At 47.0% G+C, this 144,179-nt stretch overlaps 1 protein-coding gene across 1 annotated transcript; it reads right to left on the bottom strand.

Annotated features, from left to right (window-relative positions):
* Positions 1-65,032: 65,032 nt before the first annotated feature.
* LOC147711242 (uncharacterized) lies at positions 65,033-103,898 on the bottom strand. The gene is made up of 4 exons (XM_086919436.1): positions 103,797-103,898; positions 103,469-103,700; positions 71,976-72,047; positions 65,033-66,272 (listed from the first exon to the last, which is right to left on the bottom strand). The coding sequence occupies exons 1-4, from the start codon at positions 103,896-103,898 to the stop codon at positions 65,416-65,418; spliced, it is 1,263 nt and encodes a 420-aa protein (XP_086775562.1). The 3' UTR covers positions 65,033-65,415.
* Positions 103,899-144,179: the final 40,281 nt, after the last annotated feature.

The raw sequence follows: 144,179 nt of genomic DNA, 5'->3' as shown, positions 1-144,179 counted from the left end.
ATATACTATATGTAAGGAAGAGGTGATTACACCAATTTACCCCAGCTGATTGATCAGCCAGTTGTGTCAAATATGGAGGCCAGGCCAGGGGAGGCATAATACATGCTGCAGCCCTGGGTAGGCCTTGGATACACCTATGCCCTGCGTACGTGGGGTACACTGTTACAGGGGCCTATAAGGTGAACCAGTTCCAATTGTGTGTGTACCTAAGGTACATGGAGTCCATTTTATGGAGAGAGCAATTAGCCTGGGGCCCTGAATAGCAGGATCCCAGGCCAACTAAGTCAAAAACCAGCTAAACACCAGGCAAAAAGTTTGGGGGTAACTCTAGTCAGATATCCACCTTCCTACAGTTAGCATCTAACCGCGAGGATTATAATGCACTTGAGTATATGGTATGGCAATATCCTAGAACAGCTAAAGGACATGGTTCCGAAAGCTGCAGACAGGCTCAGCTCATGCTAGAGCACCATCTCACATAAAACCAAGCACTCTGCCTCCAGGATTGTTAAGGCCTGCCATAGGAGTGACTTATAGGTGTATATGTTTCCAGACATAAGGTTATATATAGGTATACTATATCCAAGCAAGGGGTGATTACACAACCTTGCCCCAGCTGAGTGATCAGCCAGTTTTGTCAATTTTAATGGCCAGCCAGGGTTGACAAAAGATATGCTGCAGCCCCTGGTAGGCCTTGAATACACCTAGGCCCTGGGTACATATGGTACACTGTACAGGGGCTCATAAGGTGATCCAGTTTACAATTGGTAATGTACCTAAAGTACATTGTATCTTCCAGACCCTGCCCCTACGCCCCCCAACGGGCTGGCTCCAGAAGACGCAAGCGGACCTGACACGCTTTATCTGGAATGGGCGCCGCCCCCGCTTCAAGCAGCGGATAGCGACTCTCCCACCGGCACATGGCGGTGTGGGTATGCCAGATCTCACACTGTATTTTCAGGTGGCACAGCTGCGCACCCTGGTCGAATGGTACCAGCTGGAGTCTAGCAAACACTGGCTCTTCCAAGACCAGACGGTAGCCGGCCGACAGCTCCAGGGTGTACCCTTCCTACCGCGCTGCCATAGGCCCCCCAATCTTTACGCGTCCTATGTCACAAGCACACTAATGAAGGTTTGGAACCGAGTGGCAGTCCGGAGTGAACTCACCTCGTTTCCTTTGCCGCTGACGCCTATTTTCGGGAATCCCGACTTTACCCCAGGCCTTGATACACAGCGCTATAGAGCATGGAGGTCCACTCCCTGTAAAGAGGTAGGACATATGTTCAATTTGGAAGGCGTCCTCTCTTTCCAGAAAGTGAAAGAGGACTACGGGATCCAAGAGGAGGACAGGCTCCAGTACCTACAGGTGCGTCATTGGGTTCTTCAGCCTTCCGTCCGGCCAGGGGCGCAGCGCTTCCTTACCCCCTATGAGAAGTGGCTCCTCACGCGCAAGTCAGAGAAGAAGCTCCTTTCCGATCTGTACCAACACTTGCTCCTCACTCATATACACACATACCATCTGGGGAAAGCCAGGTGGGAGGAGGACCTGGGGAGGCAACTTACGCGGAAGGAGAGGGAGGGGATTTACCACAGAGCTAGGCACTCGGCCTATCACATGGGCCTCATCGAAACCCTGACTAAAGTGGCCATGTACTGGTACCATACACCAGCGCGCCTCCATCGCTGGGATCCCAAGACCAGCGATCGATGTTGGAGGGGCTGTGGGGGACAGGGAACACTCGTACACCTACTTTGCGACTGCGCGAAGCTGAGGCAGTACTGGGACACCATATTAGATCTTGTGGATGCGCATCTAGACACCCAGCTACCTAGATTCCCGGCCTATGTCCTCCTTGGTCTGCCGAACGCACTAATGTACCCCTTGAAATCCATGCGGGGGAGGTTGATTGCTATAGCGCTGGGTGCCGCAGTACAGAACATTGTAGCACGGTGGAGAGATCCCCTGCCCTCCATGCATCTGGGTTGGCTACACAGACTTTGGACAGTTTTGGGGATGGAGAAGCTGTCCCTGACGGCGGCAGGACGGGGCGAGGAGTTTGCAGATATCTGGAGGCCATTCTTGTTGTTGCTCACCGGGGAGTTTAGGGAGCTGAGTTGTCCCCGATACTTAAGACTGTTGCATTTAGCGGAACCCCGATACCAGAGCGTAAGAAGGAACCTTGCCGGCGCAGAGCTCAGACTGTACAAATTTGAGAACTGTACATTGTGGAGGAAGGGGCTGGTGGGAGGTTTGAGTGAATCACTGGACGGACAAGAAGGGGGAGGGGGAGGGACCGGGGGGGGCAGTTTGGTTGGGTCAGGGGGGCGGTTTAGGGGGGTTGTTTGGGGATTGAATCAAAGACTTACCTACTCTTAGCTCCCGACACGTTGCACTACCTTTTGACGCGGCCGGCCCTTCTGGGTTGTAGGCGGCTTGCTGTGTTTAATAATCCGGATTGTCCGCTGAGCCAATTATGTTTTCCATCTAAGCATTGTTATGGAGTGGCCGGTGCGCTTCTGCGCACTAGTTGGTAGACACTTTGCTCTGAATAAACAGATTTAATACTAAAGTACATTGTAGTGAATTTAGAGAGAGAGCATCTGGGCTGTTGGTCTGATTAGCAGGCCCACAGCCACATTAAGTCGAAAACCAGTGAAGCAAAAAGCAAAAAGTGAGGTGCCCGTAGGAAAGCAGATCCTACTCTCCTACACAACCTCCCCCCAAACGCAGGGACATTAGACTAACCTTGACCAGTTGTGTCTTCATGTTCTAAGTGGAAGTACCTGGAGAGACCATCTGAATTACCATGGTCAGTCCCTGGGCAGTGCTCCACTGTAAAGTCCATCCCCTGTAGGGAAATGGACCACCTGAGCAGTTTGGGGTTTTCACCCTTCATCTGATTTAGCCACAAGAGGGGCTTATGGTCGGTCTGAATCTTGAAGTGAGTGCCAAACAAGTATGGTCTCAACTTCTTCAGGGCCCACACCACAGCAAAGGTCTCCCTCTCAATGGCTGACCAACGTTTCTCTCTAGGGGTCAGCCTTCTGCTAATAAAAGCAATGGGCAGTCACAATGGACCCATAGTTCTTAACAAACTTTCTGTAGTATCCAGACCGGCCCAAGAAAGCTCTGACCTGTGTCTGGGTGGTTGGAGGAGACCAGTCCATGATGGTCTGGATCTTACTCTCCAGTGGTTGAACCTGAACCCCACCTACCAGGTGGCCCAGGTACACAACCTTACTCTGCCCTATCTGGCACTTGGTTGCCTTGATAGTTAGGCCTGCCTTTTGCAGAGCCTCCAAAACCTTCTTCATGTGGATCAGGTGATCCTCCCAGGTGGAGCTGAAGACAATAATATCATCTAGTATGATGTGCAAAAGTCATCCAACCCAGTGAGGACTTGGTTCACCAACCTTTGGAAAGTGGCAGGTGCATTCTTCTAGCCAAAGGGCATTACCACAAATTGATAATGACCTCCTGGGGTTGAGAAAGCAGTTTTGGCCTTAGACTCCTCGGCTAACCAGATTTGCCAATAGCGAGCTGTCAAGTCAAATGTGATCAAAAACTTGGCAGAAGCCAATCTGTCAATGAGCTCATCTGCCCTTGGAATTGGGGGAGCATCTGTCCTAGTGACAGCATTGAGACCCCTGTAGTCCACACAGAACCTCATCTCTCTCTTACCATCTTGGATGTGAGGTTTTGGCACAAGGACTACTGGGCTGGCCCATGGGCTCAATCACTCCCAGTTCCAGCATTTTCTGCACCTCAGTCTTTATACAATCCCTGACATGGTCAGGTTGCCTGTAGATTTTATTCTTCACAGGCAGACTGTCACCAGTGTAAACCTCATGGGTGCACCAGTTAGTCTGACTAGGTTTCAATGAAAACATATGTCTAAAAGACTGAATAACTTGTCTGCAGTCCTGTTGCTGCTGGTCAGTGAGGCTACCAGCTCAGGCAGCTACATCATCAACTGAACCATCATCAGGGTTCTGAGATAACAGGTCTGAGAGAGGGCCACTCTCTTCCTCCTGCCCCTCATCTGTAGCCATGAGCAAGCCAATGTCTGCCCTGTCAACATATTCCTTCAGTCTGTTGACATGGAGCACCCTGTGGGTGCTCCTGGGAATGCCTAGGTCCACCAGGTAGGTGACCTCTCCCTTTTTCTCAACAATGGCGTGGAGTCCAGACCATTTGTCCTGGAGTGCTGTGGGGGCCACTGGCTCCAACGCCCACACCTTCTGTCCTGGCTGGTACTCAGTCAGCACAGCCTTTTGGTCATGCCAAGCTTTTTGAAGTTCTTGGCTAGCCTCAAGGTTTTTGGATGCCTTCTTCATGTATTCAGCCATCCTAGAGCGGAGACCAAGTACATAGTCCACCATGTCTTGTTTAGGCTTTTTGAGAGGTAACTCCCATCCTTCCTTCACTAGACATAGGGGTCCCCTTACAGGATATCCAAACAAAAGTTCAAAAGGGTTGTAGCCAACTCCTTTTTGTGGGACCTCTCTGTAAGCAAACAGTAGGCAGGGTAGAAGGATGTCCCATCCTCGCCTAAGCTTTTCAGGTAAACCCTTAATCATACCCTTTAAGGTCTTGTTGAATCTTTTAACAAGTCCATTACACTGAGGCTGGTAGGGTGTAGTGAACTTATAGTTTACACCACACTCTTTCCACATTGCAGTTAGGTATCCTGACATGAAGTTGGTACCTCTGTCAGATACAACCTCCTTTGGAAAGCCCACTCTTGAGAGTACTCCCAGGAGGGCTCTTGCCCCAACAGGAGCTGTTGTGGTCCTTGGGGGAATAGCCTCTGGACACCTGGTGGCATGATCCACTACCACCAGTATAAATCTGTGCCCAGATGCTGTTTGGGGATCCATTGGTCCAACAATGTCTATCCCAACTCTCTCAAAGGGTACCACCACCACATGTAGTGGTACCAGGGGGACCTTTGTAGTGCCACCTGCTTTATCACTGGCTTGGCAGGTTACACAGGAGCGACAAAACTCCTTTGAATCTTCTGACATACGGGGCTAGTGAAAGTGAGGGACAAGCCTGTCCCAAGTCTTGTTCTGGCCCAAGTGTCCTGCAAGGGGAATATCATGGGCTAAGGTAAGAAGGAAACCCCTAAAGGACTGAGGTATGACCCACCTCCTGGAAGCATCAGTCTTGGGGTCTCTAACCTCAGAATAAAGGAGTCCTTCATCCCAGTACACTTTGTGGGTACATGTAGCATTCCCTGCAGCCTCAGAAGCAGCTTGCTGTCTGAGGGGTTCAAGAGATGGACAGTCTAACTGTGCCTGCCTCAAGTCTGCCCTTGAGGGTCCCCCTGTCCCAAGAAACTCAACCTGGTCAGGTTCAAGCTCTTTTAGGACAGTTTCCTCAGAGGCCTCAAAATCAGCTTCCTGTGAAGGCTGATCTTCACTTGAAGGCAGGGGGGAAGGCACTGCCTTGACCCTACTGCTCTTTCTCTTGGAAGGTACTTGGTCCATTGTTCCAGGATCCAAGACCTGTTCAGTGAGGCACTTTTTGGCCTGTAACTTGGTCACAGCATGGACATGTGATGATATACCTAACATCTCAGCAGGAGTCCTGTACTCCACTTCTGACCACTGTGAGTTTTCAAGGTCATTGCCCAAAAGACATTCAACTTGGAGATCTGCACTTACCACAACTTTCTTTAGGCCAGTTACCCCTCCCCAGGAGAAATTAACAAGTGCCACACTATGTGTAGTGGTGACATTGCTGGTTAGGTGTCACCATTGTGACACTGGCACATGTGTCCCTGTAAGCTTGAGCCACTTTATCATTTATCAAAGGTGTCTGTCTGTACTTGCCCAGAGTACTGAGACTCACAGTAGAGGACATAGCCATGTCCATATCACAAACTAGTTGGTATTCTGACTAGGCCAGAATCCATCTCAGTTCCCAGGGTTAACCCTACTATACCCTTGGTTGATTACTACCACTGCCGGCTGCACTAGGGGGTGCAGTTGCCTTAGGGGCAGCAGTGGTAGGGGCTGAATCTTTCTTGGTGAAATCACTGGTCCAGTTACTAGTGGATTTACATACATTACACCAAGGTTTCCTTTGGCAATCTTCCTTCTTTTTCTTGGAAGTTTGGGACCCCTCCTCATTGGTCTTTTTGGGGCCTGGAGAAGACTTCTGGTCTTTTTGTTTCTGCTCCCCACCCTTCTGGTCTGCCTTTTTCTGATCACCACCTTGGCCCTGGTTTTTCTGCTTAACCCTGGTTCTGACCCACTTATCTGCCCTCTTTCCCAATTCTTGGGGAGAGGTCAGATCTGAGTCAATCAGGTGTTGGTGCAACAACTGGTTCTGACAATTATTAAGGATTTGCTCTCTCATGATCAAATTATACAATCCTGTATAGTCCTTAACTTTACTTCCCAACAACCAGCCTTCCAGAGCCTTAGTGGCACAATCAACAAAATCAGTCCAGTCCTGAGACTGTGTCTTCTGGGTGTTTATGAACATCAACCTTTACTGTTCAGTGGTTAAGCCAAACCCATCAATCAGAGGGCACTCTTCAGGACAGTGTCATTGTTAGCATCATCATCACTAACTGTGTGGAGCTTATCTCTACCTTTTTCAGAAAAGGAGAGCCACAAGATTGCTGCCCACTGAGTTTGGTGTACCTGCTGTACTTTGCAGGCCCTCTCCAAAGCAGTTATCCATTTGTGGATGTCATCCCCTATCTTGTAGGGGGGCACAATCTTACTCATGTATCTATTGTCATAGGACCTGTCTTTATCCTTAGGGATACAGCTGCCACCAGTGGGTTCTACCCCACCTAACTTCCTTTCTCTGTCAAAGGCAAGTTTCTCTTTGGCTAGGGCAAGTTCTTCTCTCTCAATTCTGAGATTGACTTCTCTCATCCTAGCCTGGTGTTCTCTCCTCTGAGGAGATGTCATTCCCCTCTGAGAACCCCTAGAAGCATTGGAGTGATGAAAATCCCCTGATTGAGATCTCCCTCTCCTATACCTCTGGTTAAACCCACTTGGAGGCCTGAATGGGGCTGTCCCATTCTCAGCTCCAAATTGGCTTAAGTTAGCCTGGCTAAGTCTCCTGACCTGGACCTGGCTACCATCCTCTTCACCAGACTCATAACCAACCTCATTCTCATCATCTTCCTCCTCTCCTTCTACAACGGAGGGGTCAGTGGCATCTTCTGAAGAGGGTAGGCCCTCAGCTGCATTCTCAGTAGGGTCTGCACCAGGGGCCTTTAGAGCTTCAGACTCGTCTAAGAGCTCTAGGAGGTACTGAAGTGTAGGGTTAGACCCTTGTTTCAGCTTTTTTGTTCTACACAAGTGCCTCAGTTCCTTGAAACTGAGGACAGAAAATCTGGAGGGTACCTTGTGAGGGTTACCTTCCACACGTTGGAGTCCATTGGGCTCTCCGGTGCCAGACATTCTCTAGTGAGGTGGATGTGATGCAACTACCTACACTAACAGCCACATGCATCAATGTTCCCGTTTGCGAATTCTTAATTGCGAAAATTAAGGAATCGCAATTAAGAATTCACAAACGGCAATGCATTTAAAAATCACATTTTTTTGTGATTTCTTAATTTTCCTTAATTGCGATTCACAATTTGCGAATCGCAATTAAGGAATCCCTTTTCATTGATTCCTATGGGCCAAGAGGCCCATAGGAATGAATGTGAAGGCATTCTCATTTTGCGATTCGCAATTAAGGAATAGCAAAATGAGAATGCAATTTCAAAGGTGCAGGGGGTGTCCAAAGGACCCCCCCCTACACCCCTGAAATGTACCTTTAAGTACTTTTTACACACACACATGCCCCAAGGGCATGTGTGTGTGTAAAATGAAACTTTCAAAAATGCACTTTTGTGCATTTTTGAAAGTTATCGCAAATTACCACGAAGTTTAACTTCATGTTAATTTACCACTTCCTATTTGCGATTTAGCAATTTAAAAAAAAATCATGCATTGCATTTTAGAAATCGCAAATTGCGATTTCTTAAATGCAATCACAATTTAAGAAATCGCAAATAAATTGCGATTTCTTAAATTGCGAAAAAAGCAAAAAAGCTTAATGCATCCCAAATCAATTAATTGCATTCGCAAACGGCCGAATTTTGCGATTCGCACCGTTTGTGAATCCAATTCAGTTTGATGCATGTAGGCATTTGTGTTTACCTAGTAAACCTCTCTAGTAGTTGTAGTCAGGGTGTACTAGACCCTTTGCTCTACAACAACTAAGTTCAGTAGAACGTAAGTATTCTAGACTTGTTTTATATGTACCTATAGGTACCTGTATGATCTTTCAAATGATATTGCAAAGATTCCAATTGGTAAAACAAAAGCAAGCTCAAATCCCAACCGCTGCACACCAATGTGAGAAGTTGGCCTGGTATATGATGTTCACTATTCTAGTGAGCACCTTGCACCAGAACAAACAACCCTTATGGTGATGGTTGTAAAGTCAACCTTATAGACCAGCTATCCTAGGGGTAGCATGGACAAAGCATTCTTAGGCTAAACTCAAGAGGGCTGTGTAGTAAGCTGTTTTACCATATGCAATCCCTAATACCAAATGAAAGGACACCATACAGGATATGTATTCAAAATATATATGAATTTATTTCTAAACAAACCCCTGAACTCTTTATGATCACAGAAGCACAAGCGCAAAACAAGTAACTTAATAGAATAGACAAAAGTTGCACAAATATGGATAGGCCGGGGTGGCACGCTAAACCATATGTCGTGCCGGCAGCCGGAGTCGGGGTTGGCAAAATCACCGACCAGTTGGTTGGCAGGACGAGCGGCGCATGCGTGAAAACCTAAGCATGCGTATACACGCCGTCTTCCACTCATCGCCCTCTCGTACTCTCACTAGGTGGTATGCCCCTCTTAGATCAAGTTTCGTGAAAAACGTAGCTGTTTTCACCTAATCCAAAAGGGTAGAGATAAGTGGCAATGGATACCTGTTTTTGATCGACACCGCATTGAGGGCGCAATAATCAATACAGCAGCGTAGACCGCCCTCTCGTTTAGGGATAAAAAAGAGAGCGGACGAGGCGGGGGACCTAGAGACTCGAATGAACCCTAGATCCAGCATCTTGTCCAAATACTCTCTTAGGTATATATTCTCCTTTTCAGTTAAGGCATATACTCTGCTGGTAGGAATACGGGCCCCTGGTTGCAAGTCTATTCGGCAGTCGTATACCCTATGTGGGGGTAGGCTAGTAGCTTCCTTGGCATCAAAAACTTGAAAGATAGTCTTGATACACTTCAGGTAGTATTCTATCAGGTTCTTCCACATCATCTATCACACTCATGCCCTTCTTCAGTTCTACTAGGGTAGTCGTAGAACTGAGGTTAGCTGTATCAGAATGTGCTGTACTTATACTAGTCACAACAGAGGTTGGAGTGTGCATATGTGCCTGGCATAAGGTTGAGTTGAATACCACTTGTCCTGTTTGCCAGTCGATCGATGGGTTGTGCTGCCGGAGCAAAGGAAGGTCTAATACCACAGGGAATTGGGGTGACTGGATAATGTCAAAGCTAAAGGTTTCCCAGTGAGTTGCTGCTATGACTACTTCCAATATCTCAGTGGTATGGGTAATGGGACCTGATTTCAATGAGCTCCCATCAATGGTATATACCTCCTCTATGTCTTTCTTCGGTATTCTAGAAAAGCGATTGTCTTTTGCCCATTGTCCATCCATAAAGTTACCGGAAGCCCCGGAATCTATCATTATGGAGACCTCCATTTTCTGAGAATTCCATTGCAATAAATAATGTACAAAAAAGTGGCTCTGCATGTGAGATAAGGAGGAGACTATAGATCCAGAATGACCTGATGCCGTAGTCTCTCTTGGCTTCGCGTTTTGTCAAGCGTGGAGCTGATGTTGCCTCAGAAGTACCACGGAAGTGATGCTCAATTCCCAACTTCCCCTCCATCCCAAGAACGCTATGCGTTCCTTTCCGGTTCCAGGGTCGTTTGGTTTCACATCCGGGTCACGGTGGTGGCGTTCTGCGGGTCCCGTCGGGATTGCAGCTGGCGTCGGTATCGATATAGTGAAGGTATTTGAGCTTTAGGCATCTGTCTGTTCTCTTGTGAAGATAGCGGTTTTCTGTTAAATCGCGAGTGGATTGGAGGCATTTATTAGTGGCTAGCTTCGGATGCTATCCCTGAGACTTAAAGGGATTAGCATTTCTTTCTGTGATTGTCTTGTTCCCCCATGAGCTGTTGGCTATTGGGCAATATAATTTAGTATTGGGAAAATTCCCCTTTATTTTGTTAGGACTAGAGGAGTATCGTTTCTGGTCCTAGCTTCAACCCTTATTTTGATTTCAAGTTGGAACTAGAGGCGTATTGATTCTAATTCCATCTCCTTAGTTTGTGTTCCTTTATACATAAGGTAGGCAAAGGGTCCTATCTTATATATTGGGTATTGGTTGTAGCGTAGAGGTTAATCATTCATGTTACATTGCAGGGCATATGGAGCAACTACATTCCTATTATCAACCAGTCATAATTCCTTTCCTTTGCCCAACTCTACACACCAGACGGTGCATAGATTTCTCACCCTTCCTAGATTTTCTACTACATACCAATAAGACTTACACTAATGTTTGTTCTTTATCCTTGCATCTAGGAGATGGTTTACAGAGGTGCATTGATTCCCCAGGATTGACAGTCACTCCAGCTGTGTATGAAGACACCTGTTTTTTCCCCTACATTCCTTGAAGACCTAGGGATATTATCGCTCCTGAGGCGGAAGCCGGGAGCTAGTTTATGAATTGCTGTATTTTAAAAACTGTTGCTGCTTTTAAAATTGTATTGCTGTGATTTAAAACTTGCACATCGATTTTGCTAATTTGCACTTTACATTAGACCCCCTCTTGAGGCAATCTGCATTGACCTACCTCGCGCCTCGCTCGCTCAGGGACTCTCAGCTCCCACTGAGCCGAGTTGGGCATTATGTCCACGAGACCCACAGGGGCCGATTCAATTTAGCGGCCATCTTGAGCGAGGACGAGGTTGCCGCGCTAGTGTTCGCGAGGCAGGGCTGGTCATGCGGCGCCGAAGCGCATATATTGAAACGGTTATTCTACGCGCTAGCGTACGCGTTGCAGACGCGCCCTACCATGCCAAAGGAGCACCTAAGGAGAGCCCGTCTGTGCCCGTCCGTGCCAGGATGGGCTAGGACGTGGCTAGTGGGTAAGATCCATGGATCCTCCCCCTCATCCTAGTGTCAGTTACAGTGGAGAATTGCTCAGAGCATTTAGAGGAAGGGCTAAGGATATCTGCCATGGGGAGACACTCTTAGAGGAGGTAGCGGTCCCATGTCCCTACTGCAAGCCTATAAACCCCAGGAGCTGCAATTTAGATAGCTTTTCACTTGCTCTGATTAACTGTCGCTCCCTTCCGAGGCATACCACTGAAATCAACTTGCTCCTAGAGGATCGAGATTTTGACGTTCTATTTTTAACTGAGACATGGCTGAATGATGACTCAGACCCTCATATAGTGCAAGCTCTACCACCCAAGTATTCCATCGCCAGACAGGATCGCATGTCCCGTCGAGGAGGAGGTGTGGCGATCATTTATAAAAACAATCTCAGATGTAGAACCTCGGATAGTCCACTTATGGACTGTGAGAGTATGGGCTTCTCTATAACCTTTTCGCCCACCTGCACCTTTTCTGGGATCCTGATTTATAGACCCCCAGGTGACTCTCATGATTTTTGTAACAATCTTTTAGATAAGATCTCTCTTTCCATCAGTAGTACCCCTAATTTTACCATCTTGGGCGACCTTAATATTCACCTGGATGAAGTCAATGCCGTGTCATCGCAATGTCTGTTGGACACCCTGAGAGTGGTGCACCTGGAACAAATCGTGGCCAGTCCCACTCATATAGGTGGCCATCTATTAGACCACTTTTTTACTAATCTTGGAAACATAGTGTGTGGTCCGCCTAGTTTTGTACCATGGTCAGACCATGCACTACTGTCCTTTATGTGGTCCCCAGTAACACAGATCCACAAGGCCTCCATTCTAAAGAAGGTCAGTCGAGTATGGTCTAGACTACCAGCTGAAAACTGGGAGGCAGGCCTGAAAAATTGCCCGCCCGCCCCCCATGAGGATCCGGTTGTAGCCAATGAAGCCTTTGATCAGTCGATCAACTCCACACTAGATCCTATTCTGCCAAAAAAAGATCTACTGCACAGAGAGGGTTCCAACAAACAACCTTGGTACTCCAGGGAACTTAAGGAACACAAACAACTGTGTAAACGTGCGGAAAGGAAGTGGAGAATGAACTACGCAGTTGCCGCGAAAAATGAATACAGGTCATCCCTGAGATCCTACAAAAACTTATTAAAAACCACACAGGCCGCCTACTATCAGAGCAAAATTGTGGAAGCAGCTAACGCCCCCAGGGAAATTTTTAAAATCTTTCAATCCCTGGCAACCACACCCAGGACTATTAGTCCTGTTTTGAACCCACAGAAACACTGTGAGGAGTTAGCTGTCTTTTTCGCATCCAAGGTGTCTAATATCTATTCCGGCTTTGCACCAGTGACAGATTCCCCAGATAATTGGGAGAGCGGAAAAAAGGGGGACCTGGAAGTAGACCCTAACCCATCTGCAGGTCTCAAAGTATTCCCGCCATTGGATCTGGCTGGAGTGGATAGTCTCCTTGGCAATCTTAAATCTGGCTCCCCGTTAGATGCTGCGCCCCCGGCAGTTCTTAAACAGGTATCAGGGACAGTATGCCCTGTGATAATGCAGGTCATCAATGCGTCTCTGGCCTCCGGTGTTGTGCTTCCAAATTTGAAGAAGGCTAAGGTCAGAGCCCTGCTAAAGAAACCTAGCTTGGATCCGGAAGACCTGGCCAACTACAGGCCCATTTCTCTACTACCGACCATCAGCAAAATAGCTGAAAAACATGTCAATCAGGTTCTCTCCTCCTTTATTGAATCCACGGATGGATTACACTCCACCCAGACAGGGTTCAGAGCAAAACAAGGAACAGAGACAGCTCTGGTGGCGGTAGTGGAGGCAGTTAGGGGTATCGTGGATGCAGGAGGCTGTGCTGCGGTGGTCCTGTTGGACCTCAGCGCAGCCTTCGATACAGTAAACCACTCTCTCTTGCTGCATCGGCTGCATCTTACAGGGGTCTCTGGAGTGGCCATCAAATGGTTTCATTCTTTTCTATCAGAAAGAAGCTTCTCCGTCTTTGAGGGAGAGGTGTCATCCAGCCAGCTGCAACTGAATCCCGGCGTTCCCCAGGGATCATCCCTCAGCCCCACTCTGTTTAATATCTACATGAGACCTTTGGCTGAGGTGGTTCTCCCCTGGGGAATCCAACTTGTTACCTACGCCGATGACACGCAGCTGGTTGTATTCTTGGTGAGGAACGATGCCTTAAATCAAGGGATCAACAATCTGACCCCGTGTCTCACCAAGGTTTTGGAAGGGATGAACTCCTCCTTTTTGAATCTAAATGGGGCCAAAACGGACATTATGCTTTTGGGTTACAAGGCCCAAATTAACTTGGACCCTTGGTGGGCTCACTGCCTAGGACCACCCCCAGCACCTAAGACCCATATAAAAAGCCTGGGGATCTGGCTAGATTCCTCTCTTGGTTTTCACTATCAGGCTAAAAAGGTAGCCGCAACCTGCTATGGGCTGCTGAGAGTCTTAAAAAAAGTGCTAGACCTCTTGCCATTCGAAGCCAGACGATTGCTGGTCCAGTCGCTGATTATGTCGCGGCTGGATTATGCAAATGCCGTCTATATGGGGGCTCCAGTCGGCACCATAAAAATTCTGCAATCTGTGCAGAATTGCGCTGCTCGGCTGCTTATGAAAGTCCCCAAAAGATGCTCAGCGAAAGCCGCACTTCAATTCCTCCACTGGCTACCCATCAAGGGAAGGATTATTTTCAAAACCCTGTGCTTGGCGCATAAGTCCATCCATGGTGCTGGCCCGCCTATTCTGGATCCCCTCTTTCGTCGCCATCAATCAGTGAGATCTTTGAGATCCAACCAGCGGAACTTGATGGTAGTCCCCAGGATAAAGCTGGCCCGGATGGGTGGCCGCCGGCTCTCTGTGCACGCAGCTAAAGAATGGAACGCACTCCCAGATGACATCAGGCACGAGTCTAACCACCTCGCTTTCAGGAAGCGTTTAAAGACACACTTGTTCCAATAGTGTCTTCCTTGTCCCTTGGTCTTACAGCGCTGGGATGCTCAAGAGTAGCCATGCGCTATAGAAGAGGGTATTCATTCATTCATTCATTTTGTTTCCCTGTTTTCCCTTGATGGGCATCACTATTTGTGTCGAGTTATTCGATTCTGGCATATGGTGAACCAGTTGGGGGAAGTTGGGAATTGAGCATCACTTCCGTGGTACTTCTGAGGCAACATCAGATCCACGCTTGACACCATATACTAAGAAAGTGGTATAAGTATCATGTAATGAACAATGGTAAGGCCTAGGGCCTTGGGAATCACTGGGGCTACACTGGACTAACAATAGTTAGGGAGCAGGAGGCCCACGGGATGCGTGTGCAGTGTCTAAAGGCACATGCGTTCACACATAGAAGTCAATGGGTGCGTAAAAGTTATAAAGTTAAAGGTTTAGGAGCCTTCCGACTGGAATAGAACTTAACCACTTGAAACTAGGACACTAGGAGTGTAAACCTCTACAGGAGCACCATAGTACTCGCGTTACCTAACCCACAGGAAGCGGGTGCATAGGTCCCAAAGTGTGTCGGGTTTCGTCGTGGCGATCTATGGAGCCTTGAAGAGAAGATGCTGCAGGCGGCCAGAAGAGAAGAGTCCGGGTGGATCCACGGGTGGATCAAAGATGTAGAGGACCTGAAAGCAGAGGGGACAGAGTCTGGGTCACTAACCAGTGACCAGGATGGAACCAGGTGATGTTGTGTTGCAATCAGGTGGACCAGGTGTCAACGACAACCAGGATGGAGGCATGGACTGTCCCACAAAGGAAGGCTCTCACTGTAGGCAGTATCAGCTTTAAGATTGGAGGCAACAAGCCTTGGCAAAGGCAACCCATGCAGGACTCGATGTAGGCTTCTTACTCAGACCAGCAAGGTCTGAGGGGCTGCTTCTTTTGAGGGAAGCAAGGGCCAGTCTGGAGCAACCAGACCAGCAGTGTAGTTTCTCGGATTCGTTGCCAAGATGGCCACTAGCCAACAGGCAAGTGACCGGGCAGACGCGATGAGCAGGAAAATGCAAAAGAGAACCACGCAGAACTCGTGGAGTGTGCAGGGCTGATTTTTGGTGCAGGTGCTGCTCGGGGCTGGGGCTTCTCAATCCCCAATGCACAGCTTCGAGGAGGCCTAGGGGGCTGCACAGTTAGCAGGTCACAGACTGTTCAAGATGGCCGGTCCCACGTCTCTCGTCACCTTCACGGGTCTCAGCTTTGCAGGGACTGTGGATCGGGCTATTGGATGTCTGGGAATCCAGTTCTTGTCAGGCTCTGGGCTCCGGCTCTGGCAAAGCAAGTCATAGATCGCTGGATGGTGCCTGCTTGTGCAGGGTGGTCACTCATTGACCACAAGGGAGATTCTTCAGTCGTCTTATTCCAACGTAGAGTGATGAAGGTCCAGAGTTTCGTTTCAGTGTTTCAGTCAGGATAATCTAAAGTCTCTAGACTCAGCTCCTACCTATATATGAATTTTAGGGGCGGATTACCTGCTAGGTCCCTCCTACGTGTCGGACCAGGGAAGGGGGCGGTTACACCCCTTTCCCTTTGTCCAGTTTTGTGCCAGAGCTGGGGCAGGGAAGCCCCAGCACCGGTTTGAACTGGACTATACATGGGACACCTTATGTGCCCCAGGCAGTGTCTCAATCTTTTCAGCCCTCCCTGTCCCAATACACAAAGTCCTGTCTGGGGTGGTGCTAGCACCTCCCAAGGCAGGAAACCTATCGTCCAAGCCTCCCTCGCTGGAAGGACTCCCAGCAGCAGGAGGTCAGACTTGTGTCTGTGGCAGCAGCATCCACTGTGTGATACTGAGGCTCTGGTTAACTTTAACCGGGAATAGTAGGAACAACATGTCTTCTCCCTTTAGAAGGGTAGAATGCTACCCCCGTCACCAGGACTGGCGAGGGGGTAGTATTCCAAATCGTATGACACCTTACTCAACATGTTTCGATAAAGCCAAGCCATAGTTAGCATCTAACCGCGAGGATTATAATGCACTTAAGAGTGTATGGTATGGCAATATCCTAGAACAGCTCAAGGACATGGTTCCGAAAGCTGCAGACAGGCTCAGCTCATGCTAGACACCATCTCACATAAAACCAAGCACTCTGCCTCAAGGATTGTTAAGGCCTGCCATAGGAGTGACTTATAGGTGTTTATGTGTCCAGACATAAGGTGAGATATAGGTATACTATATCCAAGCAAGGGGTGATTACACCACCTTGCCCTAGCTGAGTGATCAGCCAGTTGTGTCAATTTCAATGGCCAGCCAGGGGTGGCAAAAGATATGCTACAGCCCCTGGTAGGCCTTGGATGCACCTATGCCCTGGGTACCTATGGTACACTGTACAGGAGCTCATAAGGTGATCCAGTATCCAATTGGTAAAGTACCTAAAGTACATTGTAGTGTATTTAGAGCGAGAGCAGCTGGGACGTGGGTCTGATTAGCAGGCCCTCAGCCACATTATGTCGAAAACCAGTGAAGCAAAAAGCAAAAAGTGGGATGACCATAGGAAAGCAGACACTACTCTCCTACAGTTACTAGTGGAGCTATTTCCCTGAAGAATTCCTTGTGTGATTCTAGGAATGTGTCCCTATCCACTTCAATTTCAGGGGTGGCGTAAGTGCAAAAGGTTTTTACAAAGGTACTATAAATACTTGCCAATTTCTCGTCATGCTCCAATGTGTGTGCCCACTTCACTGAGCGCCGATTTTTACTTACTATGACATTATCAGCGCTCGAGGATGGAGTGGTAGGGCTGTCCAATAAGCTAGAGATTAATCCACTATTTAAAAGGCGCGAGAAGGGGCCGGGGGTGCGGCTTCAGTCCGGCCGGGTCTCCAAGGCTGCCCAGGGCGAGTACACAGGGAGCCCCCCTAGCCAATCCTGGTGCTGCATGCAGAGCCAGGATTGGCTGGTCCACCGTGCTTCCAATAATGGATGTTGCGCGGTGGACCAGCCAATCCTGGCGCTGCATGCAGCACCAGGATTGGCTAGGGGGGCGCGGCGTGGGTGGGGGCAGAGTGGTGCGACCCCGGGCAGGAGCAGAAGCAGACAGCAGTGAGACGAGAGCCCCTCATGTGGTCCTGGTCCATGGTAAGATAAGGACGGTCATGCAGATTATTTATTACCTCTGCAAGTAGCACATGTTACCTCCCTGCATGGTGGAGGCGGTGGGAAGGAGTGTCACTTCACCCCGGGCGGCGGCGATATTCCTTGGGCTCTCAGTAACTCGAGGAGGCGGGAGAGGCGGGCTGCACAGACATGTCTAGCATCTGGAGGACTCCGTGTTTTTAAACCGACTGAAAAACACGGCGCTTCTTCTGCAGATAATGTGCACTCAGCCTCGCTGCTGCTCTCCTGTTGTCATTTCTCTGTGATTGGCCCACCCCTCGCTGTTCTGGTTCTTTCTTCTCCCTTCCCTTTCATGCACTCACTTCTCCTCTCCTGTCCACTTACCTCTCCATCACCTGCCTTGTTGTTTACCATCTTGTCTCCATTTGCCACTTCTCCTATACCTGAGTGTCGACTTACCTTCTGTATCTGTTTAGTTCAATGTATTTGAGTTGCTTAACGCAGCATCCGAAGACCCGTTCTAGGCACTACGGCGCTTCAGATCAAGCTGACTTGTCCACTAAGTGGCAGAATGACCATTTCGAACTAATTAAAGTGCCTGCAGGAGCACTGGGACGAGGAGGGCAAAGTGCAGGGGAGAAGTGTTGAAATGCGAGGACATGATAATGATATAGTGGACTAAGTCCAAAAGCTAAGCCCCATTTTTCTAATCTTAGAGAGTTCCACCCCTTCTCCATACTCCACAGAGCACACATGTAAACAGAGCACTCCATTCCCTAGACACTGAACGTGTTCATAGAGCTCTCCATCCATCACACATTGCACATGATCACAGACCTCTCCAACCATCACATACTACACAGGACCACAGAGCTCTCCACGTGTCAGCAGAACTACCCACCCATAGACATTGCACGTATTCACAGAAGTCTCCATCTCACACACACTGCACATGTCACAGAACTCTCCCCCACACTGCACCTGTCCACAGAGCTTTCCCCCACACTGCACATGTCCACAGAGCTCTCCCCCACACTGCACACGTCCACAGAGCTCTCCACATCTCATAGACCTTCATCGCCCACACTCCGCATGTGCGGTTTGATATGGAACCCCAGGCCCTGCATATATCCAAACAGAGCTTCCACCCCCACACGCGGCGTACATGCCTAAATATCTCCTATGCATCAGGCTTTTCCAACAAGTAGCTCACAAGCTACCGGTAGCTCTCTAACTACCAGTAACTATCCTGTGCGCAGCCAGAGAACAAAATTAGACACTTCTGCTTGGTTGAAATAATATATGTATGCCAAAACTGAAAAACATATTCAAGATGAAAATCAGAAATAATAAGTTGATGTATGGGGAAAAATGGTTCTCTTTCCAATATATTTTCCATGCTGATATTTGAGTATTAGAAATCAAACGGTGTTGGGTAGATGTATTACTAATATTACTGACTGGGTGCTAGGAGCATTCAGATAAGGCTGTTATGTGTTACCAATACACACGCTTTCTGCATCCCCACATCCTGCACATTTCCAAAGTCCACACAGTGTGTATGTTCCCAGAGATGTAAAATGTACATCTACCGTGCACAGGCTGACATATCTTGAACCCCCGGACACTAGACATGTGCTCACTGCTCAGGGTTGCAGAACCCACGCACTGCACATGGCATCACACTTCTCCATGAGCCATAGCAACACAGCACATGTGCTCATAGATGATCTCCCCAGCACCCTGCACATGTTTGAAGAAATTGATCACACATTGCCCACATACTGCATATGTATTCTGATCTCCATCACTTACTCACACTACTCATGGATCACATATCTCCATGCACCACACACACTGCACACAGGTCACATGCCTGTCCTCTGCTGCTGGCCACAGCATGTAGCAAACATTGGCTCATTTTGGGATCCAGATTTGGGGGTTCTATTAAACCTGACTTTATGGGAAGTAGAGAATGCCATGGAGGCTTGGCAGGCAGCCTCCACTGCTTGAAACTGAGAGGAAAAATCAATTCAGCTGAAAACCTTCTGCCAACTCAAATACAACCTGATAAATAAAAAGAATAAAACGCTGGCAACACCAACCCACACCCTATCCCAATTCTGATTGTGCATAGAAGCATCTAACTAGTACTATTAGAATGATTCAAAACAACAAAATGAAATATATAGGCCATATTCACGTATATGATGTACCTGACCTCAACAGGATCAAATTTCGAAATCCAGAAGTCCTTTCGGAATCTTTACACCACTTACAAAGTTCAAGTTCTAAACTGAGTTAAAATACCTGAATCTTCGTGCCACAATACCCAACATTCATAGGGCTGATAAAGGGTCATGTGTTTGTTTCTAAAGCTAAACTAAGCCATACTGCAAACAAACATCTTATAGAAAGTAACTCCCTCAAACCACGCTTGAGGTGCTCTTCATCCGGACTGTGTCAGTCAGACCCGTCCTCGTGCCCGTGGAGTTCCCTTTTGCGGTCTGCCTCCCACGTATGAGGAAGTCCTGCAGCTCACACGTGATTGGCAGGCGGTGGCACTGCGCGAGCCATAGAGCAGCGTACCACACCACACGGTGCCCTTCGCATCACTGCAGTGCAGTGTCTGCGGGCCGAGCACAGCAGCCCCCTCTGCACAGCATGGAGAGAGAACCGAAGAAAGTACGGGAGGGATACCTTGTCAAAAAGGTAGGCCGGCGTCAGCACGCTTTCTCCATTGTGGCAGCTGGCAGGCAGAATGCAACAGGTGAGACCTGCAGCATTGAAAACACACTGAAGCACACTCTTAAAACATTACAGACATCTCATGACAACTCATAGTTTCCGCAAAAAGCTGAACATTGTAGTTGACCATCTCCACTGGCATTTGTTTGTAGCTAAACCGACCTACTTTAAGGTAGAGGTGGATTGTAATTTAATTATAGCATTACCGAGACAGAGAATAAGCGCTGCCTGTCACGTATTTACTTTTAGATGTCCTGTAGTGGTTCCTAGTTTTGGGGAGAAAGTCTCTACGCACGTGTGTGGCTAAACCATACTGAGCAAAAGCAGAACTGATTAAGTCTCATTCACAGCCATACAGTAAATCAGCGGTAATGTATTTGTGACGCAAATCCATGTGGTAACCATAATTATAGTCTTCCTGGCATTTTAGGCAACAATATAGTTCACCGTTGCATGGAGAAATGTGTGTGTTTTAAAGATGCCATGACTGGCAGCGATTTCACAATCTGCTGTATGACATGTCTATATATTTACACACACACGTGTCCTTTAACACAAATGTCCTTTAACACAAACCTGAACTTTACACGCATGGTGCCTGATAACTTTAGGATTGCCCGATTTATTGCTGAAGAGGGAAGGCTGTGTCCTTCTTAGAAGGGGATTCCTAGTGCGAGGGATGAGACCCCCCACGGGCGCCCTTGGCTTTATTGGCTCTCCCACCTCGATACCATGCTCCTGGGCTGATGCCACAACAGGTATACCCCAGGACTCGGCTGCCCGTACATGCCACCTCATCGCACAGACAATACCACTGACTGAATAGGAGCCCAGTGGCCGCGTCCTGATCATGTTTTTCGCTTAGGTTATTGCTAAACAGTTTCTTTCATCCCACATCTACTCCTGGTGATTTCCTAGATTTAGTTCATGTACTTTGTTCCCATGAACTGATGCTGCCTTATAATGCACTTAATTGCTGATCGACCTCTTTGCTCTGTATAAATTATGCTTACTTATGCCACTTTCTGTTGCTGAGATACCACGTACTGCTTTTCTTTGCTATTTGCTCACATTGTGCAAAACACTTCCTAATGGGCTCATTGGAGATATACCGAAAATTTCAATAAAATATGTGTTAAAAAACTTGCCATTCCAGCTTCACTGCTAAATTTCTGCAGCCCGGTGATCCTTTAATTGTGTCAGGACCCTGGTTAATTACTCAGAGTATTTTTTGGCAAATGATTCTTTTTCTATTTTGCCAATTAATTGAATTCATTGCTTTCTCCTCAACCAATTGCTCTTGCATTCAACAAGCCCTTCTCTAGTCCTGATGACTCTGACATTATATGAGGTTGAAATGTCGTTGACGATCATGAACATAAAATCTCATTCAGGGCTCATCACTTCTTCCACCCATTGTATATCTAGGCTACAATGTGCTGAGGGAAATTGAGATAGTACCTTTGAGGTCTTTCTAAACCATAGTATCACCAGAGTAGAATCCTCCTTAGGTGCCTTTTGCCCGTGGAATCGTTTAATGAAGAACAGCCATGTAACTGTATCTATTGTTTGTGCATTCTTGTGAAAACATATTCCAAGAAGCACTCCAACTTGTGTCGTACCAAACCTCTCCCCGATGCAACAATTAGGAGCCGAATCAATCACCCTTACAAGTATGTCATTGGGAGGACTCATAGGCTTTTAAGATTGTAAGTAAAGAAACACTGCATCAACAGGTAGCCATTCAAGCATTCGCAAAGGAAATAAATGGGTCCGTATATTTGTTGTAAATAGCAGTTGGAGAGCTGCCAGGGCCCTCAGCTCAGTTGGGAATTGTAGGCATAGTGTGCAGAGTGCTGCACGTAGTCTGCTGTACGTGAAGTGAGGCATGGGGGAGATAGTGTCCACTGTATGGAGTGCAGAGGTACATGTGCAGTTTGTGTGCAAGCAGGGTGCTTAGATATATCAAAGTCAAAGACCTGGTAAAATAAAGTGACATGTCACACATATATTCCTCATTGCTTCCCCTGACTTCCCAGCCAAAAGACAACTGGATCCCCTTCAAGGAGTATCTGAGTCTGAAATGTGTCTCTGTTATGTAATGCTCACCTTAAATTTAGCCTTTACTACTCACATCAGTGGCACCTCCTGTTGTGGATGTCGGCAAAGTTTTCATAATTGGGTAGCTCATGACTAATAGGTGGGACAGATGGTAGTCTATAAGCGATCCTTGTGGATGGTCTGAGAACTGTTCAATACATTTTACTCCTCTGCATGTGCCATTGTTGCTTGCTTGGCATCAGTCATGGGTCATTGACATCCCATTCTAGTTGCTAAATATTCTAATTTAAAGCTGTGAAAACACAAGGAATCTATTTACTCCACATCAAAAACTGTTTATTGGTAATGGGGTAACAGGCAGTACCATTCAGGACTGTTCAGGAAAATGCAGTTGGCTTGTCAGCACTTGTCCATCACCAATGCTTTGTGAAGCCTGTTTCCCACCTGCTGTGCAACTTCTTCTACTCTTAGAGCTGAGATTTTCATGAAAGTCTTATAGTCTGAATTCAGCACCTGAGCGTAATAGGACGGAATGCATGAAGCTCTGTGGGTATACTGAATAAGCAGCTACCTATGTTATGCCATCTATTAATGTAATGACTGCACTTTCACAATTGCTTTATTAACCTTCCTGCTTTCTCAAATTTGCTTGAAAATGCACGATTTTTCTTCTTTTTTTTCAAAATTTTCTTGGGGGTTCGGGCTTGCTCGCTGCGCTCGCTCGCTACGCTGCTGTATGGAAATCACTTTACGCCCCGCCACTTTTAAATGTCACCCACCGCCCCTGCTATTTAATAATAATTAGAGCGGCCGGTGATCCCTCTCCACTCTCAGCTTAACCTTAAAATCTTCCACATATTGCCATAGGTCAAGAGATAGAATAGCATAATCTATTTTGCTTTGGGTGCCGGTCCTACAAAATGTGGGAACCATCGGTATATCTGAGGGAAGGCGACCGTTGCATGATCTTAAGCCATGGGTCACCATTAAGCGTGTTATTTGTAATGCTAATGTTGTGCATGGGACGTATTTAGGACTAGATAGTACAGGGATCCCATTAGCCAAATCCTCATCTTCTAGGATTGCCTCGAGTCCCTTAATTGGCTCATAGTTACAGTTAAAATCTCCTCCTATTATTAAACCTACGCCCGTTCCTGCTGAATTTAAAATGGAGTCCAATCGATCGATTGTGAGTGACTCCATTGATGCTACGCCTGGTCGATTATAGACGTTATATATATGCAACACCCTATTGTCCTTGGTCACTATTTTTATACCAAGGATATCTAAGGAGTCCGTCTCTATTTGTTTTACACTAACATGAATGCAAACTTTTAACCAAGTTGCTAAGCCACCAGAAGGCCTTCCTCTTTTTGATGGTACTGCAGCTATAGAAAAACTCTTATAACCCACTCTATGCAGGGTCTTAGTTGCCCAGGTTTCCTGCAGCAGACAAATATCACCTTTTTCAATGAATTCGTTCCACCTCGGATCCCTGGTATTTTTCCTTAATCCTGCGATGTTCCACGAGATCATTGTTAAACCAGGACTGGCATTTTGATTGAAACTTGTTGCAGTGTCATCACTAAAATTTAGAACCGTGGCACTTGCAGGTAGCACCCCGTCGATACTCGTGCAACCTATTTCTTCTCCCCTGCCCAAATCACACAGAGTCAAGGTGGAACCTATGTCTATCCTCTCTCCCTCCTTGTCTGGTATAATCGATACGGTGGGTTGTTGTAGTCAATCTACTGCTTCCAGCAGGGACAGCTCTTGAAATCTGTTGGGAGTTTCCTCGAGGTTTAAACTATTGGGTTTTTTGTTCGCTACAGCTTGGCCTGTTCTATAAAAATAACCCAGTGGGAGTGCTTGAATGTTTGTGTTATTTATTGATGTTTCTTCGTGTGGTCTCAGCAGGGTACGAACTACATGGGGGTGCCTAAAGTTTACTACTACCCAATCTCCATGTATATCTTTTCGGGAATTTCCCACCCACCCTACCATGCGCACCATCAGTATCTCACCTGATTTGTTCATATTAAATTTTTTGTGTTTGGATAACCAATCCATGGCTTTCTTCTAAAGGTTTTGCCAGGATTCTTTTTGGTCCCTTTTTAGCACAAGAAGGCCTGCTAAAACCAGAACATATGGCATGTTGCGGGGGGTAAGTCCAAGATATCTTTATTGGGAATCAAATCTGTTCCTTTAGGGCTGTACACTTTTTCTCTATAGTTTTTATGCTCCAACCCAGTTATTGCATTATCAGGAGCAGCAGGAGCCCTCTTCCTTTGCTCAATGGCCCCGAGCTCCTACAGTGTCTTTTTGCCAAAATTTTGCTGAGATTTTTCACCCACTTTGGGACAGACTTTTGGCGTTTCATCTGCTTCGTCACAATCTCTGTTGCTCTCTATTAGTGACTTTAGTTCAGTTATTAGGTTTGCCCCTTCTGCAATAATTCCACTTCCTTCGCTTACGCTTTTCCCTAGGTTAAGTACTGCATCATTTAACTGGGCAATCTTAGTATTCATATCCCTTCATTTAGTGTCCATGGATTCGCTTATTTGAATGTGGACAGACGTTAGAGTTGTTTTAAAGATGTCTGCCACAGTCTGCTCAAGACCTCCTATTATGTCTTTATCCCTTCCTGCTCGGATGTATTCAATGTGCTCTGTTTGTATCCCTATTGATCTAGCACTACAACCCTTAGCGTCAGTTACTTTTACCTGAATATGGCAACCGTCCCCTTTCCCCCCTATTTTCCCTTTCTTTAGGCGAGATTTCTTCCCCTCATTAGTTTTCACTTTTTTCCTCATTGTATGGTACCATAGTTCCCACTACCCTTTGCGCCCGTAATCTACTTGAGATTCCAGGGCTTGCCCTAACATTTTCTCCAACTGGTTCAGGTGTAGAGTTAATGTGGACTAGAGAACAGTTGTCATTAGCTTGCTGATTATCTAAACCAGGGTTTGGGCTCAGAACTATCTGTGGGGAATGTACTTGCGCTATCTTGTATGTGGGAAGTTTTGAGGGATCTAACGATAATCTTCTCTGCGCAATCTCGATTTCATGTGTCAGTACAAGTTCAGCTCTTGTTTTGAAATCATCCAATGTCCCGGCCGTTCCTTTCCTCTTGCTCATAGTTAAATTAGACATGATCAGTTATCAATTCAAGACCAAACGGTAGGGAAGGTAAGCAGGCAAACTAAGGGTGTAAGCATAAGTTCAGTGCCGTCCACAAACAGAGGAGCGTGCAAGTACGTGTCCCAGTATGCTTTGTAACAGTACCTTATGCCAGGTTGGCGTCAAGAGAAAGGGCCCGGCCCGACCTCCTACGGCCACAGACGACCCGCCCTTTGCCCGGGCTTAGCCCGGCATGACCCGCGCGCGGTCCCGTGACGCGTGGGCTGACCTTGTATTTAAACCGCCTCTGGGCACGGAAATGGCGGTGGCGGCTACATGACACACGATCGTGAACTCCGCAGTGAAAGCTTCGCGGAGTTGGGGGCGGAGCACAACTACACGCCGGTATAGGACGCCTATACCGGCAAGGCTGGCGCTGCATTTGCTATAAAAAGATTACAAGATTGGACCTGCCTCTCGTAACGAAACCCTTCTGGCAGACAGCAACGTTGCTGTAGCTCACTTTAACACCGGCATATCACACTGAATACCATTCCCAGCTTCTACGGACTGCCGCCGTATTGCAAGGTGCCGGTCCTTCGGAACCTTCAGTTGCACAAGCAATACATCGACCTGAATTGACTGTCACTCCCTAACTATGCCACGTACAGTCTGAGCCTAATCTTTAGCGGTGAAACCCAGCACCTTTTATTATTGCTGGTAGTTTTTTCACCTGCAGATCCCCCACGACATTCAGCGTGGTCCTCCTGCATATATATTGAACCCTTTTGGGGTCTCCAACCATGAATGGCCCCACCTTTCTCTCACACGTTGTCCTGATGAAGACCCTGTAAAAGGACTCCAACTGGCCTAGACATAGGGGTCGAAACGTCGACTGTTCTCTCTTTAATTTCCTTCCGGCACACTCCTGAATTCGCTAATAATTAGCTGTGACCGTGGAATTGTAATGTTTTTATGTGTTCTTGATTTTGTAGTCCTGATTTGGGACGGTTGTATCCAGAATATCCTTTGATAACTTTAGTCAATCTGTATTGTTACTGCCTTACATTTTGTTATAACCTTTTTACACTCCCTTGAGCACTACCCCTCCCCCTCTTTTCTCCCCCCTCTGGGGCCCTTAATTTACATGATTTCCAGATTGCAGTTATTAATTATATAGCATTGGTCATTAAATAATATATGCCAATCAGATTTTTGCTTACAGAATTCTTAATTTGTGGTTTTGTAATATATTGTGTTTGCTATTTACAAGACACATCCCTGTCCTACGGGGACCCCCCTCTTATATGTAACATCTTCAGGAGTGGCGGCGGTTGTAGCAGCGTGTGTGATGCCAAAACGTACTCGTTCAGAACTGGTAAGTGAAAGGGGCCGCTCTCGAGTTCGAAAAGAGGCCCGGGTGTTAAAACTCGGCGGCTTGAGTTGGTTGACGGTACGAGTGACGTACATGTGCCTGCAGTGGTTGTGAGGGAGTCGGCGGCTGTGGCGGAGTTTGTGGCTGAACCTGTGGCGTCTTTGCCTTTTTCGTTGCCTGCTGCGCGTGCTGTTTCTGCCCCCACGCTGCGGGGGAAACGTGGTGGCGGGCGCGGCGGCAAGAAGCGGTCCGCTTCGGCCTCCGCGCAGGTGTCGGTTGAGTCGCGTGTGGGGGAGGGTGTAATGACTGAGCGTGTGCTGCACTCGCAGGCCCCTTCCCTCTCGGAGGCTTTAATTCTGGCGCGTGAGAAGCCGATGTTGGTTGCGGGTGGGACTTTGTTGAGGGAGGAGGGGGCTGGTTTGCTCTCACCGACCCCCCCCCTCATTTATTCCCTGAAGGTGCCAGTTCTTTTGTTCAGCATCAGGGGGTGGGGCAAGCTGCTGGTCCGGAGGTTCCTTTTCCAGGTAGCCCTCTTTTATTCTCCCCCCTTAGCTCACATGGTGGCGATGTGGTGTCCGTTCACAGTGGTTCTGTCGGTGAGGGTGAGTGGGCTCAGGTTGGGGGATGGGGGGGCTCTTCTTTGGATGCTCATGTTCATGGCTCTGGGTTTTTACCTCCTTCTTCTCATTCCGTGGCACCTAGTGAGGTAGTACAGTGTGCTACTGGTAGGGAATTTTGTATTTCTCCTTCCAAAGGTGGTATTTCAACTCAGGGTGTGCCTGCTAGGCCTTGGGAGGGGTTAGATGTCTTTCCTTCTTGGTCAGAAGGGATCCGTGAGGCTGTATCTCATAGGGAGTCGGCTACTTTTGGTCCGCAAGGTGGTCAGCATGGTCATTTGGGTCTTACAGTTTTACAGGTTGGTAGTTTGCATGGTAGTTTGGGTGCACAGGATGTGAATACTTCAATGGTGGAGGTTGGGGTTGGTCAGTCTGCTGGTCCGGCGTCCACTATGGTACAGGCTATGTTAGACTGGAGCAGTGGTGAGGAGTTGGTTGAACCCTCCCCCCCTCTTCGTAGTGTGTCTTTTCAGAAGGCTATTTCAGGTTCGCAGAAGGATTTGCAGGGTAGGGGTTTTTGCTCTGGTGATAAGGTGGCAGGTAGGAGTGAGAATATTGCGATTCCTGGTAATAGGGGTCCCGGCACGTCAGTCCAGCCTTTTTCTTTGCAGGTTCAAGGTCGGTCAGGAGGAGCTGACTCGGTAGGGCGAAGTGCGGCCCCTTGGTGCCGAGGTGAAGGGAGGGTGGAGTCTAGCGCGGCACGACCCGTACCGTCGAGGGATCCCGGCGCGGTCAGCAAATGGAGGTCTGGCGCGACCTCGCTGGCCCCAACATATTTTCAACATCCTCAGCCGGATTGCTCATCTCAACATCTACAATTGAGTGCTCAGCAGTTTGGGGAGTACCGGCGGGTACAGTCGGCTCCTCCGTCAAGTGGTCGAAAAAGGGTTGGTAAGGCCCATGTAGGTCGTGCTGGTTCTGTAAAGGTTCAGGAAAGATTGCCGGTCTCCAGCCCTCCCCGGTTGGATGAGCCTTTGATTTTAGATTATGACGAAGATACCCCTGAGGAAGGGGAGTTACGTGACACTGAGAGTGGGGGCGGGGGGCAATTTCATGCTTCTTCTAGTGTTTTTCAGGCACCAGTGGTGGTGCGATCAAAGAAAGTGGTGGTGTCTGCACCGGATCGAGAGCGCGGCCCCGCAGGAAGGGTTCCTCGGACGGTTGAACAAATGGCATGGAGATCGAGGCCTTAGCAACCCCCGCTATTACAACTAGGTGAGAGTTCTGAACCACGGGCCAGACCAAAAATGGTGTCTGTGGGGACGGGGGGAGAGGCCCTCGTTGAAGGAGAGACAGGGAAATTATACAAAGGACGTTATGTTAAAGACCAAGGGGTTGGCACAAGGGATGCGGACATCACTTCCAAGGTTGAGAGTGGCATGAATACTAATGCCGTTGATTTGGTGACAGGTACTTTGCATAGCAAAGAGTTGAAAATTAAGAAATTGCCCTATATGGGCGTCACAAAGCCTTTAGGTGCACATTTGATGCTCTCCACAAAAGAGAGAATTTGGAAGGGTGAGTATGTTGAGATTTAAAAATTATTGCACAGGGAGGTACGTTCCAAGGAGGGTTCCAAGGAGGAGGAGTACGAGTTGGCTAAGCGCCCCAAAGTTCCCCTCACCATTGAGAATTGGACAGCGGCGTTTTTAATATACACTAGCGTATATTGCGAAGAATTTCCAGAGCGCTGTGTGGCTATATTTAAATATATGGACGTTATTAGGAAGGCACAGCTAACTAGTGGCGGTTTCGCTTGGGCTCAATACGATGAAGAGTTTAGAGCTCGGCTGGCTTGGGACCCTGAGGCAAAGTGGGGGGAATTGGACACAGGAAAACAGGATAGTCCCTCTTGCTTACTTAAGAAAAAGGGGGTAGTCCTTGCTTGTATAGTGCCACCATAACTCAAGAGATCTTAACAATTAAAGCCACTCATAACAGTTGTCACAAATTACAAAAACAATTCAGATAAAATATCTCAGTGATTTATTAAAAAAAAATTTGTACAATGTCAAACATCAAATAACTGTGCCACAGTAGAAAATTAAAAAAGAGTGTCAGCATCATGCAGAAATGATGTACATCTCTATAGTATCCACATTACAAAATTATTAAAAACAGCAATAGATTTAAAACCAAGTTGTCGACGCAGCGTTTCGGTTCCTAAGTTGACACCTTCATCAGGACAGGGTTTCAAAAAACGGACTCGTGTGGTCTTCGAGCCGTATCTTCCTCTAATTCAATTTGAGGGAAGCAGTCCTTAATTCATCGCAGGACATCACATGAAAATCAGGTGAATTATGACGTTGCAACCCGATGAACCCGGAGTGAAAAAGGAGCAGGGAGGCCGAATCTCGGACGGAAGGGTGGTGAATGCGAAAAATACCTCCTAAACCCTGATAAGGAATCAAACCCTCCAAAACGAAAATAGCCTGACGACATCCAGTCACGTGCTGCATTTCGCGTTGGTCCCTTATTTGAAAGGGGAACTTTGACAAAACAACAGTCCCATATATCGGTGGCTCCTTTTTCCTCCATAGAACGAAAACTCCTTGAAACTATCAAGACATAAGGAGATCCCTTCAGAAACGTCATAATTCACCTGATTTTCATGTGATGTCCTGCGATGAATTAAGGACTGCTTCCCTCAAATTGAATTAGAGGAAGATACGGCTCGAAGACCACACGAGTCCGTTTTTTGAAACCCTGTCCTGATGAAGGTGTCAACTTAGGAACCGAAACGCTGCGTCGACAACTTGGTTTTAAATCTATTGCTGTTTTTAATAATTTTGTAATGTGGATACTATAGAGATGTACATCATTTCTGCATGATGCTGACACTCTTTTTTAATTTTCTACTGTGGCACAGTTATTTGATGTTTGACATTGTACAACATTTTTTTTTAATAAATCACTGAGATATTTTATCTGAATTGTTTTTGTAATTTGTGACAACTGTTATGAGTGGCTTTAATTGTTAAGATCTCTTGAGTTATGGTGGCACTATACAAGCAAGGACTACCCCCTTTTTCTTAAGTAAGCAAGAGGGACTACCCTGTTTTCCTGTTTTCCTTTATCTCCTCGTCCCTGGATTGGTCTTTAGAGGAGACCTCCCTTTCTGTTTTTTTTTTTAGGGAATTGGACACAGACTTATGGCAACACACGATGGGGGCATCCGCTGGTGGTAAGACGATTTTTACTGCTAGTGGATTACCTTTAGTTTACCGGCCCTTTCAAGGTAAGCCCACCAGGGGAGGGGTGGGTCATGCATCAGCCACGCAGTCTGGGGTGGGTACCTGTTGGGATTTCAACAAAGGTTTGTGCACCAGAGAGTTCTGTAAATATCGTCATGAGTGCTCACAATGTGGTAGGAGACACCCCTTGGCTAGATGTTGGGGACCTCGACCTGCAGGGGGTCAGCAGTGGTCACAGCAGAGTACTGGCGCCTCAAGCACACCGCAGCAGTCACAGGTTCCGAGGGGAGGTAAACACAATGCAGGGGTTTGGCCCAAAGGCTCATACTCCGGTTAAACTTTTTCAATTGATGGAAGGTCTCCGGGATTATGACGATATTAGAGCACAACAACTTTTGATGGCCGTCTTTCAAGAAGGTTTCCGTCTAGGTTACTCAGGGCCGCGGCTGCGGCGCTGGTCCAAGAATCTAAAATCGGCTGATGAGCACAAGGCTATAGTGCAAGACAAATTAGATAAGGAAGTACGGGAGGGTAGGATGGCCGGTCCTTTTGACGATTGGCCTTTGGAAAATGTTATCATTTCCCCCATTGGTGTTGTTCCGAAAAAGGAAGCAGGTCAGTACAGGTTAATTCAACACTTGTCATGGCCAGAAGGATTCTCAGTTAATGACTTTATTGATGAGGAAGCTGCTTCTGTGTCTTACTCTTCTGTTGATGTGGCTATGTCATTGGTGGTGACCGCTGGCATTTCGGCTGAAATGGCAAAATGCGATATAATATCTGCATTTAGATTGCTTCCAGTCCATCCTGAAGATTGGAATCTTCTGGGTATCCATTTCAATGGTAAATGGTACGTGGACAAGGCACTGCCAATGGGTTGCTCTATATCCTGCTCTCTTTTTGAAACCTTCAGTACTTTCCTTCAATGGTTTTTTACACACAAGTCTGGACATCAGTTAGTAACACACTATTTAGATGATTTCTTTTTTGTTGGATCGCAGGGCTCTTCAGAATGCCAGGCAGCTTTAGACACATTTCAAAAACTCATGGGCCTTCTAGGAGTACCGTTGGCACCTGAAAAGACAATGGGTCCTTGTGCGACCATGTCATTTTTGGGTATTGAAATTGATTCTCAAGCAATGGAAGCTCGGTTACCAATGGATAAGAAGGTGAAAATGCTGGAGTTATTACAATCAATGTTGGCAAAGCCAAAGGTTACTGTCAAGGAAGTACAAGTGCTGTTGGGCCATCTGAATTTTGCTTGTAGGGTGGTCAGAGCTGGGAGAACTTTTTGCAGGCGCTTAGGCAGGTCCTTGTCTGGTTTTCATCTACCCCATCATCATGTGCGCTTGTCAGCCGGGGTCAAGGAAGATCTGCGCATGTGGGAACCTTTTTGCATTCCTTCAATGGTGTTCCTTTATTCAGGGAGGACGATTGGGTTTGGGATGTCCAGATCTTCTCGGACGCAGCAGGTAGTGAGGGTTTCAGACTATACTGGCAAGGGAAGTGGTGTGCAGAACAGTGGCCTGCCAGGTGGAAGAATGGTTGTAGGAGCATTGCTTTCCTTGAACTCTTTCCAGTGGTGGTGGCTTTGACATTGTGGGGACAGGCTTTGGCACATAAGAAAGTTCTCTTTAGGATCGACAATCTGGCTGTAGTGGATGTCATCAATAGGCAATCAGCTAGGGATACGCAGATTTTGAAATTGCTCCGTGTTTTTGTGCTGGGCTGTCTCAGGTATGACATCAGTTTCAGGGCTTTGCACATTCTTGGTGTGGACAATGACATTGCGGATGCTTTGTCTCGTTCGCAGTGGGAGAGATTCCATGGGCTGGCCTCGAAAGCGGACAGGACTCCAACACCCATGCCGGAACATCTGTGGGAGGTAGGCGACACAGTGTCATACAGCTGGTGGTAGGATCTTTGTCTCGATCTACTCGGTCTGCATATGAGTTAGCCTGGAGAGAATTTTTGAATTCAGGGGCCTGCAGGCGTGATCCTGGCTGGAGACGAGTAGAAGATGTTTTGCAGTTTATTCTGGATTTAATGGACAGACAGCTTTCCAAGGTGACCATTGCAGGCAAATTAGCTGGCATTTCTTTTATGGGCAAGCTTTTGTGGGGTTACTCTCTCTCGGCTGGTGAGATGGTACAAGAATGTTGGAAGGTTGGTCACGGGAGAGGGGAGGGGCGCACTTAGCTCGGCGCCCCCTTTCTTGGTAAAATTTAGCCGGAGTGGTGGAGGTTTTGCCTCGGATTTGTAGGGATGATTTTGAGACGTGCCTTTTCTCCACCCTTATGGTGTGGATGTTTTTTGGTGCGTTTAGAGTTTTGGAGTTGTTAGGTTCTAAGTTTCTGGGGGGGGTGGTTTGGGGGGATGTTCATTTGCCAGAGAGGGGTGTTCACCTGTGGTTGCCTCGTTCAAAAACGGACCAGAGAGCAAAAGGTACAGGGATATGGCTTGACGCATTTTCTCCTCTACTTACATGCCCTTTGCATTGGGCCCGGTGTTGGTGTTCTGTTTCTGGGGGACGCCTGGATGCCCCTGTTTTTCAGCATGCTGATGGATCCAGAGTCACTGATTATCAATTGCGCATGGTGCTCCGTAAAGTTTTACGGGACATTGGTTTAGATGCATCTAAATATGGGACTCATCCCTTCAGGATTGGGGCGGCCACTGAAGCTCATAACAGGGGTTGGTCTTCTCAGGACATCAGGCATTTGGGGCGATGGTCTTCACAGTGTTTTAAGCGCTATGTGCAAAGTGATTCAGATGCGCTGGCGTCATCATCTTTTTCATAATTTGATACTGCCTTTTCTGTTTCAGGTTCCGTGGCTGGCCCCCATTCAGCGGTTATGACCATTTGGATAGTAGGACACTCCTTCGTGAAGAGAGCAGCTGTTCAAGCTTGTGATAGATATTTTGGTTCTATGTTGGGCTTCAATGAGCGTTTTTTCTCTGTAATTTGGAAAGGTAGGGGAGGTATGCTGTGGAAGGATTTAATCCTGGCTCTCAATTCCTAGTTGGTCGGGGGTCAATGCCCGGATGTCTTAGTTATTCACTTAGGGGAGAATGACTTGTGCACTGTCAAAGGTGTTGTACTGTTACGAGCCATGAAGAAAGATCTTTCTTTGTTGAAGCAGCAGTGGTCCGGATGCCATGTTTTCTGGATGGAATTGGTTCCGCGGAGGTCTTGGAGAGGTGCACTCAAGCCTAAAGCAATTGATAGGGCCCGTAAGAAGATCAATGTTGAGGTTTCTAGATTCTGTAGAGGTTTGGGTTTTGGTCGTGTGACTCATGGGGATATCAGGTATGACACGGAGTTTTTTCGTGGTGACGGCGTCCATCTTTCTAGGATTGGTATGGATCTGTATCTTCTTGAGTTGAGAGAAATGCTTTCCCGTTTTTTGAAGATTTAGCATTTTGCGTCATGGGCTCATGCCTCTTCTTTCGTTCTTTCCATTGTTGGGGGGCAGAAAGGGGGGGTGTACTTTTCTTCCCCCCCCGCTTTCTGGGTGGCGGGAAGTTTGGTGTTTTTGTCAGGATTAGTAAGATTTCGGTTGGCATGTGTTTAAGTTGTGGCATTGTCAAGGGGTTTTTGGGGCAGGATGATTTCTTGGGTAGGTTCCAGAGGTTGGGGGACCTGGATTGGTTGGGGGCAACTTGGGCATTTGTGTTATGGTTGGGGAATTGGACAAGTTGAAATGTTTATGCAGGGGCTAGCATTGTTTGAATTTGTAATTATGTAATGTACGGGTGGGGGCGGGTTTTGATGACGTATTAGGGGTGGGGTTGATGATTTGGGGTTGAGGATTTTCATATTTAGTGAGGACTAGTTTTGTAAGGCTTAGCCGAGGTTTTCAATTTGTTAATGTGCACCTGTTTCAATAAAGCGGCCTTTTTCACACACAACCTTTGTCTTGGTCTGCTCACCCCCCCCACCCCTCCCTCCCAAGGGGGGCTTGGGGGGGGGGCAGCCGACCACAGGGAGGTCCCCCCCCCGGGCGGTTTGGGAGGGTTTTGGGTGGGTTTGAGCAGCCCAATTGGGCTGTTTTTCCCGTTTGGGCTTTCTTTTCCGCCCAAATGTAGCCCAGGCATAAATGCCTTGGGCTCCTCCTCCCGGCCACCATTTTAGGCTTGGTGACCTGGTGGCCGGGAGGTTTCTCTCTAAAAATTCCCCCCCCCCCTCCCGCCCTCTTCCATCTTTTTCCCCTCACCAATTGTCTCCCCCCCTTTTTTGTTTCTTGCTGTTCTCTTTTTCCTTTTTCCCCCCCTTTTTTCTTTTCTTTAGTATTTTGGTTTTTAGAGTTTTTTCTTCTGTGCTTTGTTGTGAATAGGTGAACATGGGGTGTTGTGTATTTTTATATTTGTCGCTTGGAACAGGTGCTGTGCGGGATGTGTGGTGTTTTTGTCAGGATTAGTAAGATTTCGGTTGGCATGTGTTTAAGTTGTGGCATTGTCAAGGGTTTTTGGGGCAGGATGATTTCTTGTGTAGGTTCCAGAGGTTGGGGGACCTGGATTGGTTGGGGGCAATTTGGGCATTTGTGTTATGGTTGGGGAATTGGACAAGTTTAAATGTTTATGCAGGGGCTGGCATTGTTTGAATTTGTAATTATGTAATGTATGGGTGGGGTCAGGTTTTGATGACGTATTAGGGTTGGGGTTGATGATTTGGGGTTGAGGATTTTCATATTTAGTGAGGACTTGTTTTGTAAGGCTTAGCTGAGGTTTTCAATTTGTTAATGTGCACCTGTTTCAATAAAGCGGCCTTTTTCACACACAACCTTTGTCTTGGTCTGCTCACCCCCCCCCCCCCCCCCCACCCCTCCCTCCCAACCTGGACACCCAGATAGCTGGTAAATTAAACGAAAAACCCGGCTTCACACGTGGACTCGCAGATTCCAACTGGCCCCCTGCAGCCGACGAACTTCCTCCGCACTTCCTCCTCACGAGAAGAGCACCTGAAATACAAAACCCACAGGAGCAGGAAAAACGCCAGGAAACGCCAGGTACGTCTTCAGACAGCCTAGGTCAGCGCCGCCATTTATCCGCATTCAGGGGCGTGACACGTGTGGTTAACTGTTTAGTCTATTTACTTTCTACTTAGAAGCGTGGCTCTAAAACTGTGCTCCACGTTATGACACTTGGAAGTGCTCAGGGAGGAATTGATTTATAGTTTAGCTGTGCCCACTTTGTGGAGACTTGTGGGATTGTTTGGTAACCAATCCTTCCACCCTTGGAAGCACTCATTTACTACAAATATCCTATTGCTCACCCAGACAGACGGTAGTGCGCCCAAATTTAAACCTGGTTACCAATCTTGTTGTTAGAAACATTAACTTACACCTTCCAAAAATCTGACTCTACCCACAGCCATATTTTTCCAGGTTTTCTGAAAAACAATGCAATTACTGCATAGAACATCAACCAGGAGAAGGTCAGTGGGGAGGAAAGACCAGCAGGGAAAAGAGGTGATAGCCAGGAAGAGCTGCACCGGGTCCTGCTGACTGCCTCTGGGTGTGTGTGTGTGTGTGTGTGGCTGGCTCTGGGTGTGTGTGTGTGGTAGTAATTGCTGTCTGTTGAGCTCGTCCGTAGGGTACAATAGGTCTCACATTTGCGAGAGATTAAGCTAATGGCAATGTAAATGACAATGCCATTTATTTATCTGTTTTCAAAACCAACACATAAATACAAATTTTGTCATTTACAATGCCAATAGCTCAAACCTTTCCAAAGGCGAAACCATTGCATTGGAAATGCTTGTTTTCTATTTGTTTACTTTTGCTACAATTGCAGCACCCGTGCTTTACTTTAACATGATTAAAGGTAAAGTGCAGGTGCCGCCATTGCTGCACAAGTAAAGAAATAGAAAAAAAATCTATTTCTTTACTTTTTCAACATTCGCGGCTCCCGTGCTTTAGCTTAACATGGCTGATGGCAAAGCGTGTGAGTCACCAAAGTAAAAAAAAAGAAAATTAAATGAATAAAAGAAGCATTAGACAAAAAAAACAAGCGTTGTGCTACAGGGCGGTACATGGCAGCCCGTGAAGTGTGAGCGCCCTTGCGAAAGCAGAATGAATACAAAAGAGTCCTTATCCACTAATAAAGGAGACAGTGTAATGCTGCAAGTGAAAGATCCAGTCCGGATGAGCCGTCCCAAAAGGAGACCAGGCGATAACAAGGAGGGACTAATAAGCCAAATATTCAATAGAAAGACAGTGTTTAGCATGGACAATTACGTAAGCCAATGAAAATCAGGGGTGAGGCTGCCACACCACTTGTAAAACCTACCCTACTACAATATGCCTCGCAGAGCCTGCAACGCTAGGCAAGACGTAAAAACCGCAACGTCACAGATATCGAAGTAGGACTAAACAGTGACACTCATCACATCCACTGAAGGCCAACAACACAGCACCAAGTATTACCACCACTACCAGTACTCCACCACTGCCAGTACCACCACCACCACCACTACCATCACCACCAGTACCACCAGTACCACCACCACTCAATCTACCACAATCAGTCCCACTGCTACCACCAGAACCAGTACCACCACCACCAGTAACACACCAGTACTAGTACCAGTACCACTGCCAGTACTACTACCACCACTAACAGTACCAACACAACCACCAGTACCACCACCACCAGTACCACAAGCACCAGTACCACCACCACTCAATCTACCACCACACTACCAGCAGTATCACTGCTACCACCAGAACCAGTACCACCACCACCATTAGTACCACCACCAGTAACAGCATCAGTACTAGTACCAGTATCACCACCACTACCAGTACCACTACCACCACTAACAGTACCAACACCACCACCAGTCCCACCACCACTACACATACCACCACCACCACTACCCATAGAACCACCACTACCAGTACCATCACTACCAGCACCAGCACCACTACCACCACTACCAGTACCACCACCACTACCATTACTGCGACCACCAACAGCACCACAACCACCAGTACCACCACTAGTACCACCAATACCAGTTCCTCCACCACCAGTACCACCACCACCACCAGTACCACCACCAGCACAGCCAGTTCCACCATCACCAGTACCACTACCATTACCACCAGTACCACCAGTACCACTACCACCAGTCCAAGTACCACCAGTTCCACCACCACTAGTACCAGTACCACTAGTATGACCACCACCAGTACCACCACTAATACCAGTACCACCACCACGAGTAACACCACCACCACCAGTACCACCACCACCAGTACAACCACCACCAGTACAACCACCATCAATACCAGTACCAACACCGCCAGTACCACCAGCAGTACCTCCACCACCAGCAGTAGGAGTGGTGTGGCTCACTGGTTAGAGTCGGCAGACCCGGAAACAGAGAACGGCCCCCGGGACCAGGGTTCAATTCCCGATGCGGCAGGGTCGTGGACCAGGGTCAACTGACTCGATAATTTTCGCCTCGGTGCCTACTCTAACCAGGGATCACACTCGTCAACTCTGGGCATTAGCTTGCCTTATCTCTACAACGGCCCTCCACATTCGCCGGGGATGCCTGGTTCCACCTTGGAGATACCCAGTAGGGACCATCTCACAGGTATAGCCAGGACGGGTTCCCCAGCGGTCTACAGCGCCACGACGCCTCAGGGCAGCAGTGCGCTTTACAAGACACATACATTACATTACATTACAGTACTACCACCACCAGCCCCAGTACCACCAGTACCACCACCACCAGTACCACCACTACCAGTACCACCTGTACAACCACCAGCAGTACCACCACCATCACCAGTACCGCCACCACGAGTACCACCACAACTACCAGTACCACCACCACCAGTACCACCAGTACCACTACTACCACCACCAGTACCACCACCTCCCATACCACCACCACCAGTACAACTAGTACCAGTACGCCCAGTACTATCACCACTAGTACCAGTACCACTAGTATGACCAACAGCAGTACGACCAGTAACACCACCAATACCAGTATCACCACCACGAGTAACACCCGCACCACCAGTACCACCACCACCAGTACAACCACCACCAGTACCACCACCACCCATACCACCACCAGTACAACCACCACTAGTACCACCAGTACCACCACCACTAGTACCACCAGTACCACCACCACTGGTATCAACACTAACAGTACCACCACCACTACCACCACCAGAATTAACACCAATACCATCAGTACCACCACCAGAACCGACACCACTGCCACCAGTACCACCACTTTCACCAGCACCACCATCACCACCAGTACCACCCCCACCAGTACCACCACCAGTCCTACCACCACCAGTACCACCACCACCAGTGCCACCACAACCACCAGTACCACCACCACCAGTACCACCACCAGTTCCACCATGTACCATCACGGGTACCACCACCACCAGTACCACCAGTACCAGTACCACCAGTACCATTACCTCCAGTACCACCACCAGTACCACTACCACCAGAACCACTACCAGTACCACCACCAGAATGACCACCACCACCACCAGTACCACAACCAACCATACTACCAGTACCACCACCACCAGTACCACCAATACCAGTACCACCAATACCAGTACCACCACCACTACCAGGACCACTACCAGTACCATCACCACCAATACCACCACCTTTACCAGTACCACCACCAGTATCACCAGTCCTACCACCACAAGTACCAGTACCAACAGTACCACCACCACCAGTACCACCACCACTAGTACCACCACCACTAGTACCACCACCACCAGTACCACCACCACCACCACCACAGCCACCAGTATCACCACCCCCAGTACCACCACTAGTTCTACCACGTACCATCACCAGTACCCCACCACCAGTACCACCAGTACAACCATCACCAGTACCAGAACCACCAGTAGCTTTACCTCCAGTACCACCACCAGAATGACCACCACAACCACCAGTACCACCAACCATACCACCGGCACCACCACCACCAGTACCACCAATACCAGTACCACCACCAATATCACCAGTACCACCACCAGTACCACCAATACCACCAGCACCAGTACCCCCACCAATACCACCAGTACCATAACCAATACCAGCAGTAGGAGTACCTCCACCAATACCACCAGTACCCCCACCAATGCTACCAGTATTACTACCAATACCACCAATACCACAACCAATACCACCAGCACTAATACCACCACCACCAGTTCCAGTACCACCATTACCAGTACCACCAGTACCACTACCACCAGTACCAGTACCACCACCACTGCCACTACCAGTACCACTACCAGTATCACCACCACCAATACCAACACCAGCAATACCACCACCAATACCACCCCCTCCGCCCCTCGCTCACTAGTTGTAGCAGGGGCACGATACACGGCTGGAGCTGCAGCTGAAACAATCCCGCCCTCTCTCCATGCATGTCATAAAGCATGGCCCGCCCTGCACCACGAGGCGAAGCCAGGGCCCTACTACAGCTGGAGTGTTTATTAGGCCAAAGATAGCAATGACATTATGCAATGCCACACTGCACACTCAAATCATGGAGAGGGCAGGAAATAGCCCACCCTCCCGCTCTTCCTTCTGAGCCGCAGCAGTGTAATCACAGTGTGAAAGGTGTTGAAGCACTTTGTTAGTGTTTATATCTTGGATTATATGTATCTCTCACTTCACACTTTGTGTCTGTGTAATTTACAACACTTACACATCTTCTTCACTGCACTATTTATCACTAATTTGAAGACATTGCAGGCCGGTCCCTACCTCTGATATTTACAATCTAACAATTGGTCGAGAAGGGCCTTTATTGCAATGCAATAGGTCTCGCTCTTCGGAGAGTTTAAGCTATTAGTATTGTAAATGACAATACTTTTATTTATGTTTTAAAACCCAAAACATAAATAAGAGGCTTTGCCATTTACAATGGTAATAGCTCAAACTCACCTGAATGCGATACCTATTGCATTGCAAATGCTTGTTCAAGCTTCTTAACTAATAACCCCATAGTGTATTTGTACCCAATATAAACATAAACAGCTGCCCAAATGTTTGACAACTTTTTCTGCCTTGACACTTAGAACTTCCAACTTCATCCTTCCAACCCAATGGAATAGCATAATTATTAATTGAGCAATTAATTCAGACATTTTGATGCTTGAGGTCACAAGTAGGATATAACTGACTGAATTCTTAGATGAAAGGCCATTGAACCTCTACCTTTGAGGCCTGCTAGGACAAGACTCAAATAGAAAAGTTTGTGGCCTCAAAACAGTCTCCCTCAAGCCCCCAGAAATGTTGGGGTTGCTTTGGTGTTTATACAACTAATCGGCTCTGTTATCCCAGCTGTTTTGACATAACGGACATGTTGCCAAATAAAGTGTGAATATCACTGGCAGAGCCTATGGTCGTAGGGAAGATAAAAATTTGGAGGGATTTGCTACCTTCTCAATGGCCATCTCAAAGTTTCTTCACTGGGAAAAAACACATTCCAACCCTTCACCCTAAATTTACAGCTGTGGGCAAATTACACTAATTCTGGTAATCATATTCCACCATTTTGTTTCACTGAAAGCACCTTTAGAGAACCCAAGATTCATGCTAGTGTTCAAACATTTTGTAAATTGGAGTTCTACAGACAATAGTTGATGCACACCTGTGCTAAGAAATTGTTCACCATCTTTGTTTATCTAAATGCCTTTTAGAGCCAATCCTCTTGACCCAACCCCATTTTAAACCTGTTCATATATAGTTTGGAAATCCAGAATCAGCTGTAGTCCCATCACTCATTTGCGGGCTGCGTCTTTTAAAGAAAAATATTGATTATAACAAATACAGAACCACCTTTGCATTACAATTTTGTTGAGCCAATTTCTTGATGCACAGTTTTCTACTTCTTTCTCTAAATTGATACTGCGTTCCATTCTAACGGTAACAAGAAGATTAGTTTCTCACAGTTCAGTGACTCATCTGAAGCTTCTAATGTATCATGATCCTTTTTTGACTCATGAGTTCTGAAAAGATTACTGCCAGATATGTTTTTATTAAGAGAACCACTATTGGACCATTATTCAATCAATCAATCAATCAGGGGGTTTATAGAGCGCGCTACTCACCCGGGAGTGTCTCAAGGCGCAGAGTCATGGAGGGGTAGGCATCTCCGGCTCAGACGAAGAGCAAGGTCTTGAGGTCCTTCACAAGGAAGTTCTACCTGGCCTGTGGAAGGGAGTGGAACAATACAATATAGCAGAAATCCCTATGCACACAGTTATCTTTGTCAATATAGCCAAAGCGGCTACATTGTTCGTTGTGGATTCCAATTTTTAAAGCATGTATCTCTTCTGAGGAAATAGTTGGTGCTATTCGCTTGCTCCAAAATATGAGTTTTGACCCTATATAGGGAAATCCTTCCCAAAAAATGCTCAACATAAGTATCAGGTGACCATTTACAGAATAACACTTTGGATTTTTTGTGATAAATTATTAAAATTCGCCTCTCACAGTGGATAGGGACTATTGCTTTATCAGGTATCTCACTAATACTGGAACAGGCATTGCAACCAACCATCTAGATATTTTTTGCTAAACTGGACATACTAAATGCCCCAATAGCTTCAGCTGGCTTTAGATTATTCATCACTCTGACTGACATGACTTTTTCTTGTCCCTAGGCTCATGTTAAACTATCAACTGCCTGGGAGCATTCCCTATGTATCTTGGAAGACTAGGGGCATATATTGTATTTCAAATTCCATCCTACAGCCATAGCAGGAAAAGAATACAGTGATGCACATTTTTATTGTAAATTTTATTCTTAAATGAAGTTGAGCCACTGGAATCATACCAAACATACGAAAGAGTTGCCAAACTTTCTGTGTGCCCACTAACAAGGTTCAAACAGGATGAGAGCCAAAAGCCACAGAACAGCCATTTTCCCTGAGGCCGGGGTTTCTGTATCTTGCAGGTTGGTGTCTTGTGACAGGTTTTGTTGAATTGAATATACCATGTTCCAATCAAGAGAAGCTTCTGATGAGATATTGACTAACCAGCACCTAACCTATTAATTGTGATGGGATCTATTTATCTGTGACTATAAGTTTGCAATGCCCATACGCTGTTCCCACAGATGATATCCTTTGTCTGACAGATCCAGGTATCAGATCATCCATTTACCCCCAAAAAACTCAGACACTACACTTTTCAAGCATGTAACATTATGAGGTCATATTACATGCATGACTGCAATAGTGCATAAAGGGTAAATCCATGTAATAATATAGGATAAACACAGTCACCTTAAAAAATACCTATATCAGTCTACACTAATACCTACTTCTACACCAACTTATGCCCATTGCACTTAGCTACCATGCCTCCACATTTGCCATCCATAGTTCCTAAGGGTCAATAATCACCTGGCTTTAGCCTGGGGAAGGAGGCTCGGGGAGGAGAGTGGCAGGTATAATACCAGGAGCTGGTTTCGACAGGCAAAAATGGAAAGGAAGCAGGGGCAGAAAGATGGAGATTTAAGTCCATCCCTTGTTGTTGTTCATAGGTTGACCTTTTGGTCCTGTTTATCCTAATTCAAAAGGCAGATAGACCTGCTTTCTCCTGCATATATATCACACTGCATATAGAAGGATAGTCAAAGCTCAACATTTTATGAAGCCGCGAGCTTTAGGGATCAAGCATTTGGACCTTACCTGTTGCCCTGTTGGAGCCCCTTGCCTGGTTTGGACGTCTTGCTGGTCGCACAGGGCTTGCCGGCCGGAGTTGTTGTCCGCCTCCCGCTGCTTTGCTCCCGGTTGCAGCGTTGGAGCTCGGCCGCCGAGCGGAGCGCGGGCCAGGGGACTTCAACCCCCAGCAGCCCAAGCACCCCGCACATCACCTGAGAGCGCCACGAGGCGCATAAGAACAGCGTCTGGCCCTGCAGAGCGGGGGAAGCTTTTGGACCTTACCTGTTGCCCTGTTGGAGCCCCTTGGCTGGTTTGGACATCTTGCTGGTCGCACAGGGCTTGCCGGCCGGAGTTGTTGCCTGCCTCCCGCTGCCTTGCTTCCGGTTCCAACATTGGAGCTCGGCCGCCGAGCGGAGCGCAGGCCAGGGGACTTCAACCCCCAGCAGCCCACGCGCCCCGCGCATCACCTGAGAGCGCCACGAGGCGCATAAGAACAGCGTCTGGCCCTGCAGAGCGGGGGAAGCTTTTGGACCTTACCTGTTGCCCTGTTGGAGCCCCTTGCCTGGTTTGGACATTTGCTGGTCACACAGGGCTTGCCGGCCGGAGTTGTTGCCCGCCTCCCGCTGCCTTGCTCCCGGTTCCAGCATTGGAGCTCGGCCGCCGAGCGGAGCGCGGGCCAGGGGACTTCAACCCCCAGCAGCCCACGCACCCCGCGCATCACCTGAGAGCCACACGGGACGCTGGGCAAAGGGCGGGCTCTTAGGCCCTCAGAGGTCTGAAGAGACTGGGCTGGGCCACCCCCCTTGGTCCTATTCTGCCCCCTGGAACATTGACTAAGGTGTCTCTTTATATATTTCTTTTGTATATACATCCATGTTACCTGGTATATGCCTTCCCATTTGATTCAAATCAATTGTTCTGCCTGTTCATTAATTCTTAGTGGTATCCTCTAGAAGTGTTCACTTACAGCTGTATCAAGATATATTACCATCATCATGAGTAAGAGCAAAAGTACACCAATGTCGACCCGTTCTACTTCAAAGAAAAAGCCTCAAGTTACCACACCTCTTCCTAGTCTTACAGCGATTGACAAAATGCTCCAAAAGACCATAGGAGTTGTTGTCAATGCGACAGAGAGCACTGAGAGGCGCCTTTCATTACCCCCAAGTATGGGCCTTTCTACTCAGCCAACTCAGGAGATGCACATGCACGCAAATTCATCTACCCACACAGCATTTTCTCAAGATTTTATTCTTATGGAATCCTTTGCAGGCTTTCCAGATATAGAGAATAAGCAGCTAACTCCATAATGCCAAACCCCCCCATTTGATTTCGTTACCCGGGAAAGTAGGTTGTCCTTGACCCCCAACATGCAGACAAACGCAGAACTCTCTATACCCACTAAAGCCATAGCGGTACCAGAAGTGATGGATGTCTGTACTTCTAACGCTGCTTGTGATCCATCGGACAAAGCAACTTTCCCTAATAATTGTACCAGAGGGAAAGGGAATGCAGGTACTTTGACATCTAGAAGAAGGACGAGGGTGGCATTTAAATCTAGGGCAAAACTGAAATATGTTAAGCGTAAATTTAGGCATGGTCAGGGGGTAACTGTGAGCTCAGCACAGAGAGACTCTAACATTGTAGTACAACCCTCCATATCAGTAGACCAAAGTCAGTTGATAGTTTCTGACAGTAGTACAGGCCCCGAGACTATTGATATTGATACTAACCTGATCAACAGGGCAAGCGATAACAACACTTATGTGGAGACTCTCATGTTAAAAATAGAACATCTAATGAAATCTCTCATGCTCCCTCTATCACAAAGAATAAAAACGATAGATAAGAAATTAGAAAAGATGGAAGAAGTTCATCTGCGTAACAACGAGATCTTGATGAAGCATGTCAAAACTCCCCAAACTCAGATCCATCATAAAACCAAAGCCAAGTCACTGTACCCTTTAACTAATAAGAATACCCCTGTAGCTACATCAGGTCCATGTAAAATGGCCAAACAATCACAGCTACCGAAACCATTAGATAAGGGGCACAAGGAACCTTCCAAGGTCTCTCTTGTGATAACAGGAGGGAGTACAGATGAGACGGTTCCCCTAAGTGTGCTGCCTAGCAAGGCCGGTTCAGAATCTATAGAAGGGGGGGTGAGAGTGAGTGGGCAGCCGAGGGTCTAAAGAACGACAATAGCAATAGTCAGCAGGACCAACCCAAAAGATCAGTGCTAGTTAGCAAGTTTTCATGTATTGACTTACCTCCGGAATCCCACCCCTTTACCGTGGTCATGATAGGAGTACCCACTTTAGGTGTAGGGAAGTTTGAAGGTCATCTAGAATTAAAAAATAAGGTTAGTCACTGGCTAACTAGACACAGGCCCATTCCTCCCTCTCTAAATGGACAAATCTTACATGTTAGAAGATTAAACTGGGTGGGACAGAGGAAAAAGAATTATGAAGGTGACTGCATCGTAATAAATTTCAAAGGCCGGCGGGTTGCAAACTACATCAGTGGCTGGAGGAAAGGTGATCTAGAAAGTAGGATCCAAACAGTAGATCTCAGCTACTTTTACCCCCGCCCCTCATGGCTCAAAGGAATACACACCGACAGTACCCACACAGACCTAGGTACTATACTCATTACAACAACCTTTCACTGGCCCATGGCATTACGCGCCCTAACTATACTTTTCGATGTGGACACCATGATTACTATGACACCCAGTATAGGGTACCCACTTTCAATCAATTTGATGCCTTCCATCAGCAGGAAGGCCTCGAGGGAGTGGATTGACTTTATGAACACACCTTAACATCAACAACAGATATCTTCCCAGATCCACAATGACATTGTTGTAGATAGGGATAAGGCGCAGGAAGCTCTGGGCCATGATTTAGCCCCATGTGTCGCTTCAAAACAACTGCTGAAGGACATCTTGGTGGAAATAAATGAAACCGAGGAGCTTTCAGGACCCCTGATGTCAGCCAACGACCTGCAGACATACGTAGGGTCAGCTAATGCCTTGCCGGCACAGACTTGTGAACACACGCAAATGCCAATAAGTGAATGGAACATTAACCCTGATCCAAAAACAGTTGTAGGGGATAATACAGAGCCAAGCTTTGCTGTTTCTCTTGGAAAAGCCACAGGGGATGAAGTCCTGGCCCCAGCAGATTCAATGGCAATGAGGCACAATGTAATCTAATGGAAGATTGCTGGTTTAGCGGGTAAAATTAATGATCCGATTTGGGTGACTTTTATAAAAATCCTTTCCAGTAATCTGCCTACAAGAAACATGGCTGGTAGGCAACAATGTATTCATAGAAGGGTATAAAAGTTTCTTTGTGCCAGCCGAGCCGTCCAGGAGTGGCAGAGCTAAAGGGGGTTTGGCTGTGTACATTGACTTAGCACTAACATGTTCTGTTAAAAAATTTCCCTTCTGTGATAATGATATTCAAATATTGACGGTCAAAAACGGGAAAGATTCTTTAACTTTTATAATGCTGTTAATCAAAAAGGCGACTGTAAGATTGCTGAACTAGGCAGTTTTCTCAGGGATAACATAGAGAGACTTCCACTTCAGATCGTCATTGCAGGGGATTTTAATGCATATCCCTGTGGGAACTCAGCAAATACCGTAATCTGTTCAATGGGTTGCAACAGACTAGAAGGCTTCCATTTCGATCATACCCACCGGGGCAATTCGATGAACAATCTCATGGATGAATTTGATTTAATTACTGCCATGTCCCAGGTGGATGATCATATTCTTCATGAAGTCCCCATATATAAAGGCAGCGTGGGGGGTTCCTATATTGATCACATACTTCTCTCTAGTGCCCTTAGCACCCATATATTAGGCATTAAAATCTTTGAGAATTCACTTAGTGACCATAATCCAGTCTGTATTCATCTAGGAGGCAAGATCTTAAACGTGCAGGAAAAAAGGTTAGATGGTGGGGCTTTAAAATGCACGGATGGTAAAAGACGCTTAAAGTGGGTAATGGTGAACTTGGCCCAATTGTATGAAAAGATAAATAACACGTGCAATATCGAGTTATCAACCTGCGTTTCCCCAGCACCCTCAGCCCAGGAAATCCTCTTAGCCTTTGATGGTATTGTTTCAAAAGTTGGGGCAATGTTAACCGTACCCTCCACAGGTCGGGTCTGTAGTGACCATAAGTGGTTCGATCACTCTTGCTCTAAGGCAAGTCGTGATTTAAAGACGGCTCTAAAGGCCAGACCGAGGGACCCGCTAAGTATCAGGGCAGCTCGCCTTAGCTACAAAAAGGCTTTGGCTATACGCAAAGCAGAAGTGAAAGCTTCCACTTGGGAAAATCTGTTAGATCCCATAACTCTTGGAAACAGTGCAACATTTTTTGTAATTATAAACAAACCCTTGTTTGAATCCCCAGGGGATTCTTCTGTAGGCACCCATATATTAGAAGAAGAGTGGGTCTCCCATTTTAGTTCTATTTTTAATAGTGATATGCCACAGCCAGAACATAAAAAAGGTGATCCAGGAGATAACCATCTGCAATTTTCTATTCCTGAGGTGAAGAAGGGTATTATGGGCCTATCCAGTAATAAAGCACCCGGGCCCGATATCCTGCCCCCGGACCTTTTTAAATCAAGGGTATTATTGTGGGCGCCTGTTCTTTCTTCTTTATTTAATGCAGTTGCTGATCACGGATGCCCAAAGTCCTGGGGGGTATCCACGATAGTCCCAATTTTAAAAAAATGGGACCGTAATAGCACGACCTGTTACAGGCCAATATCCTTAATTGACTCGGTGGTCAAAGTAGTGGGAGGTATAATCTTGAACAGGTTAACAGCCTGGGCTGAAGAAAACAATATAATTTCTCCAATTCAGTATGGTTTTAGACCAGGTCACTCCACCATTTCACAGTGCCTCAACCTGTACATGGTCTTGGGAAAATACACCTTGGCACGTCAGGGCACAATTCATATGGCCTTTATGGACCTCTCCTCAGCCTTTGACTGTGCCAACCAGGCCAAGTTATGGGAGGCTATGGGTAACATGGGGGTGGAACAGAACCTTGTTAACTTTTTGGCGGATTTACACCAGGACACCCGGGCCAATGTATGATATTCCCAGGACCTGAAGGTAACCAGGGAATTTGGAGTAAACCGGGGTGTAAGACAGGGCTGTATCTTGGCCCCGTTTCTTTTTAACTTATACATCAACAATTTGGAGAACAATCTTTTAAATACAGGTGCCGATTACCCTTATGTTGGGCGCAAAGGGTTACCTGTCCTACTTTATGCGGACAACGCCGTTTTGCTGGCTAGGACTGCAAAAGGGCTCCAATCGCTGCTTGACACCTTTTTCAGTTTTATGAAATCCCGGGATCTTGCCATTAACAACTCAAAATCCTTTGTAATGAATGTAGGCAAAGGACAAAATAAGACGTTTTCATTTTATATAAACGGGGAGAAGATTCCTACAACTAAAACTTTTTCATACCTGGGTGTCCTGTTCGATAACCAGCTGAAATGGGGACCCGCCGTACAGAGGAAAAAGGGGGAGATAACCCGGGCTAACGCGGCCATTTTTTACTTTGCGAGGAAAATGGGCAAACGGCCAATTGCAGCGCTGTTAAAAATCTACCAGGCCAAGAGCGTGGCGATAGGTTGTTATGGAAGCGAGTTATGGGGGCATACAGCTGTTAATGGCCTGGTGGTAGCTGAAAATAATTTCCTGAAACAGCTGTTGGGGGTCCCGAGGGGAACTGCTAATTTTATAGTGCACGAAGAACTAAGGGGCATATTATCAAGGGGGTTTATCTCCGCTTTTTTGGCTTTAAAAGCCAAGAAAGCGGAGATAAAATTATCTCCCTATTACCTAGCTGTCGCTAACACCAGTTAGCGACAGCTAGTAGGAGATAGCGACCATCTTGGGCCCCACTTTGCATGTCCGTAATATTTATCACTAATGATATGCAAAGTGGGCGTGCCAAGATGTTAGCGACTGAAAACAGTCGCTAACATCGCTATCTCCTATTACCAACTTTTGGAGATATTCGCGCTAAGCGCGAATTTCTCCAAAAGCTAACACCAGCCCTGAGCAGTTCTTAGCCATGTTATCCAATGGGAGGTGGATAACATGGCTAAGAGCATTAGCTCGGTAATGCATGAATATCGCGGACTTTTCAGCGATATTCATGCATTGCGGCGATTTTTATCGCATTTGCGATAAACCTTGGTAATACCAAGGTTTATTTGCGGTAAAAATCGCCGGGGCTCAGCGGTACATTTTTGTCTCTAACCAAGCAATAGTGATAATTATCGCTATTGCTTGGTAATATGCCTCTTGGTTCTCCCTATTTAAGTGATATCATAGCACTACGACCTTTAACATGCTGGTTGAAATGCTGGCTTAATAAGGATCTACCGTTAAACCACCAGCTCTTGAGAGAAGCTTTATCATGGGATAATATGTTAAAAATCATCCCGTGGCTAAAATACTTGAAAAACTGCTTCCTCGCATTGGGGCACCCTAAACTTTTCTCGTTCCCTGATTCTATCACCGTAGCTGACGTAGAGTTAGTGAAGAATACCTTTCCTCTTTCGCAGATTCTACAGTGTGAGGAGGCAGAATTAAACAAAAGCAGTGTCCGAAAATATGTTGTTTTACAAACTGCATTCAGCTTGGAACCTTATTTGTCCTGGCCAATGTAGAGCTTTGAATGTTTTTTGTTTATTATGTTCTGACTGGGACTTTTTCATTTACTGCTAGCTGTTCCAAAAGGTAGCCGCCAAGTGCTACCGTCCTGCGGCTGCGACCATGTGTCTCCTCAGGACTTGGTGCACTTTTTATTTATCTGTCCGTTTTATGATATACCTCGGAGGGTTTATCTTAAGCCTCTTCTCAAAAAATTTAACTTTACCCAGGTTAGCCCTGCACTTTGTTATTTACAGCTGCTAAATCACGAATGCACTTTATTTGTAATCAGCTTTTTTAAATTAGCCCTAAAATTTAGAAACAGTATGGAGGGTTAAAATGCCTAGAATTGTTGTACATCTTTGCACCAGATTAACTGTGTTTTATATTTCTGGATAAGTGGTTTTAAGATATTTGGTTTTAATTATGTTTTTATCAAATTGTGCTTTTATGGTTGTTTTGTGTAAATAACCGAATAAAGATTTTTCTGATTCTGATTCTGGTGGTCAAAGCTCAACATTTTATGAAGCCACAAGCTTTAGGGATCAAAACAGCCAAATTGATGACCTGCGCTCAAATCCTCGGCTTAGCTCAGTTATTGTGGTAGCTAAGATAGGAAATGAGGCTACATCCACCAAGATCTAATGTTCCAGCAACTGTTGGACCTTAAGGTCCTTCACAGATCTGGTTCTTTTGGAGGAGGGTAGACAACTTCAGACTGGAGCGCACTATATTGAATGGTACATGATTAGATTTAGTTCCTCATATTCCTCTGGTCTCTCCACTCCCTTTGCTCTGACATTTTCTGTATGTTCCTGGCTCTATTGACATTTACTGTTTCTTTTTCTTTGGACCTCATTGGTCTGTCTGTTTTCTTCCTCTTATCTTTTTATTTTCTATTCTGCTTCAATCTTCTTCCTGCCACCAAGTTTCATATCTAAAGCCCATTACCTTGGCTGGATTTGTAGGCTGCTTAGAATATTTGTATCTCTCCTGTCATCACTCTTTTTTAATGGCAAAATAACTTATTGTACTGGGCACAGTTGGACAAAAGGATGAAACAGCAAAATTTATGAACATGAGTCATTCCATGCTGGCCCTGGGGACCACTTAGTGAAATCCCCACCTCCTTCAAGCCCTTAGCCATTCTGTGCTTTATTTAGTTGATGACTGTTGACGTATGAGACCTCACAGCAATGCAAAGACTCTCTCTGGCTTACATCTACATAATGAGAGCAGAGAGGGGTATTCTTCTACAAATGAGTTGCCATTTTCCATTGCATGATTTTCCTACTTCAGTGGTGGGTACCTCCACTCAGCTTACTTACTTGGAGTTCACAATGTTACAACCTATCTCACCTTTTAAGTGAGGTAACACCATGTTTGAGATGTCTAGAATCTACAACTGATATTCCTACTCACCAAATGAAAGTTACCATTTTTGGAATACGCTTCTGAAATACTCTAGGATTGGTATAATGACATATATTTAAAAGTCACCCAGTCAGCTCTTTCTAAAAACACTTTCAGGTTTTATGAGCCCTTGGAACATGGACAAAATATCTGGGAAGCAAAAATACTCACAAACAAAGTTAACTCTTTGGAAAGGGCCAGCTGGATATCCCAAAACAATGGGGGATATGTGCAAGGAAGCAGAGTAGAGAGGCGTTAGCCTTCCTGGCTTAACGCGTCTCTCCTCCACTTCTGAAATGCAAGGCTGCACCATATTTGTGGTGCAGCCTTGCGTTTCCCCCTGCGATGGTGCTTAAGTTTAGCAACTTAGCGCCCACACAGGCACCCTTGCACCAGAGAGCAAGGGTGTCTGCTTGCAGGGGAGGATTGTTTATGTATAAGAAGGTGTCCCTTCCAGCACATAAACAATCCTAGAAATGCTGTTCTGTCACTTTCTTGCATGCTGCTTTATGCAGCGCACATTAAAGTAAAAAATGTCATTTAAAAAAAAAGTTTGTTTATGTACAGGAAGGGACACCTTCTTGTACATGATAAAACACAGGCATTTTGCTTTTTCAATGTGTGCTGCACAAGGCAGCACACATGGAAAAAGCAAACATGAGGAGAAATAATATTTGCTTCACCATCTTGAGACCAAGTTTTACCTGGTCTTAATTTTGGCGCTGCCTCCTATGTACGCCATCCTTGTACATAGGGGGCAGCATCAAAATGAATGGGTGTTGCGGTGGAACGACCACTGCAACACCCACTGGCCACCCCTTTCACTAACCATAGAGTGATAGGGGGCCTTATGTACAAGGCAGCGTTAAGCCAGCGCAGCCCCTATCGCCACCAAAACGTCAATATAGGTGATGTATGGTGATGATAGGGGCTTGTACAAATGTCCCAATGTGTTTCCTGTAGATAAGGAGGTAACCCTGCACCATTCATTAAAAAAAGAGACCACAGTCGCAAGCAAGGAGCCAACACATTAGTAAAGTTTATTTTTGTAGGATGTTTTGGTGCAGGGTTTTCTTTAGGGTATATCAGCAGTTTACAACGAAACATTTTACTAGAATTTCTTTAATATTTACAACTTGTGACACTTTACAATAAAAACCTATAATTGTTAGAATATCCTATTGTTTTCGTCAGGGAGTAGAAATACAATGTCCTAAAACAGAGAGTTGAGGAAACATTTTGTTCACAGGAGAAAATAATTGGGATTTTCATAGAGTTGGTTAACACCAGAGGAAACCCCATTCAGTAGAAAAATGAAAATACACCTTTGTCTTACAGTGCTCTTCATGGTTCAGATACGGGATACAATACCCAATGTTGTAGAAATTGAACCAGAACAAAAAGTTAGCTTGACTTTAATTAATAGACATGTTGTTTTTAGATCAATTCTTTGTAAGAAAATAATTGGGAAGGTTCTGGACATTTTCTAACACTTTCATAAAACATCAACATGTGTGAGGGCAAGCAATATATGCCCATATACCGCTTCTGATCTTTGGACTGGGTAAGAGTGGTCTGCTTAATTCAGACACTCTGTTCATCACCACCCCCTTTTCTGAATCATTTTGTCCACCATAAGCGTGGAAGGGTATACTCAGATGTGAGTCCCTAGCTCATTGCACCATCAGGATTCAAGCAAGCCGGGCCGAAGACGACTGAAATGCCAGAAACCGGTCCCCGGTAGCTTGTTTCCTTCCCAGTATAAGAATTGGCTTGGTAGTTTGGTCTGCCCTGTTCCCATGATGCACTGGGCCAGGGTCAGACTAATTTGCATATAGCCAAGTTCTGAGCTGGGATGGTGCAGTGAGCTAAAAAACAGTGATGGATCAAGCCCTGATCTTTGGACTGGGTAAGAGTGGTCTGCTTAATTCAGACACTCTGTTCATCACCACCCCCTTTTCTGAATCATTTTGTCCACCATAAGCGTGGAAGGGTATACTCAGATGTGAGTCCCTAGCTCATTGCACCATCAGGATTCAAGCAAGCCGGGCCGAAGACGGCTGAAATGCCAGAAACCGGTCCCCGGTAGCTTGTTTCCTTCCCAGTATAAGAATTGGCTTGGTAATTTGGTCTGCCCTGTTCCAATGATGCACTGGGCCAGGGTCAGACTAATTTGCATATAGCCAAGTTCTGAGCTGGGATGGTGCAGTGAGCTAAAAAACGGTGATGGATCAAGTCCTGATCTTTGGACTGGGTAAGAGTGGTCTGCCTAATTCAGACGCTCTGTTCATCACCACCCCCTTTTCTGAATCATTTTGTCCACCATAAGCGCGGAAGGGTATACTCAGATGTGAGTCCCTAGCTCATTGCACCATCAGGATTCAAGCAAGCCGGGCCGAAGACGGCTGAAATGCCAGAAACCGGTCCCCGGTAGCTTGTTTCCTTCCCAGTATAAGAATTGGCTTGGTAGTGTGGTCTGCCCTGTTCCCATGATGCACTGGGCCAGGGTCGGACTAATTTGCATATAGCCAAGTTCTGAGCTGGGATGGTGCAGTGAGCTAAAAAACGGGGATGGATCAAGCCCTGATCTTTGGACTGGGTAAGAGTGGTCTGCTTAATTCAGACACTCTGTTCATCACCACCCCCTTTTCTGAATCATTTTGTCCACCATAAGCGTGGAAGGGTATACTCAGATGTGAGTCCCTAGCTCATTGCACCATCAGGATTCAAGCAAGCCGGGCCGAAGACGGCTGAAATGCCAGAAACTGGTCCCCGGTAGCTTGTTTCCTTCCCAGTATAAGAATTGGCTTGGTAGTTTGGTCTGCCCTGTTCCCATGATGCACTGGGCCAGGGTCAGACTAATTTGCATATAGCCAAGTTCTGAGCTGGGATGGTGCAGTGAGCTAAAAAACAGTGATGGATCAAGCCCTGATCTTTGGACTGGGTAAGAGTGGTCTGCTTAATTCAGACACTCTGTTCATCACCACCCCCTTTTCTGAATCATTTTGTCCACCATAAGCGTTGAAGGGTATACTCAGATGTGAGTCCCTAGCTCATTGCACCATCAGGATTCAAGCAAGCCTGGCCGAAGATGGCTGAAATGCCAGAAACCGGTCCCCGGTAGCTTGTTTCCTTCCCAGTATAAGAATTGGCTTGGTAGTTTGGTCTGCCCTGTTCCCATGATGCACTGGGCCATGGTCAGACTAATTTGCATATAGCCAAGTTCTGAGCTGGGATGGTGCAGTGAGCTAAAAAACGGTGATGGATCAAGCCCTGATCTTTGGACTGGGTAAGAGTGGTCTGCTTAATTCAGACACTCTGTTCATCACCACCCCCTTTTCTGAATCATTTTGTCCACCATAAGCGTGGAAGGGTATACTCAGATGTGAGTCCCTAGCTCATTGCACCATCAGGATTCAAGCAAGCCGGGCCGAAGGCGGCTGAAATGCCAGAAACCGGTCCCCGGTAGCTTGTTTCCTTCCCAGTATAAGAATTGGCTTGGTAGTTTGGTCTGCCCTGTTCCCATGATGCACTGGGCCAGGGTCAGACTAATTTGCATATAGCCAAGTTCTGAGCTGGGATGGTGCAGTGAGCTAAAAAACGGTGATGGATCAAGCCCTGATCTTTGGACTGGGTAAGAGTGGTCTGCTTAATTCAGACACTCTGTTCATCACCACCCCCTTTTCTGAATCATTTTGTCCACCATAAGCGTGGAAGGGTATACTCAGATGTGAGTCCCTAGCTCATTGCACCATCAGGATTCAAGCAAGCCGGGCCGAAGACGGCTGATATGCCAGAAACCGGTCCCCGGTAGCTTGTTTCCTTCCCAGTATAAGAATTGGCTTGGTAGTTTGGTCTGCCCTGTTCCCATGATGCACTGGGCCAGGATCAGACTAATTTGCATATAGCCAAGTTCTGAGCTGGGATGGTGCAGTTAGCTAAAAAACGGTGATGGATCAAGCCCTGATCTTTGGACTGGGTAAGAGTGGTCTGCTTAATTCAGACACTCTGTTCATCACCACCCCCTTTTCTGAATCATTTTGTCCACCATAAGCGTGGAATGGTATACTCAGATGTGAGTCCCTAGCTCATTGCACCATCAGGATTCAAGCAAGCCGGGCCGAAGACGGCTGAAATGCCAGAAACCGGTCCCCGGTAGCTTGTTTCCTTCCCAGTATAAGAATTGGCTTGGTAGTTTGGTCTGCCCTGTTCCAATGATGCACTGGGCCAGGGTCAGACTAATTTGCATATAGCCAAGTTCTGAGCTGGGATGGTGCAGTGAGCTAAAAAACGGTGATGGATCAAGCCCTGATCTTTGGACTGGGTAAGAGTGGTCTGCTTAATTCAGACACTCTGTTCATCACCACCCCCTTTTCTGAATCATTTTGTCCACCATAAGCGTGGAAGGGCATACTCAGATGTGAGTCCCTAGCTCATTGCACCATCAGGATTCAAGCAAGCCGGGCCGAAGTCGGCTGAAATGCCAGAAACCGGTCCCCGGTAGCTTGTTTCCTTCCCAGTATAAGAATTGGCTTGGTAGTTTGGTCTGCCCTGTTCCCGTGATGCACTGGGCCAGGGTCAGACTAATTTGCATATAGCCAAGTTCTGAGCTGGGATGGTGCAGTGAGCTAAAAAACGGTGATGGATCAAGCCCTGATCTTTGGACTGGGTAAGAGTGGTCTGCTTAATTCAGACACTCTGTTCATCACCACCCCCTTTTCTGAATCATTTTGTCCACCATAAGCGTGGAAGGGTATACTCAGATGTGAGTCCCTAGCTCATTGCACCATCAGGATTCAAGCAAGCCGGGCCGAAGGCGGCTGAAATGCCAGAAATCGGTCCCCGGTAGCTTGTTTCCTTCCCAGTATAAGAATTGGCTTGGTAGTTTGGTCTGCCCTGTTCCCATGATGCACTGGGCCAGGGTCAGACTAATTTGCATATAGCCAAGTTCTGAGCTGGGATGGTGCAGTGAGCTAAAAAACGGTGATGGATCAAGCCCTGATCTTTGGACTGGGTAAGAGTGGTCTGCTTAAATCAGACACTCTGTTCATCACCACCCCCTTTTCTGAATCATTTTGTCCACCATAAGCGTGGAAGGGTATACTCAGATGTGAGTCCCTAGCTCATTGCACCATCAGGATTCAAGCAAGCCGGGCCGAAGACGGCTGAAATGCCAGAAACCGGTCCCCAGTAGCTTGTTTCCTTCCCAGTATAAGAATTGGCTTGGTAGTTTGGTCTGCCCTGTTCCCATGATGCACTGGGCCAGGGTCAGACTAATTTGCACATAGCCAAGTTCTGAGCTGGGATGGTGCAGTGAGCTAAAAAACGGTGATGGATCAAGCCCTGATCTTTGGACTGGGTAAGAGTGGTCTGCTTAATTCAGACACTCTGTTCATCACCACCCCCTTTTCTTAATCATTTTATCCACCATAAGCGTTGAAGGGTATACTCAGATGTGAGTCCCTAGCTCATTGCACCATCAGGATTCAAGCAAGCCTGGCCGAAGATGGCTGAAATGCCAGAAACCGGTCCCCGGTAGCTTGGTTCCTTCCCAGTATAAGAATTGGCTTGGTAGTTTGGTCTGCCCTGTTCCCATGATGCACTGGGCCAGGGTCAGACTAATTTGCATATAGCCAAGTTCTGAGCTGGGATGGTGCAGTGAGCTAAAAAACGGTGATGGATCAAGCCCTGATCTTTGGACTGGGTAAGAGTGGTCTGCTTAATTCAGACACTCTGTTCATCACCGCCCCCTTTTCTGAATCATTTTGTCCACCATAAGCGTGGAAGGGTATACTCAGATGTGAGTCCCTAGCTCATTGCACCATCAGGATTCTAGCAAGCCGGGCCGAAGACGGCTGATATGCCAGAAACCGGTCCCCGGTAGCTTGTTTCCTTCCCAGTATAAGAATTGGCTTGGTAGTTTGGTCTGCCCTGTTCCCATGATGCACTGGGCCAGGGTCAGACTAATTTGCATATAGCCAAGTTCTGAGCTGGGATGGTGCAGTTAGCTAAAAAACGGTGATGGATCAAGCCCTGATCTTTGGACTGGGTAAGAGTGGTCTGCTTAATTCAGACACTCTGTTCATCACCACCCCCTTTTCTGAATCATTTTGTCCACCATAAGCGTGGAAGGGTATACTCAGATGTGAGTCCCTAGCTCATTGCACCATCAGGATTCAAGCAAGCCGGGCCGAAGACGGCTGAAATGCCAGAAACCGGTCCCCGGTAGCTTGTTTCCTTCCCAGTATAAGAATTGGCTTGATAGTTTGGTCTGCCCTGTTCCCATGATGCACTGGGCCAGGGTCAGACTAATTTGCATATAGCCAAGTTCTGAGCTGGGATGGTGCAGTGAGCTAAAAAACGGTGATGGATCAAGCCCTGATCTTTGGACTGGGTAATAGTGGTCTGCTTAATTCAGACACTCTGTTCGTCACCACCCCCTTTTCTGAATCATTTTGTCCACCATAAGCGTGGAAGGGTATACTCAGATGTGAGTCCCTAGCTCATTGCACCATCAGGATTCAAGCAAGCCGGGCCGAAGACGGCTGAAATGCCAGAAACCGGTCCCCGGTAGCTTGTTTCCTTCCCAGTATAAGAATTGGCTTGGTAGTTTGGTCTGCCCTGTTCCCATGATGCACTGGGCCAGGGTCAGACTAATTTGCATATAGCCAAGTTCTGAGCTGGGATGGTGCAGTGAGCTAAAAAACGGTGATGGATCAAGCCCTGATCTTTGGACTGGGTAAGAGTGGTCTGCTTAATTCAGACACTCTGTTCATCACCACCCCCTTTTCTGAATCATTTTGTCCACCATAAGCGTGGAAGGGTATACTCAGATGTGAGTCCCTAGCTCATTGCACCATCAGGATTCAAGCAAGCCGGGCCGAAGGCGGCTGAAATGCCAGAAACCGGTCCCCGGTAGCTTGTTTCCTTCCCAGTATAAGAATTGGCTTGGTAGTTTGGTCTGCCCTGTTCCCATGATGCACTGGGCCAGGGTCAGACTAATTTGCATATAGCCAAGTTCTGAGCTGGGATGGTGCAGTGAGCTAAAAAACGGTGATGGATCAAGCCCTGATCTTTGGACTGGGTAAGAGTGGTCTGCTTAATTCAGACACTCTGTTCATCACCACCCCCTTTTCTGAATCATTTTGTCCACCATAAGCGTGGAAGGGTATACTCAGATGTGAGTCCCTAGCTCATTGCACCATCAGGATTCAAGCAAGCCGGGCCGAAGACGGCTGAAATGCCAGAAACCGGTCCCCAGTAGCTTGTTTCCTTCCCAGTATAAGAATTGGCTTGGTAGTTTGGTCTGCCCTGTTCCCATGATGCACTGGGCCAGGGTCAGACTAATTTGCACATAGCCAAGTTCTGAGCTGGGATGGTGCAGTGAGCTAAAAAACGGTGATGGATCAAGCCCTGATCTTTGGACTGGGTAAGAGTGGTCTGCTTAATTCAGACACTCTGTTCATCACCACCCCCTTTTCTGAATCATATACCGCTTTGGCCTTTGGTGACAGGTGTCCAAGCATTGACTGTTGATGAAGAGCACGAACCTGACAATACTCACTGAGCATATTTCTATTGGAAGGAGAGGATTTGAAAGCTCAGACTAGAGGACTCCAATGTGGCAGTGAGATGGCAATACACTGCAGATAAGTGCTAAAGTTGCAAGTGGTTGCAGTACAGCAGTGAGTGGGCCATACTCCATTGTCCAGGTATTGTCCCCTAACCCAGACACCAACCTCAGCAAAGTGCTGGCTAGAGGCTTCCTGGCCTGGGACTCTAGGCATGCTTATTATTTACTAGTGGATCCATAAGGGATGCAGGTGAGGTGGACCCTTTTACTGGGTCAAATGTCTCTGCTGTTGCTTCACTGCTTGTTACATGTGTACTCTCTTGGTAGTTGAGAGAAAATCCTAGGCCTAGATTGTTGCTAGGAGGGTCGAAGTGACACAGTCTGTTTGATGTCTGGAGAGCCTAGCATCCTGGGGCTAACACATATGCACACACCTCAGCATCTGTCAACCCCCTCTGACAGATAGACCTCCTGCTTCTTCAAGCCACCCACATGATATGTGCCACCACAGAGGGCATCCTCCCCAGAGGGATATCAGACCACTCATTTGTTACTCTCAGCATAGGGACCCTGCACACCACAGGAGGCCAACATGGCATTTCAATGCCTGATACCTGATGGATGGAGTACCTAGCTACAGAGCTTAATTCCTACTTTGAGATAAACTAAGGCTCAGTGACGGAGACAAGCACTCTATGGGGCGCTAACAACGCTCTAATTAAAGGCTTGGCCAAAGCATACCTTAAACAGGTAGAAAGAGACAAACATAACGAACTCAATGACCAAATGTCTGAATCATAGAGCTAGAGAAACAAAGCTGACTCCTCTGAAACTCTCTGTCGACAACTCAAACGTGTTTGAACCTCGTTGCAGCAGGACATGCTGGACGAGTCTCAACAATGCTGGAGAGAATCTATCTGGCTGGCATATGAACATTGGACAAGAGTGGGAAACGTCCTTACCGGCTGGCTACTAGAGATGTGGGCTCCATAGTAATCCCTCCATATCACTGATTGGGAGAGGTACCACCTGCATACATCCATTGAAATAACAGAGATAATTGCAGGCTACTATTGAACACTGTATGCATACTACACTAGGACGGTCCGGCTGGACTACTGATTAATGAGATACTCCTTCCAGAACTAACACGTGCTAAAAGGGATGACCTCAATGCTCCCCTTATGGTGGAGGAAATTAAGAAAGCAATAGAAGACATGCAAACGGGCAAGACTCCTGGCCCTAATGGTTTCCCTATTGAGTACACTATAGTACGTTTTGGGATACAATGATCCCACATCTACTCAAACTCTATACAGAAGCGGTGCTGAAAGGTCACTTCCCACCTGATTTAGATTGCCAATATAGTAGTGCTCCCCAAGTCTGGATGTCCTGTAGATGACGGTCCCTCTTAATGTCTCATTTCTTTAATTTATACGGCATAAATGCATTTCCTAAGATACTAGCAACCAGGCAGCACTGGGTTCTGACCATGCTGATCAGTCCGGCTTTATGTTAAACCGTAGCACCCATCATTACATTTGCCATGTCAATACAGCTCTAGCTAGACTACATGACATCCCAGGCCCATTGGCACTCCTACTTGTGGACTTTGAGAAATCTTTTGATATGGTCAAATGGTTCCATTTATATCAGGTCCTAAATGGGTATGGGCTTCAGTCCCAAATACCAAATGTTTGTGACTATCTGATATCAGTAAGCCCTCATAAATGAGGTACAGTTGTAAATGTTTCAAATTTGATAGGGTATCAGGCAGGAGTTTCCGTTGTTCCCTGTCCTGTTTGTTCTCAACATCAAACCTCTTGCTTGAATAATCTGCTGTAGCGCTTGAGTACAGGACAGGCACAGGGGTAAATCAATGGAAGATAATGCACTATACGGAGCTGATACATTCCTTTTCCTCTCAAATCCCCAGGTGTCAGGACCATGAGCATTTGTCATCCTGAAAATGTATGAGGAGCCGACGGGTCTCTATGCAAATTAGAGCAAATCCCCTTTGGTTTCCCTGAAGGGGGGTAACGCTGCTTTTGGTTGGCAAACAGATATTCCAATACACAGCTTAAGTTTTAAATACTTGAGTGTGCATATATCTGTGGTGCCGAATTGACCCACAATCTTAACCTCACACCTCTGCTGAAAAAGACTTAAAATGATCTTTACAAGTGGACTAAGCTCCCACTTAATGTGATGGGCAAGGTGGCCTTATTTAAAAATATGGTCCTTCATGTTTCTTATATGTGTTGCAGAATTTCCCAGTCCTGATCCCCAATACTGGGTTTAGAGAAGTCACAGCCCTGATTTGTTCCTTTCTGTAGAAGGGCCAGCCACCATGTATTGTGGTGGTTAGGTAGGATACTTTTTCTGTTTTTTCCCAATTCATGTGTCTCAAGGATAGACATGGCTCTGATGCTGGGGTTCATTAGATTGTGACGGTACTGGTGTGTTGGCCAACATAAGAGCAGTGAGGGTTTAGAAATGGTAAATAATGGAGAAGAAGTACCGGTAGTACAAAAGGATGGGGATTGTGGGAAGATCGGCAGTGCAAAGTGGTTGCAGTGAAGTCAGTAGTACAAAGCCTGTGGCAGTTGAGGTGGGAGTGAAAGTGGTGGGATTAGGATAATCTCTGTATGCGTCCATTGGTTAGGCCGATTTTGTTTGTGACATGTCAGGTGCAGCAACTACTATAAGTGCAGACATGCCACATTAAACAACATTTTAAATTTGTTAAGTGACATCTGCCCAAGTTGAGTTTTTTGTAATCAGTTGAAATACCTCTTACTACCACCCTGTGTGTCTATGCAGATTAATAATTCCTCATTTATGCAGTGGTAAATAACTGCAGTTTTCTGTGAGGAAGTTCATCCGTGTGGGGTAGGTAGTGTTATATGTGTAGTAGGCAGTCTTGCCAGTTTTATAGCAGGAGTTGGTGCCTATTTTATGGTAGGGAGCAATGCCAATTTCAGCCAGGAAATAATGCTAACATGCAAAGTCTGGTCCCTGTTTCTCACTCATTCAAGCCTGTATTATATATCTTGGTGTTGAGTAACACCTGGGAGTTGGGGCACTGTAAGATACAAAGTCTAGGATTTGGAAACAGGAAGTCCTCAGGAAATAAGGATCCATGGTAAGCTTAGAACTGAACTGTAAAGGAAAATGAGAGGTGAAAATTAAAGTAGGAAGTTGTTTCAAATCACCAAATTTACCCTGGGGTAAAACAGCAGCTCTCTGGGGAGTCCTTCAATGTAAACCCGTCTGCCACAAATGATATATATCTGTAGACATATCTCATTTGACCTATCTAGCTCCGAAATGTTAAGACATTAGATGGGAGTGTTTCAGGTAAAAAAATATGCTGTTCTGTAGCACTCTCAAGTCAAGTCAATTTAGCTTTATTCAAATTTGTCGTGCAAATCATAAAAGCATACAATTTTAAAAACATACATTTAAAACAACCATAACAAAGGCCGCAAAATATTGACAAAATTAAAAGTGAAATTTTAAAAGATTGTTCAAAGAGAGAGGATCCCGGCCCTAAAGTGTACATACCTCATTCATAATGAAAAACAACTTTACACAGTATTTAGGTAAATTATATATTCTAGCAATCCTGCCTTTAAATAGAATTCACCCTCCCCATAGGGTGCTAATAAAAGCCTCTATGGCGTTAATTGTTATACAGCGTGTCGAGACGGTTAGGTGCAGGGTGGTTGCTATTGATCGTTCACCAAACAGATTTACCAATACCATGGGTGTAGCCTGCCCCTTGTCTAAGTGAGGGGTGATGAGGGTAAAAGTCATAGAGGTCCCCAGTATATATCGGGCCAACTTCTTCTTGCCTGTACCAGGATTGGAGAAACGGAACAATGTTTCTGTTGCAGAATTTCACTAAGACCAGATCCCCGGCAATATCCTTTCGAAGGGGACCTAGCCAGCCCACCCTTCTAACAGTTAGTATTCTGCCATTAAGGTCAGCAGGCAGGGGTCTATTCCTAGATAGCCAGTGAATAACTTTGTTTTGTAGCTCATGTTGGGTTTCAGTTTTCCCCTGTCTGATTGGTGGCACTCCTGATAGGACATAAACAAAGGGAGCAGCCTCTGGTGGTAAGTGAATATGAGGTGCTATGTTTGGCCCTGATCTGGCGATATTGCGCTGTAGAAAAACACGATTTGGCAGGGGATGAGGGTCCTTTAGATCTAGTATATTAGGAGCTGGAGCCTGAGTCGGAGCATTGGTGCTTAGTGCAGTTGGTTTGGGGGTTCTAGAAACAGCAGATGGAGGAGATTGTCTGGTATATACCAGATTTTTTGTGGGGGCCAGGTTTATGTTGATTGTGGTCTCTAATTCCGTGAGTCTATCCCCCAGGAGGTCTATTTTTGCCATCAATGGTAAAATGGCGGAGTTAATTAGCCGTTCAATGAGGGTCAGTAAGGTCGACTGTGAGGGCGGTGCTGAGAGATCTAACCCTCCCACAGTTTCACCCGGATCTGGAGTTGGAGGGGAAGTAATAGCAGACAACAAGGAATTTGAAGACAATTTGGGATGTTTGGGTTGATTGCCATTTTGTTTGTCTGTTTCGCACTTCCTTTTACCAGGTGGAGGCCGTGTTGTTACTGTGCTTTGGGTGTCAGCTGGGTTATATTGGGGTCGTTCACGCGGACAGTTATTAAAGTTTTGTGAACCAGTTGGGGCGCTAATGTATTCAGGGTTGCTTGCAGCTATAGTGTACTTAGTTCCACACAATCTGTTTAGTTCCTCTAGCCCTGTTAAACTATTCCCATAGTCAAAGACAGATACGGGAGAATGATTTGTAGTTATGCACTCGGATGGATGTGTAGGTTCATTTACCCCTGGTTTTAAGGGAGATTGCTGAGTGGGCGTATTTCCTTGTAAGTCTTGTGTCCCTTTTGGCGAGCCCCTATGTGGGATAACTTTATTAGTTACCCCCTTTCGTGTCATCATGATTACAAGAGGATGATCAAGGAGGTAGTAGGATTGTTCAAACGGAAGGCAAAAGTACCTTGATAGTCAGTCAATTAGTAGGTAGGAGTTTTTACCCTCTTTCTGATGGAGCCAAGGAGAGTGGCCCGTCCCGTCCTTCCCGGTCCTGAGAGGGCCACAGAGGGCCCGCCCTTTGCCCGGGCTTAGCCCCGGGCGCTCCCGCGCGCGACTCGCGGGGAGAGAGGTGCTCCTTCCAGTTTAAGCGCCTCCGGGCGCGTCAATTTCCTCCCGTTGGCAGGCGGGCAGCTGGGAAATGTACTTTTTGCCAGGGCGTCGCAATAGACAGCGCGGCCCGGCAAACAGAGTCCCGTGTCCGTGTGTGCCCAGGTGCAGGGTGCAGGGTTAAGGCCGTTGCCCTCACGGCGCGGTGTTCAGCTGGGCTGATAAGGTCCCCCGGAGCTCTCAGCGCTCCTTCCAGTTTAAGCGCCTCCGGGGGCGTCAATTTCCTCCCGTTGGCAGGCGGGCCGCTGGGAAATGTAGTTTTTGCCAGGGCGTCGCGATAGATAGCGCGGCCCGGCAAACAGAGTCCCGTGTCCGTGTGTGCCCAGGTGCAGGGTGCAGGGTTAAGGCCGTTGCCCTCACGGCGCGGTGTTCAGCTGGGCTGATAAGGTCCCCCGGAGCTCTCGGCGCTTCTTCCAGTTTAAGCGCCTCCGGGCACGTCAATTTCCTCCCGTTGGCAGGCGGGCAGCTGGGAAATGTAGTTTTTGCCAGGGTGTCGCGATACACAGCGTGGCCCGGCAAACAGAGTCCTGTGTTCGTGTGTGCCCAGGTGCAGGGTGCAGGGTTAAGGCCATTGCCCTCACGGCGCGGTGTTCAGCTGGGCTGATAAGGTCCCCCGGAGCTCTCGGCACTCCTTCCAGTTTAAGCGCCTCCGGGCGCGTCAATTTCCTCCCGTTGGCAGGCGGGCAGCTGGGAAATGTAGCTTTTGCCAGGGCGTCACGATAAACAGCGCGGCCCGGCAAACAGAGTCCTGTGTCCGTGTGTGCCCAGGTGCAGGGTGCAGGGTTAAGGCCGTTGCCCTTACGGCTCGGTGTTCAGCTGGGCTGATAAGTTTCCTCTCAATAGATGTGTGAGGGGACTCTAATTACAATTACTTCACTCCTCAAAAAAGGCCATCTATGTGACATCTGACACTTTGAGGCAAGCTTAATTGCTCTTTAGAGTGTATATGCCCCTGAACTCTGTTGGTCCAGTGGATGCATTTCTCTGTAGAAGTGACTTATAGCTTTACAAATGTGGCAGAAGTTTGAATGTTCTATAGCCTCCATAATGCCCAGAAAGGGATAAAGGGAGCTCAGTGTGAAGGAGTTACAGTTTTTGTCAGACAGTCTTGCCATGGGGCTCAGATAAAGTTTCTCTGTGTAGTGTATATATGCTCTTAGCAGACAAAGGAGTGGAGCTCTGTTTAACAAGGTGAATTAGCTGCGTAAGTAAAGGGCCTCTTACATATCAATATTGTCCTATTGGTAATGGGTTAATAATGTGCTAAACCTAAATGTTTATCAACATTTCCTAAATAGTCCTAAAGTGTTGGCTAAAAGTATGTACTTATTTGCTGGTCAATTGCCTCTTGTGGTCTGCTCTAGTGGTCTTCTATGACTCTATTCTAGAACGGTGCCTTTTTGGGGGTGGGCAACGACAAACATAATCTTGCTGCTTCCTCTTGCGGCTACCACTGCAGCAGCTGCTGCTGTTGCTTTCACTGCTGGTGCTGTTCACATACCCCTGGACGCTCCTCCCACAGCAAGAGCATACTGTACGTGGGAGAGAAATGAGACCTTCTCTCTTTCTCGTCAGACGGTTGCGCCTCTCTATGGCAGCATCAAGTCTGTTGCTCATCATGCGCAGCCTTCTTCTCATCACTTTCCACCTCTGGAAGAACACGAGACAGCTGAAGTCTCCCCTGACTCCGTGGATCACATGAGAGAACAGCATGTCTGCGGTTGCAAAGGCCTTCCAGCAAGCAGCACACCTATATGGGAAAAGAATATTACGTTCCACCTTCCCAAGAAAGCACTGCACAAATTCCTTGGTAATGGGGATACCAGGAGGGAAATCCGAGATCGGTGGGTGAAGAGGAACAACTTCCACATCATCACTTGACTCACACTGAATGTATGAGCTATATGTCATCCTGCCGCTGTTGTTCCCTTCTCTTTGGCATGTACAAATGGGTGGCTTGACTAGTGAGATCAGTTCAGTAGAAATCTTATTTTGCTCCTTTGCTGTTACTGTAGTGTCAGACCCTATTACAATAACACGATCTTCATTTTTATGCCAAACACAGTCACAGGCAACAGAAATGGTTTCAGGCTCAGCAATAACCGCTTCATTTCCTACGTTCTTCTCAGATTCAATGTTCTCTGGGGATGTTTCTGCTGCATAGATTCGGTTTTCAAAGGCATATGACGAGCTAAGTTGCAGAGCTGGCATCTCCTCAAGTGTAGTGACTAGGGGAAGAAGCAGGCATGTTATGCATGTTTTTGAAATAGAGGCAAAGCACTTACTAAGTTTACTAAAACATACATTGAGTTATCAAATACATTATGGCACGTTGAAAATCAATTCAAATCGAACAAATGGCTGCAAACAAAAGGTCACCCTTCGCTGCAGTAACCCTGCATGAATATTCCTCTTATTCTGTTGGGTGATGGTTGGAAAACATTTAGCCTGAGTGAAATCAAGGTGCATGCCTACTGCCTTCATAAGGGCCACAGTTGGGTTATAACTAACCAGAATAACCTCAAGAGTGTCTCAAAAATGAAGGAATTAGAAATCACATAACATAACATTCACATTGTTTTCACCGCAAAGGGTATCTTGGCACTTAACAACAGATGTTTGTTGTTACCCAACTTAATGGTACTCATTTTATCGATGTCAGAAGGACGAAAGGCTAAGTGGACCCACTGGGATTTGAACCTGTGACCATAAGGCCAATCACAGCCACTACTGTGGACGCATAAGTCCACTAAGCACCAGACCCAGCAAATAAAGAGTGAATTAAGCCAAAAATGCCAAGTAGAAACAGAACAAAGGCTCACTAAATAGAAAGCCAGGGAAATATACATCATTATTGGGGAGGACGACTTCTTTCAGCGCCTTCAATAAGTGTCTACTAAATGCAAAGCTCTGGCATCTGATTCCCTCAGCTCAATACCTAAATGAGATAATGAGCGCTGACCAGAACTGAATAAAAGATAGCACCACTGTATGTATGTAGTGCGCACTGCCTTTCTGTTCTGCCTCCAGAAGTGTCACCTTTTCACTTTTAGATTTAAACGTATCTAATGTCTTGAGACTACAAACCGAACCCAGCAGACCCATACATTTGTACCAGTGAAATGATGTAATACTTGGTCTCAAATGAAAAGCTACCATAATCAAAGACCAGCATTTGCTTTTAAGCTGTAATTGGATTTTGAAGGTAGCATATACCGCAGTACTAATCGGCTGTTACACCCTTTCGAGTCTCTTCAGAATGTGTTGTTATAAATGAATTCCACAACAGAATGCAGAATATTTGTAAGGTTTATCCAATAAATAGACAATGTGTATCATTTGCACAAGGAGTATCTCTTGAAGGCGAGGAGGTGAAATTTCAGTGCTTAATTGGTTGGGGTGTAAATTTCAAGCAGTAAAGCTTCAAAAAGATACCGTTCAATTAAGTATCACCCACACCATCAGTTGTGTTGTTTTTAATAAGAGGTTTCAAATGTCCAATTGTGAGTGAAAAACAACTGTTTATAAATCCCCTGTTGCCAGAAGTTCAACTGACATAACAAATTACAGACATGCATGACTTAAGAGGGTTCTGTGATTTCGAGCTTACTTTATTACTAAATGCAGCTCAGCAGTTGTGTCATGTTGGCGCATGAAATGTGAACATATGTTATCACCTTTAATGTGGTGTTGTATTATGTCATGGCAAGGTAGCTCAGGAAGTTCAGCTATGACTGCTGGTGTCTGTGTGTGACTAACAGGTCTCAATTTTGAAACCCAGTAAGTCCTAGATCAGCCTTTCTCTTTCACAGTTGATGAAGAAATAAGCTACTTATCTGTAACTCCGGCTCTCCAGCATCGGTACCTTTCATAGATTTACACACTTGAATCATTCCCAGTTGCCACAGAGAATGATATTCTTGAATCATTCTCCATGGCAACAGGAAATAAATCAAGCATGTGAATCTATGGAAGCTCAAATGCATGGGAAACTCAGAGGCATATTTACTAGTATAGTGGTGAAGCGTGTCGTTAGGCCAAGAAGGCGAATGACACAATCCGTCTCTTAAGAAACACAGGGCTGCACTATATTAAGAACACTATGGTGCAGCCCTGCATTTCCCCCTGCACTGGCACTCATTTTAGCTGCCTAGTGCAAAAGCGGGAACCATTTCACCATATTGCAAGGGTGTCTGCGTTGCAGGGGGAGATTGTTTATGTGCAGTAAGGTATCCCTTCCTCCAGATAAACAATCTTTGAATGAGGTTTTGTAACTTCTTTGTGTGCTTCTTCATGCAGCACACATAGAAGTTGCAAAACGTCATTTAAAAAAAAATATTCTTTATGTGCAGGAAGGGACACCTTCCTGCACATGTACAATCATTGGTGTTTTGTTGTTTCCATGTGTGCTGCACAAGGCAGCACACATGCAAACAGCAAAAAGAAGGAGACTTTAAAATTTCTTCTCATTTTGCCAGGGTAAGACCAGGTTTTCCTGGTCTTAATTTTGGTGCTGCCCCATGTTTACTCCACCCTTGTAAATATGGGGCAGTGTCAAAATCAATGGGTGTTGAGGTGAAACACCCACCACAACACCCATTGCCCACCCCTTTCACGCAAAGAGTAGCGTGAAAGGGGGCCTTATTCACAAGGCAGCGTTCAGCCACGCTAACTGGCTTAATGCTGCCTTGTAAATAAGGCAAAGGCACTATTGCCACCACAAGTCCTGAAAAGTGACGTTGTGTTGGCAAGGGGTGCTTGTAAACATGTCCCTCAGCACCTTTATCTTGATCAGTAGTAACACCTGTATTTATAGTGCTTAGAAATAGCAAGAATTTTGGCATTAAGTGCTTTCGAGAAATATGTTATTATTGTTTGAATTGAAAAGACACATAGCATGCTGACCCCAAAGGTGGCTCAGAATGTTATGACAATATTATTACTGGGTTCAAATACATGAGAAACACGTCTGACAACCACTACTTTGTAAAAGCACATGATGCTGTGGGGTGTGGCATGTTCCATATCATCTTGTTTATGTAGCTGTATTCTAATACGAATAAAGATAAAGAGAAACACATGAACATGGCATATTGATTAGCCCATCTTCAAATCATAGGAACAGAACAAGGGCCCAGGGAGGGCATTCTGACCATTAACTTTTGTTTTTGAATCCTCATTCATTTTTAGTCTTCTGGATACTGAAGAACACATCTAGTGTTAGCTAGTGGGACTAGGTTCAATGATGAACAAAAAAAAAATGCTTCATTTCTTGCTCCACTCTGAATTTAATGTATAAAATTCGCATCACATGTGGAACAAGCAGTGGCACAGACGCCTCACCATGGAGTCACAGAAAGCAGGTACCCTTTTTCTTGTCTCACGGACTTAAAAATAATGAAGAATAAAAATGAATCTGTGCAGATATCAGAGACATTATAACAAACCCTTCCATGGTGATGCAGGTTCACTCATTCCTTAGTGATCCTGTGATACTCTTAGTCAGGGACACTGCTTCTTGAGCAGGGTCACTATCCAAGAGGTTCACAAGAGTCTATCTTATGTTAACAGTATATTCACAGGAGGCTGCCAAAGCATGGGTTGCCAACGTCTCGGAAGCTGGGAGAGCATACAGTGATGTAGAAAATTTCTTATTTGCTCTGCAAATTGAAATCTCTCACACTCTTCTGCATTAGTCACATTCTCTGGGGAGAAAGCCTGGCCTTCAGAAACATCAGGAGATGTAGGCCATTCTGTAAAACAAATTGTATCAAGAGAAGGTCATTTGAAAGGCAAGGTGTGGAGACTCAGACTGCACTCACCATCAAACAACTCCATAGTCATAGGCTGAATCACCCAGAGAAGCCCCAACTCTCAGAGGAAAGCAATATGACACACTTTATGAGAGAGGTCTTGAAAGGGAAACGATTGAGAGACGCATCTCCGTTGCTTTAGAGTTGCTGAGAGTAGGTAGGACAGGAATGCATGGTTAGCAAATAGCCTTCCTTCTGTTTCCTTTTTTCTACACCGATCTGGTGGATTTTAAATGATCACAACCTACAAACCCCTTCTACCAGTAGATTGACGGAACAAGAGAGATGTCTGGGCTGTCGACGTATGCACAGCCGCGGCCGCTGCAGGTAAGAGCGGTGGGGCCAGGTGAGGGAGTATTTTGAAAGAGGACCACAAGGGAAAATTAAATAAATAATTATTTCCCCTTGTGGTCGTCACTTGAAATCCCCCCTCACCTGGCCCCACACCACCCCACTTACCTGCAGCGGCGACGGCTGGGTGTGCGTCCTCCTAAAATAGAATCCACATCACAAAAAATGAACAAAACATAAAGGATAAGGTCAACCTCTAGGAATAGCCAAATTCAGTAAGGCCCTTGATACCTGTGTGACTATAAGGCTCTCCTCGTCATACTCCTCCAAGAGGGTTTCCCAAGTTAAGATTAGGGACCATATAATATGTGCTGAAGAAGCATTCAAGCATCCAGCATTATTCATAATATTGGGTGTTGTGTGTATGCCAGCTTGTGTTGATTGTGTATGTGCTAACAACATAGGATACTAAGGATCCCCAATTCTCACAACAACGGCGGACTTTGGGTAGGGCCACTGGTTGAAACACGTTAAGATGCTTAATGCGAGAATAATAATTGTTACTCTGCATCCCCTCAATTTCTAACCATCTCGCTACCTTCTCAAAAAACTAAAAGAAGTCATTATGAGGAGGCAAACATGACTTTTATTCTGTCCTTTTCAGATGAATTTCCTATTGGATTTGGCTCTCTCCGCAGGGTCATCCTCAAACCTTTTGCCATCACCCTTTCTATTTTTGAGCCCACATTTGTTGGCGTTTTTAAATAGTTTACAATCAGTTGTTTACAACAAAACTAAATGACTGCACCACTGAAATCACAGAAGTGGATATCCACCATATCCATTGCCATTTTAAAAGGTAGTCTGCCATTTTTTAAGCCAACTTCTGAAATGTACTTTTGGTGTACAAAATTGCATTGATATCGATATTATTACAAATTAATAGATAATTCCTTAGTCTTGAGGATACATAAACAGTGTCCCATTTTTCAAATCTTATGCTTCTTTGTGCGCTTAAGCAAGCAAAGAAGCCAAATGCCCTCTATAAAGTTAATTACCTAGAGCACTGTCTCATCACTGAATTATATACATCAGTACTGGGTCAGTGAGTGAGGGTATCTGCATAGTGTAATATTCTCTGAAAGGCATCTTGGAGATAAAACTGGTGGTCAAAGGAGACTACACTAAATCTAAGACTAATTGGCCAAGACCTTATCTATTAAAATAGATGGTATTTCAGGGCCTTGTGGAAAGGTCCATTATAGAAAATATGTTAAAGCGCTGGAGATAGGTTGTTCCAAAACAATTACAGAAATTACACTACTACCAAGGCCGGCTCACTAGGAAAAAAATAATCACTTGTATTGTGGTTGACTAATTCGTCATTGAATATGGAAAAATATTTTTCATGATTATGATCAGCCAGGAAGGAAGTAAAGATTTAAAAACTACTCATATCCTCATTTCTGATATGTTTTGATGTAGCTACTTTGAAAATGTTGGATGATGAGTATGTTAAATATAGTCTACAACACCAAAGTGAAGACATTATGAATTACGCCAATTTTAGGTCAGATATTGTCCATCCACGGCGTTTACAGCAGTGGCGGTAGCAAGGGGGAGGAATGAGTTTAGGGGAGGGCGGCGGCCTACCCCGCTCTTACCTGCATCCTCTGCAAATGCAGGGGACGCCGTGGGCGGTCTAAGGGCTAGCTACGACACTGGTTTACAGTAGCAATAGGTATCTCATTTTGAGCAAGGGGAAAGAAATTATTTTAATTGGCCTTTTTACCACCCACAACACATAAGCATATGCTTCAGTCTTACCTTTTTCATGATCCTCTGCATCCTGACTGAAGTAGAGCTTTAGAAATTCACAGAAGCCGATACACGGAACTTCTGTAAGGAAAACATTATCAGGGAAACATTATCAGAAAATGATAACATATTGAGAAAAATATGAGGTTTTCAGCATTCTACAATCATACAGAGGGATCACTCCCCATTCTGATCAAACTTCCTACACAGAGATGGGCAAACATTCAAGCACTTCTCGATGACTAGCAAATACAGTAGCCCATCTATGGAGCTTAACGAGGCGGGAAAGAGTTTTAGGACATTAAACCTTTTATATTGCTTTTTGTGTCAACTGTTTGCATAGGTGAAACAATTATTAAGCCTATTGTTTTTGAAAAATGTACAATAAAAGGAAATACATTTAGACTCAAAAAAGGAAGCGCTGGATAGTTATGGCGATCCAGCCTCATTACTATGTTTTTATGATTTTGGGCCACATGTACGACCGCTACATTTTGTGAATTCCTAATTGTGACTTTTTGTCAATTGCAATTAGGAAGTCACAAAATGCGATGTACAACAGTTTTTGACACTGCGGTTCTGAGAGGTTTGTAAATGGACCTGCGTTATTAATATTCATGAGGCAGATCGCAATTTGCGACCCATTGCGAATCGCTAAAAACACAGAGATGGTGGCCTGCTGAGGACAGCAAACCAACGTGTCTGTGTTTGCTTTTCAATAAACTTTTTTTGTGGAAATGCAGCCCATTTTCCTTAACGGAAATTGGGATGTGTAATTAAAAAAAATGAAAGTTTCATTTTTGAAGAGCAGGCAGTGGTTCGTTTTCGCAACCATTCACTAAAAGGTCCCCTGGGGAACCTTTTCCGTTTTTGGCGGCTTACCACCTACTTGAAGTAGGCAGGAAAAAGTGAATGTTGCACCATGGCACTGCCATCTACAAGACTGACACGAGCTAGACACATGGACACTAAATCCAGGGACCTAATACCCAGAACCACATATACACTCCATAAGCGGCAACATTACATTTATAATATAATGTCACAGCCTTTAAAATTATACATTATAATATCATATTATTGAATGCATTTTGAAACATTTCGAGGTGCCAGGCTGGGCCAATGGGGATAGTTGCTTTGCTCTCACACCTCGTTTTTATCCATGTATTTCAGACAGTAACAGTTAGAGGTGTAAAGTGCAGCATAACATGCCTTTCTATATTTATTTACTTAAAGTAAAGCAAATCAATAATTCCAGAAAATTAAAGGATGGCGGAGTTTCCTTGGCACCCGATTAACTAATTCAATGTACTTTTGTGAATGTATGTAGTGCTTATGTGCCATGTAGAGGTTGCAAATTGCTTGACTCATTCCCAGAATTCTGAACCATGTATATATGTATACAAGTTGGCACCAACCTATTGAATATTTTCACAGAAATGATTGACAGTCACACACACTACTTGAGTATCTATGCTCTGTTGTACAATGCCTGTGGTGGGACTGCAATGTAAATTTTTCTCAGTCAAAGAGCAGGTACGAAATAGACATCATCAGTGTAAGTGCCCTTTGGAAATAACCATTTACAGCATGGATATAACCATTGTAAGCTTCTCTCACTCACAATATATAAATGTAGCTTGGCAATCAGTAATGTATGTTGCCCTCTTTCACAGAACAATCACAATTCAACCACAAGCATCAAACAGAGAACATGTCCAGCACAACAGGATCAGAGCAAGTGTCCTTCCCTAATAGAACATGATAGAGCAGGCCCTGTTATCGCTGTCAACAGAGACCGCCTTACTCACATAAACAATGAATCAGTGGGTCAAGCATCCATGGATGACAGAACTGGTAACACAAGGAAAGCAACAGTGCAAGCTTCCCTCATTATCGTATGAGTTGCAGTGTGGATACCTACAGTGTAGTCCTCAGTGCATCAAGGTGTAAGTTCAGCATGGCCATCATCAATGCAAACGTCTCCCTTTCAAATAATAAGCACAGCACAGGCATGACACCTTCAAGCTTCCTTTGATGAGGGAGCATGCATAGCATTGACATCACCAATGCAAGCTTCATTCCCTCACAGAATATGCAAAGAATTAGCACCAGGAGAGCAAGTTGCCCTTCTTCACAGAAGGGTGAAGCACAGGCATCAGCAGTGCAAGCTTTGCTTGCTACAACCACAGGGATACCATGGAGATAGGCGGTGCACACGATCCTCCCTCTCTGATCATGTTTCACACCCTCCCACACTAAGCACCTCATGGGCATCAACAGAGCAAGACTCCCTCACTACAACAAAAGGTACACCATGGGCATCAGCACTGCAGTGTTCACCTCATGATAGAGTAGGCCCAGCATGTCCATCAGAAATGTGTGTTTCACTCTGTTAAAGAACAGCAGTGACATTAGCATCACCAGTGCACACTTCCTCTAATAACAGAACATATGCTGCCTGGACATCACCAGTGCAAGCTTCCCTCCCTCACAGACTATGTATAGCATGGTCTTCAAAAGTGCGAGTTGTCCTCCTGCAGAGAACAGGCATAACAAATGAGTAAAAGCTCAAGCTCTTCCCCCCACAGAGAAGATGCAATATGGGCATCAGTAATGCAAGCTTCCCTAACACAAAGAACAGGTTCTTCTTGGACACCAGAAGTGCAAGCTTTACTCCCTTACATAAGAGGCAATGCATGGACACCAATAGTGGAAGCTTCCCACACCAACACAAAAGGTATATCACAAACATTAACAGGGTAAGATTCCCTCCTCTCAGAGAACTAGAATTGACATCTGCATTGCAAGCTTCCTTTTCTCACAGAACAGAATTCCTAAAGACATCAGAAGTGCACATTTTCTCCTGCTCAGAGAGGTACAACATGGCAGTAGGAGTGGCAGCGACATTCCCTCACAGAAAAAGGTGCAGCTTTGACATTACAAATGTAAGGTTCCTCCATTACCAAAACAGGTTCACCATGCACATTAATGATGATCACTTCCCTCTCTCTCTGGGCCACTTGGACAACAGTAGTTTTGTCTTTTATCTTTATTAGAAAAGGTACATATTGGAAACCAGCAGTGCAAGCTTCCCTCAGAAGCACAAGAGACACCGAATGTGAATATGTAGTGCAATTATCCCTCCATCCAACAGACACAGCATTGGCACAGCAAAGAAAGCCTCACTCACCAGCAAAATGCCTACCTTATGTGTATCAGCAGTCTAAGATTTCTTGGTTAACCAAACATGTACAGCATGGCCATCAGCAATGCAAGCTTCCCTCACTTTTTTAACATGCACAGTATCTGCCCTGTTTGAGGGTCCATGTGTGATGCCAGGTGCCCCAGCAAAGAAAGCTTCACTCACATCCAGAAGTGAAACCATATGTTTATCAGCAGTAGAAGCTTTTTTGGTTATCAAAATGTTTACAGAATGAACGTCAGCAATGCAAGCTTCCCTCACTCTCTGACTGAACATGAATAGAACCTGCACAGTTTCAGGGTCCATTGTGAATCCAGGGGCACCAGCACAGAAAACTCCACTCACTCGCAAAACTGATACCTTGTGAATCAGCAGTAGAGTCTTTATTGGTTAACGAAACATTTACAGCATAAACTTCCGCAATGCAAGCTTCCTTCACTCTCTGAACAGGTACAATAGCTGCACTGTTACCGGGTTCATGTGTGATGCTAGGGGTGATAACAGGATTAATTCCGGCCAAAGCCAACCATGTTTTTATGGCAGTCTGATGGTTCAACTACCATTGCAAGAAGGTTAAAAGAGCAGTTTCCATAACGATGTACTACAAATAATGGAAGATTTACCATCCAGGCTATGAAATGAAAGCAGCCTTTTGCAGTGTACTAATATGTGCCGGACTGTTATCAATTTGTAAAGAATCCATAGTCTACTTTCCACCATTTCCCCACGAATATGTTCCAATAGATTCCGTCTAGCACCACTAGGTCGAAACCTAAATACATTTTCTGCCAATCCATCATGTTGATTTTGCACAGTGGATTTAAGCATTTATTTTAATCTTTTCTTTCCATTATCATGTGTTTTATTTACAGAGATTGATTTTCCTGTTTCTAACATAGCTAGTAGTATTTAAAGTGTAGTGTGGTAAGACATTTAAACATCTAGAATGTGAGCTAAAGTGCCCATAAGAGCAGAGCTTGCTGTTGTAAAGCACACGTTTGGCATGGCTTAATGCAGCTTGCTCCTCATTCTGGATGTAACCCTGCAGTTTGTATATTGGAAATAAATTATAAAATAAAATAATAATTTAAAAAAATTATATATATATATATATATATATATATATATATTTATATATATATATATATATATGCAAATACCAAGGTTTCCTTCTTCGCTTGCTCTGCGCTCGGGACCCACGCCTCCACGCCAACAAAGGAAAGGAACGGACCACAGAAATCAGCAACTGTGGTTTATTAGTCTTTCACAGAACCATCAGCGACGCGTTTCGAGTACAAGTACCCTTGATCATACATACATACATACATTCACACAAACTGTGTAGGGAAAATGAAGACAATGTGGCGTGTGTAACATACAAGCATTACATTTTGTTGATGGCCAAAGGCTTTACAGTAATTACAAAGAGGAATTAGAAACAATGGAGATGCTATTTGTGCATCCTTAGATATGTAGGTGCAAAGGCTTCAAACCAACTTTTGTCTCTGTGCTGGCTGTGAGCCGCTCTTGACACCATTGACTTCTGCAAGACGAGAGCAGGGCCAACACTAGAACTTCTGGGGCCCAGGGTGGAAAGGCAATGTGTGAGCCTCTCCCAATTTGCATTCATTATGAAATCACAGAAAATAACGTCATAGGAACTGCCATCAAATGTCTATTGTTGAGCGACTTTAGAATTACCAACTTTCTTGGTACCCATATCAGTTAAACAAAAACCTAAATATTAATACTTATAAAATAGGCACATATTTTGATTTCAATTAAATGGAATACATTATATTAGTCACACTGGATGGAAATGTTTGGTGTGGTCTCTCCAAATCTTGTAAGTTCAATCAAATGTTAGCAAATTGTATCCAGATTAGTGCATTAGCTAAGCTCACAGCAGTTGCCTATGCCTAGGACCTGCCCTGTGTAGATGTTATTTGTCATGAAAGTTTCAGTATTGTAGCTCTGTCACACCTTTATTTTTTATTTATATGGTCCAGTGTTAAGTTCTATACAGCCCTAAGCATGGGCTTTGTTTTAACATTGGCAGGTTCCTTGTCGACTGTTCCTGTCCACTTAAACATAGTTTATTACTCAGTGAATATTCAGGGTCCAACCTCGACTTGAACATCTAGTGTAGTCATCAATTGCCCTCTACATATACATCACCCCTTTAAGTTCAGAAGTTTTTATGCCATGTTTATGTCATGGCTGTGCTTTGTGCCTTGGCGGAACCACCCCTTCCTTACAGCTCAGGTCTGCCTCTTTTTATTCTGACCCCATTCCAGACTCTTACCATCGGACTCATAATCAGGAAGGTCCTGGCTGGTTCCGGGTGCATCAGCAAGGTCCACTGGGGTGAGGCCAGTGGGACCCTCCATTGTAGTGCCTCTGAGAGCCCTGGTACTTCGCCTTTCCCGTCCAGATCTCTCTGCACACTGAAGGTTCTGATGTGTTAGTAGTTGCTATGGCCAGGGTTCTTAGTTGTGACATCACACAGACGAGGCCTCAAGCCCTGGTCGCTGTGTAGATTAGAAGCCATGGCTTCTCATGAACATTCTGAGAAAAGTCTTAGCTGAGACAGGATATGAAAACCTCAGCATCAGAAGATATTGCGCTGTTCCATAAAACTTATTTTGGAGTTTATATGCAGCGATGTGCAAATCTTTTTTAGTCATGGGAAAAACTACGCTGAATGTCATTTTTTTTATCTAAGTGGAGATACTTTTAAATTCAGCAGTTTGAACATTGTTTTTTTACAAATAAAGAAAAATGAATCTTTTTTCCCCAGAAAAATGACTATTTAAAAATAACATTTAAGGCCTTATTTAGAGTTTGGCGGATGGCATGCTTCGAAGCTGTTGTGATGGAGTATCCTGCCCAACAACCTCTAAATATTTTAATTGGGTTTCACAGGTATTGCTTCAAAAAAGTAAGATTTCCAGATGTTTTACAGTAAACGAAAAATCTAAACAAATACGTTTTACAGACATCAGAAAATGCGAGAGGTGCAATTTGTGAAAAAAGTATATTTTTTACATGTTCTTTTAAATATAATGACACATATATTTTAGAAATGTCAGAAGAATGGTAGATTGCTTTTAAGGTGGTAATCACTGAAACCCCAAAAGGGCTAGGACCGGATTTGCAAAAGCTGGAATTTGAATACACTGCCTTCAAACGTAATTTAGAAAAATTGACATAACATCACTTTTGGTTTAAATAATGTTGTTAGTAATTAATTGTATATAGGAGGTTGTGATCATCTTATGATTGTTATATACATTCAGAATGGTTACTTGCATCTAATAAGTTCACTTCCCTTAATATATGGCATTAAAGAAAGATAATATATATATATAGGGACCACAACTTTTGCTTCGGTAACGAACATTAGGGTGAACGGCTGCCACCAAGCACCAGAGTTTGGTAAGGGTCCCAGCGGTCCTACAATATGGGCAGCTACCGGAACAACACCACAGGAAATCCAACGGTTTCCTTTGCAACAGAACAATATCGGCACATTTAGAAAAATCATCACAGACTCAGCGGGACTGCAGTAACCAGCATGCCAGGCGACCATCACCCAAGATGTCCATCAGAGGGGCAGCAAGGCTATAACAACACCAAAACACATCCCACTGACATGTCCGCGTCTACCTGGGCTAACCTTTGGAAAAGTTTCGCAGTGAAGGCGAACGAAACGCGTCAGGACTTCAACAACTGCCCATCTGTACAATTTAAGTGCTCCAGCACGGTGTTGTATGTGCGGCTCACTTCCCCACTTCAGAAGAAGAAATTGGAGAATATATATACTATATATATATAAATATATATTGTTCTCAACATTTCACAAACAATGTCGAATTCTATAAAACGTGTACTTTGGTGTTTCACAATAAAACATTTCACATCAATAAACGGTGCCAAAATGAACATGTAATAATCTGTACAGTAATATTAGTGAAAAAATAGAAGGAACTTACTCGGCAGTAAAAAAATTAGATTACCACATTTATAGTCTTTATTTGCTCCAGAAGCCCGTCATTATCCAGACAGACTTTATAAATGATGCTACGTCGAAATAGATGACAGGCTGGTCAAAACTGTAGCAAGTTTAAATTCCTTTGAGACCTATGGACTCTAGCAGGGAGCCTTCCTAGACTAAGGGTAAATATAGAGTGTGTTAATCCTACAAATTGCTTGAAAACAATTTTTTGCACACATAGTGATGTGTGGTTCCCACTTTCCAGTAGAAACTGCACGCTTGTTGGGCAACATAAACGTAGGGTTGGTGCAAGACCGATTCTGGGCACCACACAGGGTATGTCGTCATAGAGACCAGCCAGACCACATTGCCATCATTTGCAACCCTAACCTAGAGAGGTAGCAAATGGTTTTGGTAACCACAAAACATGACAACCCTGAGCACTCCCTCAGGGATCGTGGCAATGGATCTAGAACCTCTTTGCTCAGTCACTCGTGTTCTCCTCTCAGAGTAATGTACAATGAATACACAGCGGGCCTTTTTCAATATTTAATGAACCATTGTGATCCTTGTATAGAATATATGTGCAGTAATGATCAATAGACCGAAGCAGATAAAAGTGATTTACAATATAAGGAAAGTGAACGGAATGTTCAGTGCCACCATCTTAGTAAAACAATGTATGTATGGAGGCATTGATGGAACAAGGTTTCATCCGTAAGAAAGCTTGCTCTGATTTAGTCCTCTTAAATAACATGTAATAAATGTACCCAATATGTTTTGTGAATACTAATAATTGCACTACACAACATTTAATTCATCTAGGGGAAGCTTACCAATGTGCTTTACTAACACGTAACTCGAGTAGTTTAATATGGCTGCCAAAAACGCGGGAATCTTCTGCGCATGCATCTACTGCATCTACGTAGGATGACGTCTTTCACTTTGGTGGGAAATCTTTGAAGCTGCGCAGGGGCATTTAAGATGGCCGCTTGAACCTCACATGTTAAAGCACATGGCTATGCTTAAACTAAACCTTGCATGTCTTACTAAACTGCAAATGCAATAGTTTAAAGAAATTAAAGGGATTAGAGTAGGAATAAGTGGTATACAGTGCATTAATTTATTTTCGTATTCTAACATGTTTTTCTTTGACTTTGTTATTAGTTTGTATTTGGGCCTGGGGGGTGACTGAAATCTCCATCTTGCCTGGTTTTGCGCAAGCGCGTTGGACACTTTCAAACTCTGAGCTGTGACATTGAAACTCTGCCAAGTACAGTTTAACCAGAAGACGCGCCTGGGAACAGCACCTCTTGACCCAGAGAGGGGAAGACGAAGAAGCAAAAATTTTCATACAATGTATTGATCCTAATGTGAAATGCGAGTGGGAAAATAAAGCTTACGAAAGTAATTAAGGGGAGGAAACAGAACAATGAGTTTAAGAAAATGACATTACATTAGTATGGTGTGATGACCTCTCCCCATCCCATTGTCCAATCAAAAGTAGGAGATTCACGAATATTGAAACATTGGGGGGTGGTACATACACTGAGAATAATATAACTAAGGTAGGTGCAGTCACTTATATGATCAGACGTGTCACCGACCCATCACTGCAGCAGAAGACGACGGATGCCACGGAGGTCAGAGACGCTGCTGTGTGGTTTTCCTTTTCCACCCTTCCCAGGTACCAACATCATGAGATTTTATTAAGTCTTTATGTTTACTTTGATTATTATTTTCTCCTTGAAAGTTGGTGTTTGACATGTATTGGTATTTGACTCACAAAATTATTGCAAAGATAATGTTTTTAAAACTCTCCAGAGTCTGAGGTCATTCAAAGAAAAAAAAGGTAAATGTAATTTCTACCTATTATGCTAACAACCTGATCTATTGACCGGAGAAAATTAAGAACTAAGGTGAAAACGTTTGGTAAGATATGGTGTACAGGAAAATGTTATTACAAAGTAAACATAAGTCCTGATCACCAGCGGTGATTGCCAGCTTATTGTATGAATGTTTTATGGGCCCAGGTGAGAATGGTGTTTTTAGAGTAACCCAAGCTGGTAATCTTGCTGCCTCAGCATATAAAAACAATATATTTGCATATATAGCACACTTCTACTATGCGTTCTCTAACCTAGATTCCTAGGGTGTATATATGTGTTCTGTCTATTGGATGATCCAGCCTCCATTACCTGGCAGGAAAGAATGTAGGTCCCTGTCATGGTCACAGGTTGGACACACCTCCTCACAGGGGGATCAACAAGCAGCTGGGCATGAGGTTTCAGTGTGTATTGACCTCACAATGACAGCAAGTGTGCCTGTGCCCCAACCTGGAAATGCCTGTTTATTTATAACAAAAAGCATCCTTGCTATCGAGCCGATGGTTGTATGACGGAACAACGTATTATGTTGCAATCAGGAGTATTTTGTGGAATAAAGGGGGCGCCTCCTGGCTGACCTTAGAAAAGGTCAAAACATAATGAGCTCATGCTCAGAATATGATTCCCTGCTTTCCCCGCGTTGTTAGAGGAGCAAAGAGATCTTTCTGCTTCCTCTTGAAGACCTGTGCTGTGCCTCACAAGAGTTGCCTCATTGTTGTCTTGGTAAAGTAAAGGGGATTGCTTTTGTAATGGAGTTTGGACTTTAGACTGGGGGTGTCAGGAACTGGGGGCCGGGGGCAGGTTGCACCAGGGGACATATTTTGGGTTCAGGGTAGGCGCTGAGTATTTTTTAACAGGGTTGGAGTCCAGTAGGGGGTCGCACTGGGGTCTAGATTAAGGGCTTACGGCAGGATCAGGTATTTTTTCTTTTTTAATGGCGAAGTGGGTCACACAGGGTTCTTTTATTAGGGATTAGGGCAGGGGTCCGTGTTTTAAAAAGGGTGAGCGAGGAGGGCTTGGGACCGGCTTGAGGACTGAGTGCAGGAGTTAGGGAAAACTTTTTTCATGCACAGGCCTTTACCTCACATGCTTTAAACAAAATACATTGTGCCAAGCCGTTGATGCACTGCTTTCATCAGTGCTTTGTAAATAAATTAGTGCCAGGGCTCTCACCAGGAGGCCACCGTAGGTTGCACCACGCATTGCCACTGTACTAACACAACTACTAACAATCCCGTTGCTACAAGTGTGACAATTCAGACTGTTCGATGCTACCAAAGCTTTAAGATGTTGTGTCGAGCAGGTTCCAGAGTTCGACGGCGTGTCTGTGGACGGAGCGGGTGTTGAGCAGGATGCACTTGAGGTGGTTTCTGCTGGTGCTCGGCTTGGTGGGTGCGGTGCAGGTCCGGAGCCAGGAGTATTTACAGGCTTGGCAGGTAAAGAGTCAGTGGGTGCGCCTCGGGGTGGCTTGGTAGCAGGTAGGGGTTCGGCCGGCGTTGAGTGCGTTGAGGGTGGCGGCATCGTAGGTCCGTCATGTGGCCTGGTGTCGGCGGGGGCCAGGGGTCCTGGCGCTTGGCGCGGTCCAGGCGTGGACGGGCGTAGACGGGCTTACCTTTGGCGCGCCCGCTGCGCGTGCGTGCGGACTCCGCCACAAATGGCGTAGTAGGAGGGGGAAGTGGGAGGGAGGAGCAGCTGGGAGGCGGGAGCGGGGTGGCACGGGGGGGGATCGGGGTACAGAATGCAAAAGGGGGGGCAGGGCCGCAGGGGAGCAGCGGCAGGGAGCAGGGAGGGTGAGAAAAGACAGCGAGAACGAAACAAAAACAAGCACTGGTAGCGAGCAGGTAGAGGCAGGTAGGGAAACCGGGCACACTCACGGAGAGCCGCGCGGCGGGTGGAGCGACCGTCACCGACCAGGGTCAGGTCAGGTCACAGCTCCCCGTCGCTCTGGAACACCTTAAGTATCCGGAGGGAGGGAGGAGCAGCTGGGAGGCCGGAGCGGGGTGGCGCGGGGAGGGGATCGGGGTACAGAAGGCAAAAGGGGGGGGCGGGCCGCAGGGGAGCAGCGGCAGGGAGCGGGGAGGGCGAGAAAAGACGGCGAGAACGAAACAAAAACAAGCACTGGTAGCAAGCAGGTAGAGGCAGGTAGGGAGACCGGGCACACTCACAGAGAGCCGCGTGGCGGGTGGAGCGACCGTCACTGACCAGGGTCAGGTCGGTGACGGTCCTCACCACCAACGTCGCCAGTTTAATAAAGTGGCAACCACACAGATGTGTTGTAAGTCAGAGGTATTTAATTAACAACCTCACCCAACAATTAACTGTGGTCAACTGTCGGTATTGGAACACAACGCTAACCTAGTTCCATGCTAGAACACAGAACATGGAACCAGGTCACATCATCACACCTACCTATTGGGAATCTTTGTGCGAGTGGCCATTACACAGTTCTTGTTTTAGAGCGAAGAGCCTGAGGCGGAAGAGGAAGTACAGGGAGCCTCCTTTTCAAAAGGATCATCTCCAGGATCTCTGCAGGCTAGTGATCTAACTTCAACATAAACAGTCTGGGGCATAAACAACACCTTCTTCTGCAGTTATGTTCTTATGGGAATATGTTTCCCTTGTGCCTTTTTAAGGCGTTTGTAGAGTCTTGTTGACTTTTGCTTTTTGTGCACTGTCATTGTTGTTTATGACTTTAAGACAGACTCTGCTTTTGGGGGAACAGTTTCCTGAGGTTCTGCTATGCCGTAGTTGTCTTGGACTCCGCACAAATTATGTCTATTCCGAAGGCAATTTATGTGGATGGAAGATTTGTTTATTAAATCTACTGAGACATGGGCAGCTGAGTTTTGAGATAGTAACAACCTTTTGTAATCGGGGATTATGGTTGAATGGCAGTGGGACCTTTCCTAGTTTCTCTAAAATTGCAGTGCGGTTACAGGAGTCAGCTGGAAGGGCTTGCTTGTTTGTTGGAGCAGGCCCTGGTAGTTCATTGACCTCCATCCCTTTTCCCATTTAATGCTAATGTGGATGCTCTTTCCCTGCACTGCCTCTGTTTGTGTGTCTATTTTAGCTTCTGCCATGATGCTATGATGTTGAGCCTGTTACACAACAAGTACTCATCTATGATTGACTGGGCTGGGGAAGGGGTGTCTGGTGTTTCATTTTGCAATGTTTTTTTGCAGCGAGGACTCCATTCAGTTGAGCTTTTGTTGAGGAGGTCGTTTACAGTGCAGTTTAGGGTTCTGGTATATGGGGACCCCATTCTGTGTTGTAACATAGGTGTCCATTAAGTCTATGTTCTATTCTACTATGTTGAAGGAGTTCTCCAAGATTGCTAGATTGGTCGGGATTTCCAAATGACTGGAGAGTAAGGTGCCTACGACTTATGTCATTCCTTCTACATCTCTTGGAGCCAACAGAGGGGTACCTAAGAACGAGGCTAATACCAGGTCCACCTCTGCCAGGATTGTGTGGATTTCTGATTGTTAGATTCAGGTCCTTGTATGCGGTTTGCACCGAAAGTGCCCTGAGATAGCTGTGTCTTAAAATGAGCCTCATTCTTGGTTACAATATCCCTGGGGCTTCTAGGTATTTCAAGATGGGACTGGTGTATCTGTGGGCCAGTACAGATATATCCTTCCAGGACCTGGAGTGTTCCAGGGGTCTCTGGTGTGAAGCTGTTATCATGAAGGTTATGTTTCCTGAAGAAGCCAGTGAATTTACTTGTCAAATATTGATCTTATATTTTGCTAGGCAGGTGGTTCTTGTTGTGCATTTGATATTTCTGAGTATCAAATAGCAATAATGGCTATGGTAGTCCCTGCAATTGGGATGATGTATTAAGCAGGACCTCTTCATTGTTAGGGGGTCCACATGTGAGGCCTTCTGGTTGGGCAAAGTATTGTCTAGCGCAGAGACAGCAGGAGCACTGAGGAAGTTCTTGTTCCATGCTTATCTATACTTATTCCTGTGTGGCTTTTCGGCAAGACTCCTTCACTTTTGCGCTTTCATGGATCCTTATTTGTATGATCTCTGGTTTTGAATTTTGTTGAAGGCATTCTCCCCCTGGTCTAAGACTGGGTCTGAACCTGGGTCTGTATCGTGGCCGGTCAATTGATGGATTGACGCTCATGGTAGATAAGGTAGGGATCCAGTTAGCCTTGGACTATTGTGGTGAGTGTGGGCTGTTAAGTTGTTGGTAAAATAATTTTGGGGTGTGCTGTAGAACTGCTGAAGCAATTGGTTAGTTGGCTAGTTTAGCATATTTAATGCAGTTCACCAACCACTTGATCCAAAGAGATACGCGCTTCATTCACTAATCATTAGGTGCTGGCCACAGTAACAGGTGCAGGATAGTTATTGCTGGTATGTTGTTTCAGACTTGCCCTCTTCCCCTTTTTGTTACACCAGCGGTTTACTTGCTGTATTTTGGTATATTTTGATTTAAGAATGTTGTGACACATGCCTCGGATTCGCCACACTCCCATGACAATCATGGGCCTCTGTCTTGGGGTTAGTCATGTAAACTGACCAGCAGTCCTGCACCTTTTACTCTGCACCTTGCAACATGTATTGCATATCCTTGACTTATCTGTGCACCCTGAAAATCCATATCGACCCTTTGGTGGCCTAACTGCAAGTTCTTCACACACCATCCCCCTCACAAGCCATACTGGGGAGGCCAACCAGTCCCACTTGTTTGGAGTGCCTCCATCTGCTACTCTCGGCTTCTCCCTACCAACCAAATCGCTGGACCGACCAACACCACAGCCTCCCATTTCCCCAGAACTGGCCAGTGACATCTGCCGTTGGTTAGGCCCTAGCCGAGAGCTGGCATGCAAAGTGCAGTGGGAAACAAGTGACGGGGAGGGGATATCTGAACCTCAATCTTTTAGTGAAATCAACAAATATATTTTCCCATTGGTTGAATGGACCTTTATTACTCAACATGAAGCAGTGTAATGGAGCTAACATCAGAAATAGATTTCACAATCTGTGAAGCCATTATGAATTCACAATGAAGAAGAAGAATCAATGAATTAAACCATAAAGGTTTATTTCTAAACATTAATCCAACCAGTATATATGGAAAGCAAAAATAAATTCAAAAGATGTAACAAGACAGGCTTAATAAGATGAGATAAAAAATAATAACAGCCACAATGCAGAGGAAACAGATTGATGTGGCCAAGTGTTCTATGAAGAAACTTTCTCTTTCTAATCTAACCATAGGCTAAGTCAAATAAAATTAGACTGTTCCTATAGGGGAGCATAGAAGGTGTTAGCATAAGGTAGAACTTCTGTAGAAGTTCTGGGAAATAGAAAGAGCATTCCACATGAAACTTTACACTCAGAGAAGCCCATCAGAGAAAGATCTATTTCTTCTCAAAGTCTGAATGAAGTCTGCCTAACTAACTAGGAAACACCAATTAAAAATAAAACTAACAGTTTCCAGAATCTCCATATCTCGTTCCCCCACTGAGAGCCAATAGGTAGCCACATGCACGGGGAGTCAACATACTCCCTAAGTTCCCATCAACACACCGTTAGACGTGTAAATGTTGCAGGGCTTTGCCTGTATGGTTCTTAGGAAAAGAAATAAAACTTCTGTTGTTAAAAAGAAGTGTAAATGTTGGTCTTTGGTGTTGCATCCTTTTCATTAACTAACAAGAAACATGATACCACACCTGCGAAGAAGAAAAATAATATACTGGCAAAGTGAAGCAATCAATTTCAGTTGAGGCCTAATGTCAGGCCAAGTTAACTCAAGAACCAAAATGTAGGTATATTACAGCATTATAAATCGATGGAAGCAAGCAATCATTAATAAACATAAATATGCAATAAACATGATTACATCATTCCATTGATTAACCTAATACATTTAGGTATACACTCCTAGTTACTACAGTGATATCATACTGCTAATTCATTTAAATGTAATGCACATGTTGTCAAGGTCATGTTAATTATAATGTCCTATATGAGTACATAATTGTATACTCATTATGTAAATAGGGTGGGGCCTCAGTTATGCTGCTCCAATCCCCCTCTTGTGGCTAGAAAAGTAATCACAATATCACATGAATCATTCTCTTGAGACCAGCTCTGACCCTTGTTGCCTTCAACTTCTTACACCTTGTGTTTTCCAAGTGCTTCATCTCATCATAGAACATACATTGGCTCTCCTCCAGTTCTACATCCCTTCTCCACCTCTACCTTTTCACTCCCTTTCCATGTTCTTCACCTTTCCTTGATTTCCGGCACTTCTACCCTTTAAACATGACAAACAAACAAATCACACAAATTGCAATGACTATGATGGGTTGTAGTACAGCGCCAAAAAGTCCACTACTTAAATTCCAAAACCATTTGTCTAAAGCAGTAAATCCTTCCCAATTGCTTCACAAGCACCTGTTGCTTCCAACTCTTGCAAATCTCCTTTCAGTTGTGTAATATTCTTAATTAACCTTTTTATCTTCTCACACTTGTCGGAGATGTAGGTACAACATTGTAAAACCTTCAAATCTTGCAGACTCTGCCCTCTTACATAAGAAGGATGTTCAATGCACCACCTCCCCAGCCAAAGTTAGAACAAGGTCACCATAGAACATCTCATTGCCTCCCTCAGCACAGTCCCACCAACAACATCGACAGATGCCAATACCTCAGCACGCAACCGCCACCAATGGATCTCCAACTGTTCAGGCACTCTGGCGTCCCTCAAGAAAGCCTCCAGCAAGCAACACTCCAAAAAAGCCAGCTGGTTCACTCCCCGCCTTCAGAAATCCAGTTCCACCTATAGACGGCTCAAAAAAAGATGAAACAACAAAAACCCCAGAAGCCCACACAGCCTTCAAAGCTACCGTCGACGCACACTACCTCCTCCTCCAAACTGCAAAGAAAATAGCCCTCCAAGACAGAATCAATGCCAACAAACACAACAGCAAAGAACTCTTAGACAGCGTCAAGGAGTTTGCCGAACCCAACAGCGAGACCACATACGACCTCTGCAACAAACTCAGCACCTTTTTCCACCACAAGATCAAGCTGATCTACGACAGCTTTGACACCCAACATCTCCCACCACGCCCACCAGCTTCGCACCCAACGACGCCACCCCCAACAGATCCTGCTCAACTGGATCCAACTCCCCACGGACCACACACCAAGAAGAGCATCCACTCTGGGCCCCCCTCAGACCCCTGCCTGCAGCACATTTTCCATATAACTGTCACCTCCTTCGCCCCTGCTGCACCATCAACTGCTCCATTGAGACTGCCCCCTTCCCCAATGACTGGAACCACGCCGAGATCAATTCCCTGCTGAAGAAGTCCTCTGCCGACCAACAGACCTCAAGAACTTCAGACCCATCTCCCTGCTCCCCTTTCTAGCCAAGGTCATCGAGAAGGCCATCAACACTCAACTCTCCAAATTCATAGAAGTCAACCACATCCTGAACATCTCCTAATCCGGCTTCCGAAGCAACCACAGCATTGAGGCCACCCTCCTAGCCACCACCGACGACATCCGATCCCTCCTAGACCTCTCAGCTGCCTTCAACACCATCTCCCACTCCACCATAAGCACAAGACTCCATGATGATGGCATCACGACAATGCACTGGATTGAATCCACTCCTTCCTCACCGGTTGAACACAGCGAGTCAGACTACCACTGTTCCTCTCAGAACCCACAGAGATCAGCGGAGGAGGGCCCCAGGGCTCAAACCTGAGTCTCACCATCTTCAACGTCTACAAGGCCCCACTCGTAGCCATCGTCAGGAACTACAGACACAACATCGTCTCCTATACCGACGACACCCAGCTGATCCTCTCCCTCACCAGTGAACTCACAGCTGCCAGGGACAACTTTCACAATGGTATGAAGGCCATCGCCACCAGGATGAGAGACAGCTCCCTGAAACTCATCTCGGACAAGACTGAAGTCCTCATCCTGGTACCCACCCCCTTCACTTGGGATGTCTCCTGATGGCCCACCGCATTAGGAATACCCCCCACACCCCAGGACAACACACAAAACCACAGAATCATACTTGACTCCTAACTTACAAAGAACCGCCAGATCAAAACGGTCTCCTCATCATGCTTTGTCTGCTGCAAAAGACCGTCAGATGGATCCCCACTGTTGGACCTTTTTGCAGGGTCATCCCTGAACTTTTTGCCTTCCTCCTATATTTTTTCTGACCTGTTGTTGGCTATTTTATGACTCTGGGCACTTTACCACTGCTGATCAGTGCTAAAGTGCATATGCTATCCCTATTGTAAATTAATGTATTAATTTGTGATTCCATGATTGGCTGATTCGATTTACTTGTCAGACCCTAGCACAGTGCACTGAGTGTGCCCAGGGCTTGTAAATCCAAATGCTGCTGGTAGGCTTGCAGCACTGGTTGTGCCACCCAGAGAAGCAGCCTTGTAAAATGTGTCTAAGGCCTGCCATTGCAGATCCTGTGTGCAGTCTGGTACTGCCATGTCGACTGAGCACATGAGCCCACTTGCCTAAACCTTCCCTTTTCTTCATATCAGACACACCTATGGTAGGCCCAAGGGCAGGGTGCATTGTAAGTATAAGGTAAGACATACCCTGGTGTATGTGGCATGTCCTAATAGTGAATTACAGCCATTTTCCTTTTTCACTATTGCAAGGCTACCTATTCTCCATAGGCCAGAATGGGCAGTTAGATTATTGCATTTTATAATCCTAACTGACTCGAGGAATACAGTGGAAATTCAAGTTTAGCATAACTTAACTTAGACTGATAAAATACATCTTTTAGTGAAGTTGGTTTTAACATTCTGTGTTTGAAAATACACTTTTAGAGAGTAGGTTTTTTCTTGTCTAACTATCCAAACTTGCCAATGCTAGGTTGCGTATTCCTTGTTGGGAGTTTGAGTGACAGGGCTGGGGGATTCCAGGAGACAGGGTGAGTCCACCCAGTGGTGAATAGAGATCTCAGCATCTAGATGGGAGGGAGGAGTTGCACCTGGGACCTGAGTAGGCCAGTGTCTGCCCCCCACAGTGCTGGCTCCACCCCCAGTGGTGCGTCGAATGTCTCTGCCCTGCACAGTGAAAGAAGAGAAAGAATCATGTCAACAAAGTGCTCCAGGGCTGTGTTTTCCCTCCACAATGCTGGCTCGACCTCCTGTGGGGCGTCTGATGTTTCTACTCTGCACTGTGAAAGGAAAGGAGTCATTTAAAGAGAGTGCTCCAGAACTGGTTTGGACTGGGTAAAGGCCCCTCTGCCTTCAGAGGACAAAGGATTTGGGGGTATAAATATTGGGACCCTGATCCCAAGAAATATGATCACTTTTGGACTACAAGACAAAACCTTTGCTGAGGAGAGAAACCTGAAGAAACTGAGGAGAGACTATCCCTAAGCTGAAGTGCTGCTTGGGGGATTGGCCTGCAGTGGTTGACTGACTGCCAAAAAAAGGAGAAAGGACTTTGTGTACACTTTATTCGACTTGTGAAGGCTCTCCAAGGGCTTGGAAGAGAGCTTGCCCCCTGACAGAAGTCTCAGGACCAGTAGACTCCACCAGCCTTTTGTGGATTGCTGCTGGAAACGCTGTTTCAGTGGCTACAGAGGCAGGGAGCTGTGACCGACACTCACGACCGGCCTGGTGTCCTGTAGGTACCCCATCGAACAGCGCGTGCATCTTGCAGCTTAAGCTCTGAGCTCATCTACTCCGTCCTGACGCCGTCACTGAGTCGTTGCCTGCACCGTAACCTGTGGACACCGCTACGTACAACGCCTCGCTACACGACTCATACTGGTCTGACTGACGCGGTCACTGCTGCTGTCTTCGAGTCCGATGAACGCATCGGAGTTGGGCACCGCCTCGCACGCTTCGCAATGCACCACACGATGCGTACCGCTGTCCGGACTGATCGATGCCAGCTCACGAACTCCGGCTCTGTCGCTACACCGCAAGATGCAAGCACCGCAACGAAGCACAGTCTCGCCCTGCAACATATGCCTTGGACCCACCAACTCAATCAATGGGCCACAGCCTGCACCGCATCGAGGAACAACGCGTCCTGCAATGCTTTCTTTTCTGCACCGCAACGAATGCCTCAAGTAAAGGTACTGTCGACATTTGAGTGGGCCCGGACCAACGTGGTCCGCTGGATTTGTTAGACTCTGTGTTATTTCAGCAACGCTGTAGCTGGACAGGGTTACCGACTCGCACAGAACTTTTATTTAAGCCTTTTTAACAAGAACTCTTGATTTCTAATTGTATTGTGGATTATTCTTATAGTTTTTGGTCTCGTGGTAAATCTATATAAAAGATACTTATTTTTATAAATATATAACCTGTGTGGTGTCCATTTGTAGTGTTGTCCCTTGGTTACTGTATGTGTTCACAAATGTTTTACACTCTGCCTCTGGGATATGCCTGTCTGCTCGTGCCAAGCTACCAAGGGGGTGAGCAGGGGTTATTTTAGGAGTGTACCCCCTTACCCTGACTACAGGAGAGGGTCCCCATTTGTCACAAGTACCTACCTGAGGCAGGTGCCGATTGTTGTGGAGGGCTAGGACGGCCGCCATCTTGAGTGTGGGCCGGACCCTGCGGGACCCGAGTTAGCGGTCCAGCGGAGGGTGGGGTTTTGCCTACAAATAGATCTGTTGCTCGAGGGGCTGTGCGTTTGTTCTGAGGCGGTGGCAGCACCTCACTACATCGCTTGAGAAGGCGAGCAGATTGCGAGGGCTCTCCTCTGCTCCTACCTGTTTCCCACTGATGCATTTACGCTGACGCTTTTTAACACTTTTAATTGATTTTAAAACTTACTGTGTTATTACTGTGTGTATTTGAAAACTTACCGCTACTAGCACTGCATTAATTAGGTCCTCCTGTGCCCTGTTCCACCGCGGCTCCAAGTGCCGATTGTTGTGGAGGGCTAGGTCGCCCGCCATCTTGAGTGTGGGCCGGACCCTGCGGGACCCGAATTAGCGGTCCAGCGGAGGGTGGGGTTTTGCCTACAAATAGTCATGCACTTTAAGACGCGCAGCGGCCACACGCAGCGGGCGCGCCGTTTGCGAGCCGAAGGAGCGCCAAAGGAGGGCCCGTCTGTGCCCGTCCGTGTCCCGGACGCGGCCAGCGCCAGCCCCCCTGTCGGTGCCCCACTTATACCCCACAGGACCAGAACTCGCTACTCCCGTGAGTATCTAATGGCACTTAGAGCAAACTCCTGCCCTTGCAGTAGCACATGGGAGGCTGCTGACGATCCCTCGCGGGTTTGTCAAGCCTGCAACTTTCGCTTTCGGCCCATTCTTTCATGTCCTACTCAGCACTCCGATGACCCATCACTCATCCGTGCAGGCCTGATCAACGCCAGATCATAGGTCAAGCACACCGATGACATCTTTGAATTACTGAGTGACAACCAGTACGATCTCCTCTTTGTCACTGAAACCTGGCTAAATGAGACATGCAGCCCTGCGGTCGAATTTGCCATCCCACGGGGTTTTAAAATTGCTAGAAACGATCGCCCATTAGGCAGAGGTGGTGGCATAGCAGCCATATTCAGAGAACAATGGACACTTTCTCTTGACCTCCAAGGCCCCCCAGCTGATGCCGAGATGCTTCATTTCTCACTATCACTTGGGGCGCATTTTCCTCTAGGGGGCACTCTAGTTTACCGACCACCAGGTCATGCAGGTAAATTCCTGGGCACACTGGAGGATATAGTTGTCCCACGGGCTTTGAGATACTCCAGATACCTTCTCCTGGGGGATTTTAATATCCATGTGGATAATCTAGACCTCCCTGACACGGCCCGCTTAAACGAAGCTCTTGCCATGGCCCAGCTTAAACAATGGGTTACGGCTCCCACCCACTCAGGAGGACACGTCCTTGACTTGGTCTGTACCAACTTTGACATTAACTTAACCCACCCCGAAATAGTGACCTGGTCTGACCACATGCTGATTAGTTTTACCTGGACCCTGACCCGCCCGGCCAAGTTCAACGACCCAGCTGCTCACAAACAAAAAATTAATGTAGAGATTATGTCTGAACATCTAGACACCTCCCGCCCAACTCTTCCTCTTGAAATTGAGTCAGCCGTTAGTTCATTCAATTCATGGATTGAATGTGGGACTGCTGCATCAATAAAAACTGGTCGGGTTTGCAGACTGCGCTCTACCCCTTCCAAACCTTGGTTCTCCCACACCCTCCGTGATCTTAAATCAGGTTGCAAAAAACTTGAACGGATATGGAGACAAGCCTATCTCCCCGAGGCTAAAAAGAACCTGAGGATGGCGCAAAAGAAATATTATGCAGCGATTAGATCTGCAAAAAGCCAATACTACGAAGGGCGTATAACTAAGGCCAATAACAATAGCAGGGAAATCTTTGCTATTGTAAAAAGATTTACCTCACCCTGTGCTGCCCAACCTGTACTTACCTCCTCGGAGAAATGGTGCGAAGAACTCTCTGTGTTCTTTGTTGATAAAATCACCAAAATCCAGGACGATTTAATCGCTGTATGCAATAGTTTTCCACCCTCACTGGTCATTCCGTCCCCCGTGATGCCTGTTCCTAAGGAACGGTTCGACCAGTTCACCCCAGTAGAAAAAACAGACATTGTTAGCATCCTCGCTGCCCTACAATCAGGATCCCCCTCTGACCCCTGTCCTGCCAGAGTGTTTGCGCGTCTTGCAGACACAGTCGGCAATGAGGTAACTCATATCATTAACCGCTCTTTCCTCACTGCTACTGTTCCGGCCTGCTGGAAGCAAGCTAAATTGCTCCCTCTCCTAAAAAAAATGGTTTAGATCCCGCTGTCCCCGCTAACTTCCGGCCCATATCACTGCTGCCGGCTTTAGCAAAAATATGCGAAAAGGTCGCTTTCACACAGCTGGACAAATTTGTAGAAAATTCCCAGGCACTTCATCCAGCGCAATCAGGCTTCAGAGCAGCCTTCAGTACGGAGACGGCGCTGGTGGAAATATCTGAGGCCATTCGGGAGTGCCTGGACGGAGGTGGCAGAGCGGCTCTGATCTTATTAGACCTCTCTGCCGCCTTCGATACTGTCCCTCACTCCCTCCTCCTCACCAGACTAGCGGCCATAGGCATTACAGGCTCCGCCCTTGACTGGCTGAGGTCTTTTCTAGACAATAGATCTCAGCAAGTCTGGATGCCGCCCTTTGCCTCCTCCCCCAAGAAACTTGCAACGGGTGTACCTCAGGGCTCTACCCTTAGCCCCCTGCTTTTTAACATATATCTGACCCGCTCATCTATCTCGCCGAACAGCTGGGAGCAAAAATAATGGCCTACGCCGACGACACTCAACTTCTGTTCACATGGCCTAAAAACAACCTGGATACGTCTGGAGCCCAATCCTGCCTATCATCTGTCTTTCAATGGCTTGCCCTCACCCAACTAAAATGTAACGAAAGCAAATCCGAAATCCTGCTATATGGCTCTTTCCCAGACAACTTTGGCGACTCTCTTTGGCCTGCCGATCTACCATGCCCCAAATCCATCGGAGGCCCCGCAAAAAACCTTGGAGTCTGGTTTAACAATAACCTCAGATTCGAGGATCACTTAAAAAAACTCACGGGGATATGCTTCTCCACACTAAAAACATTACGCAGGTTCTTCCCGCTCCTCCTGAGAGAGGCCAAGGAGACTGTCATTCGCGCTCTTATACTATCCAAATTGGATTACGCGAATGGCCTCTTCTGTGGCCTACCAGCCTACCTGATCCACCGTCTCCAAGTTATCCAAAATGCCGCTGTACGGCTCTTGTTTAACATTCCAAAAAGTTCCAGTGTTCGTCAACCTCTCCGCACCCTTCACTGGCTCCCAGTTGCTCATAGGATTTCATTTAAAATCCTTGTCCTCGCTTATCGAGCTGTCCATCAAACTGGCCCAGTCTATCTGAGGAAAAGATTTTCCTTATATGTTCCCAATCGTACTCTCAGATCATCTAATCTCTACCAAATGACTGTACCAAAATTTAAATATAGCAGGCTTGGTGGCCAATCCATCTCTGTCAGAGCTGCGAGAGCCTGGAACACCCTTCCTCTTCATCTGAGAACAGCCCCATCCATTACTGTGTTTAAAAAGGGACTGAAGACCCATCTCTTTAACATCACTGTATAGGGTCTCACCCCTTTCTTTTCACCGGATTCACTCTGCTCTGCTTCTCACCCACCTCGCGCCAGGATACTATTTTCTTAGTAACAGAGCGCGCTACAAAAGTCTCTATAACTATAACAAGAGACTCCCAATTCTAACACCCACTAAATCCAGAAAGACTGTCAACCACACGTCCATCAGCAGCAGACTCGACTACAGCATCGCACTCTACGCTGCGTCACTCAGAAACGCCTAAGGAAACTACAGAATGTTCAAAACTCTACAGCCAGACTGGTCCTCAACATCCCCCGCCACAGCCACATCATCGAATACCTGCAAAAACTCCACTGGCTCCCAGTCAACAAAAGAGTCACTTTCAAACTCCTCACACACGCCTACAAAGCCCTCCATGAAGCAGGAACAGCATATCTGAACTACCGCCTCACACTCCACGTACCCACCAGACAACTCCGCTCCACCCAACTGGCCCTAGCCTCCATCCCACAGATCCACAAGGCCAGAACCGGAGGAAGATCCTTCTCCTACCTCGCTGCCAAGACCTGGAACACCTCTCCACCTCAGGCAAGCCCGGTAGCTGACCCAATTTAGGAAGGATCTCAAGACCTGGCTCTTCGACTAAACCCCAGTGCCCCGACGGATCAGCAGCCTCACCCTTCAGCACCTTGAGACACTCACAGGTGAGTAGTAGGGCTATAGGAGCCATGATTGATTGACATGTTGTATCTGTTATTTCAACAACAGCAATCCTTACCCAACCCCGGATCACGATTATTCGACCCTAGTGGCCAATTTTAGCGTGGCACCTTCAATTCTGACCTATCACAGCTCTGCTCTCAATGACATAACAACAAATATCAGTGTGGCACTGACACCAATAACCAATCCCAGCACAGCATAATATGATGCAATTCTCCCCCTTGCAGAGATTCACCTTCCTTTACAATTTTCATTAACACAATTTCTTGCAACTCTAACCAAACACAATAAACAAAAAATCTGTCTGCTCCACTAAAGAACTTATAATATTCAATCACACAAAAAATAGTGCAAAGTAACACTTTTCAACTTACTCACACACACATAGATGAAATCTCAGCCAGTGGTAAATCACTTTAACTAAAGCAGCTTCTCCTTTCCACAACAGGATCCACCAGCACCAATCGCTATTAGTACTCTCACAATGAAGTTATAGTTCCCTCGTTCAATTGTACAATTGATTGTACCTCACGACTGTCACCTTTAAACTTAGCAGGCAAATTAACTCTGATCTATCCCGGGATTTTGGACTGTGACAAGTCCGATAACTTCATCTGCTTTGCACTAAGCGCATCTACATCTATACAACAAATCAAAAAACCCTCACACTGCAATCTCAACACAATACCCACACCTGACATACACCATTACAATGTGCACCCTATTAACACTCACTCTTCTTAGCTTTTGCAACTCATTCCATACCACTGGACCGCCACTATACTCCAAACTGGGACTTAGGCTTCAGGCCTTGGGCTGGGCTTGGGCACCTCTCGATGTTATCCATGGATATTTTAGTTCTCTACCTTTCAGTGACTAACCTTCTGATTGCTACTACTTGAAAGAGCACAGATATCTTAACCTCAATCTCTTAGTGAAATCATCCAATATATTTCCCCATTGGTCATATAGACCTTTATTAGTCAAATTGAAGCAGTGTAAGGGGGCTAACATCAGATATTTGAAAATCTGTGATGTCAATATGATTTCATAATGAAAACCAAGAATCAATTAATTCAACCATGAAGGTTTTTTTTTTAGAACATTGGTCACCAAACTGTATTGTTGTATTTTTTTAATTTATTTTTGCTCTCTATATATAATGGTGGACTAAAGTGTGCCAGTAAATCAGGGCGTAATAAGATGAGATACAAAATAGTAACAGCTACAATCAAAGGAAACAGATTGATGTGATCAAGTGTTCTATAAAGATGTTTTTCCTTTCTAATCTAAACATAGGCTAAGTCAGAATGTTTGCGGTCATTTGTAAAAGGGAGCATACAAAGTGTCAGCATAAGGTGGAACTTCAGTAGAAGTTCCTAAAAGAAAAAGAGTGTTCAACATGACATTTTACACTCAGAGAAGCCAAGCAGAGAAAGATATATTTCCTCTCAAAGTCAGGATGAAGTCTGCTTAAATAACTAGGAAAGTCCAATTAATAATACATCTAACAGTTTCCAGAACATCCATATCTCATTCTTGCAACTCAGACACAATCAGGTAGCCACATGCAAGGGAAGTCGACATACTCCCTTAGTTCCTATCTCCACACCATCAGAAGCGCATCTGTTGGCCTTGGGTGTTGCATCCTCCTGGTACGCCGTGAATAGGCCTTCTCTCACTATCACTGCTCCGCTCTCATTGCCAACTTTCTCCTCCCAGGCCTCACTATCAGTTGTGTATGCGATGCAATAATCCACTCACTAACTAACGAGAAACATAATGCTGCAACTGCAAAGAAGAAAAAACAGCATACTGACAAGGTGAAGCAACTGATTTCAGTTAAGGCCTAATGTCAGGCTAAGTTAACTTGAGAATAAAGAAATTCTAGCTTATGTAATAAGACTCTTCAATTCTATTAAGGACATGGAGGTGAGGATTATGCTTCTCTATATTTACTACATTTTTTATCAGCAGCCAGTACAAGCATGAAACTTTAAAACTACATTTCCCATGAACCTTATAACAAATCCACAATCACATGCTCCAATCACTTTGAACACTTTGAAGCTAGCCCTATAATAGATCTATTAAGAGGAACAATGGTCCTTAGCAGACTGAAGAATGAAAAACGAAAATACAATATAGGCCACAATAGGTTACTATATGAATCCACAGTCCAGCCGGACGAGGAATTTTATTCAACAATACTTAAGAATATAGTCAGATAATTCTGAAACAACGGTTTCTATAATAGGGCACAAGCCTGTACCCTATATAGGAAAAGGAATGTGTAGAACATTACAGATTAATCAAACAAAACATATAAACATAAATACAGGCAAAAACTTTGAGCTGTAGTCACTCGTATGTATTATATTATGCAGTGAGTTTAACCAGAAATAGAAACCACACAGGTTAGGCACAATGGAAATGTCGGGATTGGAAGCAGCGCAAGAACACGCACGCACCACTAACCTGATTCCGATGGCCAGCAGAGACGATAGGACAATAGTCCCCCTAACTCCCCTCAGCACAATCCCCAACAATGGAACTATCACCACTATCTGAGCATGTACCGAAGGGCGCCGTTAGGTGGAATGGCAATGGGGTGTCTGATGCTCCCTTTAATCTCTGGTCGAGGTTTACCCACGAAGTCACCGGTATTGATATACTGCAGGGGAGGAGAAGACAGAGAGCAGAAGATAAGTACCACAAGCTGCTATTGCCTGAACTCCCTTCCCCTCTACCACTAGACTCACCGACTTCTCCACACCTGGCGCCGTGAATGAATCAAGATAATGTACGTTACACGGTTGTGGGGGTCTTGCCAAAAGTACTGTGAAGTTATCTACACTTTTCTTTCTCTGCACACCTCAGTTTGCCAATAGTTGGTTCTGTTGGGCTTCTCGTGCGAGGCGTTATATATACATGTCTCGTAGTGACCACAATGCTTCTTGTGGAAAAGAATAGTTCCAAGTAACTGAGAAGTTCTAATCTAATTAGAACTGCTAATAGTTAGACCACTTAACCCAAGAGTAAATGAAAACCAAAAGGATGCGCACTCCGCACATATGAGACAAAAGGTTACCAGAGAAACAAAAGAAAACGAAGGAGGCGGGCCCGCACTCCACAGGTATACTTGCGATAGTCAAACAACTGGACAGGTGCAGGATACGGCTTGTATGAATGGACCCACAGGAACTCTGACCACGCGGGCTCTTCGTCGGCAAAGCTAGGACACAGGAACTCTGACCTCGCAGGCTCTTCGTCGGCGAAGCTAGGACACAGGAACTCTGACCACGCTGGCTCTTCGTCGGCGAAGCTAGGACACAAGAACTCTGACCTCGCAGGCTCTTCGTCGGTAATGAGCTTAGATGCAACGAACTCCGGCGGGACACACCATCCGACTCGATGGAGTACCCAGAAATGAAATGACAAGCACCGTACCGTTCTCTGGGAGGAGCTTAAATAGATTCCTCCCATTTTCCCGATCTCCAGCGCCGCATGGCCTTCTGGGACATGTAGTATTTCCTTAAAGGACGCTCAACACGGAGTCTTTTTCTCCCTGCTACGCGGCATTGGCGATCGCTACAGGAAAACTGTGGCGCTATTTACAAGTGTCGACGTTTCGATCCCATCGCTCATTAATTCTCGGGATCATCATCAGGACCAAATAAATTACATTTGCCTGATAAAAGTAACAATAGCCCGAAACAATTTTGGGCGCTTGTTGCAGCCAAGGAAAACGGCGCCGTAGCCACCAGATGGTTGCCGCTTTTAAGAACCAACCCAAGTGCGGCAGGCGGGTAGAAAACCTTGCGGTCGAGGGGATTTAATCTCCCGTATTATCCAGATAGTTATGAGCTGTTGCCATTGACGTTGACAGCACACCGTTGCTGTTTCCAGCCCTCCACATCAAAAATTGAGCAGGTCGCCACAGAGACCAGCAATCCTGATCCCCGGGAGCTCATAACTATCTGGATAATACGGGAGATTAAATCCCCTCGACCGCAAGGTTTTCTACCTGACTGCCGCACTTGGGTTGGTTCTTAAAAGCGGCAACCAACTGGCGGCTACGGCGCCGTTTTCCTTGGCTGCAACAAGCGCCAAAAATTGTTTCGTATTTTATTACTTTTATCAGGTAAATGTAATTTATTTGGTCCTGATGATGATCCCGAGAATTAATGAGCGATGGGATCGAAACGTCGACACTTGTAAATAGCACCACGGTTTTCCATTGTGCCTAACCTGTGTGGTTTCTATTTCTGGTTAAACTCGCTGCATAATATAATACATGCGAGTGACTACAGCTGAAAGTTTTTGCCTGTATTTATGCTTATATGTTTTGTTTGATTAATCTGTAATGTTCTACACACTCCTTTTCCTATATAGGGTACAGGCTTGTGCCCTATTATAGAAACCGTTGTTTCAGAATTATCTGACTATATTCTTAAGTATTGTTGAATAAAACTCCTCGTCCGGCTGGACTGTGGATTCATATAGTAACCTATTGTGGCCTATATTGTATTTTCGTTTTTCATTCTTCAGTCTGCTAAGAACCATTGTTCCTCTTAATAGAACTGTTACCCGTGGTCCCTAGCCAATTATCGGGTCCCCTTGTCCTTTCTAAATAAATTAGCCCTATATTAGATGTCACCAACATTTTAGATCCTCTTTCTTTGTCAAGTAACCCAAAACCCAACATCTTAGAAACATCAAGCTTTTTAACCGCTCCCAGTCCAACAGTCCATGAAAGATTCCAACAAATTTCTTCCTCAAAGAACATCCACTGCAAGTGGTCCTGGAAGAACATCTCTCCATGAAGAGCGAACAGCCACTTCACTGGAAGCAGAAAGAACAATTGATAGACATAATGCTGAACAATGTCAAACATTTACCCCAGTACAGAGATCTGGGCCTAAATTCATTGTTTGTTTGCTCCCCATGGCATTCCAGTTTAAATCCGCCCACTGGAAGGACTGAACCAACACTCCTATGTAAAGTTGTCAACCAGGAAACACTTGAAATTGATCTGGTTCAGGAGTGCTTCTGTTCGTTTCCTAAAGGAAAATAATAATAATCCATAAACTCTTTCCCCTTAGTGTAAATTCATCAACAAATCTCTATAAACAATGCAATCATAGCATGTAATCGTACAGTATGTATAAACACAATAATTTAACATGCTTCTGTCACAACAAGCCTGGGTGGGATAATCCTCGCCTTCATGTCCTTCAATGCAATTGAAAATTCTTATCCCATAAGCTTGAAAATATTTTATTTTATATCAGGAACAAAGGCTCTAATTAATCTCGTTTAAAGCTGTGCCACTACCACTGACGCAACATCAACAATAGGCTTATAATAAAAAGTCTTGAAAGTTGATTCCAAGGACCAGTCGTCTGCTCTTAGAAAGTCATCTAAACAGGAACCCAAGACAAAACATTTGGACGCCATCCTACCTCTAGCCGAGTGAGCACCAAAAACAGAAGTATCGAAACCTGCCTCTACTAAGAGTCAACACATCCATCTGGCTATGGTGGCCGCCACTCCAGGTTTATGAGGTTTTTGTAACGCAATCAGAAGTTGACCATCGGATCTAATTTAACCTCACCAGTACACACTTCGTACGCTTTCAGACACTGAACTATGTACAATTTTGTGTTTTCTGGAAACCCCGGATAAGAGACCAATCAGGAATTCGACTTTGTTAATCTCGTAATGGAGAAAGAAACTCCTTCAAATGATAAAACTCTACCAGAGTGGTCATGGGCTCGACATCCAAACCCCTTTTACAGGAAATCAAGCACAGCCGACAGCTGTTTGCTAGAAAGGTATTTATTGTCTGGCCAACAGACAAGGAAATTAAGGACAACATTCATATCCCATAACATCGAATATCTAGTTTGAGGGGGATTCGACATCCTAATACACTGCATTAGTTTACGTACTTCTGGATAATCGGCAACAGTTTTCCCTCCAACTGGGAGATGTCCTGTCGAGATTGCCGAACTGAAATTATTAACCGATCTGTAAACCAGCCCAGAGAGCACCAAAGAAAATAAGTAATTGATCACCAAGCAGCCATCCACCGCAATGGTATCAGCCCCCATTTCACTATATAAACCACACCATCACCTCCATACTGAAGCATAACTTATGTGGGGGGGTGACAAACCAAACTTGTTTGATGCAGAAAGCAGCATGTTGCAAAATGCCTGGCAGACTCCATCTCTCCTGGAATCCCTCATTGCAATTAGTTGGAGGTGGCCCAAGAAGAACAAAGTATGAGATAGGCCCACTGGGTCCACAAATAGGTTCTGACAGAACTGGATCAGCACTGAAATGGCACAAGGCAGTTCTAGAATAACAGGAAACCAAGGCTGAGCTTTCGTAAGCAGAGTCACAAGAATTATCTCCGCTTTCTGACATTGCACATGAGAAGGAAACCTGGGGATCATTAGGAATGGATGGAATACATAACACACATAGACAAATCAATCCTGAAGAAACACATCTGTCACTTGTGCCTCCAGATTTGGGCACAAACTGAAGACAGGGATCTGAAAATTGAGAAATGAGGCAAACAGATTCACACTGCATAGACAACACAGGGGATTGATAGAGTATAAGATCTTCGGGTGAAGTCTCCAATCACTGAAATCCCTGAGATATTGAGAATGCCAATCTGCTATCATGTTCTTCGGATTTGGGAGATACTCCGCCAAGACTGATAAGTGACGTATGCAAACGTGCCAAAACTCTTTGGTAATCTCCGTCGGGAGACGAGACTTCATCCCGCCCAGTTTGATGACATACTTCACCTCTGAGATGTTGCCATCCCTCTCGACCAAGGGGTGAATACTCTCACTCGGACCTCTGATAAAATCCATGGCCTGACATGCACCCCATAATTCACCTGGCCCTGCCTAAAAGTTTCTGCCTGAAAAAAATCTTAAGGGACAGTTGTCCCTTGTCTAGAGTACTGTAGGTGGACACGAACTTGGCCAGGTATTTTACAAACGGGCCACCAAAGAGGAGACGTGGGCCAAGGGACCAGCCTCAGATGTTGTTAACATGTTCAATTTATGGTCAATATGCATCAGAATAGCTCATTTGTGTTCCATTGAAATAGCACAATTAACGTTCACGAACTGGCATACGGCTCACTGGGCCCAGCCAATATGTACATCTGGGATTATGGAGGTAGAAGATTCCTTTGCTTGGAAGGCAAGCTCAAGGATTTTTGTCAGGAGGCCTGACATATCGTGCAATTGGTTGTGGAATTGAGCCAAGCTCTGTTTAAGCCTTTCTTGGGGTCTTAAAAGTACTTTTTTTATAAACATGACCAATGGTAACCTTGCCAGGAAGGTCTGGTCTTGGGCACTCTGAACAAAGTCTGTCTCTGACTTCCTTCTCGAAGCTCTGCCTAATGTGGGCTTGGTCGTAATCCCCTACCTCTTGAAGGGGAACCCAACTAGCTTAGCGGGCATGCACAATGTCAGTGGGTTTGAAATCCAACACTTTTAAGGACTTAGAGGTCAACAGCGGATCACTTAGATGCTCAAAGCAATTCTTCTTACTTGGCACAGGTTCATCTTCTTGGGTACTATCACTGTACTGTGTTGTATCCGAGTCCCCAACGGAATCAATCTTGGAGGGGGCCAGAGGGGTGGAAAAAAGCCTTACAGGGGGGCTCCCACCGGGATCTCCCACCAAGCTGTCAGACAGTTCCTCAAACACATCCAAATGGGGACATCTAGAGGACTTGGACTTACCTTTGCAGGGTTTAGGAATGGGAACCTCATTATCCTCCTACAGAAAAAGAGAAAGGATCCAGCCTTGCTGCAGGGCGCAGCCTCGAAGTTGAGGCCTGAAGGGCCTCAATAACCTAGTCAGGGCTTTATTCACTGATTTTTGGACACTAGAATCTAGGGCAAAAACAAGATCCTGCTCTAGGGGGTCCTCTTGGTAGTGCTCCAGTTCTTCATCAAATAAATCATACTGGACCATCTGGCAAGGCAATCAGAAGTCTAGCTGTTGTTAAATAATGGGGTGGAAGTTTTAAACCACCTTTAACACAGGGGAGTGCAAACCCCAGTCAGGAGAGTGTCTTTAATTTAAAAGTGGAGAGAGCTGCCTGAAATAATACTCTTAGGCCAATGCCTGAACAATTATACAACCCTGAGCAGATTCTAGTGCAGCAGTTTTTCACCGGGGAGAGAAGAAGGCTAAAATAGTCTTACTTGCAGGATTACACGCCGCTAACATGTTCTAGAGAAAACCACCCTCAGAAGAGTCTGCGGAATTGCATTGAAGTATTTCGGGGTTCGCAAGGCCTACACGCTCCGGAGATAACCCACTCACACTCAAGAACTGTTGGCACGGAAACTGTAAAAGGCAAAGAACAAGTTTATTAAGACCCCATGGGGTGGTGGTACACTCAAACAGCACCCTTCGGCAATGTAAGAGGTATCACACCGAACATCGGTGCGACCTCATTTTATATACAGTTTTGGGGCAATAAAAGATAGGCGGCACAAGTTAAGACACATTTTCGAGACATATATGGTCATGTTGTGGAATACTGCCAGCTCATTGGAGGGGGCACAACCCCGCTGGTCAGTTTTGGTGCACATTCCTGAAGATCTACGGGTCAGTGGGAGCTGCGCATGTGCGGCTTGACCAGTACTAAAAATAGCCTGTTGCTGGGCAGACAAGCATGGCCAGTGGAACGGACAACGGACTAAAGGGCACGTTAGCCACGAGGCCGCTCATGATCTAAGATGGCCGCCGTAACATTCAAAATGGCGTTATCATATATAGCTAAGTTAAGGAGGACAACGTGTAGGTTCAGCTAATGGCTAATGCGAACGGGCCAATTACGACAGACGACCCTTTTAGCGTTTAGCTGAATCTACCTCATAATGAACATAGTCAGGATGTTCGTTCTCGATGTCTATTAACATAATTTGTGTCACCTCTTTGTGTAGCATCATTTTGTCGTGGGCAAGAGCTCGCCTCGATGGTAAGCAAGCTGATAGACACATTGAGCATAAGGCGGGGCCACATTGAATACATAAGCATATAAAAAACATTGCTCCCACAAGTATACAGAGAATTGTCAACAGTTTCCAGCCCCAAGTTGCAACCATGGACCAAAACCATCCTGAAAGTGTCCAAGTCCCATTGTCCGGGTGTATCTCAGCAGCTATTTTATGCAGCTTGGAAATAGCATCATAAATAGATGGAGAATTGTCCGGGACGTATACGCAACAGCTGCTTCCGATAATTCTACATGCCCCCCCGCGATCAGCCAAAACAACGTCCAACACCATTCTATTTTGGAGGGTGACAATTCTGGAAATCTGTAGTTCCTCGGTAATATTCCCCAGGGCAACGGCAGTGTCATTCGCAACAGCCTCGACAACGCGTGTCAGTCGTCTGATTTTCCGGCTGTTCAATGCAGCCCCCACAAAGGAGAATAGTCCCAGATTAAAATCCACATACTGTTGTAATGCAGTGTCCGTTTGATCAATGTCCTCTAGGGCAACAGTTCGTTTAACCCTGTTCAAAACGAAATCGTGATACAATGTGTAATCGTTGTGGTACATTGGAGGGGCAATGAATACAGGAGGTAGCACAAACGATACGTAGCACGTGCCCAACCACCCCACTGGAAGCTGATGGTACCCCTTCGTTCCACAGATAAAGTATGTGTTTCGAGATGCAACAAATGAAATGCCATTCGGGCTATCAAACGTGAGAGTAATGTTACATTCACTCTTCCCCACTGCAATCGTGCCCTTGTTTCTAATACATAAATCGGCTTTGGTAGCAATAACATTTATGACATGAGCACTAGATACATTCACATTTCGCTGATTGCTATATACACGTGGGGCAGATACATTGTCAGGCCTGTACTCTTCCCATTCGAAACGTGTGCCCTCAGCCCGGGGAAACCCATCCTTATCATGGAAACATATTTTATTCAAACGAAAAAGCACCCCCCCTTTAGTTGGCCATCTCAGAGTAAAAAGGAGGGTGTACCAGGCGTTGCATGACCCATTGTGTGAAAACGGGAGTGGAATAAGTGGGGTGCCCCCTCTTTTCTGGTGCCCAGGCAACATTCCACACACCCAACAATTAGAGGTATTGGTCATATTATGCGTGTGGTGAAGAATCTGAATGAAGCTGTTATTCAAATACGTTTGGCGATGGCGCTCTTCATGGAATGGCAATGTAAAATGAAAATGTTCAGACGGTGCCGGGGTAGTCGGCAGCAAATGTTCACGTACAGGCACCACAAGTTCGACTACCCAGGCTATAACAGCTATCACCACAATAGTCAAGACAAAGAGAAAGGCACCCAATATTTTCTTATCACGAGATGCCGTTGATGCCATAGTTCAAGAAAGTTAGTGCAAAGTCACAAGTGGCATAAATTGTTCACAAATTGTTCCAGATACACGTGCGTGTATACCTAAAAAAAAAAAAGAAAAATGCGGTGCTGAACTCCGAGGTAGCCGTTGTTTTCTTCTCCGGGCCAAGACGGGTGTCGCTACTCTGGCAGAACTGATCCCCCCCCCTTGGAATTCCCGGTTTCCGTTTCACAAACCTGGAGCGGTAACCAACCAGTCATTAAAAGGAACAAAAATCTTCTTATCGTGGACGTAGATTGTAGCGCTCTTTTCCAGTAGCAGATTGGTCAGGGAAGACTCCCTCCACTTCGGCCGACGACACAGCTGGGCTCTTTTCTTTCTCCAAGATCTCCTTATAATCAGTCAACACAGCAGGAGTCACCAGATCTGGAGAGACACGGCGACAATGTGTCGAATGCACCCACCGCTTCCTGTTTGTCACTCGTACTGCGGTGCGGGTCGCCAGAAGGACCTGCTCGGGGCCCTTCCACCTGGGCTCCAGACTGCTTGCTCTCTCAAACGAGCGGACCATTACATGGTCACCAGGATGAAGATCGTGGCCTTCTCCAGTAGAGTTGTCAGGGAGCGCTTCTCGAACCTGTTGATGAATAGAGAGCAAATCATTTGTTAATCGTGCCAAATAATCATTCATCATAACACAAGGCACATCATGTATTAATCGCGGCTTGGGCACCCCCCAGATATTCATAGGGCAGCCAAACACCACCTCATAGGGCGTAAGGCCAGTTCGTGAGTGGGGTACTGATCTAAGAGATAGTAGTGCTAGTGGCAACGCATCTGGCCACTTCAACGATGTAGACGCCACAATTTTGGCCAGCTTAAGCTTCAACGTGGCATTGTACTGCTCGACCAAACCTGCTGACTGAGGGTGGAATACAGCATGGAATTTTTGCTGAATCCCTAACCCCTTCAGTACATATTCCACAATCTTTCCAACAAAATGGGGCCCATTATCGCTCCACAAAAATTTGCAAACTCCAAAGCGAGGAAAGAATTCCTTAAGCAACACCTTGGCTGTTGTCAAAGCCGTATTGTCTTTCGTGGGGTAGGCCTCAACCCATTTGCTAAAAGCACACACCACCACTAGGACGTACTTCAGGTTATTGCAGCGCTCGAGTTGGATGTAATCCATTTGAAGCACTTCAAACGGTGCGGAAGGTGGAACGAACCCTCCTTTCGGAGTATGGGTCCCCTTTCCAGGATTGTGTTGCAAGCATACCAGGCAGGTCTGCACTACTCTCTTTGCAGTATTCGCAATCTCAGGATGTTCCCAAACTCGTGTTAAAAGCCGAGTGATTGCAAGAGCTCCTACATGGGCCAGTCCATGTGTCATCTGGACCATCGCCTGTAAGTAGGCCGCAGGCAATTTCCACTTCTCCATGTCTTTGCTTCTCCAACAACCCTCGTCATCTAGTACCCCATCTGCTGCCCAAGCCGCAAGTTCAGATTCCGTGGCTGATTTTTGAATATCCCGTATCTCTGCTCTAGCATCACTCCATCTCTCAGCCTGCGATTGTACCACATACATAGGGGAGCTAGTTCGGGACATAGCCGTCTGCCTTGCTATACTGTCTGCAAAGGCATTTCCTTGACCCACTTTATCCGTAATCTTCTTATGGGCACTGCACTTCACTATCGCTACTTTTTTAGGGCTAAGCAACGCATTTAGGAGATCACGCACTAGCTCTCCGTGCATAATGTGCTCCCCGTGTGATGTCAGAAACCCGCGTTCCCTCCAAAGAAGCCCGAAGTCGTGGGCCACTCCAAAGGCATACCGGCTGTCCGTGTATATGTTCACACATAATCCGGCACTCAATTCGCAGGCTCTTGTTAAGGCTATCAGCTCTGCTGCCTGAGCCGATTTTTGTGGTATTCTAGCTGTTTCTACCACCGTCTTAAGAGTCGTGATCGCATATGCTGCGGAAGTCGTACCATCTGGCAGCCTTACACACGATCCATCAACCCACAATTCCCCATCCACATCAGGAAGTGGCACATCCTGTAAGTCAACACGACCCTTTGTCTGTTCCTCAGTCAGGAAAACACAATCGTGATGTTTTTCTTCCTGACCCTCCTCGGCCGGATAGGGCAATAAGGTGGCAAGGTTCAAAATAGCGCATCTTTTCAATGTTATGTGTGGCGCTAAGAGTGTCAGCTCGTATCCTGTAAGTCGTGCACTCGTAAGGTATTGGGTCTTTGTTTGATTTAACAGGGCATCTACTGCGTGAGGGACTAACACCAACAATTTGTGTGATAACACTATGCCCTCACTCTGTCGTATGGCTACTGCTGTTGCCGCTACCGCTCGAAAACACCCAGGCAACCCTCGTGCTACAGGATCCAAAATGGCAGAGAAGTATGCACATGGTCTCTGCTTATCCCCGTGTAACTGCACTAACACTGACAACGCGCACCCATCATTCTCGTGCACGTACAATGTGAAAAGTTTCGTGTAGTCTGGTGTTCCTAACACGGGTGCGGAACAAAGAGCCTGTCTCAACTGTTCAAAAGCTTTCTGACATTCATCTGTCCATTCAAGAGGCATCGGTGTAGCTTTGGACAGTAATGCTAGCAAAGGTTTTATGATATGTGAAAAACCCATGATCCATTGCCTACAAAAGGACGTCAACCCTATGAAGGCACGCACATCTCTCTGCGTACGAGGGACTGGTGTGTCTAAAATTGCTTGAATTCGATCAGATGTTAATGCCCGCCCCTCCTTAGACAACAGATGACCGAGGTAGGTCACCTGGGGTCTACAGTATTGAAGCTTTTTCTTGGAAACCTTGTGATTGTTTTGTGCCAAAAAGGAAAGCAATGCAAGCGTACTCTGTTCACATTGTGCATAGGAGTCGGCAGCAAGCAGAAGGTCATCCACGTACTGGATGAGCGCAACGCCAGACTGCAATTGAAAGGAATCTAGTTGTCGTTTCAAAGCCTGGCTATAGATGCTAGGGCTTTCAGTATATCCTTGGGGAACACGACAAAATCTATACGATTTATTATTGAGCGTAAAACCAAACAGATATCTGCTATCTGGATGCACAGGGATGGAAAAGAACGCATTCTTTAAGTCAATAACGCTAAAAGTGGTGGCCGTTGGTGGAACCAAAGTAAGCAAAGTCGTAATATCAGACACCACCGGGTATTGGGGAATGACAATTTTATTTATTTCACGCAAATCAATAATAAATCGGTAGATTTTGCCATCTGAGTCTCTCTTAAGAATCGGTAGAATAGGGCTGTTACAAACATTATAAGGGACCTCCTCCACCACCCCTGCAGAAATCAAATCCTGAACAATATGAGTCAGTGCAATTTCACCTTCTCTCGAAATCTTATACTGTGGCACTCGTGGTAGAGGAGCCCCCTCCTTAACAGTAATGCGTATTGGTGGAATGCGCATCTCTCCCACATCCGTATCTGAGGTCGCCCACAACGTGTGCGGCAGGGAAGCCAGAGCAGGGATGTCTAAAATGGCATAAAATCTGTCAGGGTCAGGGCAATCATCAGGGTCAGGGTAATTGTCGTTCAGAATAACCCGCACTCCCTCTGGAGCGCAGCGTATTGTTGCTCGAAAATATTTAAGCAAATCAATCCCCAGGATATTGTCTGGGGTGTGGGGTGATAACAAAAATTGACCAAAGCTAAAGTATTTGTCAATGCATAGTGCAAGGGGCTTGGACAATGGGCTGGGGGAGGGTGTGCCATCAAACCCTACACACGTAATCATTTCGCCAGACAGGGGAGCTTTCGGAACCAAGTTTTTCGACAGAGCGCTACGAGTAGCTCCTGTGTCGACTAGAAATTGATCAGTAGAACCCAAAATACCCGCTGTTACATATGGACCTTGCTGATCTACCGGCACTTCAACTGATTCCTTACCCCATCCTACGCAATCCTATGCATGCACATAATCCTGATGTTCCACATTCCCTCCTTCCGAAATCTGATATTAATTCCGTCTATCAAACATATTTCGTTCGTCCTGGCCACGGCCCCTCTCCTCAACCTGTCTACGATCACCTCCGCCACCTCTCGTTCCAGTATAACCTCCTCTTGACCTTCCACTGCCTCGACCACGCTGACTACGCTGTTCACGAAGTACCGGACAATCTTCGGCCCAATGCCCAAACTCCTTACAATAAGCACACTGATCCTCCGCAATGTCCGTACGACCATACGATGCGTTTCCTCCACCTCGTCTACCTCTCTCGTTCCCTCTACCCTGTGTTCCCCGAACCTGCGCCAACATCACCTTCGTTTTCAATTCCTTCGCCTTTTTCTCTACACCTTCTTTAGCCTCCACCTCCTGCCGCTCATAATACTGAGCCATAGTTAACAAGGACGCAGGGGTCGCCGTGGCCCAGGAACTCTCACTCGACTTCAATCGCTTTGCAATCTCCGGTAGGAGATTAGCTACATACTTATCTACAAACAAATGCCGACCCGTATCGTCAGTTAAAGATTGACCACTGTAATCATGAAATGCCTCCTCGAAGCGTGTAAAGAAATCTGAGACCGTTTCATCGGGTTTCTGCTTGCACGACGTTAACATGGTCCAATCAATCTTTTTGGGGGGGACGAGCGTTTTTAATTTATTCAAGATAGCTGCCGGAAGGTCTAAAATTAACTGACAAGGCTTACATGCTGGTTCTCTGTCCAAATCTGCAGCATTTATGTCTTTCCATGTCCCCCCCAATATCGTTTCATCATTATTTTTACGAATTTGCCTCCACATATCAGGTGGTAATATTAGTCCAAAAAACAAATCTATATCCACAAGAGTCATCACACAAGACGATATAGCCCCCTCATAAAATGCCGCCGGATTCTTCCGAAGATCAGGTAACGAATTTTTCAATGCCATGACATCTGCTCTATTCCATGGCGTATATACCCAATTATACACAAAATACCCTTTCGCATCCTTTGACAATTTATCATCATCCGTACCTTCCCCTTTTGGTGGAACATACAAAGGCGCGGCTTCACGCATAGGCATAACATGCAACGCAGAACTCTTATCTGAACCACGGAGAGAACACTCCTTAGCCCGCCCATTATTCTCCGATTCGGACTCCTTTTGCCTCCGTTTCCGTTCCTCCCGCAATTGGGTTGTCTCATCCCGCAGCTTGATCAATTGCTTGAACAGGTCGTCAACATCTGAAAGATCAAAATCACCTTTAGCTAAATTCTCACGATGCACCGACAACACTTTAGGCTCTAACGTATCAGAAAGTTCACGATATGCGTTTACAACTTCATCCGCCAGACTGGACAGAAAATACATTAATTCAAGATCCGACCACCCTTTCTTTTCTGTTAACAACTGCTCCTGAGTAACACAATGCTTATTCACTTTACGAGCCCAACTGCGTAAATGAGCGGACCTCTCCGCAGTAAACCTGAGAGCCGATACCCCCTTCTTGCTCAACGAATCCTGTCCATCATCCTCGGAATCTGCAGCCGGAGCCGTCGGCGAAACGTACGGAGGCGGTGACCGATCTAACAAAGAAAAATCATCAATTTCATTATTAAGGACAGGATAAAGTGGTCGGCGAATAGGAAACTGACCAGTCGTTTGCAAATTACGTTCCCGTTCCTCCCTTTCTTTCTTCTCCTGAGCCTCCTTTTCCTCAAGCTGTAAAGCCTTATCCCGAGCAGCCTTGCGCTGCTCTTTGTCCGCCAAGGCAACCTCACGCTTCATTCGCTCACGCGCCGCTTTCTCCCACATTCGCACACAATCAAACATGTTTTGTCTAGACCTGCGTTGAAACATACATTGCTCTACAAATTGTATTTTACTCAAATCATACGACCCGTGTAGAGGCCATTGCAATTCAGGATCGGCCTTGGTGTATTTATGCCATAATTTACTGTACATAATAGGGGGAAGGCCAAATTTTATATACATGTCCCTATTTGGAGTTCCCTCTGGGGGAGCCGGCTGTGATTCCGCTAACCTAATTGAGGTACCTTCACCAAGACAACACATTCCTCGGAGTGTGCTGAAAACAGGCATGTTCAAAAAGTATCACGAAGGCGTGACACCGGACAAAATGGCACTTACAGTTCTCCACACGATTGTGCCGCTCAAAGGAAAAAAACAAAGTTAGAGAAACATCTCTACATGCCTGCCTATGTGAAGTGCACTACACATATAAGTTCAAAGATCACAAATTCACAATGTTAGCTAACTCAAATCAAAGTTCATAGGACTCGGCGAGCGTCCGAAGACTACCTCACCGATCACAAAGCACAGGTTTTCAGTAAGTGTCCGAAGACTACCTTACCGAACACAAGTCTTAGGACCTCAGTAAGCGTCCGAAGACTACCTTACCGATCACGAAGCTTACCCAAATTCCCAAATGTCCAGATTCCAACTGCCAAGGTCTTGTAAGCCAAATCAGCCAAACGGCACTTTCTCAACGATGCAGACACTTTGAAGACTCAGTCGGAGACCGGCGCCACCTGGAAGGTCAGATCGGAAGGAAAGGAAAAAACACCGTGGCAGCCAAGACTCGGGTCACTCGTGGCAGCGCGCGCCCATGGCGGGTTTCCAAGCCTTCGTCACGACCTCTCCTTCGGGCATCCGAGTCGCCGATGAATCCCACCAGAGTCACCAATTGAAGTATTTCGGGGTTCCCAAGGCCTACACGCTCCGGAGATAACCCACTCACACTCAAGAACTGTTGGCACGGAAACTGTAAAAGGCAAAGAACAAGTTTATTAAGACCCCATGGGGTGGTGGTACACTCAAACAGCACCCTTCGGCAATGTAAGAGGTATCACACCGAACATCGGTGCGACCTCATTTTATATACAGTTTTGGGGCAATAAAAGATAGGCGGCACAAGTTAAGACACATTTTCGAGACATATATGGTCATGTTGTGGAATACTGCCAGCTCATTGGAGGGGGCACAACCCCGCTGGTCAGTTTTGGTGCACATTCTTGAAGATCTACGGGCAGTGGGAGCTGCGCATGTGCGGCTTGACCAGTACTAAAAATAGCCTGTTGCTGGGCAGACAAGCATGGCCAGTGGAACGGACAACGGACTAAAGGGCACGTTAGCCACGAGGCCGCTCATGATCTAAGATGGCCGCCGTAACATTCAAAATGGCGTTATCATATATAGCTAAGTTAAGGAGGACAACGTGTAGGTTCAGCTAATCGCTAATGCGAACGGGCCAATTACGACAGAAGCACGCATGCACAGGCTAGGTCCCTCATAAAAATAGAAAAGGGATGGGGGGTCGGAGCTTGCCGGCGCCGATGGCGGTCGCCTGATAGAGGAGCTCCGCGCCATCACCTTGAAAATCCGCTAATAATCCTGATCTACCGGAGCAAAAGTCCCTAAAACGCAGGCACACAACGGCCAACACCTCCGATGCCTGCTGCGGGAGATTCGGAAGATCCCGGACAGCTCAGGCGACAAGGGCGCAAAGACGAAACCTCCAGGGAGCCGGGCCGCAGACCGGGGACCTCGATTGGCCGGCTGCCCGGCGTGCGTCACCCGACGTGCGACCAGCCCGTGCACAGCGCGCCCGGTTGCGGGCGGATCATCCGCATCGGCCTGAGAGTGTGTCGGAGCCTCGTGTGAAACTGCCCTCCTCAACGCACTCCGGCGCCCTGGCGGACCGACGGGATACGGCCTGTCAACACACGGGCACACGAGCGCGAGCAGGCCTACAGTGGGGCCTTAGACTGTTGTCTCAAAACCCCCAGTTGGAAAAAACCTGCATGTCACAGACTGCCTGGCCCCATTGAGAGACGCTTCCCTGCGGTGCTGGCTGGTGCTGAGCTGGACCTTGAACTCCCCTGAACGCACACAGGTGAGTGCAGTTAACAGCTGTGAGGAGGGGGAGACACTACACACATAAGCGTTAACCTCCCTGCTGCTGACCACTGCTGAGCCACACTAGAACACCTGGAGGTGACATACTGGACGGTCACTGACCCCTCCCCTTCTGGACACTGCTCAATGCCCCCCCCCCCTTTTAGCCTTCATGGAACAACGGCGGAGAGAGAGCCTGGAGACGTGAAAGAGCGCAATTCACTGTCCATTATTAAGGTGAGAGCCGCGTGGCCCTAGTGGACTCTTGCGGTGTGGCGCCACCCGGGTGCTTGTTAGGATCGGGCGGACGGAGTGTGGTGTGGTCCTAGAAAAGAGGCCTGTCTCCTGCACTGCGGTGAATTGCCTAGTGCCGTCGCGGTCCACGCGGCAACATGGGAAAGGGGGACAAGACCCAAACTAAACTCCCATTTGAACAACGCTGCACCAAGGCCCCAGAGCCCCAGGAGCCGGAGCCTGCGCAGCAGACTAAGGGTGCGGAAGGCACGATCTACTCTGATATTAAAGAACTACTAGTCACAATGGAGAAGGGCCTGCAAGACAGTATGTCGTCTATAGGGACTAAGCTTGTTGCCCTGACGTATCGTATGGACCGCATGTCAGAGAGAGTGGACAAGCACGCGGAGCGACTAGACATGTCGGAGGGACGCCTGACCGAAGTGGAGGAGGCGCAGACGGAGCTGGATAAAAACCGCAAACAACTCGACAAGCTGCTCCAGGTCATACAGGATAAATCGGTAGATTTAGAAGCCCGTTCTCGGCGATCTAATATACGGATCACGGGTATTTCGGAGACGACACACACAGGAAAAATGGAGCTCTTTGTGGAAAAACTATTGATTACACTGTTGGGAGATGATGTTTTCTCACCCATGTTTATAGTGGAGAGGGTGCATCGTACGCTGGGTCCCCGTCCGCATCCGGGAGCCCCCCCGAGACCAATCATTGACAAGTTATTAAATTACAGAGACAGGGACACGGCGCTGCGGATTGCTCGAGAGAAGGGGAAGCTACAATACGAGGGCGCTGACATCTCGCAGTACCCGGATTTCACGGCGAAAGTGCAAGAAGAGCGCAGACACTTTGCTCCCTACAAAAAGCAACTACGAGACCTTGGCCTGGACTACGCTATGCTCTACCCAGCGAAGTTGCGAATTAATCGCCAGGGCCATTCCCATTTCTTCACAGACCCTAAAGACCTACAAAAGGCCCTAAAAACGTGGGCCAAGGAACGGAAAAGCAACCCCAGAAGTCTGAACGGCGCGGAGAGACAGGGCAGCCGACTGGACGACCAGGAATAGGAGCGCCACCCACACTGGGGGGTGTGCGCTCGGTTTTGAGTGATGAGAGACCTAGCATTTGACTTGGAGCCTGGGTCTGTATATGCGAGGCCCCAGTTTGCCTGGGCGGAGAAGGACAACGAAGTCCTGAGACACCACCCAGTGACAAGCTGATCAACGATCTGGTGAGAACTTTCCATTTCTCCGTTTATTGCATGACTTTAAGCGAAATGCAGTGGTATGCATCGCGACGGCGCACCCCTTGGTTACGGTGTTCTCTCAAGGACTGCCTGAGCGCGGCTGGTGGGGTGGCTGTTTGACTGGTGGTGGAGGCCTGGGAGTCATAAAGACTTAAGGATAGCTCTGGTTGACCGTTATACTTGTGGTGATGGCGCCAGGGGTGATATGGATGTAAACTTGCAACAACAGACTTTTTTGTTTCACTGGCAACCTTGGCCCTAGCGCTGTTTGCACTGATGGTCCCTGAGGAGGCTTACTTGAGTTGTTTGGGATTGCTTGTGGGGGGATGTCTTATCATGCTAGGCCGTGTTTGGGTTGGTCTGCTGTGGGAGGGGGAGGGAAGGGGTTTTGACTTAGGCCAAGTTGGGGTTGATCTGCTGGGGGTGGGGGAAGGTGGAGTAATGGGTGGGAGGAAACTTTACTGTTCTATGGCAGATACACTGTACTCCGGGCAACCAAATTTATGCACCATGCACCGCAGCATAGCACGCACTAGTGGCACACACGACGCACAGCGATATCACACGACCCACCTAGATTCCGCACGTGCTGATGAAGTAAATTCAATGCGATGGCAGATAACATAGACAGTACACGCACTAACAGACTTAGGGCACTCACGTGGAATGTGCGAGGCCTCTATGACCACATAAGCTACTTGCAGCGCCATAGTATAGACCTGGCCTTGATTCAGGAGACTCACCTCCCTATGGATAGTAAGATGCTACACTGTAGGGGACTAGAAGGCAATGTGGCGGTTGCGGGCTCTACTACACACGCCAGGGGTGTCCTGACATGGGTAAACCCTAAATCCAAGCTGACACAACAAACCCTAGAGCAGAGTTCTTCAATCTGTGGGGCGCGCCCCCCTGGGGGGGCGCGCCACCAACTCAGGGGGGGCGCGCATTCCTGCCTAAACTCTTCCCTTTGTTGTAATCTTTTTCCTCTACTGTCCCACGGCGCAAGTCTTCACCCATTCCTAATGGTGATGTTTGATTCGCTGCTGCTCGGCTTTCTCCAATCAGCATGTTAATGAGGGGGACAGCAGCTAACATTGCCGGAAATGCCGCGAAATGTTTGTGCATAAAACTCCGGCATACATTACTTGCTGCCTTTTTTCGTGTTTCCTGTGGAGGCTTTCCTACGGCACCACGCTCTAAACAACTGCTGAAATCTGAAACAGGTGAGAGGGCTTTTTCGAATTCCGGTGGGGGTCGGGGGGTTGATTGTTGTGCAGAGGTTCCGCCATAACAGAGGGTTGGAGGGGGCTGAAGGAGGAGAAATCGGACCCATGCTCCTGCACTTTCACAAGGTTAATGACTAGAGCTGAAATACTTTATGTGGGAGGCAAGGAGACTCCTCTGTTGAAACCGAAAGCGAACGAACTGACAGTCCACAGTGAACTGTCTGTTCATTTGCTTTCGGTTTTAGCAGAGGAGACTCCTTGCCTCCCCTGCTGAAGCATTTCACCTGTATGAATTTAACCCCCTCCTGGGAGTATTAGCTTTTCCCAGAACGGAAACAACGTTTTGTTTTATTATTATCGTCAGTAAAGTATCTATTAGCTTCCTAAACTGTATTGCTCTGGCAATTATAGTGCGTTTTTTGCTTACTGTGAGGGCTGAAGTACTTTTGGGAGTGATGAGGTTCCATAGCTGCCAAGGTTTCAGATTGCTGTGTATGACATTTTTATAAAATCAGTGTAATTATGAGTGACATTTCAGCCACTATGAGTGACACTTTTACACAAGCAAAATCCAGCAGTAAAGACGAGGGAAACTTATATAAATATCAGAATGACAACCATTTAAGCAACAAGAAACTCTAAGAAAATCTTAAACCTGCTGCTAATCATCAGAAATCTAATGGAATTAACCTAGTGCCTTGCAAACGGATCGTAGTTTTGGGAATATGCAATGTAACATTCAAATGCTTTCCACAGTGGTAGACTTAATTTAATAATACCTTGTGTCTGCTGCTGTACAGTGGCCAAGTTAGTCTGTCCCCAGTCACAACGCTGGTTTTGAGGAGATCTCTATGCAGAACTGGTCATAGTGGCACTGTTCGGGTAATGTGAGAGGCAGGCCTGCCCTAAACACCTGCTCAGCCTCTCCTGGACTCAGGAAGTCCTAGTGAAGGAGAGTTCTAGTGTTGTCAGGCGACAGCAATTCCTGGGGGCCCGGGCTGGGGCTCAGGCTGAGGGTGGCGGATATCCTGTGCTATACATAAGCTACAATGCATGTTAGTTAAGGCCCAGAGTGCCTTTCAAGTTCAACAACATATTACGTCTTTTTAGCAGTGTGTCCAACTAAAGATACATATTTTAACGTTGTTACCACTTATTTGTCGTAATCTAATTTGTACAACACTGCAAAGCACACTCACAGACACAGACCCTGCACTCAAAGCATCTTAGCTTATTTTCTTTTCAAGCATTAGGACCGAGGTGATGATCCGTCGTGGTAGGGTAGAGTTAAAAGATGCAGAGGAGATGGACTGCAGTTATCATAAGTGCAGCAGGTGTAGTTGCATGGGTGTCGACCAGTGTGAGGGGCTCACAACCTCCCAATTATGGGGAGCAGTTTCTTTGGGATGAAATCAGTTTTTGTTTGATGCAATTGCTGTTTTATAAGTCTCATATTTAGTGCAGTTCATAAGCTATTGAAAATGTATTCCTGATATCCTCTCATAGCCCCGCTCCCTGCACGCAGCCATGTCCCCCCAATGCTTGCCATAAAGTTTTGGAGGGGGGCCCGACCTCAAAACATTTTGCTTAGGGGGGCTCAGAGTAAAAAAGTTTGAAGACCTCTGCCCTAGAGGCAGGGTAATTTCTAGATGCACTGGACAGGGCGTGTCCTTGGTTATCATCAACACCTACGGTCCAAACTTTGACTCCCCCGAAATTTATCGAGCTTTAGCGAGCAAACTCCGAAGTTATAACCCTAATGACCTCTGGTGGGGGGGAGATATGAACCTCACCCTGGACCCTATCCTAGATAGGTCTGCTGACCCGCACCGCAAGCCGGCAGCAGCGGCAGTAGAGATACAAGGCACTATGATGTGCTTCAGCCTGGAGGATGCCTGGCGATCACGCAATCCGCAACAAGGGGCTTATACCCACTACTCTGCGTATCACGACATACACACCAGGATTGACTATTGGTTGGTCCCGGATTCCAGATTAGGCTCGATTAGTAAATGTAGTGTCCTCCCCAGGACGCTCTCGGACCACTCGCCTGTGCTCTTAGAGATGGAAACTCAAGGCAATGTTATCCCACCCTATACTTGGCGATTTCCGCCATACTCGCTATTGGATCCGGTGTTCAGGGGTGAGCTGGCTGAGGCCATAGACGTGTTCTTTGACAATAACATAGGCTCGGTGGAGAGCTTTCAGACTGTCTGGGAGGCATTCAAAGTATATATTCGAGGGGTAGCGATGTCCAAGCACTCGGGCGTACTGAAGGCTATTCGGAAGCGGCTAACAGACCTTGAGAAACAGCTAGAAGCCCTGGAAAGGAGGAAGAGAGAACGTGCAGACAGTGTGGTGAGCGAGGAAATAAAAACGCTACTCAAAGAATACCACGACGAAGCAGACAGAGAAGTCAAGCACATGGGAAAGTATGCCACGGCTAGAGTGTATGGAGAGCGCAACAGACCCGGTGCGCTGCTGGCCAGGGTTATTGGGGGCGGGAGAAAACGCCAAGAAATTACGGAGGTAAAATCAGCTACAGGCGAGGCCCTCTCTGACCCAGTTGACATTGCCAACGCGTTTAAAACTTACTACATGGACTTCTACATGACGAAGGTTGGGGACCTTGAAGAGGACATTGAGGATTACCTTGGACATATTGACCTCCCCATGTTATCAAACTCAGATAGGGAATTTCTCATGCTCCCAATGGAAAAAGATGAAATATCCGAAGCTCTGACGAGTATGAAGTCGGGTAGCGCTCCGGGAGCGGACGGCCTGACAGCGGGCTTTTATAAAGCCTTTAAAGAACTGCTGATTCCACATCTGTCGGCTCTCTTTGACGACATTTGTGTTGAGGGCAAAATGCCAGAATCGATGAGAGAGGCGCTTCTAGTTACGATCCCGAAACCGGGCAAGCCAAGGGAGGACTGTAGTTCATATCGACCTCTGTCCCTACTGAATGTGGATGCAAAGCTATTCTCTAAGGTCCTAGCCACTCGACTAGCTGTCCTGGCGCCTCAGTTGGTAGCTCAGGAACAGGCGGGCTTCATTCCGAGCAGGAACCTGACGTATAATATCCGAACTGTCTTAGGCACGATACAACATACCCGACAAGACAGAAAAGCGCTAGCAGTCTTTCTTGATATGGAGAAGGCCTTCGACTCAGTGGAATGGATGTTCATGAGAAAGGTGCTGCAGCGCATGGGTCTGGGACAGCCTTTTCTACAAATGATAGGAGCTCTGTACTATCTGCCACGCGCTAGAATCAGAATTAACGACTTGGTGACAGACTCATTCCCGATCACTAGAGGCACCAGGCAAGGGTGCCCACTCTCGCCCCTCCTGTATGCACTGGTGGCTGAGCCCCTGGCTTGCGCCCTCCGGGAATACCATGGTAATGAAGGCATATGTTTCCCGCACTACAAGATAGTAGTGTCGATGTACGTGGACGACACACTGCTATATTTCCGAGACCCAGACAATAACTTGTCATCGGTCCTATGGGAAGTAGTCCGCTTTGGCGCACTATCAGGTCTGCGAGTAAACTGGTCGAAGTCACTGGCATTCCCTCTGACACCTATCACACTACCTACGACCATGGAATACCCGCTCTCCTGGACCACGGACACGGTTAGGTACCTGGGGTTTCAACTGCATACGGACTCGGAGATCTTATTTAGAGCCAATTATGGTACTGCCTTCAGCAGGCTGGAGGATGACGTGAACGCCTGGTGTCAACTTCCACTCTCTCTTATGGGGTGGATTGCCATCATGAAAATGGTTGTACTCCCCAGATTCCTATTCTTATTCACGTCCATCCCGATGGTGCTCCCCAGGACGTTCTTCCAGAGGCTGCAAAAGGATCTGACGAGGCTTACGTGGGCGGGCGGCCAACCCAGGGCGGAATGGTCGCTCCTCACACTACCATACAATATGGGAGGTCTTGCGCCAGACCTAGAACTATATTATAGAGTGGCGCAGGCCGCTCATCTGCACACCTGGGTACATGGGTGCAGAGACATACCACACGTAAAAATGGAGACCTTGTTTGCCCGACCTCTCTCCCTCCCGCATACGATTTTTGAATCTACTGATCGTCGCACGAAAACCCTAGACTCACTAACGGCCATGAATCATGCGTGGAGCAACCTACTACAGAGGCAAAATGGTGCATTGCTGTATTCCCCTAATATGCCCATTGACTGGACCAGGTGGCTGCCTCCACATCGCGAGAAGGGGGTACTAGATACTATGCGGAAGCTCGGGATTGAGACGGCGGGAGATCTGTTCGGGGATGGGGTGGCCAAAACTTGGGAACAGGCGATAGCTGGTCTGGATGCACCGTCGCCACTGATGAGATTCCAATACTTTAGGGTACGCCACGCTCTTTCTGATCTTTTGGGGGGGATATGGCAGAACCACCAGAAGTGAAGGAACTCACGCATGTCATTAAGGTCACAACCCCACAGAAATTGATATCTCATTTGTACACCCTATCACAGTCCCACAGGGAAAACACATATACCAAAGCGCTACTGGCTTGGCAGTTAGATTTACAAACGGTGCTGGACGATGACACTTGGACATACTGCTGCACCAGCACTAGGAAGATCTCTCTGAACGGACGGCACAGGCTGGTCCACTTTAAATTCCTCAATCGGATATATTATACACCTGCTAGGCTTTTCAGGTATGGCCTTAGAACCACTGCAGAGTGTGAGAGGTGTAATTCCCCTAAGGCTGATTTCCTACACCTTGCGTGGCAATGCCCGGGGATACATGACTATTGGGTCAAGATTTTCACTGAACTCAGCACCATTACTAAGGTTGTCATTCCCCCTGACCCTATGATAGCTCTGATAGGGTACACCAAAAAGTTGCTGAGAGCAGTCTGTAGGCTGGCTGACATGGGGTTTTTAATTGCGCGCAGAGTAGTGGCATGCTGCTGGATGAGAGGTCCGAAGCCAACACCTAAGAGATGGGCACATGACATGCTGTATTGCTGCACACAGTCTGAGATATATAGTGAACTCCTCTCTCCTACCAGCAGACCCAAGAACTTCTGGGGGCTTTATCAAACCTACGTGGCGGGTAGCGCAGAAACCGACCCGGATGCTGAACCACAGGAGATCTAGATGGAAGGGGTGCAGTGCCTGGAGCACATGGGACATTGAGTGATCTCCTGATTTGCGTGCCTGGGTCACGAGCTGCGATACTGCTGCCTCCTTGCGATGTCTGATTTGCGTGCGTATGCATAAATACGTGCTTTTAACGCCGCCTGCCCTACTGACAGGGTTGTTGGCTAAATGGCTGTGTAATTATTGGAAAATGTGCGGATAGGTGTCTGATGCCATACTGATGTGCTATACAATTGGTGGGTGGGAGGGGGGGTATGTCGAATTTGTTCATAACTTGCCTCAGAAAGTTCCAAAAATAAAATAATAAAAACTAAAAAAAATGAAAAGGGATTACACTAGCCAAAGAGACAGGTGTGACCCATTCCCGGCTCCCACTCCACGTGAAAGAACACCAGCTTCAAAGACAGCGGGTGACTGGAGGCAGATTGCGCTCCCCGTAAAAGGAAAAAGTGCTAGAAAATTACGCTTGCTAATTGCGTTAGCCCGACAGCCATGACAGCACTCAATCAGTGTAAAATCGCAAGAAGAATGCAATATAAGCAGCAGATTGTGATAATATTAGCTAATAAAATCACCATATAAGATTCTATAGATGAAACCGTGCACAAAATAGAACAATAGTGCCAGGGCAGCAGCAAAGAAAGAGAACCTAAAATGGTGGTGATTTTGATATGGCTAGTTTCATAGTGAATGGAGCATGTGACTGTTGATGTGTTATAAGGTTCATGAGGAATGACGTTTAAAAGTTTCATGATTGTAATTAGCTACTGATAGAAAATATAGTAAAGATAGGGAAGCATAATCCATTCCTGACAGAATCAAAATGGATGCATGTTACAGCATAGATTAATATAAGCAAGCACTCGTTATTAAACGTAAATATGCAATGAACATTATTACATCATTCTATTCTACTTTCACAAATCTAGTTAGTCTATCTGGTGAAGGGGGTCACCTAACAATTTTTACTGTTACCCTGTTACTCGTACCAGAGGCGGACTTGTTTTGGTTACGGACGGAGCAGGCAACCAGCTGCGGTGAGCGAGCGAACGAGTGGACGGTAAGTGTCTCAAGCATTTTGAGCGCTCCGGCCCCCAATTCTTCATACCGGCCCCAGGCTCCGGCTCCAGGATTAATTAGCAATGCTTGCCCGCTACTGCGCAGCCTATCAGGCAGATATTTCGGTGCTCCCCGGACAAGGGGGGGGGGGGGGTGCTAGGATGGGTGCCACAGGAGGTTCACGGACACCGCCCGACTAGGTTCGGGTGCAGCCAGTGGTACTGCCTGTAGGTGCCTCACTCGTCCAGATAGTTCCTGGAAAGTTCAGCTGCGGAGTGGAGCTGGAAACAACTCTGGGTGCACAGGGGCACCCCCTCCTTTCCTTTGTTTAAGCCAGCCATTAACCATTTAATTAATGTCCACAAGTATATACTGGAGACAGGAGGTAAGGACGCTATTTGCTTACCCACACTGCTCACCTCTGTTCTGCCGCATTTACCAAAACTATTAATTAATTAAGACTCACCCCAACCAGTTCACAACGAGCCTATATCTTGCACCCCTATTGGGACTCGTGGGTCCTGTTCCCCCTTTGATAGGAGCGCAGGGGGAAGCTTGTTTCAACATGCTCCCTCCGGCCCCCTAAGTCAGGGGCGGTGGGGAGAGAAAGTTTGTAGAGTCGTGCGCGACGGGAAAGGAAAGGAAGGGGCTGGGCTGAGGGCTCCAAAAGTATACTATTACTCGTTCCTTAGAAATGCGCTCAGGGAGAACAAGAGGAGCGCTAAAAGCTACATGGAAGAAAGAGACGCAGCCGAATGGGCCTATTTTAACCGACGCCCTTCATGGGGGTGAGGATGGGGAATGAGGTCTAGGGGAACAAGAAGAAGAGTTGCTAACTTTTACTCATTTAAAAAATGTACCTTCCACATACAATCATCTGGAGAAAGTGAAAACAAAATAAGACTTTCTAAAGAATCCAGTTGATACTTTACTAACACCTAGTTGTAGGCAGGCCCGGTTCTAGCGGGTGGGCCGGGTGGGCCAGGCCCACCCAAACATGAGTCTGGCCCACCCAAACAGGATCCGTGGCCCTCGCAGTGAGGGCTTTAAGGTAGGCGCGCAACGCCTGTGGGATGTAAGTGTTTCAACCCTCCCCCGTCGTGTGTGTCAGCCCGGGCCCAGGGGCTCACATACAGAGACAGTTTAGAGATTATCGCGGCCGCACCCGACTACTTCACAGGTCTTTAAAAGACCATTAACATGTTAACAAAGCTTTGTTTATTTTTTCACCCCCTCATCTCTGCATGATGAAAGGCAACACATCCTTTCTTTGACAAGGGTAACCTTTGCCTACTGTCCTGCTGCGTTGATATTTATTTTTCTATGCAGCGTAGGAGAAAATAAGTTTGTTTATTACTATTCACCTTTCCTGACCCCAGCAGGGGCTTATCACATCAGGCTGCGACACAAAGTTTGACTAATGGAGTTGGTAAGAGAACGTGTTACTGTATTTTTTTCTTTTTAAAATCTGCACAGGCCCAGTGGGACACATACTTCGTGTGTGCTTCATTTAAACAGTTTTTATCATTATCACGGCCGATGCAGGACAACAATAGGAATACAAAATGACCAGATAACACTGGTGATTAATAATCCTGCTGGAGAGCAATCATTTGTCTGTTAGTAGTTTTCAAATGCAGATGAACTGTGTTTTATGTGGATAGCTCCAGGGCTTTAAGTGGGATGAAGAAAGGGGGGGGGGTTCTCTCGAAGGGGCGTGGCCAATGTAATTGAGGACATGGCGTAAAAACAGTACGTTAAAAGTCTGTGTTTAGCAGTGTGCGGCCCGACTTGTATTTAGCTGTTGCTGTCATTGCATCCAGGTATTTAATACAACAAGTAACATCATACCTACAAGTCAGGACTATTGGCTTTGTCAATGGTTGTTAGTTGCATAAGATAAATAACAGCAACTAAGGCGTGTATATAATATTGCAAAAGCTTCAATTTAAAGCACTGGTGACATCAAAGCAATGTTGCAGCTCCTGAGTTCCAAAAAGAGAAGGGAAATCCAGAGAGAAAATTACTCTCTTTAAAGGATTTCCCTTCCCCCTACAAGGCTCACTTGGCAAGACGTCATGCCGTAACTTTCCACTTGTGAGTAGTGTGAGCAGGGTACACCGATGTGCCTGCTGTCTCAAAACGGGTCTCTATCGGGCTCTGTTTTGTGCCCTGGCACTTTTTTCCGGAATACAGTGACAGCAGACTGCTGTCACTGCAGTTCAGAAAAAAACAGACTACCTGTAACCAGCGCACAAGACAGAGCCCGATAGAGACCCGTTTCGAGGCCCCCTTAAAAGAACTGCAGGTGTTCAGACCCAGTGAGACCCGGCCCACTTAAAGCCCTGGATAGCTCAGTGGGTTACTGCCTTTGTCACAGAAATCCTTGGGTTACTTGCAGTTCAGAAGTTACAATCCTAACATAGGACAGTAACCAATGAACTGTCATCAAAGAGCTGCATACAAACATGAATGGTATAGTTAGAACTTCACTTTTTTGGTTTTGTGATATAGTTAGAACTTCCCCAGTCTTTCATTATTCTAATGTTGCTAAATTGAGTATGTTTGGGCAGATATACATTTTTATCAGTAAAGCTGACCCCCATGGAATACTCTTAAAATCCTAAGGTTGTGTTTCCCCAGACCAAACCCTCTTAAAATATGCCGCCCACCAGTACGGATGACATGTGATTTATACACCTTGTAATCCTCATTGACTTATGTGACATTCCCTATAGACTGATTTACATACTTGTTTGATTCATTGTCTCTGTATATTGTGTGCGTTGTGTAAAGTACTGACACACACTACACTGATATGAGTAGCGCTATGCAACAAATGAAATGCATATGAGAGAGGGGCTACGTAAAGATAAGGGGCACTGTTGGAGGGTGGCAGTGAGGGAATCCGAGGAGGAGGTAGTGAGAGGGGCTATGGAGCGATGAGGGGCACTGGTGGAGGTTGGCAGTGATGGAATCCGAGAAAGAGGTCATGGGGTGGAGGGGGGAGTTAGGGAGAGATGAGGGGCACTGGTGGAGAGTAGCATTGAGGGAATCCGAGGAGGAGGTCAATAGGGGGAGGGGCTATGGGGAGACGAGGGGCACTTGTGGCGTGTGGCTTTGAGGGAATCCTTGGAGGAGGTCATTAGAGGGGGCCATTAGGAGATGAGGGGCACTGTTGAAAGGTGGGAGTAAAGGTATTTACGGAGAAAGAGGTTATTGGTGCGGTGACAAAAAAGACTTTGGTATCAGCGCTGAAAGCAGCCTTTCTGTTTTTATTTATTTAATTAGCAGTCGGGTCATAAGGGCTACTGTGGAACATACTTTAAAGTGTGTGCTAATTATATTTTACTGCTGTGTTCAATGTTTTAATTTTGAAGGTGATTTTACTAATGTTTTTATCGGGAAAAATGAAAGTGGAGCCCGATGGTGCCTGATATGGGGCTGGGGTCCAAGGTCATCTGTGAGACAAGGTTCACTAGAGGAGAGTAGTGGATAATCAAGCCTGTAAGGGAGTGCGTTGCAGAGTCCGTGGTCAGGTGGAGGTAGTAATGAAGAGGGATTCTCCCTGAAGGCTCGCACAGAGGGAGCCCAAGAAGTGTCACTGGCCTGATACTCCCACCTCAGAAACCTCCTCTTCCCATCTAAGGGACATTACATGAGAGTGGTCAAATTTAGAAGGAGATTTGGGAGAGATTGCATTTTACTTGGCCTTGTAAGACTAAGAAGAGATAAAGGAGGTCCCTGAAGCAGGCCTGCCTAGACATTTATGCGACAAATCGAGCCTGCAGTGGCCCACCCAAATGCACCCTTGGCCCACCTAAATAAAAATTCCTGGAACCGGGCCTGGTTGTAGGACACCCCCGTGCCGCACGGCCACCAGCTGCTGCGTGTGCCCCCTTGCCCTGCCTGCCTCGTTGCCTGCCTCGCTGCCGCCGCGTGACCACGCCCCCTCCTTCGAGCGGCGTGGTCCATGCTCGCCTGCTGGTTTAGTTTTGTTATTGTTTTGCCTTTCCTTAGTGCCTGTTCTGTATTTTTGTGATCGTAATTGCGTTTTCCTTCCTGTTTGCCCTGTTGTCTTGCCGCCCTTCGTACTCCCTCCCCGCTTCCCGCCACCGCCGCTTACCCCGCCCCTTTTTCCCTTCTGTACCCTCCCCGCTCCCGCCTCCCAGCTGCTCCGCCCCCCCCGCGCACTTGGCCATATATGGCGACCGTGCGACGCAGGTGAGTGTGACCTAGTTGTAGGACACCCCCGCGCCGCACGGCCACCAGCTGCTGCGTGTGACCCCTTGCCCTGCCTGCCTTGTTGCCTGCCTCGCTGCCGCCACATGACCACGCCCCCTCCTTCGAGCGGCGTGGTCCGTGCTCGCCTGCTGGTTTAGTTTTGTTATTGTTTTTGTTTTGCCTTTCCTTAGTGCCTGTTCTGTATTTTTGTGATCGTAATTGCGTTTTCCTTCCTGTTTGCCCTGTTGTCTTGCCGCCCTTCGTACTCCCTCCCCACTTCCCGCCATCGCCGCTTACCCCGCCCCTTTTTCCCTTCTGTACCCTCCCCGCTCCCGCCTCCCAGCTGCTCCGCCCCCCGCGCACTTGGCCATATATGGCGACCGTGCGACGCAGGTGAGTGTGACCTAGTTGTAGGACACCCCCGCGCCGCACGGCCACCAGCTGCTGCGTGTGCCCCCTTGCCCTGCCTGCCTTGTTGCCTGCCTCGCTGCCGCCGCGTGACCACGCCCCCTCCTTCGAGCGGCGTGGTCCGTGCTCGCCTGCTGGTTTAGTTTTGTTATTGTTTTTGTTTTGCCTTTCCTTAGTGCCTGTTCTGTATTTTTGTGATCGTAATTGCGTTTTCCTTCCTGTTTGCCCTGTTGTCTTGCCGCCCTTCGTACTCCCTCCCCGCTTCCCGCCACCGCCGCTTACCCCGCCCCTTTTTCCCTTCTGTAACCTCCCCGCTCCCGCCTCCCAGCTGCTCCGCCCCCCCGCGCACTTGGCCATATTTGGCGACCGTGCGACGCAGGTGAGTGTGACCTAGTTGTAGGACACCCCCGCGCCGCACGGCCACCAGCTGCTGCGTGTGCCCCCTTGCCCTGCCTGCCTTGTTGCCTGCCTCGCTGCCGCCGCGTGACCACGCCCCCTCCTTCGAGCGGCGTGGTCCGTGCTCGCCTGCTGGTTTAGTTTTGTTATTGTTTTTGTTTTGCCTTTCCTTAGTGCCTGTTCTGTATTTTTGTGATCGTAATTGCGTTTTCCTTCCTGTTTGCCCTGTTGTCTTGCCGCCCTTCGTATTCCCTCCCCGCTTCCCGCCACCGCCGCTTACCCCGCCCCTTTTTCCCTTCTGTACCCTCCCCGCTCCCGCCTCCCAGCTGCTCCGCCCCCGCGCACTTGGCCATATATGGCGACCGTGCGACGCAGGTGAGTGTGACCTAGTTGTAGGACACCCCCGCGCCGCACGGCCACCAGCTGCTGCGTGTGCCCCCTTGCCCTGCCTGCCTCGTTGCCTGCCTCGCTGCCGCCGCGTGACCACGCCCCCTCCTTTGAGCGGCGTGGTCCGTGTTCGCCTGCTGGTTTAGTTTTGTTATTGTTTTTGTTTTGCCTTTCCTTAGTGCCTGTTCTGTATGTTTGTGATCTTAATTGCGTTTTCCTTCCTGTTTGCCCTGTTGTCTTGCCGCCCTTCGTACTCCCTCCCCGCTTCCCGCCACCGCCGCTTACCCCGCCCCTTTTTCCCTTCTGTACCCTCCCCGCTCCCGCCTCCCAGCTGCTCCGCCCCCCCGCGCACTTCGCCATATGTGGCGACGGTGCGAACGCGCAGCGGTCACGCGCAGCGGTCACGCGCAGCGGGCGCGCCGATTGTGCGCCGAAGGCACGCCAAAGGTAAGCCCGTCTACGCCCTTCCGCGCCTGGACCGCGCCCAGTGCCAGGACCCCTGGCCCTCGAGGACCCCGGCCTACCCGCCTGACGTACACCGCCGCCACCCTCATCGCACTCAACACCGGCCGAATCCCTGGATGCTGCCGAGCCACCCCACGACGCACCCACGGACCCTTCAGCTGCCACGCCTGCAAGTTCACCTGCATCCGGACCTGCCCGGCACCTGCACCGGCCAAGCCTAACACCAGCAGCAACCACCTCAAGTGCATCCTGCTCAACACCCGCTCCGTCCACAGACACGCCATCGAACTCTGGAACCTCGTAGACACCGCAGCCCCGGACGTTGCCTTCCTCACGGAGACCTGGATGAACGCCTCTTCAGCGCCCGACATCGCCATCGCCATCCCAGAAGGCTATAAGATCACCCGGAGGGACCCCACCGCCAACCAGACGGGAGGAGGCATCGCCATCATCCACAAGAACACCGTCCGCATCACGACCAGCACCGACGACACCCTAACCACCGCCGAACACCTGCATTTCCAGATCCACACCGACCCGAAGACCACCCTCAGAGGCACCCTGATCTACCGACCCCCGGGACCACGCACTCAATTCAGCAAGGACATCGCCGACTTCATCAGCCCGCACGCCCTCCGCTCCGCTGACTACATCCTCCTGGGGGACCTCAACTTCCACCTGGAGAACAACAACGACCGCAACACCAGCACCCTGCTCGACAACCTCGCCAACCTTGGACTCAAGCAGCTGGTGTCCACCCCCACCCACCTCGCCGGACACACACTCGACGCCGTCTTCTCATCCAGCACAGACATCGCCTTCAGCCACGCCACAGGACTCCACTGGACGGACCACAGCTGCGTCCACTTCACCTTCCAAAGAACGACGACCCACCACCACCAGCAACAGGTTGCTCGAAGAAGCTGGAACATCACAGCCGACCAACTCACCGCCTCCCTGAGCCAGCACCCACCTGCCAGCTCAGCGAACCCCAGCCAGGCCGCCGACAACCTCACGAAGTGGATCAGCAACTGCGCGGACGAACTCGCCCCTCTGAGGACCCCGCCCAGCAGACCCGGCAGCAAGAAAGCACCATGGTTCACCGACGAACTCAAGAGCTCCAAGAAGAACTGCCGAGCCCTCGAGAAAGTCTGGAGAAGGGAACCTACACCGAACAACATGACCACCCTCAAGCTCGCCACCCGGAAGCACCACCAACTGATCCGCGCCGCCAAGAAAACTGCATTCAAGGACCGGCTGGACAACAACGCACACAACTGCAAGGAACTCTTTAACATTGTGAAAGAGCTCTCCAACCCCAGCGCAGGAAACAACGACATCACCCCATCGCAAGACCTCTGCAACTCCCTCGCCTCCTACTTTCACAACAAGATCGCGGACATACACAACAGCTTCAGCAATCAACCGACGCACGGCACGACCGCAGCAACGCCACCCACCACCACCCTCCGCGCCTGGACCCGGATCAGCACCGAAGACACGGTCCGCATGATGAACTCCGTCCACTCCGGATCTCCGACCGACCCCTGCCCTCACCACGTCTTCAACAAAGCCGACGCTATCATCGCACCCCACCTATGGGACATTATCAACACCTCCTTCGACTCCGCCACCTTCCCTGAGAGCTGGAAGCACGCCGAACTCAACGCTCTACTCAAGAAACCCACAGCGGACCTCACCGAACTCAAGAACTACCGCCCCATCTCGCTCCTCCCGTTTCCAGCAAAAGTCATCGAGAAGACCGTCAACAAACAGCTGGCCGCCTTCCTCGAGACAAATGGATCCCTCGACCCCTCACAGTCTGGCTTCCGAGCCAACCACAGCACCGAGACCGCCCTCATCGCTGCCACCGACGACATCCGAGCCCTGATGGACAACGGAGACACAGCGGCCCTCATCCTCCTAGACCTCTCCGCGGCATTCGACACGGTCTGCCACCGCACCCTAGTGCATCGCCTCAGCAACGTCGGAATCCAGGAGAAGGCACTGGATTGGATCATCTCCTTCCTCGACGGAAGAACGCAGAGAGTCCGCCTACCACCGTACAAGTCAGAGGCCACCAAAGTCATCTGCAGCGTCCCCCAAGGATCATCTCTGAGCCCCACCCTCTTCAACGTCTACATGAGCCCCCTCGCGGCCATCGCACGCCAACACAACCTCAACATAATCTCCTACGCCGACGACACCCAGCTGAACTGTCCCTGACCAACGACCCCGCCGCCGCCAGAGCCAACCTGCACGAAGGGATGAAAGATGTAGCCGAGTGGATGACGACCAGCCGCCTGAAACTGAACTCAGACAAGACGGAGGTCCTCATCCTGGGCTCCTCGCCCTCCGCCTGGGACGACTCCTGGTGGCCCCCCGCCCTGGGCACCGCACCCAAACCGACAGACCACGCACGCAACCTGGGCTTCATCCTGGACTCCTCGCTCTCCATGACCAGACAAGTCAACGCCGTCTCCTCGTCGTGCTTCAACATCCTGCGCATGCTACGGAAGATCTTCTGGTGGATCCCCACCGAGACCAGGAAGACCGTCACCCAGGCCCTCGTCACCAGCCGACTGGACTACGGCAACGCCCTCCGCCGGTACCACCGCCAAGCTCCAGAAGAGACTCCAGCGGATCCAGAACGCCTCAGCCAGACTCATCCTCGACATCCCTCGCCACATCTCCGGACATCTGAGAGACCTGCACTGGCTCCCCGTCAACAAAAGAATCACCTTCCGTCTCCTCACCCACGCACACAAAGCCTTACACGACCAAGGCCCAAGCTACCTCAACAACCGAATCAACTTCTACGCTCCGAAACGCCACCTCCGATCAGCCAGCCACGCCCTCGCCGCCGTCCCCCGCATCCGAAGAGCGACAACAGGAGGAAGGTCCTTCTCCTACCTCGCCGCCAAGACCTGGAACTCCCTCCCGACCGACCTGCGCCTGACCCAAGACCACCTCTCCTTCAGGAAGAAGCTGAAGACCTGGCTATTCGAGCAGTAACGGCACCCCCCCCACCCCCCCAAGCGCCTTGAGACCCTACGGGTAAGTAGTGCGCTCTATAAATGTCTTTGATGGATTGATTGATTGATAAGGACATACAACAAAGCAACCTCCAGAGCCCAATCCAACCGCTTCTGTTAGATACCCCTTTTCCGGTTCTTGATTTAGCTCTCAACGTTCAGATGGTCAGGGGCATCTTCAAGCCTAGTCTCCAAAGGTAAAATACTGTTGTGGAAAGGAGGCGCATGCTGTGAGGGCATCTTCAAGCCTAGTCGCCAGCGGTGAAGTATTGCCGTGTGAGGAGGCGCATGTGGTGAGCGGCAGCCCTGTCCCTGTCTCCCAGCTGAGAAGGGATCAGCGGGAGGTGGAGGCGCAGTGTCACGATTTCATCGATGTTGGGAGGCAGCCTTTGATGCCAGAGGGAATACGGATTTCCGCTGTGAACGTTGTTTCCCTCACAAAGCGGGCTCGGCGCTTTGATCTCCTCAGGCAGGCAGCCTTCTGCGTTAGCGCTTCATCATACTAAGGTGGTGCAGCAGGTTAAGAGGCGGTCCCCAGCGAGGAGATCGGGCGGGTTAACCCCTCCCTCACCACCAGATCTTCAAGCCTGCTCCGGATCTCTCGCTGACAGGCACAACAAACAACGTTAATTGAAAGTTTGGTTCTTCGTTTGAGCATAAACACAGAGAACGAAGGGGGTTGAGTCATAAATATTCCCTGTGCCACACACTTGTCACCCCGCCACACGCTGACAGGCACAGCTGACACTGTCCTCTAAGGTCATTGGAAGCAATTGGCTCAACAAACTCCCATCCAGAATTTCACTGATGGACTGAGCTTCCTTGGTTACGCCACCAGTTGGAAGCCTAACCCAGTAATTGGCAACTGGCGTGTGTCCACATATCACCCAAAGAGTTGTTATAGTACATAACTGCGGGAAAAAAAATTGTTTATTACATTGCCCATTTCAAATATGTCTCAACCACCCCCTTTCCTCAATGAAGTGGGGGAGCCACTTTTACCATGGAAACAATGGTTTGGACTGCTGGAGTCCTACCTCATCGCAAATGGTGGGGAGAACTTTTCATCTCTGCGAAAATTGCATACACTGCTTCTCAACCTAGGGATTGAAGGACGTAAAACATACGACAACATCACAGCATCAGCAGAAGTGGATGAGGATAGCGACGATGACTGATAATGTGTATTTAGTCGCAGTTAATAGACTTGAAAAGCATTTTGGGGAAACTATCAATGTTGTATAGAAAGGCATAAGTTATCTTCAAGGGTACAAGGAAAGGACGAAAAAGTTAAAACGTACATTGCGGCTTTGAAAGGCCTGGCTAATACTTGTGAATTTGAAGCTCTGCTACATTCCCTCATTATAGATCAGTTGGTAAGATAAACCAACAACACCAAGATACAGGAGAGGCTCCTAGTTGCTAATTCAGACCGTAAGCAAGCTATTGACATAGCTGTTGGTATTGAACACACTGCAGATTGCATGGTAGCAATGAAGGGGGAGGGGGAGAAAAGTACTGAGGTAAATGCAATAAGCAAACAAGAGGTCACCAAGGAGAACAAGAATAAGGGACCCAGTGTTCTTCCCGCAGTGACCAAGCTTAAATGTTACAGGTGTGGTAGCCCTCGCTATCTGGCTAATTATGTAGGGTGTCAAGCTAGATCAGTCACCTGTCACAAATGCGGGAGGAGGGGTCACTTTTCCAGGGTCTGTAGAGATCAACAACCCAAAGCTGTACTGACTATTGAACAGGAACATTCCTAAGAAACCAAACTGGTGTTCAAGTTACAAAGCGGCGGCAAGACTAATGATTTCCCGTCTTGTACCATCACCTTGGACAAAAGAGAGGTGACGGTGTTTGCAGATTTTTGCTCACTCTATACCTTGGTGGAAGCTGAGACGTTTACTAAAATGTTTCCCTCGTGGCAACAGAGCATGCAGCCTCCCGACATACATCCATGGGGTTACAATGGGGACCTCATACCCTTGATAGGCATGACAACCATGAATATAGGGTTCAAAGGGAGGAGTACGGTGGGTAAAATCTACATCACGCAGAAAGGATCCAACTTGTTGGGGTGGAAGCACCAGAGGGATCTGGGCATCAAGTTAGACCCCAATAGCCCTGACCAAGTTCTCCTTGTGGACCCATCCATGGGGGGTACTGAGGTTTGCAATGACTTTCCCAAAGTCTTTACGGACAAGCTAGGCCTACAAAAAAATTACCAACACTCCATCAAGCTCAAAACTAATGCTAAACCAGTGGCTCACAGAGTCAGGCCGATACCACACATGATGCAAACACCCCTACAAGCCAAGGTAGACAAACTCTTGTCACGGGGGTTATCGAACCCATAGAAAGCTCACAGTGGTTGGCCCCTATTGTCCTTGCAACCAAGGCGTTAAGCAAGGAAATCAGATTATGTGTGGACCTGAGAGACTTAAACAGTAATATATGGGTGGGTAGGCACCCCTTGCTTCGCATACATGAGGTCCGTACCCTAATCAAAGGTGAAGTTGATTCACTGTGTTAGACCTCGTGCGCCTACCACCAGTTAGAGCTGAACACTGACTCCTGCCACTTAACCTCGTTGATAACTCCTCTGGGGGCGTTCCAGTACATTTGCATGCCCTTAGGGTTGCTCTCAGCAGCCGCTGCCTTCCAGAGGATCTTGCAACATGCACTGAAAGACCTCCCGTGTACCATGTGCTTCCAGGACGATATCCTCATTTACGGAAAATACCTGGAGGAACATAATGCCATCTTGAGGAGAGTGTTGACCAAATTGGAAGCAGCAGGTTTGGCTTTAAAGAAGGATAAGTGTTGCATAGGGGTAGGATCTGTAGAGTACCTTGGCCATACTATTTCTCAGGATGGAATAAAATCTAAGGTTGAGCTAGTAGAAGGCATTCAGGGGATAGCCGCTCCAGCATGTGTGGAAGACTTAAAATCATTTTTGGGGCTATCCAAGTACTACGCTAAGTTTGTGAGAAATTATGCGAGTATTGTGGAGCCATTGAGGTCATTACTTAAAGCAAGGACCTCTTTTGCGAGGAACGAGGATTGTCAAGCAGCGTTCATCACAGTGAAGGAGAGCATTGCCTCCGCCCCATCTTAGGGTAGATTCGATCCCACTAAACCCACATTCCGGAATGAGCCTGCTACCGCCAAGACACGGGGTCCACGGCAGATTATTAATTTGATTGACACTTACTCGTGTCAGAGAGGACCGATTTTGGATTTCTTTCGGCCTTATACATTGCCCTTTGTATGGAATTATCCGTTCCTTCTGACCCTGTATTGGCGTTCGGGCTTCACATTATGTTTCGAAGTGATTACTATCTTTTCCTATATACTTTGCCGATGTGGATGCTGGTTGCATCTTTTGCCGCCATCCCGAGTCCATATAGCACATCCACACACAGTTTGGGATACTTTGCCTGAATTCTTACTTTGGATCACTACATTATTCTCTTTGAACCCGAGCGGGTTGGAATTATCACTGGTGCAGGGGTTATACATACCGTCTACCACGACTTGGCCCTGAAGAGTCGGAGACCACTGTTTCTCTGACAAAACACGTGTCGGCTGGCTGTTCTCTGTGCTAATACACATTAAAGGAAGCAAGAAAAACTACCGCGAATGTGTTAAATACAAGCATACACTGTTCAAATTTGATTTTATGTGTGCACAGGACTGTTGCAATTGTTATATGTGGTTGGTTTTCCACCAAAAAGTAAGGGGTTAGTAGGGTTGCCCCTTTCCTGTTAGCACCATAATAAATAGATCTGTGTCCAACTGACCTCCGTAAACTTTGCAGAGCGCCATTAGTTCCTTTACACTAAAACCCTAGTTCTTGGTATCATAACGAGTAGTGTAAGGTTGTCACTCCATTGAGCGGTTTCTGGGACGTGAAACTGGAATTGAACATTTAAGAGGGGATGGTTTATAGGGAAGAGGAGATTGTTCCACCTGTAGCACTCAGACAAAAAATTGTGGATCTAACCCACATTGGTCACTTGGGGCGTAGCCTTACTAAGACCAAAATAGGATTAGATTACTGGTGGCCGGGGATGGATACCATGGCTGAACACACAGTGAGGGACTGTCTCGAATGCAGCAGATGAAACAAAATACAGCAGACAAGGAAACCCCCACTATCTCCTGTTTCGGTGCCAGATAGTCCGTGGTTTAAGCTAGCGCTTGATATAATTGGTCCCCTCAACCTCAAGGAACGTTTCATACTGGTCATGGTGGATTACCACACTCGGTGGGTGGGTTATTAATGTGTGCACCAAATAGACACAAAGGTACTGATAAGCTTCCAGAGGGATGTATTCTTTGAGGAAGGGATCCCGGACATCCTGGCCACCGATAATGGGGTGCAGTTTACCTCAGAAAACATGATTGAATTCCTATCTGAAATGGGAATCACCCACCAAAAAACGGCTGTGTATTGTCCCTGTGCCAACAGGTTGGTGGAACGCATGAACTGCCTAGTAAAAGAGTGCATACAGCGTGCAGAGATCTTAGGTACCCCTGCAGAAGACACCTTGCAAGGCACACTTTGAACCTATTGTACAACTCCTAACTTAGTCACAGGGGTATCACTCTTTAGTTCATTGAAGGGTAGGGTTCCCAAAACCAGACTCTCATCTCCCCTAAAAAGGCAGAACACCTGTGCTGTGAATCATGAAGAGATTAACAAACAAGTAGCAGATCACCAAGCCAAGTATAAAGCCAGGTATGATGTAACTAAACATGTAAAATCTCGCACGGTCAGAGAAGGTGATTGAGTCCGAGTGGACCTTCCCAAACAACGCAGAAGGGAGGCCACAAGGTTCTCTGAACCCTTGAAGGTAATCCAGGTTGGAAGAAATGTAGTCCAGCTTGCAAATGGACAAACCTGGAGCATAGACAGAATTGTCCCTCACAGGGAATTGTCGGTCCCTCAAGTCGATATGCAAAGGGGCGGAAAGGCAAACGTGGCTCGTAGGAGGTCGTTAAGGCCTACGTCTGCACCCAGGTGGACAAAAGATTAGTGTATCATAAGAGAACTTCAAAGTTATTGTATTGCAAGAAACTGTGTTAGGTGTTCATCTTGTTACATAATGTGGTCCTTATGACCCTGGTTCTGTGAAACCTCTTTTTATGACCTGAAGGTACTATTGTCACTGCCTTGCACCCCCACTTCTCCCTCCCTCCTTCCTGTCCTTTCATTCCTTCCCTATATAAGGATATGTGTTGTAATTCCCATTTGGTATGCCCCGCCATCCCTCTGCCCTCCTCCCCTCCCCTATGGTATAGTCCAGCCAAGAATGTGTGAACATTCCACAGCTGACGCCAGCTTACTGGAACCTGTGATGGTGTTAAGATGGAATAAAGAAGACTCCTCTTATTACTACGTGTGCTTTGTCTTTGTAACAGGTACCTTCCAGTGGAAGTCTTGGGCAATAAAAAGTATCCAAGCACGAGCTGCCAAGAGTTACTGTGGGCAAGGAGAGCTGCAGAAAGAGTTGGAAAAGGCCAAGGACAGCACAGCTAATGATATGGAAACATCTAAAGGTAGTAGGGATTTAAGTGTAGCCCCAGTACTGGGCATGGCCATGCAGGTTGCCGCGGAGGTGTATCATAACTTAGACTACCATCCCAAAAGTCCCACGTTTAAAACAAATGACCCGACTAAGAAGATTCTTACTCGGGAAACAGAACAGGAACCAGACAAGGTAATCTCCTTATCAGGCCTGTTGACCTGTATAACAACTTTGTCACGTGAAGCACAATTAGAGATGTCCATGGACTTTTATCCCCTTTTGTGAATCCCAGGGGAAAGGAGCAGTATTAGCAGATCAACGATTTGTTACAACAGGATCCTCTGAAGGGCGCTCCCCTGCTAGTGTCACACATACAGAGACTCTTTACAATCAAACTCCAAATTGAAATGGGAAAATAAAGTACTACATGGGAGATTGTGCTACACTCATACCGATCAGTAGGCAAGGCTTTACCATATCAATCTAGCAAGCTTTACATACAGGTGGACCATTTAAATAATTTTAATTTCTATATTTCCACAATTGATTCAAAAATTGGAGCACTCAATTCGCTTATTCAGAGGTCACATTCCGTCAAGATTTAGTGTGTCTCTGCCTGTGCCTGTAGTCCAGTCTTAGACGAACTATGGGCCCGATGTAGGTAGGGCTTTACCGATCGGTATCGGCCGAAAATACCGATTTTTGGCCCTTACCGATCGGTAAACAGCCATCGAGATGTAGGGAACCAAAAACAGAACGAATCGGAATGAAAACCGATTCGGAATGAGTACCGAATGGGAAAGAATCCGATACGTACATACCAAAAATCGGATATGTAACGAATCGGAAAAACACCGATTCGGTTACAAAGACCGAATCGGTCCATGTACCGATTCGTTAGTGACACCGAATCGGAAAATCACCGATTCGGTCCTACTACCGATTCGTTAGTGACACCGAATCGGAAAATCACAGATTCGGTCCTATTACCGATTCGTTAGTGACACCGAATCGGAAAATCACCGAATCGGTCCATGTACCGAATCGGAAAAAATACCGAATCGGACATGAGCCGATTCGGAAATCATGCCGATTCGTATGATTCTCCGATCGGGAAATTCCCCGATTCCGACAGTTGGGGAGATGTAGGGAGGCACAGAAACACCGAAATCGGCTCAAAATCGGTAGAATTCACTCGGTATTTACCATGGATTGCAATCAGGTGGTAACCAACTCCAACCCATATAAACAGTCCCAAAATGCATTGCAACTTGCAGGATGGCAGCTTTCTATGTCATTGCGAGGCGGCTACGGCTACAGCAGGAAGGACAGAGGGAATGGCTAAGAAATGAACAGGTCTACAGACAGAGGATAACCCTGTTCATGCTCACTGAGGCTGAGATCCTACAGAGATACAGGCTGGACTCTGACACCATACTTGAGCTCATCAGGGACCTTAAGCCATACTTGGACCACCACACCCCAAGGGCACACGCCATCCCTGCGCACGTCCAGGTGCTATGCAGCCTACACCTGGTAGCGTCTGGCAGCTATCAAAGTGGAGTAGCAGCAGCAGGAGGGGTGAGCCAGAGCAGCCTGTCAAGGTTCTTCCACATATTCCTTGACGCCATGATAGACAGGATGGACCAATACATCTCATTCCCTGCAACCCACGCAGAACTGCTACAAACCAAAGCTGACTTCTACCAGATGGCGCAATTTCCCCAAATCATCGGTTGCATAGATGGCACGCATATTCCGATTTGCCCACCAGCGGACACCGAATACATATACCGCAATCGGAAATCTACACACACCATCAACGTGCAGGTGATCTGCAATGCCAAGTGCACCATCACAGACCTGGTAGCAAAATTTCCAGGAAGTACCCATGACTCCTATATATTCCAACAGAGCGGCATATATGCACGGCTGATGGCTGGCGAATTTGGAGAAGGATACCTCCTAGGTGAGACACATCATCAGACCCCCATAACACATAGTAGGTAGGTGTAATACATGTATGCATGTGTCTAATGTGACCCCTTTCTCTTCCAGGCGACAGTGCATATGCCCTCCGCTCATTCATACTCACCCCCTACCTCAACCCCTCCACACCCAGCCAAAGGAGGTATAACCGGGCCCACATACGCACCAGGAATGTTGTTGAACGGACCTTTGGCATCTGGAAAAGTAGATTCAGATGCCTGCACAAGAGTGGAGGTGCAAGGCAGTATACCCCTATCACCTGCTGCAAGATCATAGCTGTATGTGCAATGTTACACAACCTTGCGGTCAAGAAGGGCACTGAGGTGGAGTTGTCTGACTACGAGGACTATGACGACGACGAAGCTGTGCCACTGACACAGCCAGCTGGGGTGTGTACGCCAAGTGATGGCAGATACAGACGTGAGGAGATCACTGAGAACTATTTCTGACTGAGTACAGATGCAAAGACAGCTAAATGTTGCTTGAAAAAAAAATTTATTAATAGTGATGCACCACAGTTACAGCACTGATGTGCATCAAAAAATGGAGAATGTAAACTCAAATAAAGTCCAGGGTTCTGGTTTGCACATCCCCCCTTGCCAGTCTATTTTTTGGCCCGCTTTCCAGACCCACTGGGGTGTCCCTCGGCCCCCTCCGAATGCCCAGCAGCATCAGCGGATCGCCTGGTGCTCCTCCTTGGCTCTGATGCAGCGCTGGCCGGGCTGCTGCGGCTGCTGCTGTCTCCAGCATCACCCAGGTCCAGGGCAGGATTGGAGGCGGCGTTTGATATTAACATGGCCTCCATGGCCGTGGTTATCCTGGCCATCCCCCTGGTGAGCTCAGCCGTATGCTGACTGAGCACTGACTCTTGATTTGAGCTGCGATGGCACAGCTGTGCGGTCGCCGCTGCAAGGCGGGCCATGGCCCGGTTGAGCACCCGGGCATCCCTCCTGCGCGCAACCTCATGCTCCTCCTGCCTGGCAGTTGAGTAGGTGATGGCAGTGGTCAGCCTGCCCAACCCTGCTGCCACCTCCTTGTTGCTGTCCACAACAGCCTGGAAACCCTTCACCAACTCCCCCATCTGCATGTTGTGCTGCAGGAGCTGGCGTTGGCAGGCCATGGTGGATCTGGCCTGTTGGCGCTGGATTTTTACCATCTGGCCCTCCAGGCCCAGGAACACACTGCCCTCCCGTGCTGGTGCAGCAGTGGTGGTGGTGGTGGCACGGCGTCTGGCACTGCTGCCTCCGGCCTGCTGAGTGGGCTGGGGTGCCACTGGTGGTGGTGTGGTGCTGGCCGGTCCCGGAGCCCCTGCTCCCACGACAGGTTGGACGGGTGGCAAGGCCACGGTTGTGGCAGGAGCTGTTGTCGGCGGAATGGTCTGCCTTGTAGGGGAGTTGTCTGGTGAAAATTGCAAGGGGGGTGTGCTGGACAGTACTGGGGAGTGCACTGCCTGGAAATCAATCACCAGGACTCCCTCCATTCCAAGCCCTGGGGTGTCTCCTTCCTCATCCTCATCCTCCTCCTCCTGGCCAGCCGGGCAGGTGCTCGGCCCTGCGACTGCAGTGTTTGATGTTGATGCTCCCTCTGCTGCCACAGTGGTGCCGCCTGATGGTGCCCCTAGGTACAAAGAAGCATTTGTAAACTGAGTGCCGATGTATTACAGTCAGTACAATTATGGCATTCCACATGTCCTTGCATCTCCTTACACCGTGTCACACTGTTTCCTGTCTTGTGATTCTGCACTGACATATTTGGCTAACTTCTGCTGACTACATGTACCATGATGCTTGTCTCTTGTATGTTGGTGACAGTACAGTGCTGGTGTTTGCCTATGCATTGTGTCTCATGGGGAGGTGTCTGGTAGGGTGTGTCATGATGCGCATGCTTCTTACTTGTAGCTGTGGCTCTCGCAGAGCTGTCCAGGGTCCCGATTCCTACAATGCTCTCCCTCTCGATGGTGCTGGAGACAATTTCCTCCAGCTCGGTGAGGGGTGGCGCCGGGTTCTTGCCTCCTCCGGTGAGACCAGCCTGCTTTTGAAGGTCAGCCAGCTTCCTCTTCGTGAGGCTGCGGAGGTCGTAAAACCTTTTCTTAAGTTCCTCAATGGACCTGGGGGTGACACCAGCAGCATTGACCTTCTGGGCGATGTCGGCCCACATTCTCCTCTTGGTGCTGTCTGGCACGTTGAGGGACAGCTTGCCAAAGAGCTGGCGGTGCACCCTCACCACCTCCTCAACCAGCACCTGAAGTTCGGTGGTGGTGAACTTGGGCTTCCTCTTTTGGGAGGACTTCTGGCTTCCTGCCTGATCTGCCATTTTCTGCTGTTCAGTCTGCAACCTCCTTCTCCCACTGCTGCTAACTGTGTGTTGGGCTCAGGCAGGCTTTCCAGAAACTTCTAGAAACTTCTTAATTAGCTGCACCTGCCAGGGTTGCCACTCCCTGTTTGGGTGGGGGAGGGGGAGCCACCTCATTGGCTGAATCGCCTATTGCCGAATCGCCTTTTACCGAATCGGTAAAATCCGATTCGGTAAAATCCGAATCGGTATTATCCGATTCGGTAAAAGCCGAATCGGTTCATTCAATGCATTCCTATGGGCTTTTTCGCCATGGGTCTATGATTGCCGATTCGGATTTTACCGATTCGGCTTTTGCCGAATCGGTATTCGCCGAATCGGGAATATCCGATTCGGTGGTAGCCGAATCGGTGTTTTCCGATTCGTTGTTGGCCGATTCGGTAATTTCCGATTCGGCCCGAGCAGAATCGGAACGTACCGAATCTCATTACCGATGCCGGCCGATTCGGTATTCATTCGGTATTTTTTTCCTACATCTCGTTTTCCGATTTCAGAATACCGATTCGGCCCGCCTCGGTATTTTGAAATCGGAAAATCGCGTTTACCTACATCGGGCCCTAAGATCCCTTCTGGGAATTTCAGAATCAGTGCTAACAGAGATTAAGTGCCAGATAAAAACTGGCACAGGCACTAATACTTCGATGACACGATCCAAGATTAACAGCCTGGTTACTAGTGATAAAGTCCTCCCCAGAAAGTCATTGGAAGCTTGCAAGCGTTTCGGGGAGCCTCCCAAGGTGAATCCGGAACATCAGAGTAGGAGAGTTGTGAGGTTGTTAGAAAACCAGCAGACTGTCAACTCCGACTACAGTGCGTCTCTCTCTACTCACTTATAGGTCTCTACTACATCGAATTGATCTGTTTAAACAAATAGGGACAATGTGTGCCGTGCAAAAGGAGCAAGTTCAGCTTTCAAAAAGACAACAGAAATAATTCAGGAAAACCCACAACAAAAAGCATAACATATTCTCAAATGTATCACACTTTGGTCCTCCTGGAAAGTCTTTCTAATTTTTAAAGTATTTGGAAAAACAACTAAGTCAGACTCTTCCCCAGAAAAAAAAACAAGAAGCCCTGGATGAAGATCCTTGGAGGGCCAACAAGGAAGTCAACGTGTTGTGTACACAGATGAACGCAACTACAAGGAGTAAGCGAAAAGATCACCTACAACATCTAGATCAAAACCAGAGGCTGTCAGCCTCTCCTCAGCCTGGTAATGGGGGCAAATTATAAGAGGACCTGCCCAGGGGAAGCACTGGCAGGGTTAAAAAGATCTAAAAGAAGTGATCTTTCCCTTCAAAAGAGCAGGACTCTTTAGTATTACGCATTGCAAATAAAGAAAGGAATATATGGGTTGATCGTCCAAAATGTGGACCCAAATTAATCACCATTGACAAGCCGATACTCCTCAGTGATGAAAAGGAAAAAATCTATTTGCGGCTCCTTCAACCAGATAGTGCAGTCACACAACAACATTGTTCAGCTCCAGTTAGAGGAGCCTCAGGACACCACGTAGCTGCATCTCGAGCCCAGTGAAGCACAAGAGCCACATAAACCTATACTCACTCAAACAATAACTGTTGTAAAGTGACCTTTTTTTTGCAAAATACAAATCAAGGGGTCGTTTTGATAAAATACATAGAGGGTTAATGTTACGCATGGTTAAAGAAATTCCGTCATTACTTCATATTAAATCACCAGATATTCATATAGTCACTTTTTAAAATGCTCCAGCATGGGGCGGTGAAGAACGCTGAATACCTGGGAAACAGACACTATAGCTGACCAAGTGTGGGCTGAAAAGGAGGTGTTTGCAAGCTGGGAAATATACATGTCATGGGAAAATGAAGAAACTTACCATTGGTTTCTCCAGCCAGAAGGTTCATAATCTAGTAACCATGTAGACAGGGTAAGAGCTGGCTTGGGCTTTGGGGGGAGATTAAGAGTGAAAAATTCGACAACATTTTAAGAAATCCAAACAATTAGGGGTAGCTTCAATTTTAAAAGGAGAGAATCAATTGAATTGAGCTACGCTACTGCAGGGTTCCCGGAAGGCGCCAACCCTTAATTTCCAACCAGCAAGTAAAGCTTCAAAGCAAATTGCTGACTGGTCCTGGCTACCGGGTGCTCTGCTCCTTGGCGCACATCAAAAAACATATAATTGACAGAAACAAGGTTCACTCATTCATCAAACACAGGACAACATTGAGGTCTGTGATTGGGATATTGAGGGTCTTTCGGGGAAGAAATACAATAAGAATTTTTTAATCTTTATCAGAAGATTCCAAG

This window comes from Lissotriton vulgaris, chromosome 5 (genome assembly GCF_964263255.1).
Source record: "Lissotriton vulgaris chromosome 5, aLisVul1.2, whole genome shotgun sequence".
Taxonomy (NCBI): domain Eukaryota; kingdom Metazoa; phylum Chordata; class Amphibia; order Caudata; family Salamandridae; genus Lissotriton; species Lissotriton vulgaris.
The sequence above is the reverse complement of the archived record's forward strand: the minus strand, read 5'-3'. Positions and strand labels throughout refer to the sequence as shown.

Coding starts and splice junctions, on each gene's coding strand:
- LOC147711242 (XM_086919436.1), bottom strand. CDS start 103,898: ATGGTCCAGTATGATTTATTTGATGAAGAACTGGAGCACTACCAAGAG. Junction 103,701..103,796: donor ATTCTAGTGTCCAAAAATCA/GTGAATAAAGCC, acceptor CTTTTTCTGTAG/GAGGATAATGAGGTTCCCAT. Junction 72,048..103,468: donor AGAAGATGAACCTGTGCCAA/GTAAGAAGAATT, acceptor TTTTCCTTACAG/AAGTTCCGTGTATCGGCTTC.